The following is a 144179-nucleotide window of genomic DNA, read 5'->3' on the forward strand; positions in this document are numbered from 1 at the left end:
TCAAAGTCAACATCCAGTTGACCTGACTCGCCTAGTTGGTCTACCAACTCGTCGAGTCCATGCTCCACTAACCCGATCCAACCCCGACGCCACTCGTCGAGTCTAGCGAGCACTCATCGAGTTCTCCTTCATTCAAACCATCGGGACCATCTTCATCCGACTCGCCGAGTTCCAAGAACAACTTGGCGAGTTCATCTCCCTCATAAAAACGTGTCCAGTCTATGACCCGCCGAGTTGTATGAACAACTCGTCGAGTTCATCTTCAAAGGTTGGGAGATGGCCTTGGACTCGCCGAGTCTGTTCATACACTCGTCGAGTCCCATGATTCCCAGGTCCCTTAACGAGTCTAAACATTTACGGGACTTCCTTCCCGAACCACTGGTCCATCCACAGAAAGGATTTAGTGGTCATTACATACCGACTCGCCGAGTTCCAAGAACAATTCGTCGAGTCCCTTCTTGACCCTTACTATACAGTCGATTTAAATGGGTCTTAACATGTCAAAACCATAGATCTGGCCTCCTAATGTCCATTTTATACGTAAAGTTCCAAACTTGGTGCACATGCATGGGGTTTTTGGCTCAAAATCCATAAAAGGTGCTCTACAATGAGCATGGGGCTCTCATGGCCATAGATTTGGCACCTTTATGCCATGAGACCCCTCCAATGACTCAGATCTGAAAGTAGAACCCCATGAATCACTTCACAAATCCGAAAATGGCTTAGAAAGCCCTAAATGCACCCAAAATCTAAGCCCTAAAGATGAACAACCAAATGGAAGACCAAAACAGGGGCATTTACCTTGATTGAGCTGAAGATGGAATAAGATCTCTGGATCTACAAGCCCCAACTCGAATTTCCAAGCTTCTTCCTTCCTTTCAAGCTTCACAAACCACCCAAAAGCACCAAAAATGGCCTTAGATCACTCAAAGCGGCTAGGGTTTCGATATGAGGTGTTATGGGAGCATAAGGGGCGATGGAGGATGCAATAAGACGCTTAAATAGGGTGCAAATTTATGGTTTCACCCAAACAGCACCTACTCGCTGAGTCAGTCTCCGACTCGTCGAGTAGGTCACTTAAACTTCCTGCGGATCCCGTCTCTACTCGACGAGTTGGGCCACCAACTCGTCAAGTCTTAGAGAAAATTATATAAAATTCTTGAATTAAAGACATACCAGGAATCGGGTGTTACAGTTTGTGTTGTTTCAAATTAATAATTAATAAAAAAATCATGGATATGCAATATTAACCATAGTATCCATGTAAGTCTCTTTAAAATGCAAATTGTTTATCTTATCACTTTATATTTTAGTATATGTTTAACATTTTAATTATAATAATAAGTGTCTTTTAAAAGCTTTCTTTCGTTTATTAATAATAATAAGTGGTTGTAAAACTAATTAACCATAATTATAAATAATAAAATCAAATTATAAAAATCATGGATATGTCATATTATACATGCAATTCTATTTTGAAATGCAAATTGTATATCTTATCAGTTTATTATTTAGTGTATGTTTCACCTTTTAATAGTAATATTAAGTGTTTCTTAAAAATCTTCTTTAACTTATTAATAATAATAAGTGGTTTAAAACTAAAGAACAATAATTTTAAATGATAATAACATCAATTTATAAATTACATAACGTTAACAACAAATAAATTGTAATTTAAATGAACATCATTATTCAAATTAGAAAATAATCGCATAAGTAAAAATTTAAATTAATGAATCATAACAATTGTTAAAAAGTAATATTAAATAGATAATTATATTTAATTTTATTAACGAGGAGGGTGAGTTGATGTCAATGAATAATATTGTTCAAAATATTATGTCAAAGGTAATGTCAATAACATAACAATTTTAAACATATATTTTTCAACATTTTAACAATATATTTTTAACCTACGTTGCGCAACGCGTGAGAATTCATCTAATCATACTATCATATCATATCATACTATACTTATACAGGAGACATTTTTCCTTGAACCTCATACATTTGAAACCCCCACAAAAATTTGCAAACACGTCATGCATTTGAAACCTCATATTTTAATGAATATCACTCAAAAGTCTCTTAATAATGATTAACAATTCAAAGGTTTTATAACTTATATAATATATTTAATAAACAATTAATGTATAGTCTACTATAAAAAGGTCAATCTCTTTTATTATACACACAAATACAAATCACATGCAAAATTCACAAAGAAAACAAGTTTAAAGGTTTTTGTGTTGGTTTGAGGGTTTTGGACCATTTTTCGAGCCATGTTATTATGTTGAAAATTTTAATTTGTAAGTTTGTTATATACTAATTATTTTTTTATTTTTTATTTTCTTGGTTTAAGAATTCTTTTAAGAATATCATTGTATATTGTGGTTGAAATTTTAATGTAAATTAGATTAGATTCATGTTATAAATCATATATTATGGAAGGTGATATATATAATATTTAATTAACTATTATATACATGTTTGTATGTTTTTGTTGCTTCAAAGCAATAATTAATTAAAAATCATGGATATGTCATATTATCCATGTAAGTCTCTTTTAAAATGCAAATTGTCTATCTTATCACTTTATATTTTAGTATATGTTTAACATTTTAATTATAGTAAGTGTTTAGGTCATTTTTGGTCACTTAACTTTTGGTTTTGTGCTCATTTGATCACTTAACTCTTTTTAAGTTTTAAAAGGTCATCAAACTTTTGGCTTTGTGCTCGTTTAGTCACTTAACTTTTGTTTTAGTCACATTTAGTCACCAAACTTTTAAAATTGTGCTCATTTAGTCACTAAAGTTTCAAAATTTTTTAAAAGTTTAGTGACTAAATGAGCACAATTTTAAAAGTTAAATGACTAAATGAGCACAAATCTAAAAGTTAGGTGACTAAATGTGACCAAACCAAAAGTTAAGTGACTAAATGAGCACAAAGTCAAAAGTTTGATGACCTTTTAAAACTTAAAAATAGTTAAGTAACCAAATGAGCACAAAACCAAAAGTTAAGTGACCAAAAATTACCTAAACCCTTATAATAATAAGTACTTTTTAAAAGTTTCTTTCACTTATTAATAATAATAAGTGGTTTTAAAATTAATAAACAATAATTATAAATAATAAAATAAAATTATAAAAATCATGGATATGTCATATTACACATACAAGTCTCTTTTGAAATTCAAATTGTCTATCTTATCACTTTATTATTTAGTATATGTTTCACATTTTAATAATATTATTAAGTGTTTCTTAAAAGTCTTTTTTAACTTATTATTAATAATAAGTGGTCTAAAATTAATGAATAATAATTTTAAATGATAACAAGATCAAACTATAAATTACATTTAGCTACAAATAAATTGTATTTTAAATGAACATCATTATTGAAATTAAAAAATGATCGCATAAGTAAAAATATAATTAATCAATCATAATAACTGTTAAAAATAATACTAAATAGATAATTATATTTAATTCTATTAATGAGGAAGGTGGGTTGATGTCAATGAATATTATTGTTCAAAATAATTGAGATTATATATATATATATATATATATATATATATATATATATATATATATATATATATAAATTAGTGTAAAAACTATTATCTCAAAGTTAATGTCAATAACATAACCATTTTAAACATATATTTTCATATCATATCATACTATATTATAAAGGAAGCATTTTTGCTTTCACCACATTCATTTGAAACTCTCATGCATTTTTTTCACCACATTCATTTGAAACTCCCACGACTTTTCAATTTCATTCAAATAATAATTATAAGTTGGTTAATAAGGTTAAGTAAATATCAAACCTAAAATGTAATCATATATAACCTAAATTTCAATATTAAAATAATATATTTACTACTATTTATAAAGTTGTGTTTTTTTAACTTTTAACATATTATACTTAATTTATTAGTTTTAATATATTGTTGGATGTAAACCATTATCATTTTGAAGATACAATTTTGGAACAATTTGTATAAGTACTTAAATTATTAATTTAAATATAACATTACAGGGTCAACTTAAATATAAATTTTAGTTTAACTTAAACAACCAAAAAATATTTTGTAAATAGTTTAAAGTGATAAATCGTAGTGTATTTCTAATAATGATTATAAGTTGGTTAATAAGGTTAAAGAAATATCAAACCTAAAGTGTAATCAGAAATAAACTAAATTATAATTTTAAAATAATATATTTACTTCTACTTATAAAGTTATGTCTGTAACTTTTAACATGTTATACTTAATTTATTAGATTTAAAATGTTGTTGTATGTAAACCATTATTAGTTTAAAGTTACAACTTTTGAACAATTTGGAAAAAATACTTAAATTGTTAAATTAAATATAACATTACAGTGTCAACTTAAATATAAATTTCAGTTTCACTTAAAAAACCAAATAATATTTTGTAAATAGTTAAAAGTGATAAATTGTAGTGATAAATGCAAAAACTAAATTGTAATCTCAATTTAACTAAAATATTTCCTAAAGATATTTTTATAATTGTTAAAAGTTTTCAAATAAGTAGCTTAAAATAATTTACAATAACAATAGTTAAAAATAACTCTATATAAATGAATATATTGTTACCTTTAAAATCAAAAAACAATATTTGATGTTTTAAATAATTATAATGATAAAAATTAAAACATTAAGCAAATAAATTTTAAAAAATTAATTAACAATAACAACAACTACAAATAACATTAAACCATATATTATATTTAATTTTATTCATGTGTAACTTACGGGCAGAAGTCATTCAAACGATTGATATTATGCAGATATAACAGATGTATATATATTAGTATATAATTCAAAATAATCAATATATTATATCAATTTAGTATACGAATTATTATATCAAAATTTAACAACAACGTTATTGTTATATGTAAAAAAAACATATATTTGTAAAGACTTCAACTATATAGGTGTTTCTGCGCAATGCGCGGACATTCGCCTAGTATACTTATAAAATAAACATTTTTTCTTCAACCACATTCATTTGAAACCCCAAACTTTTGAACATCTTTTTTAAATTAATACATTAAATCCAATATTATTGTAATTTCAGTATTAATTATATATTCTCAATATAATATACTTAGTTTGTTAATCAAAATATGATATTAAATTTGAAACATAATTTTTATAATATATTTAAAGCCTGTTTTTTTAAAAAATAGTTAAAAATTTTAAATGGAAAATCTAAACCAAAATGTCAAATTAATAAAAAAATAGTTAAAAATTAATTTTTATAATAATGATATTTTTCTCAAAATAGATAGTCTAAAATAAATTAACAATGTGAAAATTTTTAAATAAAATATTAAATGTAAAACATGTATCAAAAATAGTTTTAAAATTCATTTTTTTTTCAACCACATTCATTTGAAACCCCCAACTTTTGAACTTCTTTTTAAATTAATACATTAAATCCAATATTATTATAATTTTAATATTAATTCTTTATTCTCAATATAATATACTTAGTTTGTTAATCTAAATATGATATTAAATTTGAAACATATTTTTTATAATATATTTTAAGCCTATTTTTTTAAAAATAGTTAAAAATTTTAAATGGAAAATCTAAATCAAAATGTCAAATTAATAAAAAAAATTAGTTAAAAAATATTTTTTATAATAATGATAATTTTCTCAAAATAGATAGTCTAAAATAAATTAAAAATATGACAAGTTTAAATAAAATATTAAATATAAAACATGTATCAAAAATAGTTTTAAAATTCATTTTTTCTTCAACCACATTAATTTGAAACTTCCAACTTTTGAATTTCTTTTTAAATTAATACATTAAATCCAATATTATTGTAATTTCAATATTAATTCTTTATTCTCAATATAATATAATTAGTTTGTTAATCTAAATATGATATTAAATTTGAAACATAATTTTTATAATATATTCAAGGGAAATTGTCAGAAAAGTCCCAATATTTTCGGAAAAGTTACATTTTAGTCCCCAAAAAAAAATGGAATGAAAAAGTCCCAAAAAACCGGCAAAAATTTTCATTTTGACCCTTTCTGATCGGTTGGAACCGGTACCAAATTAATTTGGGACTATTTCGTAAACTAACCTAAAATATTTGGACTTTTCTGTAAACAAAAATATTAGGACTTTTCTGCAAACAAAACCCTTATTATTATAATTATTGATGACGCACCCCTCAGAGCGGGCCAGAGACAAGAGAACCCCCGACGAGAGCAGTTAAGTCCAGAACGTCATAGCTAGCTAGCATACGCTATGACTATTGGACTAGGGGACTTGATGGCGCGCCCCTCAGAGCGGGCCAGAGACAGGAGAACCCCAGACGAGGAGTTCCTAACAAAGCCTGGGCTGGCGACTCGGCCGCCCGGACCGCCCGAGACCCACAAGAGGCGACCGCGTGGGAAGTCCGCCCTCGCCAAGAGTTGTCCTCAGCTACATTCCAAAGATAACGGCTCCAGGCGACAAAGAGCATGACCAGAGCATTATCGCCTGGACCAATCAATGGACCGGACACGAACGTGGAGCATGGTCCTCCAATAAGGACGGCGGATCCTGTCGGGGCCGCAGTCCTTGTACCTCGTACGGATCGAGGAAGATCCTCAGTATAAAAGGCCAATCACTCTGCCTTGAGAGGTAAGCTATTCTCCCCCGATCATTCACCTTCATACTTCCATACTCCTCCCACTAACTTGACAGTTGGAGCGTCTTTCTGGGACCTCCCCCCGGAAGGCGGCTGATGTTTCTTCCTTCTTTGTGACCTCTCAGGTTCAATTCCATCGATCATCTCCCAGCAGCGAAGGTGGTTCGGAGCCAGGTCGCATCATTTGGCACCATCCGTTTGTGTGACAATAGATACGCAAACCCCTTTTCTCTTTCTCCTTCAACCTAACCACGCATGACGAAGAAGACGAAGGGTGAGCCATCGGAACCACCACATAGCCCGATACACCCGATGGCGTCGTTGGAAGCAACCAACACTCCAGCAACACCATCCTGCGGCCCGCCACCATCTCTTGAAGCAGCGCCATCCTCTGGCGGCCCGCCACCATCTCTTGAAGCAGCTCCATCCTCCGGTGGCCCGTCACCATCTCTTGAAGTCGCGCCATCATCCGGTGGCCTTCCACTGTCTCTTGAACCAGCACCATCATCTGGTGGCCTGCCACCATCTCATGAGGCATCACCGTCATCCGGTGGTCCGCCACCATATCCCATGACGGAACCGTCACCAGATAACCGGCACCCTCCGTTGCAGCAATCATGCAATCAGTTTTAACCCAGAGTCAAACCTCGCCATCCACCCTGACCCACGAAACACCCTCACCATTCCCAAATAGCGGTGTGCCTAACCAATACATTGTACCCCCTTTGTCGCCATTCTTCCCTAACACCACCGGTTCTAGCAACCCCCAAACAACACCCATAACGCCTTTCGTGAACAACCTACATGCGAACAACACTATAATCGGCCCAAGCGTTACACCACAACCGCAGAACCACCCGTCATTGATGGTGGGCACTGCGTCAGCATCACCACTCGCGCTTTACCAGCAAATACCCATGGCCCAACAGCAAATACCCATGGCCCAACAGCAAATACCCATGGCTCAACAGCAAATACCCATAGCCCAACAGCAAATACCTATGGCCCAACAGCAAATACCCATGACCCAACAACAAATACCCATGTCCCACACTTTCCCTACTCCATTTCAGCCGTCAAACTTCTACGACTCAGTGACGCCAGACCTCACTGCCTATAACAACATGTTAGTACAACCCTTTTTGGAAATGCAATAGCCAGGGTATCACTTCACTCAGCGGACCCCAAACCAAGATTGCTTATCACGAAGTGTCACTTCGTCGTTCGTCAAAGAACTCCTGGAGTATGAAATCCCTAACACCGCCTAACTGTCCCACCTGAAAACATACGATGGTACTACCGACCCAGATAGCCACATCGATACATACGGATGGACCATGACGTCCCTCAAGCTAGACAAACGGTTCTGGTGCACATACTTCCCCACTACCTTAGACGGCAACGCAGGGACATGGTTTAAGACACTGCACCCAGGCAGCATCAGCAACTTTAGCCAGCTGAAGTACCTTTTTCTAACTAACTTCATGCAACTCTGGAAGTACAAGGGTGATTGCCACTCGATCATTGGGTGCAAACAGCGATAGGGGGAGACAGTAAAGGACTATTTCGCCAGGTTCACCAAAGTAACGCTAGATGTCCCAGGGCACGATGAGGGGTTTATCGCGGGAGCATTCACCTGGGAATCATTACCAGGGTCGCTGTCCCAGAAACTCATGGGCCAGCAACCCCAAACAAGGGTGGAACTAAAGGAGCGAGTGGAACGATTCCTACGCCAAGAAGAAGGCGAAGCGTCGAAGCAGGCATATCTCAATGCCATGACATCCTCCGCTGGAAAAGGAAGCCACCACCCTACTCCCCATCACGATCCTCGAGGGGGAGGCAGGTTCATGGGGCGAGATAGACGGTTGCAGGGGCGTTTCAGACCTTTCATTAAAGATGAGAGGCGGGGAAGACGAGCAGAAGTCTACACAATCGATGAGAAACCGACGGTAAAAGGCACTAAGACGCGGTATTGCGAATACCATAAGAGCAGGACACATGACACGATCAACTGTTCAGTCCTAAAAAGGGAAATTGAGGAAAAGAAACTAAAGGGAAACGTGATATAAATTGACAAGAGCCTACGAGCCAAATTTGATGCAGAAAACCCCAAAGATGCCGCTGGAAGGGCAGATTGTAGGCTGGAAATCCTTGCGATCCACCACAAAAGGAGGAGAGCAGAACGCACAACGGACACACGAAGAATCACAAAAGCAATGCAGGGGTTGACGTTCTCCATAAACAACCCAAGCCCAACCGGATGGAGCGGGGACAACCCCCTCGTCATCCAAGGATCCATTCGAGATGTCATCGTTCATCGAGTATACGTCGACACAGGAAGTTTTGCAGATATCATCTATGAACATTGTTTCCGGCTGCTACCGAATGCGTGGAAGGAAGGCCTGAGGCCAGCCGCAGGCCAACTCACAGGATTCACAGGACACAGCTTGTGTCCCTTAGGTATGATTCACTTACCGTTTACATTAACCAGCCAAGACAAAACCAAGCGACGGACCACCCTGGTGGATTTTGTGGTCATACGACATCCATCAGAACACAATGTCATATTGGGACGGACGACCCTGCTAAAGTTCGGAGCAATCTCATCAACAATCCATGGGATAGTGAAATTCAGCACAAGCCAGGGACCAGGGACAATCCTAGCCACTCCCCCAAGTGAGCTCAAATGATCATGCAACCAAGAGACATCTCAGCTGAAGCCAAGAGACCAAGGCCAGACTCGTCAAATGGGGGAGAAGTAATTAACATGGAATACCCAAACCAGCGAGTGAAAGTGGGAACGGCGCTCCCTGCGAAAACGAGGCAAGCGTTGGTTCAGCTATTGCAGAAGTATAAACATATGTTCGCCTGGACGCCCACAGATATGGTGGGGGTCGACCGAGGAATCATAGAACACAAGCTAATGATAAAACCAGGAGCTAAGGAAATAAAGCAGAAGAAGCGAGTCCAAGGAGAAGACCGAAACAAGGCAATCAACACAAAAGTGGCCAAATTGACCAGCTCCGGAATCCTTAGGGAAGCGATTTTCCCCACACGGATCGCCAACCCGGTAATGGTAAAGAAACACGACGGTAGTTGGCGCATGTGTATTGATTACTCATATGTTAACAAATCATGTCCCAAAGATTGCTACCCATCACCAGAGATAGACCAGAAGGTAGAGTCCCTGCAAGGTTTCCAGTGGAAATGGTTCCTGGATGCATACAAGGGGTACCATCAAATCCTAATGAGCACAAATGACGAAGAGAAGACAGCCTCTTACACAGATCACGACGCCTTTTGCTACACAAAAATCTCGTTTGGATTAAAGAACGCCGGTGCAACCTACCAGCGACTGGTCGATTCCCCGTTTGCCAACCAAATTGGTAGGAACATCGAAGTCTACGTCGACGACATGATCATTAAAATCCCGGACGAGCAGAGGCTACTACGTGACATGGAGGAGACGAGGCAAACTCTGGAAAGAGCTAAGATGAAGTTAAACCCCGCCAAGTGTACCTTCGGGTAGAAGAAGGATAATTCCTGGGGTATTATGTGACAAAGGAGGGGATCCAACCAAGCCCAGCCAAGATAAGCGAGCTCGAGGAGATGCCTTCGCCAAACACGCTAAGAGACGCTCAAGGGTTGAATGGAAAACTAACAGCGCTCAACCGATTCATCTCCAAGTCGGCCGAAAAAGCCATGCCCCTGTTCCATACACCCAAAGTGTGCATAGAAAAGAATAACTTCCATTGGACAACGGAAGCCGAGTCCGCGCTACAAAAAATAAAAAAGGCGCTACACACACTCCCTACCTTGGCCAGCCCGATACCAGGGGAAACGCTGCAGGTCTACCTTTCTGCATCAAAAGACGCCATTTCGTCGATGTTGGTAGTTAAGAGGCAAAGGCGGCAGCTCCCGATCTACTTTGTGAGCCGGGCCCTACAGGGGCCCTAAATCAACTATCCAATCATCGAAAAGTTGGTGCTCGCCTTAATTTATGCAGCACGAAGACTCCGTCGGTATTTCCAGGCCCATCAGATAAAGGTGTTAACTAGCTGCCGGATCAAGCAGGTGCTCCTGAAGCCAGAAACATCTAGACGACTCGTAAAATGGGCCAAAGAGCTGGGGGAGCACGATATCAGCTATCATCCCAGGGTAAGCATCAAGGGACAGGCATTAGCGGATTTCCTGCTTGAAATCATAGGGGAATTCCAGCAAGAAATAATTGGCACGACCCGACAAGGGTGTCCGGAGGGAAAAACTGACCAACAATGGACTCTCTATACGGATGGAGCCTCCAGCAAAGAAGGCTCAGGCGCAGGGCTAATCCTAACCAGCCTTACGGGTGAATAAATTACATACGCCTTACGGTTCGACTTCCACACCTCCAACAACGAAGCCGAATATGAAGCCTTGTTGGTCGGTCTCAGATTGGCAGTAAAAATGGGGGCGGAAAGGGTTATAGCTCTGACTGATTCACGTCTAGCAGCCAACCAAGTCACGGGAGAATTCGAAGCAAAAGATAAACGGATGGAAAGGTATGTCAAGGCGGTACAACGAATCACAAGCTCACTGAAGAGTTTCACAATAAAGTAGATTTCAAGGGGAAGTAATAGGCGAGCAGATGCCCTTAGCAAGCTAGCATCAACATGTTTCGGGCGCCTCTCTAAGGAAGTTTTGGTGGAAGTATTAAAAGAAAGGAGCACCGACGAGCGCCAAGTCGACTCCCTATCTACAGCACGACCCAACTGGATGACGCATATCATGGATTACCTGCAACATGGCATACTCCCCGACGATCACGGAGAGGCACGGAAAACAAGGATACGAGCTCCCCAGTATGCAATCCGGGGGGTGCTGTATAGGAAAGGCCATACGGCTCCATGGCTTAAATGCATAGACGGTGAGTCAGGGAAGAAGGCCTTAAAGGAAGCACACGTGGGGTCAGCTGGAGCCCATGAGGGAGCGCGGGCGCTCACAGGCAAAGTACTATGCATGGGGCTCTACTGGTTAGCCATACATCAAGACGCCGTCGAACTAACCCGGACGTGCATGGAATGCTAAACCTTCTCGCCAGCACAAGGAGTACCCCCATCTAAATTAACGAGTATAGTCAGCCTGTGGCCCTTTTATCAGTAGGGGATCGATATCGTCGGCCCTTTCCCAGAAGCACCAGGGAAAGTGAAGTTCTTAGTCGTGGCGGTTGACTATTTCACGAAATGGATAGAAGCCGAACCGTTGGCGTGTATCACCGGAAAACAGATAATTAAGTTTATGTGGAAAAATATCATAACGAGATTTGGGACGCCCAAAGTTTTGATCAGCGATAATGGTTTACAGTTCGCTGAGAATCCTTTCAGGAATTGGTGCATCGAAAGAGGAATAGAGCAAAGGTTCACGTCTGTGGCTCGTCCCCAAGCCAACGAACAAACAGAGGTGTCTAATAGGACGTTAGTACAAGGGATTAAGAAGCGATTAGGCAAAGCAAAAGGCAACTGGGTAGAGGAACTGCCAGAAGTCCTTTAGTCATATCGAACCACACCACATACTAGCACAAATGAGACACCGTTCAGCCTGGCTTATGGAGTCGGGGCGATGCTGCCAGCAGAAATAATGATAGAGTCAATACGAACGGAGTAATGTCAGGAGCAAGAAAACAATGAAAATCTAAGGGAAAATTTAGACCTCTTGGAAGAACGGCGAGAACGCTCGATTATGCGTCAGGCCGCCTACAAAAAAGTAGTAGAAAGATACTACAACCAGCGAGTCAAAGACAAGGCTTTTCAGTTCGGGGATTATGTCCTGCGAAAGAATGAGGTCAACCACGCACAACCCCGTGGGAAACTGAGCCAAACATGGGAAGGACCATACAAGGTGATAGAGGCGCATCGCAACGGGTCGTACTCCCTGAAAACACCGGAAGGAAGTCAAATACCAAGAACAAGGAACGCAAGGAACTTAAGAAGGTTACACTTTTGAACAGAACCACAAGCCCCTATACAGAAGGGAGGATGATGAGACACCATTGTTGAGCAAAATTACAAGCCCCTATGCAGAAGGGAGGACGATGAAATATCCCTTGGCCGAATTGATCACCTGGACCAACATGCGGACACTTAGAGTAGTCTGATAGGGAATTGTAGTGCAAAAAATTAGCATGTATCAAAACTACATAAATAAAAGAAAATGAACTAGCCTCAATATGTTGTGCTGTGAGTATGTCTAACATATATATACACAAAAACAAACATGAAATAGAGGATACTTAGTGAATCCACAACGAGATGGCAAATCTCGAAGTAAGCAAACATACTCAACAAACAACACAATGTAGCACCCAGAAGCACAAAAACATAGTAGACAAGTAAAACCATCGTCGATTCATACAAACATAATATGATAAGGGGCCTTAGAGGCCACAAACTATATCAAAATAACCATCAACGTAATGTGACAAAGGCCTTAGAGGCCACAAATTGTTCGAAATAAAACAAAACAAAAGCTTCACCAAGATTTTCACACCCTGAAAGGGAAGCTCTAAACAATTTCAGGCACCACCATCGGTGTCACCCACATCAGCTTCGTCATCCACTACACCAGCCCCAGACCCACCAGCCCCAGCTCCACCGGCCCCAACTCCACCATCACCCGCTCCACCACCATCACCGCCAAATGCACCAACTGCATTACCTGCTCCAGCAAGCCCCACTCCCAAAACCTCCAAAACCTCCTCGCCCTCATCAAAAGTACACAACGCTTTCACTCCGTCCACATCCAGTTGGCCCAACCCAAGCATGCCTGCAAAGTCCATGGTCGCAAATGCCAAGAGAGCATCATCCAAGGCCGAAGAATGACTTGAACGCGAGTCACTAGCAGAGGGGTCATAAGTCCCAACGTCAACTTGTGCCTTTAGATTAGCCCAACCTGACTCTTCTCCAGCGATGAATGCAGCGTGACGGATACGGCTAATACCACCGGTAAACTCAGGATGTTCAATGAGCTTATCCATCACACGCACAAGGCCAACCTGGAGAAGTCAGTTACGATCAGCTCTTGCCGTTTCCAATTCTCGTTCACGGTCGACAAGGTCGTGTTCCAAACTCTCATTTTGTATCATTAAACCCTCATTCGCTTGGGTCAAAGATTCCACTTGGGCCTCCAAAGCACTTCGAACATCCTCCAACACTAACTTTTATGACACCAATGACTTGTTTTGCTGGTCCAACCGATGAATGGTGGCACCAAGGTCCGCCACCTCACTCCTCAGACTAGCTTCGCTCGCTGCAAGAGCAGAATGTGCATGCTCCAACTCACTGAACCGCTGCACACGCCGGGACCCGGCGGCCAAGTAGGTCATGGCTTGTGCAGCGGCGTAGGCAAGGTTATGAGCCAGAACAACATTATTCATAGAATCCATATCCTCCACAATGGCGGGAGGAAGAGCATGGCAAGTAAAATCCAAAGCGACAGAATGAACAGACAGGCGAGAATCAGGTCGCAAACTCCATCCCGAAACAAAAGCAGGTGCACCATGAGGAATCCCTATAGCAGCAGACTCATGAAGCAACCGTTCAACGCTATCCCTCGAAGACTGAGGGCTAAAACCAACCCAAAGAGATTGGAATAGGAACAATGGGCTGATGAGACACCCCCTCGACACCCTCATACTATTGAACGTCATCATCGGGTATCACCAACACATCCCCTGAATGTGACAGCGCAGAAGATAGCAAGCGCATAAGTCCACGCCGTTGCAACACACGCCAGCCAATAGGCCCATAATTGCCCTCGGGTGCAGGCCCACTCATTGCCTGAGCGGCCTTCCGTTTCTCTGCAACTCGACGGACACTGGCAATGATCCCGTCCTTACTATCCACCATACCAACAGTGGCTGATTCGACAGGTGGGCGAGACATCACGGCTGGGGTTGCGGCAACGTTGGAACCCGGTTGGCTCCCTGACGCAGTGGAGCTCCCTACCGGCTATGGGGGAGCCGGGGTAGAAGCGCTCAAACGACGGGGTGGGGGCAGAGTCTCGTACAAAGGAACCACGCAATGCTCCAACTTCCCTTGGTATCGTTTCCTTAGGACGGAGTCTATGGAAACAGAACACTCGACACCTATCAAATAAATATCGAACATAAGGGAACAACATAATAGAACAAAAGCAAGTACGAGGCCCCCGCCATCATCATCAAAAATATAAAAAAGGGGGGAGGAGAGAGGAGGTAAAAGGAAGAAAGAAGTAAAAATGACTTACCATTAGAGACAGTATAAAAGACAAACATCTCCCCCCGAGCACGCGCACTGGGGCTCATTCCAACACCAACAAGTATCACCTCCGACATCACATCAATATCCACCTGGAGAGTGCGCAAGAGATCGACGGTTGTTTGGTTATGGGGAAACAGCTTGGGGATAGTATCGGATAGTGTGTTCGCCCGGGGGTACTCACGACCAAGCAACTCTCGGTTGACCCATAGCCACTTGTCCTGCCAGTTCTTTGGAGGCTTACTGTCAAGGACAAGATTATAACCTCCCGGACGGGGGGAAAAGGTGTACTTATCGTTGGTGGCAACAAACCGGAAGAAGAACTTACAAACAAAATACGTCGGAGCATCTCTTCTTGGAAATTAGTCAGCGGAAGGCGAAGGTCGGCGTCGAAGGTTTTCAAGTAAACACCCACCTTCCCAAGCGGAGGCGAAGTAATCAGAGATCCGGAAGCTGGAAACTCTACCCCATCAGCCGGAGTGAGGCCATAAGCCTATTGAAGAGTGGCGAACTCAGCAGAACTAGGGATCAAACTCAGAGAGGAAGCCATGTTGGAAACACAGAAGAAGAAGAAGGGGAAAAGAGATGAAGGAAGAAGATAGAAATTGAAAAAAAAAACCATCTGCAAGCAATAAAAGGAAAAAAGCGGGACTTACGAAAACCCCCTAACATGGCTGACATAACCGCCACACACACGTCGAAGCGTCACATCGCCGAAAATGAAATGACGACCAAGTAAAAGCGTGACACGTACGCCAACAGTTAAGTCCAGAACGTCACAGCTACCTAGCATACTCTATGACTACTGGACTGGGGGACTTGATGACGCGCCCCTCAGAGCGGGCCAGAGACAAGAGAACCCCCGACGAGAGCAGTTAAGTCCAGAATGTCATAGCTACCTAGCATACATTATGACTATTGGACTGGGGGACTTGATGACGCGCCCCTCAGAGCGGGCCAAAGACAAGAGAACTCCCGACGAGAGCAGTTAAGTCCAGAACATCGTAGCTAGCTAGCATACGCTATGACTACTGGACTGGGGGACTTGATGACGCGCCCCTCATAGCGGGCCAGAGACAAGAGAACCCCCGACGAGAGCAGTTAAGTCCAAAACGTCATGGCTAGCTAGTATACACTATGACTATTGGACTGGGGGACTTGATGACGTGCCCCTCAGAGCGGGCCAGAGACAGGAGAACCCCCGACGAGGAGTTCCTAACGAAGCCTGGGCTGGCGACTCGGCCGCCCTGACCGCCCGAAACCCACAAGAGGCGACCGCGTGGGAAGTTCGCCCTCGCCAAGGGTTGTCCTCAGCTACAGTCCAAAGATAACGACTCCAGGCGACAAAGAGCATGACCAGAGCATTATCGCCTGGACCAATCAATGGACCGGACACGAACGTGGAGCATGGTCCTCTAATAAGGACGACAGATCCTGTCGGGGCCTTAATCCTTGTCCTTCGTATGGATCGAGGAAGATCCTCAGTATAAAAGGCCGATCACTCTGCCTTGAGAGGTAAGCTATTCTCCCCCGATCGTTCACCCTCATGCTTCCATACTCCTCCCACTAACTTGATCGTCAGAGCGTCTTTCCGGGACCTCCCCCGGAAGGCGACTGTCGTTTCTTCCTTCTTTGTGACCTCTCAGGTTCTATTCCATCGATCATCTCCCAGCAGCGAAGGTGGTTCGGAGCCAGGTTGCATCAATTATTATTATTATTATTATTATTATTATTATTATTATTATTATTATTATTATTATTATTATAAGAGTACTATTTTTTGAACTTGTTATTATTAATATTGTTAATAATAAATATCAATGCATTTAAATGAAAAAAATGACATTGTTTAAGGGTGGAGGTGGAGGAGATGATGATGTTTTTAACATTGAAATCATGAATGTCTGCTTGTATACTTAACAATTTAAAATTGCTTGTATACAAAGTAAAAATATACAAGCAGACATTCATGATTTCAATGCTAAAAGCATCACCATCTCCTCTATCTCCACCCTTAAACAATGTTATTAATATTATTTTTTTTTATTTAAATGCATTTATATGTATTATTAAAAATATTAATAATAACAAGTTCAAAAAATAGTATTCTTATTTATATTTTTAATAATAATAATAATAATAATAATAATAATAATAATAATAATAAGGATTTTGTAAAAAAAAAGTTTAGGACTTTCTTGTCAAATCATTGAAAATATTGGGAAATTTAATGGTATGATAGTCTATCAAGAAAAATGGATATATACAATAAAGTCCTAATATTTTTAACAATTTGACAAAAAAATCCTAAACTTTATTATTTTGACAATAAAGTCATAATTCACAATTTGACAAGAAAGTCCTGAACTTTATTTCTTTTTACAATAAAGTCCTAATTACCGCTAACCAGAAAAAAGGGTAAACGTGTCACAAATTGCTGGTAATTAGGACTTTACTGTCAAAAAAATAAAGTTTAGGATTTTCTTGTCAAATCGATGAAAAGATTGAGACTTTAGTGTATATATCCCAAATATTAAATATAAAACATATATCAAAAAATAGTTTTAAAATCCATTAAAAATAAAATATGTCTATCTAAATTGAGTTTATTTTTATTTTCTCGGGTAGCGGCTATAAAGATGATGCGCTTTTAAATAGAATAATATGAGAGCTATTATTTGATACTCATAAATCCATTACGAAAGTAATTTCGTACACTCATTTTTGATAATGCTTATCATTTATATAAAATACTTCGAATATTTTATAATAAATTAGTTTAAGAATCATTAATTTAAACTTACTAACAAGTATATATTTATTTTAATAACATATACTTATCAATATTTTAATTATAACTGCGCAACGCGCGGAATATCGCATATCTATATCATATCATATCACATACTATATTATAAAGGAAACATTTTTCATTTCACCACATTCATTTGAAACACCCATGCATTTTTCCTTTCACCATATTCATTTGAAACTCCCATGACTTTTCAATTTCTTTCTAATAATAATTATAAGTTGATTAATAAGGTTAAATAAATATCAATCCTAAAGTGTAATCATATAAACTAAATTTTAATATTAAAATAATATATTTACTTTTACTTATAAAGTTATGTTTTTTAACTTTTAACATATTATACTTAATTTATTAGTTTTAATATATTGTTGGATGTAAACCATTATCATTTTAAAGATACTATTTTGGAACAATTTGTATAAAATACTTAAATTATTAATTTGAATATAACATTACAGGGTCAACTTAAATATAAATTTTAGTTTAACTGAAACAACCCAAAAAATATTTTGTAAATAGTTAAAAGTGATTAATTGTAGTGTCTTTCTAATAATGATTATAAGTTGGTTAATAAGGTTAAACGAATATCAAACCTAAAGTGTAATCATAAATATACTAAATTTCAATTTTAAATATCTTTACTTCTACTTATAAAGTTATGTCTTTAACTTTTAACATATTATACTTAATTTATTAGATTTAATATGTTGTTGTATATAAACCATTATCAGTTTAAAGCTACAACTTTTGAACAGTTTGGACAAAATACTTAAATTGTTAATTTAAATATAACATTACATTGTCAACTTAAATATAAATTTCAGTTCCACTTAAAAAACCAAAGAATATTTTGTAAATAGTTAAAAGTGATAAATTGTAGTGATAAATGCAAAAACTAAACTGTAATCTCAATTTAACTAAAATATTTCCTAAAGATAATTTTATAGTCATTAAAAGTTTTGAAATAAGTAGCTTAAAATAAGTTACAATAACAATAGTTAAAAATAACTCTATATAAATGATTATATTGTCAACTTTAAAATCAAAAAACAATGTTTGATGTTTTAAATAATTATAATGATAGAAATTAAAACATTAAGGAAATAAATTTTAATAAAATTAATTAACAATAACAACAACTATAAATAACATTAAACCATATATCATATGTAATTTTATTCATGTGTAACTCTCGGGTAGAAGTCATTCAAACGATTGAGATTATGCAGTTATAATAGATGTATATATTATCATATAATTCAAAATAATCAATATATTATATCAATTTAGTATATGAGTTATTATATCAAATTTAACAACAACATTATTTCTATATTTAAAAAAAACATACAATTTTAAAGACTTCAACTATATAGGTGTTTATGCGCAACGCGCGGGCATTCGCCTAGTATACTTATAAATGAAACATTTTTGCTTTCACCACATTCATTTGAAACTCTCATTCATTTTTCCTTTCACCACATTCATTTGAAACTCCCATGACTTTTCAATTTCTATATAATAATAATTATAAGTTGGTTAATAAGGTTAAATAAATATCAAACCTAAAGTGTAATCATATATAAACTAAATTTCAGTATTAAAATAATATCTTTACTTCTACTTATAAAGTTATGTTTTTTAATTTTTAACATATTATACTTAATTTATTAGTTTTAATATGTTGTTGGATGTAAACCATTATCATTTTAAAGATATAATTTTGGAACAATTTGTATAAAATACTTAAATTATTAATTTAAATATAACATTACATGGTCGACTTAAATATAAATTTTAGTTTAACTTAAACAACCAAAAAAATATTTTGTAAGTAGTTAAAAGTGATAAATTGTAGTGTCTTTCTAATAATGATTATAAGCTGGTTAATAAGGTTAAATAAATATCAAACCTAAAGTGTAATTATAAATAAACAAAATTTTAATTTTAAAATAATATCTTACTTCTATTTATAAAGTTATGTCTTTAACTTTTAACATATTATACTTAATTTATTAGATTTAAAATATTGTTGTATATAACCATTATCAGTTTAAAGCTACAACTTTTGAACAGTTTGGACAAAATACTTAAATTGTTAATTCAAATATAACATTACAGTGTCAACTTAAATATAAATTTCAGTTCCACTTAAAAAATTAAAGAATATTTTGTAAATAGATAAAAGTGATAAATTGCAGTGATAAATGCAAAAACTAAATTGTAATCTCAATTTAACTAAAATATTTCCTAAATATATTTTTATAATCGTTAAAAGTTTTTAAATAAGTAGCCTAAAATAACTTACAATAACAATAGTTAAAAATAACTATATATAAATGATTATATTGTTACCTTTAAAATCAAAAAACTATATTTGATGTTTTAAATAGTTATAATGATAGAAATTAAAAAATTAAGCAAATAAATTTTAAAAAATTAATTAACAATAACAACAACTATAAATAACATTAAACCATATATTATATTTAATTTTATTCATGTGTAACTCGCGGGTCGAAGTTATTCAAACAATTGAGATTATGCAGTTATAACAGATGTATATATTATCATATAATTCAAAATAATCAATATATTATGTCAGTTTAGTATACGAATTATTATATCAAATTTAACAACAACGTTGTAGTTATATTTAGAAAAACATGTATTTGTAAACACGTCAACTATATAGGTGTTTCTGCGCAACGCGCGGGCATTCGCCTAATTATATTTATAAAAGAGACATTTTTACTTGCACCACATGCATTTGAAACCTCCACGACTTTTCAATTTTTTTTTAATAATTATTATAAATTAGTTAATAATGTTAAAATAATACAAAAATTAAATTCTAATCATAAATTAACTTAACTACAATATTAAAATATCATATTTTACTTCTATTTATAAAATTATGACTTTAACTTTTTAACATATTATAGTTAACTTATTAGTTTAGATATGTTGTCGAGCAATTGCCATTTTAAAATCACAAATTTTGTATAATTTATGATTTTGGACGTGTTCGGCACGGAGCGTTTTGGAGCGTTTGAGACCTTCTAGCTTCTAATGTTTGACAAAACGCTCCGTTTTAAACAGAAAACCTTGTTTGGCACTACAAGCTTGTAGCGTTTAGTTTAATCAAAACGCTCCAAATCCAAATGTTACTTCATGTAACTTTTAACAAAACGCTACAAATTACAAGCTACCCGCTACCCGCTACAAGCTACCCGCTATCAGCTAGTTTTGCCGAACACACCCTTTATGCAACATAGTTAAATTATTAATTTCAGTATAATGTTAAACGATTAACTTAAATCAAAATTTCAGTTAAACTTGAAAAAATCGAGAAAATATTTATAAATAGTTAAAAGTTATAAATTATAGTGTTAAACCTAAATTGTAATCCTAAATTAAAAAAAAACATGAAACTATTTTTTATAATCATTAAGAATTTTCAAATAAATAACTTAAAAATAACTTACAATAAAAATAGTTAAAAGTAATATTATATAAAAAAAATTATAATGTTATCTTTAAAAACAAAAACAATGTTTGTTGTTTTAAATAATTACAATAAAAGAAACTAACAATATTTATCAAATAAATTTTTAAAAAGTTAAATTTCTAAAACCAAATTAAAATAATTAAGAGTTTCAAAATACATTATTTTAAATAACTTACAATAAAAATAGTTAAAAGTAACATTATATACAAAAATTATATTGTCACATTTGAAAACAAAAATAATGTTTGATGTTTTAAATAATTACAATGATAAAAATTAAAATCTTATGCAAATAAATTTTTTTAAATTAATTAATCATAATAACAAATATAAGTATCATTAAACCATATATTATATATATTTTTATTAATGAGTAACTCGCATATAGAGGTCATTGAGACAATATAGATTATATAATTTTAAAAGATATCTACATTATCATATAATTCAAAACAAACAATGTTTATATCAACTTATTATAAGATTTATTATATAAGAGCTAATAACGACGTCAATGATATATTTAAAAAACATATGTTTTATAAATAGTTTTAGTATATTGTTGTATTATGTGCAACGTGTAGGTATTCGCCTAGTTTAATATATTTAATAAATTTTTATTTTACTTGTCATCATTTAACAGTGACAGTCAGGACGACGGATAAAAATAATATATAAAATGATATTTAATTTCTAATTAATAATTAAGTGCATAAATAAAAAAAGCAAGAATCATAAAAGCAAATCTACAATATAATCCAATCGTGTACTTGTAGTTTGACCAAGGCATTGGCAATTAATGAAAGCTTTAACCGATGAAATAAACAACGACAAAAATTGTAAATTAAGTCAAGGTCAAATTTCGACAACCCACATAAATCAAAGGGTGAAATTTGTAATACTCGAAAAGAAGAAAAAGAAAGCTGGAAATCAAAGTCACGAAGATTAAAAACAAAAGGTTTATGGAGAGAGATAGGAGAGAGAGAGAGAGAGAGAGAGAGCTTGAGGGGTTTGTTCTTCGAGTCTTGACCTTTCAAGACACAGCATCTTTCTTTTGATTCTTTCGTTTCAATACACATCTATTCAGGGATATACAAACTTCACCACATATGGTTGATTAATTTAGGGTTTAATGTGTGTGGGTGTGTGTGTCAGAGAGAGATAGACAAAAAGAGAAGGGTAAAGACCAGAGAGAGAGAGAGATTCAATTTATTGATCCATCAAGAGAGCTTATCTTATCATCATCATCATCATCATCATCAACTTCATCTTCATCATCAATTCTCAATAACCGAACCCCATTTACACCTGAAAGAGGCTGAATGAGTATAAGTAAAAGAGAATTGCGAAGGAAGTAAACAAGAGTCAGTTCATTGATTCATCAGCAATCGGCTTAAATATATATCATTCAAATCAACCCCAATCAACAACCTTTTACCCATTTCGATATATTCACAGGTAGTGTTTATGTGTGGGTTTTTTGCTTTTCTTAGTTGCGTGCAGTCAAACATGGGTTTTCGTTAGTTTGTTGATTTGGGTTTTTGCAAAATTAGATGTTCATGAGATTTTTGAACGGCAAGCCGTTCAATTGATCAATGTGTTTTTGGTGGAAGTATATGAAGATGGAGATAGAGTGTGTGCTATGGTTTTTGTCTCTTCATCTTTGCGCAAATCAAATTGGATTTTCCGTTTCAATTGTTTCTTGAAACGGGTTTCTCGAATTGATTTCACCAATAAGGTTTTTGTGCGAAAGCGTGAAAAAAACTTGAATTTTGTTTTACCCTTTTGATCTGGGAATTGGGATTCCTCCTAAATCACAGATTCACACAGTGTGTGAAAAAATGGCTAACAACAACCATAGCAAGAACGAAATACCACCAACTGAGGAGCTCTTAAAGAAGATCCATGATTTAGAACAAAGCCACGCTCATCTCAAACAAGAAATGTCAAAGCTAAAAATCTCCGACGACCAACAAAAATCCGAACGTCAAAGGTCCAGTTCAGTATCTCCACGCCGCCCTCGCCGGAAACACATGGGTGGTGCAAGCGGGATGTTCGAGGGCGGCGCTGTAGCCGCCTTCAAGATGGGTTCAGCATCTTTCCGCCATTCCTCACCATTAAGAAGAGAAACTCGCAGCGTTGACGTTAGCTACAGCAACGATCACAACCATAACACCTCCGCCACATCCGCCGCCGACGGCCCTTCAGCTGTGAAGCTAACGGAAACACAATACTTGAATATATTACAATCAATGGGTCAATCTGTGCATATATTCGATCTCAACGGCCACATAATCTACTGGTGAGTCAACGATTTCAATTTCTTCCTCCAATTTTTATTCAATCTCATGATCATATCATTATGATACAGGAATCGTATGGCTGAAAATCTGTATGGATACACATCTTCTGAAGCTTTAGGGAAAACAGCCCATGAGCTTCTAGTAGATTCCAACGATTACACATTAGCTGAAGCTATTTTACAACGAACAGCAAAAGGGGAAAGCTGGTCTGGTCAATTTCCAGTTAAAAACAAATTAGGGGAAAAATTTATCGTTATGGCTGCAAATACACCATTTCGTGATGAAAATGGAATCCTAATTGGTGTTATATGTGTATCAAGTGATACACGCCCATATCAAGAAATGAAGCCATTAGCAACAATCAGTGCTCCAAGAAGAATCGCTTCAGCTAAACTTGGACTCGATCCTCAACAACCTTTACAAACTGCAATCGCCTCAAAGATTTCAAATCTGGTCAGTTATTCACTTAATGAATATTGTGAAATTTCTTTCTTGGAATGTTGTAAGTTGAGACGGTTTATTCCATCTTGACTTATGTTATGTATACAACATTTTGATAAAAACAACAACCCCTTCCTTATTCCAAGTTATTATGCTGTGAAATGTCTAAAATACCCTTTGTAAAAAAAAAAAAAACAAACAGGCTACAAAAGTTAGCAACAAGGTGAAGTCAAAAATGAAACCGGGAGAAAACTTCACGGATCATGAAGACTCGGATCACAAAGAAGATGGATATTCAAGTGGGGCAAGTACTCCAAGAGGCGATCTTCCTCAATCACCATTTGCAGGAGGATTCTCTTCAAAAGACCAAATTACCGGAAAGCCCTTGGGAGATTCAGGTGACGAGGGTGAAAACAAGCCCGGGATCCACAAGCTTCTATCTTCAAAAGCGGAAGCATGGATGGGCAAAAAGGGAATTACATGGCCATGGAAAGGAAACGATAACCGAGAAGGCGGGTCGGATCCAAAAACGGGTCGTTTTGGTTTGCATTGGTTACATAATAATAATAATGATCAAGAAGTACATGAATCTGGTCAACAACCAAAAGTAGAAAGTCAACCGTGGGAAAATATGAATCGAAATGAGGCTTCAGGGTCATGGTCTTCTTCTTTTAATGTTAATAGTACAAGTAGTGCAAGTAGTTGTGGAAGCACAAATAGTAGTGCTATAAATAAAGTGGATGTGGACACTGATAGCTTGGATTATGAAATATTATGGGAAGATTTAATAATTGGTGAACAAATTGGACAAGGTATTATAATAATAGAATGTTTTTAATTACTACTTTTTGTTAAAGGGTGACAAATAATGGAACATTTATAGATTTAAGTATTATTTTATTGAAATTTTTGCTTTTCTAATTTTTTACATATATATATATATATATATATATATATATATATATATATATTTTGACAGGTTCATGTGGGACGGTATATCATGCATTGTGGTATGGATCGGTATGTTCTTTATCAATATTGCTATAATTACCATTTTAGGTCCTAATAATGTTTCTTGTTTATTGAAGGCATTTGACAACTACTAAGTGTTGCTATTATTAAAAGTACTCCAAATGAGAATAATGGGAAATATGTAGTTGCAATAAAATATTTATTTGGATGATGTGATATTATTATTTTGTAATTGAAGGGTATTATAGACATTTAACACATGCTTATGAATGCAGGATGTTGCTGTCAAGGTTTTCTCAAGACAAGAATATTCAGACGATGTGATATTATCATTTCGACAGGAGGTAATTTTCCCTCAAATAATATCAAAATAAAAGAATTTTCTAAAATTTTGGTAATGTTTGAGTATTTATCGATTGTCTAAAATACCGTTTAACAATGACAAAACAAAACAATCTTTAGAATTTTCAAGAGACGTCCAAAAATAGAAATAGACATTAAAAATGAGAAAATAAAACAATCTTTAAAATTTTCAAGAGACAAAATGAAACAATCTTTAAAATTTTCAAGAGACAACATCTAATTAATTTAATTTTATAATTTTATTTATTCAAAGGTATCTCTCATGAAAAGACTTAGGCATCCAAATATTCTCCTCTTTATGGGCGCTGTAACCTCACCTCAACGTCTATGCATTGTCACAGAGTTCCTTCCCCGGTATGTATAATTTACCATTTACATATTATATATATATATATATATATATATATATATATATATATATATAAAATATAAAATATGTATAGCTAAATGCTTGGTTTAAAAAAGCGCGCATGTTGCGACTGTTGCGAGGTTGCGTTGCGTTGCGATGGCCTAAGCGCAACAGAGGTGTGGGGCGAAGCGACCTACATGATGCGAGGTGATGCGTTTGCATCTAGCGCATTGCGCTTTGTCGCATCCTGTGTTTGGCCCATTTTACTTAAAAATACTTAAAATCTAATATAGCCCATGCAAATGCAACTGTTTAATTGTTGGCCGGCCCTACTTCTACCCTAGAGACATACAAATAAGAATACTAACTGGCACAACACCATGATCACATGACAAACTTTTTCTTCTCTCTGTTATTATCGACCAGTAAGTTCTTCATTTTCCCTCCTCTTTCTTGATCCACCCTCTTATTTATTGATCCAACGGTTAACAGTTAGCACTAAGTCACTAACAGTGCTCAACATTATTTTCTTCTCTTAAAATTCTCTTCTCTTAAATCTTAACAATCATGGCTGCTAACAATGAGTCATTGGACCACAACATAGATCCTGCCAACAATGAGTCATTGTTTTCACTTTGCATATGGCATGGATATTAGATTTTGGTTTCATTTTATATGTTTAATGTTTATGGTGTTTTAGTTAGTTATTGGTAAACATGAATTTTTCTTTCTGCTTTAAGTAAACACATATATATTTAGTAATTACTACTTGTGCGCCACACCTACATGATGCGCTCGCAATCGCATCTCGCAACGTGCATCGGTCTCCGGGACCTAATCGCAACGGAGCGCAACACGCTTTTTTAAACCAAGGCTAAATGGAGTTATGATATTTTTCTATGTAGTGGAAGTTTGTTTCGTTTACTTCAAAGAAACACAGCTAGATTAGATTGGAGACGTCGTGTTCATATGGCCATGGATATTGTAAGTTTTCATTTTGTGGGTCCCATTTATAATTATATGATATGTAGTTCATGTTTTGTTTTAAAAATAATAATAATAATAATAATAATTGGTGGGTCCCACTCCCACTCCCACTCCCACAGGCACGAGGGATGAATTATCTTCACCATTGTCACCCGCCAATCATTCATCGCGATTTGAAGTCTTCAAATCTTCTTGTTGATAAGAATTGGAATGTGAAGGTTTGTTGTATTTGCTTTTATATGTAATTTTTATTTTTCAATTGTAATTTATAAACAAGGAAATGAATAAAATTTTATTTTTTTGGAAATGAATAGGTTGGTGACTTTGGTCTTTCGCGTGTCAAGCATGAAACGTATCTTACAACAAAGACGGGCAAGGGCACGGTATTTACCTATGTTATTTCCTTAAGTTGTGATTATGCAAGGGTAGTTTAGACATTTGGCATTCATTAACATTCTTTTTTGTTTTTTCCACTTTTAGCCTCAATGGATGGCTCCCGAAGTTCTTAGGAATGAACAAGCAGATGAAAAGTAAGCTATATAACCGAGAATGATATATATATATATATATATATATATATATATATATATATATATTTAAATGCATAATTTTATAATAATTATATTCGTTTGAAATTTGTAGGTCGGATGTATATAGCTATGGTGTGGTATTATGGGAACTTATCACAGAAAAGATTCCTTGGGATAGTCTCAACTCAATGCAGGTATGTGTTTCAACTTTCAAGGTCAAACTTGTAATTTTCTATAAGTGAAATTTTTGGTCATATGATTGAAAATGGTATGCGAAAGTTATTTGTAGCATTTGTTATGAAGTTTGTCAAAGTTATCAACTTTCTTTTTGAACTTTTTTTTGTATCGAAATATGGAGAGGAAAATTCATTTCTTTGACTTTAAAAGTCAAAATGTGGTTTTTGTATGTGTAACAGGTAATTGGAGCTGTAGGGTTTATGAATCAAAGGTTAGATATTCCCACTGATGTGGATCCTCAATGGGCTTCTCTTATTGAAAGCTGTTGGTGCAGGTTTGTATTTTGTCAGTTTTTGTATATAGGGTTTGTTTGGAATGAAGGAATGGAATGAGTAAGGTAATGGAATGGAATGGGTGATTACATTCCATTATCATGTTTGGTCGGGTTGAAGGAATGGAACTTCTCATTCAAACATGTTATTTGTTATGTATAATTAGAAAACTAAATGAAATTAAATTGATAACAAAGAAAAACTTTTCTTTTTATATAAATAAACTTTTAATCAGATAAAGATATATAGTTATATAAATTCCATTTAAGCATATTCTATGTAGTTTGAAATATATAATATGTTTATGTCAAATAGTAAGAAAAAAGGTTCATCACTTTACAAAACTAAAAAAATCGTAAACCATGAAATCTTATAATAGAATTATAATCAAAAAACATTTTTAGTTTTTATTTTTAATTATACAAGTAATGTTCAAGTATAATTAATATTTCTTCATTCCAATTCATCAAGGAATGAAAAGAAAGCACCTGTATCCCATAGAATGAAAATGAGTCCGGAAGAAGGAATCACATTCTCTTAGGAAAACCTAATTCCATTCCTATGTGGCAAACAAAGTAATGATCAATTCTATTCCATCTTCGATTACTGCATACAATCATAACTCTGTACACTCTTTTCTTTTTTGTACTCAGTGAACCACAATCCCGACCAACATTCCAAGAAATACTAGATAAGCTTAAAGATTTGCAGAAGAAATTCACAGTTCAACTTCAGGCGTCACGCACCACCACCACCACCACCACCACTGCTGCCGCCGCCGCCACCACCACCACCACCACCACTATTGCTGCCGGAGAAAATGATGGCCAAAAGGAATCATAGAACAAAATGGAAGCATAAATCACTTTGACCCTCTTTTATATTTCGAAGTGTTTGTGGGCCCATGTCTCTCTAGTCAAGTTGGCTGGTTTTTGCATGTTGATTTTAAGGTCTGGTTGTGGTTGTTATTGTTGTTGTTGAAAAGAGCTTAAAGTTGTGGGATGAAAGCATATCCGATGAATCGGATAGTGTGTGGCCATTGTTTTGTGATCCATAAGGAACACTTTACGATTGTTTTGTATAGAGTACATGAATTACTTGGATTTAGAATTGTGAAAGCAAGTATATGTAGAATTGTATTTGTCCATGGAGTTTTAGGGTGTATGGTGTTAAATTCGGTTTGGTTTATAGAATTGGGGGTTTCGTTTATTCTTCATTATGATGATAGTTTGGTTTGTATTAGATGTGATACTTTCGAACTATTTAGTTGAATATGACTCAAATAAGTAAAATAAATTTATAGTTAATATAATAATAAAAAATAAGATATTAACAAAATGACCACATCATTACTATTTAGTTGAATGACTCAAATAAGTAAAATAAATTTATAGTTAATATAATAATAAAAAATAAGATATTAACAAAATGACCACATCATTACGGAAATAACCATAGTTTTAAATGATTTTTCAAAAATGATCACTATATCTGAAATGTACCGGTTTTAGATAGCATGGATATATAATGTGTGCACTTCCCTCATTTTTGAGTTTTGGATTTCAAACATGTTCTTGTTTCAGACTTATGTCGGTTATGGAAACGTAATGAGTTGTCCTTAGTATAGATGTAGGTTTTTCTAGCATTATGTGGGTAAAAATTCGTATTCAATGTGTTTTAGTGTCATTTTATTATATATTGATAAGAAGTTTCGAAATTGATCGTAATACTTCGGAGTTTGAAAAACAAAAGATCTCTAATTTGAATTGTCTTTTGTTTTGTTGATACATGATGGTAATAGTTGAAGTGTAAGGAATCTAAAAAGTCGTTTATCAAGACAAAATCTCAAAAAGTTTACATGTCAATGGCGTTTTTTTAAATCCTTTTGGTCCTAGGCCTTGGTTCACCTCTAAGGAACATGAAAGATTGATTTAGGCACCCATGTTTAGGGTTTAATGCCAAACAAGTCATGATGTAGGGACATATCCATTCATGTCGTGGCTTACACGTCCTTAATGATAAAGACACCAACCCATCGAGTTTGTCATTGTCTGTTAGGGTTTAGGGTGTATTGTGTTTTGTTTTTCATATTTGAAAGTATTGTTCTTTTTGTTTAAATGAAAGTTATTAGTTTCCCTTATTAATATGTTCTCTCCCATTTTGTTTGAATGAAGAATATGATATTTGATGTAGGATACAACTTTAAATGAATAACACGATATTTTTGACTTTGTAAACGCCAATAAGAATTCGATTCGATATACATAAAATTATACAGGTTATTTAAATCAAACATAAGATATTGTTGACCAACATTCACATTAACTTAAACTTACTCATCTCTTTAAAAAAAAACTTAAACAATGATTTAACAATCATTACTTGATATTGAAACATTCCGAAAATCAGAGTAAATATTTCATTTTTTCAGAACAACCCCAAGTCGATAATTGTTTACAAAAACGTTGTTTTAAAAGTATAGTTCATAAATCAGAGTATCCCAAAATCCAATAACATAAAATCTGAAGGATGTGCACGATCACGCCTTTGCTTTTCCTGATTACCTGAAGTACCTGAAACCATAACAAACAACTGTAAACACGAAGCTTAGTGAGTTCCCCCCAAAGTACCACCACATAATACACATATCATATACAAACAAGCATGTTGGGTCCACTCAATCATCGGACTGGAATACCCACGGCTGCACAACCACCGAGTTGGTTTACCCCCGGCTCAATCAGGCATCGGACTGGAATACCAATATACCACAGATTCACTTAGTCATCGGACTGGAATACCCTCAGGTCCACAGCCATCGGGCTGGAATACCAATATACCACGGGTCCACTCAGTCATCAGACTGGAATACCCTCGAGTCCACAACCATCGGGCTGGAATACCAATATACCATGGGTCCACTCAGTCATCGAACTGAAATACCCTAAGGTCTACAGCCATCGGGCTGGAATACCCCCGGTCTGTTGACCCACACACATAGCAGTAAAGTCTTAACCCAAAATCATAACATGTCGACATATACATACAAAAGAACACATAACCAGTCAACAGATAAACAGGTAGATCTACAGATCACTACCGCATATCAACATCCTATATACAAGGACACGTAACCTAGTGGGCCGGCATGGTGCCTTCGACCCAAAAGTACAGTGAGGAAAACTCACCTCACAGTCCGACGAATAGTTGAACAATACATTGCTCTGAATACCGGCTCTACATGTCACATATTCAACAGATAGAGACCAAGGCTTAACTATAACTCAGAATACCCAAAATATCCTTAAGTCAAACTTGGTCAACCCTGGTCAAAGTGAAAGCCAACAGTCAAGGTCCAAAAGTCAATATTTCTTCCCAGCAGAGTACGCACTGCGTACCAAGAGAGTACACCCAACGTACTCTAATGTTTACCAAAAGCAGAGCGTTGACCGCGTGTCACACCCCCAAACCGAAACGACGAAAACGTACGGGGGCGGATGACGTCATTGTACAGTATCATAACAATTGAATATGAATGAAACATAGCAACCCAAACATCATATATTGAGATTACAAGTTTACATAGTTTACAAACATTGTTTGTTCAAAAGTAAATACAAATATCTGATAAGTAGAAAACATGTTGTAGCATCTCTTACTCTCATAATCGTTTGGATAACTATTTACGGGTTTCCTGAGAATACAGGTGATTTTGAAAAGTGTCAAAAACTAAGTTGCTGAGTTCATAAGCATTTTTGTATGAGAAGGATTTGTAACTGTTTTGCTTAAAAATGCTTTTGTGTACTTTCAGAAAATCCAGTATTTTCTTTTAAAACGAGTTGTAAGCCTTATACCCAAGACTAAATGAAAGTGTATATATTTCCTTTGTATATTTTCCTTGTAAAATGATAATGTATGATTCCTGGAAAATCCAATGTTTTCTTATTTATGAACTGTAGTCTTAAAACCCTAAGACCAGAAATGTATGTAATGTTGTACTGAAGGATAGTATGTAGTTTTATCTTTTCATAAAACTGATGAAGTGAAAGTTACCCCGTAAATCAAATGTTTTGTTAATCCCTATGTGAGTTATTATAACCATGCTTAATATGACTTATATGCCTGAACGACGTTCTTCAGGTGTCGGAATTGGTAGACATTTGTCACCCTAGACGTGCCGGTCTAACTGTAGCGAACAACTTAGGTGCGGGGTTGTCAATCCCGTATAGATCTATACACAACTGTCTCGGTCTCCCTTCAGTAGACTATGGTTATAATGTAGGACTTAAAGTGTACACTAGGTAGGTACGGTGAAGAGAATGTCTCACAAGAGCATCAACGGATTTACGTGAACTATGACTCTTTTTTTGCTTGTAAAATGAACTAATTATACCTTTGGATAATTATGTAGTTCTTCTGAAATGAAAGTGTGGTTTTGACTCCCAAACTATATTGATTATAGTTTATCTTGTATGTATCGTGTAGCCCATTTATATAATCTTTTATATAAATATAAAGTTGTAATCTTGTCTAGTGTCAATATATGTTACCAAAACATAATATCTTTGGGTTGTAACCCACCAAAATAATAAGTAGTTATAATATAACCATTTTTGCTAGGAAAAACTATCGTTTAGTACAAGTTATCAAAACTTTGAAGTTTTACAACTCATATTTTTTCTAAGGATATTTGTACCATATAATGAGACATGTTCTCTTTATGTTAACTTTGCATAACAAGACATCATATGTCCCGATTTTGGGTGTAAAAAGTGGTGAACACAACATTTTGTGCAAATATTATTTCATATTCAAACAATAAGAATGAAACATGCAAATATCCATGGGGAAAACTATTTTTGACTTGTATCCCCCCCCCCCCCCTAAAAACATGACAAACTCGAAAAATGGGGGTATGAAGCTCACCTTGAGTGATTTTTGTGTGGGTTGGTTGAAGTGATGAGATGAAGATTTCGAGCCTAGCTTCTTGAGTGAAGTTGATAATCTTCTTTGGAGGTGTGATTTTCCTAAGGGTTTCACACATGATAATGTGTGTAAAAATGATGAAATTTACACGAAAATGTGTTAAATCACTAGAGGATTTCGAAAATACTTACCAAAATCCTTAGGACCAGCTTGATGATGATGAACTTGGAGGAATTTCGAACTTGCTCTAGAGAGAAGAAAGGAGTTGAAGTAAGAAGGAGGTGGTAAGAGTGGGAAGAACCCACTCTCGGTTGAGATTTAAATAGGAGGGGGGAGGTTGAGTGCATGGTTGTTTGGGGGTTAAATGCATGCTTTGCATGGATGCTTGGTGGATAAAAGAGTGTAAAGTTGTTTGGGGTTAATTGGGTGCTTTGCATGGATGCTTGGTGGATAAAAGAGTGTAAAATTGTTTGGGGTTAATTGGGTGCTTTGCATGGGGATATGTTGGGTACTTGCATGCTTAACATGGTGGTATGGTGGTTAAAAGGATGCAAAGGTGAGGTGTCAAGTCACTAGGTCAAAATCTCGAGTCTCTCACCCAACCGAGATCCCATATACCGAGGCTAGGGTATTCGGTCACAGATGCTGAGAACTAGGTTCTCCGTTCCAACCGAGAACCATGTGTGTGGGGTTTTCGGTCCGAGGGGAGGGAAATTCTCGGTTGCGAAGCTTCTAGGTTTTAAGGCATTTCGATCCAACTTAAACACTTCTAATGCATATTCGAGATTTTCTTGAACCCTTGGTCCATTTTTATTGACTTTTCAAATGTTTATTACTACATAGTTGTGATGTGGTTTCTACATTACACATAGCTATACTTTACTTGATCCGAATTTCTCCGGTTGTCACATCATCCCCCCGTTAAAGGGAATTTCGTCCCGAAATTAGTTTCTGAGTAAGCACTCATGAACCAGGGAAGAGATGTGGATACTTCTGTTTCATCTGATCTTCGCGCTCCCAAGTAAATTTGGGTCCTTGCTTGGCGTTCCGGTGGACCTTCACTATTGGTATACGACTTTGCTTCGTCCTTTTTACTTCCCTATCTATGATCTCAACAGGTTCTTCTATGAAATGTAGATTCTCATTCACTTAAATCTCTTCGAGTGGGACCACGAGAGTTTCATCAGACAGGCACTTCTTTAGGTTTGACACATGGAAGACAGGGTGTACATTGCTGAGCTCCTATGGTAGTTGAAGCTTGTAAGCCACTGGGCCGATCCTTGCGAGGATTTTGAATGACCCGATATACCTTGGATTTAGCTTTCCTCGTTTGCCAAAGCGTATCATTCCCTTCTAGGGCGAGACCTTTAACAACACGTGGTCACCGACCTGGAACTCCAAAGGTTTACGTCGCTTATCTACATAGCTCTTTTGTCGATCCCGGGATGCCTTTAAGTGTTCATGGATTTGGACGATCTTTTCGGTTGTCTCTCTGCTGATCTCAGGATCGGTGATGGTGCTATCAAGTGCCTGCCCCCTTGCTAGCTACGTGTCACCCACCTCAGCCCAGTACAGGGGTGGTCTGCATTTGCGTCCTATAGGGTTTCAAGGTTTCGATCTTGCGCCTCCTCGATGAATGGATGGTCATGGCTACTGAAGATTGTGTACTTGACGCCCTAAAGGTAGTGTCTCTAGACCTTAAGGCGAACACTATTGTTACCAAGGTTAAGGTTACGTGTGATGCAGTTGGCCTTATAAATATTAGGTTGTCTCGGGAATTTCTTCCTACGAGATTTTGAGCTAGTGGTATACCAACTTTTGATCGTTTCTTGAAGTTGGTTGAATAGGTCTTCGATTCGAAATAGGGGATATTGGCCTTTGATGGCGGGTTTGTTTGGTTCTTGGCAGTCAATGGCCATATAGACAATTTGCCCTTCCTCTTTACGAGCCAGACGGGTGCTCTCAGAGGTTAGACGCTTGGTCTGATAATTTCCTTACTTGTTAGATCGTTCCACCGGCTGGATAATTTCTGTATTTACGTCGGTGCTAAGTGGTATTGGGGATTTGGTTACGTGAATGGCTCTAAGAGTCGAGTCGATTCCGAACTCAACTTGGCGTATGGGTGGTATTTCCGAAAGATCTTCTGGGAACACTTCGGGAAGGTTATAAACTTCTGGGATATCCTTGACGTCTTTGGCTTCCTGTTTACTATTTCTATTGTGGGCTAAGAAAGAGCGTGGTACCTCTTACATAGGTACTTCTGAGTCTAGTTGCAATGGACGATTCGGAGGTCTGTGCCGGGTTGTCGCCTTAGATAACATGGGTTTCGTTATTTGGTAAGTTAAGTCGAACGGTCTCTTGTGGCTTATGGTATGGGTTTGGCGAGGGCTTATCTAAAAAACGTAAATGGTCGCGTCGAAGTTTCCTTTTGTTACCAAAACTAGGTCAATTTGGAAGAAATGTTTGCTTAGAGTTAGAGTGCATCCTAGGTATGTGTGGATGGTGGTTTTAGTTCTTCCCCTAGTCATATCTACCGGGAACATTTTCATGAACGTTTGAGGGTTTTGATTTAGCATGCAAATATACCTTGTGACTTACGAGTTTCCTTTCCGTATCTCTATTGTAAAGTGCGCCTGCATATGAGTTAGTTGGGGAGAAGTGTATCGGTAATCACACTAGGGTCCTTCATTGCCTCCTCGTGTTCCATTTTTGAAATGCTTCCTGTGTCTCTGACATCTTTATTCTTAGTCCTTGGGCACTCTCTCTTGAAATGCCCTGTCTCTCCACATTCATAGCAAGCCCGACTCAGTCTAGCTCTAGCGGCTTGAGGGGCCTGTTGGGTTGGCACTCTACAACAACGAGTGGTATGCCCTTTTCTGTTGTAATTCTTGCAGAGCAACTTTCAGCAGGATCCTTGGTGATGGAAGTTACACTTGTGGCATTCAGGTAGGTTTCCAACATATGGTCTCGTCGGTACCGGGGCAGTAGGGGCAGCGGTGGTATGGACTTCCACAGTTTGTTGTCTTTTGGCAGGTACCTGAGTCGAACGACCCCCTTTCTTGTTCCATAACTTTTCTTTTCTTGGGTAGTGTCCCTCCATTGCCGCGGGAGTTCTTAGGTTTGTGATTTAGGATATCCTTGCAGGAACACACCCGCTGGTGTCCTTGGTTGCCACCGGGGTTGGTACTGCTGACACCGCTCCCGTTTCTGTTTGCGTTGTGAGCGCTAAGTTGCACCATGACGGCTGTTATGGTGGCTTGAAATGTAGTGAGGTCCATTTGTAGAACTGGTGTTTCGCTGGGATGCTGGTTACTTCCTTGTTGCGGCATGATTCTGTCGTATGGTACGAAACGAGTTCGTAAGTAACTATGGTCGTTACTAGTTGTATCTCATCTATGTTTATATATATATATATATATATATATATATATATATATATATATATATATATATATATATCCGGTAAGAAATTTTTTTTGGTAGGAAGGTAAGAAGTTTTTTTTCTACATATTTTTTTGACGAACAAAATAAATGAATCACTAGATGATTCATTTGTAAGATGATTCACAAGAAAAAATTCCCAAAAAAACATCTTTATGATTCATTTTTAAGTAAATTAAGAAAAAATTTATTTTTATGATAATTTTAGTGAATAACAACAAAATCATTGTATAAATGAATCATCGAGATGTTTTTTTGAGAACTTTTTCTTGTGAATCATCTTACAAATGAATCATCTAATGATTCATTTTGTTTGTTCGCGAAAAAAATATGTAGAAAAAAAACTTCTTACCTTCCTACCAAAAATTTCCTTCTTATTTGATCTTGACTTATGCGCATATAAATTACATGTTTTGTTGTATGGTTCCCAAATGTTTCGAACACATCATCAAAATGTACTTATGGTGGTAGTAGTAGTAGGTATTGTACGAACATTAGGTTATCAAAATAAAACATAGCCGTTAATCCATTTAGTTGATTCGGGTTACATGAGTTCTTGGAGGGCGTACCTCTCTTGATTTATTACTACCAGTTGTGATGAAAGATGCAATAAACCTAAGACATAGTGTGAGTAGTGTAGTCACTAACTCACTCGACTATACTAGTCTATCATATGCCAAAATGGCGCACAAGGTGCCCAACCATTTCACTCATTTCACGTGTGGCCTCCTCCGCTCTCTGTTCTGTTAAGGCTGTGACAACCCGTTATTTTATAACTTGTAAAAATCAACGAAAGTCAACTCAAGTCAAACATACCAAATTAAAGTCAAACTTATTGATTTGTTAGTTTAATAAAGTTAAATTAATGTTTTTGATACATTTAAACACTTAGTAAAAGTGTTGTAGAAATTAGAAGTTGAAACACACAAAAATCCGAGGATTCTCGCATAACCGAAAACCCTCGCAACCTCCTTCTTCTTTCTTTCTTCGGACCGCAAACCGAAGGCAGCAAACAGTTTGCAGCCGCAAACTCCTCGGACGCAAACTCTTGGACTGCAAACTGTTTGCAGCCGAGAACCTCGGACCGCAAACGTAGTAGAAAACCACCCCGGAGGGTTTCATCCTCACATGCTTATCTCCTCGATTTGAGTTCACAGCCGAAAACCTATGCCTCGGCTTGTGTTCTCAGCCGAGAACCCCTAAACCGACACACTTTATACTTCCATATATATACATATAACCGAAAATGAAGCTCATTCTTACACATATCAGCCGAAATCTCAAAATTTTCTCTCAAGAAGTTCAACCAAAAACCTCCCCTCTCCTCTCAAGAACATGCGAAATCTCTCATTTTCTTGAATCATCATACAAAAATCACTTGATTCTTCTTAGAATCTTACAATTATCATTCATTGATCTTGTTATCATCTCAAAAACACCTCTCAATCTTCATATCTTGAGCCGAAAACACCAAAAATCATTAGTTATCACGAAGAACAAGAAGAACGCGAAGAACACAAACACACTATTCTAAGAATTATTGTAAGTCTTTTTACAATAATTAAGTGTTTTTTAACACTTTAAACATTACTAAATTATCTAATTTATATTTGATATAATGTTAATATAAATTAGGATTCAGTTTTATCGCGGGTTCTAGCTTGAGAAATTATGCGACTACACCGTATCTTCAACCGGTGATGTTGTACTTCCTGAGAATACAAGTGATTTTGAAAAGTGTCAACAATTAAGTTGGTGAGTTCATAAGCATTTTTGTATGAGAAAGATTTGTAACTCTTTTGCTTAAAAATGGTTTTGTGTACTTCCAGAAAATGCAATATTTTCTATTAAACGAGCTGTAAGCCTTATACCCAAGACTAAATGAAAGTGTATGTATTTCCTTTGTATCTTTTCCTTGTAAATGATAATGTATGTTTCCAGAAAAATCCAATGTTTTCTTATTTATGAACTGTAGTCTTAAAACCCTAAGACCAGAAATGTATGTAATGTTGTACTGAAGGATAGTATGTAGTTTTATCTTTTCATAAAACTGATGAAGTGAAAGTTACCCCGTAAATCAAATGTTTTGTTAATCCCTATGTTAGTTATTATAACCATGCTTAATATGACTTATATGCCTGAACGGCGTTCTTCAGGTGTCGGAATTGGTAGACATTTGTCACCCTAGACTTGCCGGTCTAACTGTAGCGAACAACTTAGGTGCGGGGTTTGTCAATCCCGTATAGATCTATACACAACTGTCTCGGTCTCCCTCCAGTAGACTATGGTTATAATGTAGGACTTAAAGTGTACACTAGGTAGGTACGGTGAAGAGAATGTCTCACAAGAGCATCAACGGATTTACGTGAACTATGACTCTTTTTTTTCTTGTAAAATGAACTAATTATACCTTTGGATAATTATGTAGTTCTTCTGAAATGAAAGTGTGGTTTTGACTCCCAAACTATATTGATTATAGTTTATCTTGTATGTATCGTGTATCCCATTTATATAATCTTTTATATAAATATAAAGTTGTAATCTTGTCTAGTGTCAATATATGTTACCAAAACATAATATCTTTGGGTTGTAACCCACCAAAATAATAAGTAGTTATAATATAACCATTTTTGCTAGGAAAAACTATCGTTTAGTACAAGTTATCAAAACTTTGAAGTTTTACAACTCATATTTTTTCTAAGGATATTTGTACCATATAATGAGACATGTTCTCTTTATGTTAACTTTGCATAACAAGACATCATATGTCCCGATTTTGGGTGTAAAAAGTGGTGAACACAACATTTTATGCAAATATTATTTCATATTCAAACAATAAGAATGAAACATGCAAATATCCATGGGGAAAACTATTTTTGACTTGTATCCCCCCCCCCCCCTTAAAAACATGAAAAACTCGAAAAATGGGGGTATGAAGCTCACCTTGAGTGATTTTTGTGTGGGTTGGTTGAAGTGATGAGATGAAGATTTCGAGCCTAGCTTCTTTAGTGAAGTTGATAATCTTCTTTGGAGGTGTGATTTTCCTAAGGGTTTCACACATGATAATGTGTGTAAAAATGATGAAATTTACACGAAAATGTGTTAAATCACTAGAGGATTTCGAAAATACTTACCAAAATCCTTAGGACCAGCTTGATGATGATGAACTTGGAGGAATTTCGAACTTGCTCTAGAGAGAAGAAAGGAGTTGAAGTAAGAAGGAGGTGGTAAGAGTGGGAAGAACCCACTCTCGGTTGAGATTTAAATAGGAGGGGGGAGGTTGAGTGCATGGTTGTTTGGGGGTTAAATGCATGCTTTGCATGGATGCTTGGTGGATAAAAGAGTGTAAAGTTGTTTGGGGTTAATTGGGTGCTTTGCATGGATGCTTGGTGGATAAAAGAGTGTAAAGTTGTTTGGGGTTAATTGGGTGCTTTGCATGGGGATGTGTTGGGTACTTGCATGCTTAACATGGTGGTATGGTGGTTAAAAGGATGCAAAGGTGAGGTGTCAAGTCACTAGGTCAAAATCTCGAGTCTCTCACCCAACCGAGATCCCATATACCGAGGCTAGGGTATTCGGTCACAGATGTTGAGAACTAGGTTCTCCGTTCCAACCGAGAACCATGTGTGCGGGGTTTTCGGTCCGAGGGGAGGGAAATTCTCGGTTGCGAAGCTTCTAGGTTTTAAGGCATTTCGATCCAACTTAAACACTTCTAATGCATATTCGAGATTTTCTTGAACCCTTGGTCCATTTTTATTGACTTTTCAAATGTTTATTACAACATAGTTGTGATGTGGTTTCTACATTACACATAGCTATACTTTACTTGATCCGAATTTCTCCGGTTGTCAGACCGCGTATGCGCAGCGTACCACCAGGTACGCCCAGCGTCTGCAACCCAGTCATAATACTCCATTAAGAGCTTATTTCATTAAGCCCTTACGTCCAAAACTCAGATCCAAGTCCAAAATGTTATCCTAAGTCATAAAGTTTCCAACTTTATGACTTTGCATGGCTATAAAGTGCTTAATAACCAAAACCCTAAGTTATTAACCCAATAAGACATCAGAACTCTTGTATGTAATGGATGGAAGGGCCAAGATCACATTTTTAAGGTTCATAATAGTTCCATAGTGGATAAAGTTTCCAACTTTATCCATTAGAATGGTCCTAACAAACAAGATCTAGTCTTTAAGTCTCAAAGGGACCCAAAATGGCATCTTTTTCAACATAATCCATTAAGTCAAAGTCTCCAACCTTCATATCTAAATCAAAATGAAGTTTTGAGGATATAGTTTCCAACTTTATCCATAAAAGGGTCACAAACTTTCAAGATCTAAACTTTATGCACTTTAAGTGACCAAAAGCCCATAACACCCAAAACTAGCTAGATCTAAAAATTTCATCATCAAGATTCAAACTTTATACCTCCAGAAGAAAGATCAAGGTGAACAAAGTCTGGATCTACAAGCTCCAGTGCAACCAACACTTCTTCTATGAGTTCCTTCTTCTCTAAGGTGCACCAAGAACACTCCAAAGCACTTAAAAGCACCTTCTTTTTTCTCACAAGGCTTAATATAGGGTTAGGGTTTCAAGATAGGGTGTTGGAGAGGTGGAGGCCGAGAATGGAGTGGGTTTGGGGAAGTTAAGGAGCTTAAATATGGCTCAAACCACGAAAATAGGGTTTGGGCACTAATCGCGTACACCCATCGTACTCAATTTACACCCAGCGTACTAGAGCATACTCAGTATGCCCAACGTACTCAATTTACGCCCAATGTACTAGGGATGGCCTAGTATGCCCAACGTACTTCCCTTACGCCCAACGTACTCCCCGTACGCCCAGTGTACACAGATGACCCAAAAATCATCCTAACTTCAAACGTTCGTAACTTCTTCGTTCCAACTCCATTTTCGGTGTTCTCTATATCCATGGAAAGTTATTGAAGAGCTCTACAATATTATCTAAATATCTTGGACTAAAAATTTCTCGAACAAAAATTCATATTTCATGTAAGAACACGACCTATGACTTTTCCTTTTCTACCCTTCACCCCAAAACACAATTCAATGGTGAAATATCTTAACCAACATTACCTCCTTCTACAAGGACTAAACTTTGCCTCCTTAAGGCCTAGAGCCTTACACAATCGACTTCCGGCCCATGACCCAGAAATGGCAGGAAACAAGATGTTACAGATATGGTGTTCCTTATTTAAAGGGAGTTAGAACATGATGCAAAACATCTGTGTATGTAGCTCGATATGCTTCTGTCTTGAAAAAAGTCTCAATCAATTTGAGACATTGTGTTAATCTTAGTGATTTTAATGTCGCTACAACGTGACCATAAGATATACCACAATATTCTCATTTTCTATATTTGGAAGTCTTACCTTATAGGCTGACAACACCATTCTTCTTATAATCATGTACTTCAAGGGTGGTTTTTTAGATGGCTCATACCTTCCATTGTCCACAGTCCACACTTAAGCATCATCTTATTAATCATTTTTCTACATGAGGGGTGATTGGCTTTTGAAGTTATGAAGCAAATAATAATACTATGTTCATCATGAAATGCTAAATAATAGTTTTATATAGATGTTTATATATTTACCTTCGAGCACTAACATTATGACGTTTAGTGATGATAACTTTATTCCAAGTATTGCAAGTTGTTATGTTGTACCTTAATGATATTGTTATTCGAATGCATAAGTCTTCATGTCTAATGTACTAATTCCTTAAATATTCTAATATTTACATATACTTTCGTATATTCATACAAGAATTGATAATTCTAATCCAAATGTTATGTTGTACCTTAATTATAAGTTGGATATTAGAGTTCTGAGATACCTGAAATGTACATGATAAAAAGAGAAATATAAACCAATATGAAATATTTTCTTTAAACGCTTATTTTTGTTCTGATTCGGAAAATGTATTTTATCTAAAACATCTATTATCGAGTTTGCTTATTTGTTAGATAGTCTCTTATCCCTTGAAAAAAACAAAACTCATTATGTGTCTAGGTCTTCAGATCAATGTAACATATCAAAGCCCTACCAAAATAGTTTTTTTGTGGGTTTTAAACCTATCGAATGATCAAATATTTTTGGGTTGTCATTCTGATTTCAGATAACTCCGTTCTTCACGAGAGAACTAAGAGCATTGGAATTGATGTTCATTTTATTAGAAATAAAATTTTAAATAATGTATTGATGTGTTATAAATCTTTAAAATTGAGTATGAAAAACAAGCTCCATATATTTTTATTAAGTCCTCTACCCTTGGACAATACTAGTTTTTATCTAGAAATTCAAATATGGTTGAAGTTTTGTAGATATTTTTAACTCAAGTTACTTGTTTTGCAAGTTTATATATTAAGTGATTATTTAGTTGCGGATGAGATACTTTATGGCTTATTATATTTCTAAAATTTAAATATGTAAATATATATATATATATATATATATATATATATATATATATATATATATATATATATATATATATATATATACCTTTTGTTTTAGTTTTTGAAAATAAAAATTTGTCTCATTAGTTGTGAAAGGTATATTAATCTATATAATCTCTAATTAATAATAGGATTTCTCTTGCTTTTTCAAATCTATTTTGATTAGCTTCTTGTTGCTCCATATGGATTACATTAAACAATTTGCAACATTATTAAAATTTAAATCTATTTTTGAAGATTAAACATTAAAAAAAATCTCTCTATTCTAATAAAATAATATGTTTATTCTTTATTTGTCATGTGTCACCCTCTTAGGCCTTCTAATTAATGTTATGTTATTTGTCAACATATTGTTTCTCCATTTCAAATCTGAAATTTCAAATTTCACACTCTAATTGCATTAATTAATAATATTAGAATAAAATTAAAATAAGATTAATAAAAGTTATAAGGTGATATATTTTCACGTAGTTATTTAAGTCAACGATTATAAATTTATATAACTAAAAAATATCTCTTAATAATAATTTATTTAAAATAATTATTTAATAATTTTAAGTTTTTCCTATGAAAATTTAATTAATTTTGTAACTGTGGTTCTTATAGATTATAAACTAGTCTACTATAATAAATAAACATCTTTTTTTTGCCACATGTCATACTCTCATTTATTTTGCTGCATGTCATTTTGTGATTATTTTAAATCAATCTTTTTTCACATATCATTTTATGGTTTTTTTCTATTTTATTAAATTCCACATAGTATGTAAATGTATTAATTATAATAAATGTAATGATAAATGACTATCAATTTATTAATGCAACTTTCTTTTTGCTATAAAAATTTCTAAAGTAAACCTAACTATTTCTTTTGTTTATTTATTTAAATTTTTTTAAATAAACATTTCAATTCATTAATTTAATATTTTTATTTTACTTTCGTTATAAATTCAAAGTTTCAAACTGTTTAGTTTTTTATATAACTTATTTTTAAAATAAATCTGTATAGTACACAGATTCTATGAACTAGGAAATGAGAAAGAGGGAGACACTGAAAATAACACCCAACAAATTGCTCCTACGCCACCTTCTCTCCAATGGATTTCAGTCAATTCAACACATGTTTCTTCTTCTCCCACACAACATTCTCTCTACTAAGGCTATTCCTCTAATTTCAGATTCATGAAATCAAGATTCACATAACCATTCACAAGTTTTGTTTCTGTTTATTACGTAAGTCTTTTATATTTATTGGTTTCTCATGAGACTGTGGTACGAATTTCAGTATTTTGAGTGGAAACCCATTTTGTGTTAAGGCTGAAATAAGAAAGGGGATAGAAATTTAGTTTTGATTTATGCTAGAGACAATTGTATATCTATAGATTACTCATAAGATTTGGAATTAAAAGGTGTGGTCTTTTGAGAAATTCCAGATTTGAAAGAAACCCTATTTTGAATTTGCCTTAAAAGAGTAAACGGAAGTAGAAGGTTTGACCTTTTGAAAAATCAAGATTTTGTGAGAAACCCACTTCACATACTGGTCATAGTTGTGTGGATTTATTTTAATATGTCACAAGATTTGATCTTTTTTAGAAATTCAATATTTTCAAGAAACCCCACTTGAAAATCTGATTAATTTCAAGTGCATTTGTGAGATTCCAATTTGGTGGATTTTGTGCAAGAAATATGGTACGCTGAAAGACCAATGAGTTAGTGTACGTGTTGTTGGGAGCCATTTTTTGGGCGTGATGACAAAGAAATAGGTGTTGGTGTTGAAAACATTGGCGATTTTGGAAAAGATGGATTATTATGGTTTCATGATATTGGAAAACATGGATATGGTGAATACTTCATTGCTATAATTCAAGCAAACCATGTTCTTGAAGATGAAATCCAAATCCAATCGGGTCCTTTTGGTAAATTTGTTGGTTTTTATGATGGTCATGGAGGACCCAATGTTGCACGATATGTTTGCGATAATTTGTTCAAACATTTTCAAGGTCAATTTAATACTCATTATCTTTTCTATTTTCTAATGTTCCAAAATTATTATAGTCACATATAACTTGTTCATGCAGAAAATTTGGATGGAGGTGTGACACCCGAGATGATTAAAATGGCGTTTTTGGAAACGGAAAATAGGTATACGGATCTTATATCTGAAATGTGGGATAGTAAATCGAGTGTTGCAACATGTGTATCTTGTTGTTTGGTTGGAGTTGTGTATCATCAAACACTTTTTGTGGCAAATCTTAGAGATTTGCGTGTTGTTCTTGGGAGAAAATCGGTTAATGGTGGAGGTGTTGTAAATGCTGTTCGATTATCAACTGAACACAATGCAAATCTTAAGAGTGTTAGATACTAGTTAAGAGATTTGCATCCATATGATGAAGAAATTGTTTTTATGAAGCATGGAGTTCTGAGAGTCAAAGGCATTATTCAGGTATTATATGAATAGGGTAAGTATTCTCTATCATATGAATTATGATGTGCATTTTATTTTTTTAAAAAGTGGCTAAATTTGAATGTTTGTTGGGTTTTGAAGGTTTCTAGGCTAATTGGGGATGTTTATATGAAACATGCTAGATATAATAAAGAACCAATTGTTGCAAAATTCATACTTCCTGAACCAATGGTGATGTCAATAATGTCTGCTACTCCAACAATTCTTTCACATCCAATTGAAGCCTATGATTCTTTTCTTATATTTGCTTTTGATGGTTTATGGGAACATTTGACCAATGAAGAAGCTGTTGACATTGTTCATCGTAGTCCACACCCTGTAAGTAATAAGTTTTCTCCTCCTACATTAAAGAAATTACAAAAAAACCCTTTGTACTTTCACTATTTTATCCATTTAGCCACTTAACTTTTCTATATAATATTTTCCTTTTAAAGTATATGAAAACACAATGAAAAATAGGGCTATTTTTTACAACTTAAACCAAAAGATATATTAGGTATCTTCTAGGAAAGTTGTCAAAATATTGTGTCTTTTATGCAAATAAACATGAAATAATATTTGCATTAGAGACATAACATTTTGATCACTTTTTTCAGCAAAAATCTAATTTGGTAAATCGGATAAAAAGCAAAAAAAGGAAGTTTGGTCAACTCTTATGGTTTATATTGTAAAGAAAGAAATTAGGACTTATCCGAAAATGGTCAAAAGTGTTGTGTCTTTTATACAATTAAGTAATTAACCCCAAAAAAATAATTATAACTGAGTGTTTTATTTGATAAAGTAGTCACCATGTCATCCACTTAGCTATTTAACTATTTTTTAATAATAAATAAATTACTATCCTTTGCAACCAATTAAACAACAAATTTTTTTATTACCCGGTAGAGTACTTTTAATAAAAGAAAAATAACAATAATTTAATGGTAAGTTGAAAATAATGATGAAAGTACTTTATGCATTTTTTTAACCAAGTTAATTAGTCCAAAAGTAGTCAACTCACTAAATCGAGAAAACAGTGACTGATGTTTTCTCTTGCAGGGAATTGCAAAGAGGCTAGTGAAAGTTGCTTTACAAGAAGCAGCTAAAAAACGAGAAATGCGATATTGGGATCTACGTAAAATCGATAAACATGTTCGTAGACATTTCCATGATGATATAACTGTAATTGTTTTATTTTTAAACTATGATCTTATATCTAGAGGTCCACCCAATGATGGTAATGTCTCTCTTCGAAGTGCTTCATTAGTTTTTGTAATAAAACAAGAAAACCCTAATTTTTGACTCCCTGAGATTTGGAGAATAACATGTTTGATGATTCGGGAACAATTTTATTGTCGATGTTTAAGAGGGTTTAGAATTTGATTGGTAAGAAGAAACAAGGTCTTTGTAAATTGTAATGGAAGGATGTTATGAACATTTTTTGGAATTTTTGATTCGCAAAAACAGGTGGTAGAATTGGTTTTCTATTACATATGATGAGTTATGTTTTATGCATTAAAATGTTGTATATTTGCTATGGGTTCTATGATTAAATTTGATGGTAGAAATATCATGATCACCAAGAAAAACCATATAATCTTCTTCGATGAAAGTGCATACTTGGGGTTGCCTATGACACTTTTGATAGAAATTAAAGATTCTTGAATAACCCCAAAACAAAATAAAATAAATTGAACATATGTTGATTTTTAATAAAAATAAATTAAAAGGTGATCCTTTGATTTTTTATTACAAAAAAAAAATACAAATCGCCAAGATTTAGAGTGGTTCACCACCGTAACAAGATGCTACATTCGTTTTGAGGGAGGATATTTGATATGTGTGGAATGTACTAGTTTTAATTCTAAATAACTTAAACAAAAACCAACACACGATAGGCAGTGTACCTATTCGAATAATAGTTTAGTGCAGGTAAGTAAGGTATCGAACACAGGGAACGGTAAAATAATTAAACTATAACTAATTTTAACTAATTAAAACAATTATTAAAGAGGGGGTTTTCTCTAGTTTTGCAAGACTAGAAACTTAGACAATCAATTAAGCACTTAACAAAAAAACAATTAACAACTAATTGAAGGACAAAAGACAACTTGATTCAATAATATTAAAGAGACTTTCGTTTAGATTTGGTTCACTTAATCCTATGGTTGATTCTGTGGCAAGTGCAATAAATTATTGTATTATCAATTACCGATTTCTAATATGATTAGGTTCATGTTCACTATTACTAATCATTTAGAAATCAAGTAAATTCAAGCAGTGATAAGTTGATTAAACTAAGAAGTTTCCTAGTGTTAAGTTCGAATCATGCAAGATTTGTAATAGTAGTTAATTAAATTGGTTGGTTCGATTAACTTATATATGGTTGGTCATCATATATATCTCACACATTAACTTACTTATTTTCTAGTTAAACCTAGGTTATGTTCACAACACTAGGCTTACAATCTTGATAGTCACAAAATCATAAGAGGCAAGCAATTAAAAAAGATGTTCATGCAATCTCAATAAACTTATTAATCAACATAAAATAATTTTCATTAATACATAAGGTTCTTTTAACAAACTTAGCATGATGAATAATCAATTAAACATAATCCAAAGCCACAAAATCAAACCATAATCATAAGATCCTCTACTCTAAACGAAAGTAGGGTGTTTAGCCCATGACTTTAGCAGAAACAATCATAAAAACGAAATTCAATAGTGTAAACATGATGTAAACAAGAGAATTAAGTAAAGTAAATGTGATTTTGCCTTAGATCTCTTCAACCAAAAGCTTCAAGTCAAATTCGGTAATCCATAGCTCCTTGGGGATGTCTATGGCCTCCAAAAATCGCTAAAAACCTCCAACATTCGTTAGAGTTTTGAACAGAAACGATCCTTAAATTGATTCTGAAAAACGGTGCAACACGAAGTGTTTTAGGACCCAACACGCTGTTTCCAGGTTGAGAAGGCATTCTGAGAGGGTGATAAAGCAGAAGCTAAAGAAATACGTCATCCTTGAGGATGATGGTTGTAACACCCTGTTTCGAATGGTTTCATAATTCGGGGTTGTCACCTAAAGATTAGTTATGGCTATGGGACTTGGGGAAGGAGAAATTTATACCCCTTGGATGTGGATAATGTGGATTAGGTGATCCGACAGTTTGGTTTGTGTGTTGGAGCCCAAGGGTTTAACCGTAAAGTGATAGTTCGGGCCTTTTATGAATTTTGGATTTAAGCTCAGTAAGTTTTAAGGCAAAATGAGTTGATAAAATTGTAGAGCTTCTCATTACCTTTTTCGTGGATATAAAGAACGTCAAAATCAGACTTAGAATGAATAAGTTATGGCCTTCCGAAGATTGGTGGTTTTAGTCCCTAGCCGAGTACGATGGGCGTACGTAGAGGTACGCGGGGCGTTTAGTAACCAGGGGCAAACCCTAATTTTTAGGGGTTGTTCCCTATTTAAACACCTTAATTAACTCTTGGACATTCCTATGACCAGCCTCCACCTCTCCAAGCCCTAAAAACGAAACCCTAATTGCTCTTTGAGTGTTTTGAGCTTAGAAGTGAACTTTGAGAGTGTTTTTGGTGATTTTGAAGGAAGAAGAACTCTTGGAAGTTGCATTAATGTGGCTAGAGCTTGTGGATCCAGAATCATCATTAACTTGGAAAGCTTTTGGATGTATAAAGCTCTTAACTTGATGATTCATTTTGATAGATCTAGTTAGGGCTTGTTTTTGTGCTTTTTATGGTCATTTAAGTCATGCATGAGAGTATGAGCTGCTTCAAAAGATAAGGACGATAGATCTTAGCATTTTTGAGGTCCTTTGTTCATAAAAATTCAATCTTGATGAGTTATATTGGACCATGCATGAGTTAGGGTGCTTATTATGGATTTTATTGAGTTTTGGGTCCTATTAAGACATTCAAAGGAGTAAAGTTACCAACTTTACGTGTTAAGACATCATATAGGATCGGATCTGAGAATTGGACATAGTGGCTTAACCGATTAAGCACTTAATGGTGATTTGGGTTGGCTTTGGAGTACGTTGGGCGTACCCACCTCGTACGCTGCGCGTACTGGCCAAAGGAGGCATACGTTGGGCGTACTCAACTGCCATTGACTTTTGTTGACTTTTAGGTTTTGGGCCATATTTGGACTACTAGGGTTTTTGGGCCTTGTTGGGCCACTAATCCTTTTGACTTTGGGCCATTGTTAGGCCTTGGGCTTTCCTGGATTTGGCCCCATAGTGGGCTTTGGGTATCATTTAGGAGTTTGGGCCATTTTGGGCTTTTTGGTGCTATTAGGTTGGGTCAAGCTAGTTGGGCCCAGTATGGAAAAGGGTAAAATAGTCTTTTACCCTAGAGGTTGAGGATGATGAGTTTGGGCCCCGGTTATAGTTTATGACCTAATTATTAATCAGGGTATTATTTGATGATATTTAGTGCGGAGATTTCCCGAATCAGCAGACCGAGCATTTATCAGGTTGTTTCAACAGTTTGAGGTGAGTTTTCTCACTATATCGATGGGTCGAAGGAACCAATGTTGACCCATTACTTGTTATGTGGAATGCTAGTTGTCTCTATGATGCTGCATGAATGACCAGGATTTAGCCCCTGGCAATTGTATGAAAGAACAGGATCTGGCCATGACACTTGTATGTAAGACCGGGATTTGCCCTCGGCATTGCAAGGAAAGACCCTGGGGGTAGGCCATGACATTTGTATCTAAGATCGAGATTTGGCCCTCAGTATTACAAGGAAATACCATGGGGATAGCCCATGACACTTGTATGTTTTGGGTATGTGGTATTTTGGGGAACTCACTAAGCTTTGTGCTTACAGTTTCATATTTATGGTTTCAGGTACTTTCGGTTCGAAAGGGAAGGGCCCAGTGTGACTGCACAACATCCACCGGAGTTTTCGACATTGGAAATTAATGAAATTACTCTGATGTTTAAATAATATATTCACTTTGATCGGCTTTGGAACAACTCGTTGTATGTTTTATTGATTTAAAAATGAAATTTTTACCTTATAATTTTGGAGACATTACAAGTTGGTATCGGAGCCTTGTTTTGAGGGATTCAGGAACGCTCTCGAGTATGTCTGAACTCAAACTGAGGAATTGGTAATCTTTTGAATGAAAATAAGTTTCTAAAAAGATTTTTCCTAAAGAAAATAAGTTTATGAAAAGATTTTTATAAAGAAAAAGGAGGTGTGATGCGTGCAATCAGCCGAGCTCAAGTAAGTGATTCCCATAATACACATATATGTTGATATGATATATGATATGAATACTTGCATGCTAGGATGAAGCTATGGATACTTTCAGGACTTGCATGATAGGTTGGCCTGATATGTAATGCCTTGTAGCCTAAGAGAATTAGATGATATGCTAGATTTGGAATCTATATTGGTTGTAGTAAGTGAACTTGGGATGTTCTTTGTATGTTCTGTGGCTTGGAGTGTTACTGCACGAATGTTGCTTACTTTGTGCTTTGTGGGACTCGTATTAATGCAGGGTCGTTCCAAACTAATTTTGGGCCCAGGGCGAAAGAAAAAAAAATGGGCCCTAAAAATACACAAATGTCATCAAGTTTTTTATAATAAATCAACAATTGAAAGAAAATTACTTGTACTATCTTCTAAATATAATAATTTCCATAAAAAATTTGGGCCCCTTTAAAAGATGGGCCCTGGACGGTCGCCCCTATCGCCCACCCTCTGGGACGGGCCTGAATTTAATGTGAGCTAATTACTTCATGAATATGTTAAGTTGCATGTTGCAAAGGTTAAATAATCTCATAGTGATAGATTTGACCCTATTGTGCAGCTCTTTTCTGAGTCCAACCGTTGTAGGGTTGAGTCTGTTACTCGAAGGATTATCTAAGCTTTATGGCATATGATTGTATTCATGAAGTAACTAGCTGGAATTAGTAGAAGTTCTTCAACACCTGATGGCAGGGTGAGGTCGGAACCTAAGAGAGCCTAAGAAGTGTTTTAGTGGGTTTGGTTGCGTTGTTTAGCGAGTACTTGGAGTACCGATTTGAGAAGGTGACTTAGAGGATTCAGAATAACTCCTGAGGAAAGTATGGATAAGTGTGAAAGGTAGTATTGGGCCCATACTACTGAATGCACATGACCCATACTCGAATCAAGGGGAGTCACGGAGAATCTAGGAAACCTGTGAATGAGGATTTTTGGGTATGTTCTAATTATTGTATGGTTGCTTTTCAGAATGGTTGATGAGCATGCATGGAGAAGGCTCAGGTTTAGGTTCAGGCTCTGGTGATGAGCCAATTGGTGGGAGGATTACCAGGGTTCTGAGTTTGCGATGGATTGAGGAGATGGAAGGTGCCTTCCGCACTAGTCCCTATCCATATGAGCCAAGGTTCGGTTTGCCTTAGATCTCTTGCATCATGCGGCAAGGAGTTGTTGGGAATTGATTGCACAATCTATTACGCTTACTGAGTTGGAGACTATGTCTTGGGAAGAGTTTGTAATCTGGGTCCGGGCGGAGGATGTGGCAGCTATCATAGTGCAGCCGTTGGCAAGGGAGTTTGTGAGCGTGTCAGGGTGCAAGACCTTGAATGATGTGATTGTTGGAGCCCGTGAGCGGGAGATTGATTTGGAGCACCTCAGGAAGAGGAAGGCATAACCGATTCAAACCGCAGTGGGCCATGCGAAGAGGCCCAAGACTCAGGATTCGCGTTTGGGAGGCCCGTAGGGTCGGGGCCGTTGTGCCAATTGTGGGAGTACCCAAGTGGGAGGCTGTTGGGAGACAGGGAAATGATGTTTCAGTTGCGGATAGATGGGTCATTTCAGTAGGGATTTCCCTCAAGAATCGGTTCTGATATGTTTTCACTGTAATCAAGTAGGCACAAGAAGGCTGATTGTCTAGAGTTGATGAGAGGAACAATGAGGGCACCTGCTCCCGCCACTCTGCGGAGTACTGATGATCGTGAGGACAGGGTGGGGGTTTCTGTGGGGAGGAGCCGAGTATTGCAGTCCCAGACCGAGGGGATCCGAGTTCCATCAGCTGGCATCGCAGGTATGTGTTGTAATCTCTTCCCTCATGCTCTTATGAAATGTATTTATGATTATATGTTTGTGTGTGAGACGCTATGTATGGTCTATCTAAGTATCCACTTAGAAATTGATTTTTCTTCATGATGATCTGGAGAACCTTCATAAGCTATTTTGCATAGTGTGGGCCGTGTTTACAAGAGGCTTGAGTATTCCGCTTAGGGCATCAACAGCCGGTCAGATCCTTAGTGGTGTCAGCAAGAATTCAAGGAATCCGTAAGGTAGGCATGCCGGGTTGAATGCAGGATGTGTAGGGGTGTTCATGGTTTTGAGGTAGTAGAGAATTGGCTCGGTCATGAGTGTAAGATCGGTAGTTTCAAGTTCACACCTTTGAAGCGAGGTCAGTTACAGGTTGCATGGGAATTGCTCTAAGTGAAAGTAAGTGGTTGAGCGGGTTGGGTACTTATTTGGTATTGAGATGTTATTCCTCCTCAACCGATCAGTCGCCAAGGACTTGTAGTGGATTCAGCGGAAAGTGTTTAAGGATTTTGAGATTCGTTCAGGTATTGGGAATGATCACCCGGTCTTGGAATGTATAAGAGATAGGCGTGCTGGTCAAGGAAGGCTAACTGTAGTAAATATCTGGTTGTCGACTGCTACCGTCAGCAGAGCTTGAGTAGTGGTAGTGTATCACTCTTACTTAATGGGAAAGTGTTGTTCTGTAACGCCCGCAGATTCGGGCTAGTCAATTTAAAAATAATAAGTGTTAAAAATGACTTTTTGATAGAATATTATTTATGATAAATAATCTTAACCAAAGTTATATTATATGTCACAAGGATTTTGTACATATAAAGAACGTTAAAATCCGACTTATAACGAAGAAGTTATGACCCGTTGAAGTTTCACGGATAAACCGACATGAATCTACGTATCGTAAAAAGTAAATTTTTGATAAATTACTTTTTAACCTTCGTGATCTAAACAAAACTCGTAGTAGTCGTCAAACCGAGAGCGTGCATATAGAGAATGTCAAAATCTGACTTCATTTGAGGAAGTTATGATTTTTATAAGATTCAGCATAGCCGTGTACAGCTTGGAAATCGAATTTTAGATTGATCGATTATTAGCCGACACAAACTAAACGATAATTGAATATATCTTGAATAGGAGCTCAATGATATAAAGACAGTCTAAAACGGACGTCGGATGACAAAGTTATGAATTTTTAATGGACTTTAATTGTCTAAAACTGTTAAAATATAACTTTATAAATAAATTCAAAATTAGTCGAGGGAGTCTAAACGAAAGTTGTAGATCTTGTTGATAGCTACGCGTGGATATAAATAAAGTAATAAACAGAGCTCGTATGCGAAGGTTATGGATTTTACAAGATAATTAATTTTCGGATTAACAAGAGGGCGACACGTGTCGCGATCTAGCATACACCTTCCTCCCCAAGGCTTGCGATATGATGCTGACACGTGGCCCCCAGTACGCCTTACATATGTTGAGTACGCCCTGCGTAGTGGATGTGACATCCACAATTTCATGTCCAGAAAAGACCGATTTGTTTATGCTTTATTTAAAAACCAGAGTATCATTTTGAAGAATAATGCTGTGGAATTTGTTCTAAAAAATATGATAAGATTTTATCAAAGCATTTCCGAAGAAATGTATTTTAATTATATTAAAAAAATTGGGATGTCATCATCAATACAATACATAAGCATAAACAGAAATAGTACATGCCTTACAAACATCTATTATTCTAATGACCTATAATCCGTAGATCTCTCATCTGATCGTCACACCCGTGCTCTTTTGCCACTACCTGTAATACAAGAAACTAAGTGGGCCAGACTTGGGATCCTGGTGAGCACATAAGGTTTTCAACCCACAATAATTAAGTTCTTTAATTTCATCAAATCATTCAACCCGATTACCCGTTCCCGTTATCGTCACTTTTTGTCCCTAAAGTATCTAATTTAAGGGACCTAGCCTAAGGATTATCTTTGGTATTGACAATAATGCTTAGGGGGTTCCTCAACAATATATATCAGTAAGGTAACCATGAGGGGGATGGAGTACACCTGGTGAACACATACTTCAAAAACACATACAGGTTGCGAGTCTGCCAGCGTTCCACTGGACTGTCTAGAATAGTCCGTGGTCGTCATCTATACTCCGCTAGATGACTGGATCAACTTTAACATCGAGGCCTCTCATCATTTTATTTCATCTTTCATCATCTATTTCATCTACCCATCTTTACCCAACATATTTATAGGTATAAAATACATATACAGTTTAAATCAAGTAAAACATGTATAAATTGTTCATCTAGCATAGATATCAAGAACACAGATAAGATGCACATATAGCATGTAATTTATATTAAATACTTCATATCTATGTGTAAGATGAAAGTAACTATGCACTCACTTGTTAAATTGACGACTCGACATTCGGGCAGAGTTTCGCTTCTAACAATTGTCTTTTCCTTTGACAAAACCTAGTATCATTATTATTAATTCTTAGTCTAATATTTATTGCGACTAATTATTAGTCTAGATTCATCATTAACTCAAAGTCTACTTTCATGATCTATCAAGTAAGGAACAACCAGGTAGGATCAAATCGGAGGTAGGGTCCATTTGGTATACGAAGTATACTGTTTGGAAATACCATTTTAAACACCTCACTAAATCACAGCCTAGACATCATCCCCGTAAGTAGACCAATCAGTATAACGACTTGGAATCACTGATAAATCTTGTTTATAGGTTCATAATAACGATAACGAACTTAAACATAAGTTATACTTAAAGTATGGTAAGCATAACTCACTTACAAGGGGGTTTAGTGAGGAACCGGACTCTGCGCGGGCAGAACTTCTAAATCGTAAGCTCTTCTTCTCGGGGCCTTTTGACGCTCTGAGGATCGTTTCTAACACCTAGGAGGTTCTAGGGAAAGGCTTATAGGGTTTGGGGTGTTTGAGAGAGAATGGGTTAGAAAGGTGTGAGGAATTGAGTGATTTGCGCCTTCTATTTATAGGATGTGAAAAGATCGTACGTTGGGCGTACTCCAGCATTACACTGGACGTAATGTGGCCACGTGTCACCATCTGGTGGCAAGCCGTGGGGAAGAAGGTGCGGCCCAGATCGCGCCACGTGTCAATCGCTGGTTACTCCAAAAACTAATTATCTTCTAAAATTCGTAACTTTCGCATACAAGTTCTGTTTCTAACGTTCTTTATATCGACGCGTAGATATCGACAGGATCTACAACTTTCATTTGGACTCCGTCGGCTAATTTTGACTTTATTTTTAAAGTTATATTTTAACAGGATTAGACATTTAAAGTCCGTTACAAATTCATAACTTTGTCATCTGACGTCTGTTTTCGAATGTCTTTATATCGTTGAACTCCTATTAACGAGATATTTAATTCTCGTTTAGATTGTGTCGGCTAAAAATCGATCGGTCTAAAATTTGATTTTCGAGTTTTGTATTGCTACGCTAAATCTTAGAAAAATCATAACTTCCTTTAACGAAGTCATATTTAGACGTTCATTTTATGTACGTGCTCGGTTTAACGTATACTACGAATTTCATTTAGATCACTAAGGCTAAAAAGTAATTTATCAAAAATACACTTTTTACGATACGTGACGCCGTGCCGGTTTAGTCGCGAAACTTCGACGTGTCATAACTTCTTCGTTATAAGTCAGATTTCAACGTTCTTTATATCTCCGGAATCCTTGTTACGACTACTTCAACTTTCTTTAAATATATCGGGTCTAACTTTTATTCCATTTTTTATGCATATTTTTATTATTCTTTTATTATATCGTTATAAGCACGTATATTGCACTTAAACACATAAATCACATAATACTCAAATAATTCTTCTCCATTACTTCAAAATAGGTTACAATTGTTGACCCTAACTATTACATCATTATAGTAATGTTTAGCCAGAAACGCGGGCGTTACAATTATTTCCCCCTTAGGATGATTCCGTCCCGGAATCATGCATCAGCAAACAGATGTGGATAGTGACTCATCATGTCACTCTCTGTCTCCCAGGTGAGGTTCGGCCCATTCGAGTGTTTCCATCGTACTAGTACTAATTCGACCATCTTGCATTGCAACTTCTTTATCTTATGGTCAACAATAGCTTCAGGCTCTTCGATTAATCTCTTATCTTCGTCAATCATTAACTCCGAAAGTGGCATTATATCAGGAATTTCTCCCGTAAACTTCCTCAAATAACACACATGGAAAGTTTTATGAATACCATCCAGTTCTTCAGGCAATTCCAACTTGTAAGATTGGTTCCCAATCCTCTGAAGAACCTTGAATGGCCCAATAAATCTTGGACTAAGCTTTCCTCTCTTTCCAAATCTTATAAGTCCCTTCCACGGTGAGACTTTGAGCAATACCGAATCTCCAACTTCAAATTTCATTGGTCGTCGCTTCTTGTCAGCATAGCTCTTTTGGCGATCCTGAGCTGCTAACATCCTTTCTCTAATCACTTTTAACTTTTCAGCAGTCTGATGGACTATTTCGGGACCCATAGACTGCTTTTCTCTAGCCTCAAGCCAACAAGACGGCGTATGAAACTTATGTCCGTACAAGGCTTTATAAGGTGCCATCTTAATGCTCAAATGGTAACTATTGTTGTAGGAAAACTCTACCAGGGGTAAATGCTCATCCCAGTTACCTTGAAATTCTAGGGTACATGCTCTTAACATATCTTCTAGTGTTTAAATTGTCCTTTCGCTCTGACCATCAGTCTGCGATGGCAGGTAGTAGGTTGTACTTAAACACAACTTCGTACCCATTTCCTCTTGTAGACTCTTCAAAAATCTTGATGTGAAACGACTGTCACGATCTGATACAATCGTTAAGGGAACATCGTGAAGTATTACTATCTCCTTCAGGTAAGCATTTGCAAGCTTATCCATAGACCATCTCTCATTGGCTGCTATGAAGTGTGCACTCTTTGTGAACCGATCCACGACTACCCAAATCATGTCGTGACCGTTCTTCGTCCTGGGTAGTTTAGTCACAAAATCCACGGTGATGTCTTCCCATTTACCCATGGGTACAGGTAAATGTTCTAAACTCCTATATGGTTTTTGATGTTGTGCTTTAACTCTTGCACATGTTACACACTCTGCCACATACTTTGCAACATCGAGCTTCATCGTCGGCCACGAGTAGTAAGGTTTCAGATCCCTATACATCTTAGTGTTGTCGGGATGACTCGATTACATGGTCTTGTGATCTTCTTCCATCATAAGATCCCTTATTCCTCCCATATTAGGCACCCAATACCTGTTTTGGAATACCTTCAATCCTTGACTATTTGTACCGAATACCAACGTCTTGCCTAAACGTTCTTCCTTTCGATCATTTTTCTCCAAAGCTTCTTCCTGAGCTTTCTAAATGCTTTCCATAATTGTTGAGACAACTTCTATTCTTAACGCTCTTTGCTCTTTCTTTCTAGGTTTACTTTTCGACTTATAGCATCAGCTACGACATTTGCTTTACCAGGGTGGTAAAGTATCTCACAGTCGTAATCCTTGAGTAACTCTAGCCAACGTCGTTGCCTTATATTTAATTCCTTTTGATCAAAGAGATACTGGAGACTTTTATGATCAGTGAAGAGTTTGCACTTTGTACCATAAAGATAATGCCTCCATATCGTTAATGTGAATACTACCGCTACCAACTCCAGTTCATGAGTGGGGTAGTTCTTTTCGTGCTCTTTCAATTGTCGAGATGCATATGCTATCACTTTATGTCTATGGATCATAACACAACCTAACCCAACTCCAGATGCATCGCTATAGATTGCGAAGTCTTCAACTTCGTCATGTAAAGAAAGAATCGGTGCTTCACACAACTTTTTCTTTAATTTCTCGAATGCTTCTTCATGTTTCTCACTCCATGTATCTGTAGCTCCCTTATGGGTCAAAGCTGTTAATGGAGCAACTATCGAAGAAAAGCCTTGGATACACCTTCGGTAAAGCTGTTATAGCTCCCTTATGCTTCTTCATGTTTCCCATTTCATCACAGCTTCAATCTTTGTTGGATCAACCATTATACTGTTGGATTAGGTGTCTAAGCCCATAACTATAATTGGTATGTACTTGAATTGATAGCAGCACAGTCCTTTTGGGTTGCCCTCAACCTAGCAATTGGACAAGGAAATTATGAAAGGAGAGATATTAATTTATAAGATTAATAAATTAATATAAATGATTTATTAATATGTTAATGGATTAATATATTAATTAGAAATCATTATGTTTAATTAATTGTTAGCCAAAAATTAATCAGAATTAATTTTGGGGTTAAAAGAATTAATTATAAAGTGCAGGGACTAGTTTGCAATTAACTAATAGTTGAGTGGAAGATTCCAGAACCCCCTTGGAAGGAGGTGGACGAAATTCTTAGGGGAAACCCTAGAGATTTCGTCCAAGGGGTCCAAATAAGGCCTTTGGATCTTGCTTAGGCCCTAAGCAAAGGATAACTAGGGTTTTCCCTAAACCCTAGATCCCTCAGCTATTTAAGGAGCCTCCTGGCTCACATTTTGGAGTACTGATTTCTTTGGAAGAAACCCTAAGGCCGAAATTGCATACTCTCTCCATCCTCTCTCCTCCAAGTTTCCTTCTTGCTAGTTCTTGGGTGTGATTCCATTAGAGGCATTACATTTGTGGTGCTAAGCTTCCAAGAAGATCAAGATCAAGATCAAGAGGATTATCAATTGTTTGCTATAACAATTGAAAGGTATGTAACTCCTAAACCCTAGTTTGTTAATTTCGAAATTAGCCTCTCTCCTCTAGGGTTCTTGTTTTGCAATTCAAAGTTGTATGTTCAATAGTTAAAACATAGATCCATAGTAGGTTGCATGTGAACTTAGGAATTGTTTTCTAGTTTATTTGTTTTACCTAAAACCCATCAGTGGTATCAGAGCCATTGTTATTTTAAATTGAATTGCTACAATTGTTGAATTGCAAATTAGGGTTTATAGCTATTAAACCCTAAAGGCCAAATTTTCGATTTCTAGGGTTTTGGATCAAAGGGTTTTTTTCGAAAACCCTAGCCTCCAAAGAACCCTAATCGAAATTAGGGTTAGGGTTTTGAAAACCCTAGCCTCCTCCCTTGTAAATTTCGAAATTTGCTTAGAAGTTTTAGGGTTTCTTGTTTTGGATAATTGTTACTTAATTAGATTAATTGGATAATTATCCTTACCCTATTTTTCGAAATTTAGAAGGATAAGGATTAGGATTAAATTAATGGATTAATTTAATTAGATAATCCTTACAAGATTTAATAATTTGATTAATAGTTAATTAAAAGATAAATATTAAATCTAGTTAATTGGTTTATTTAAATTTGAATTTAATAGCTTAAATTTCGAAATTTATAAACCCTTGAAGTTTTAAAATGTTTTAAAACACACTTTATATATATATATTATAATTAAAAGTTTAATATTATATATGTATAAGAATATGGTCAGTCAAATCGCTAGTATGCCTCATTCACGAAGCTAATCTATAAGGGGGGTATAAGGAAACTGCCTATAAAATGGTAGTTGAATGGGTGTCCACTCTCACCCACCGCTTCCTTGATTAGTGGAGGGTCGTTAGCAGAACGGATTTGATAGGACAACTACTTCTCATTAAAAGTATAATGATATTAAAGAAAGTACTAGAACATTATTTTCAAAATCCCAACTCTAGTTACTTTAGGAAAAATGTGAAAAGTATGCTAATCCATGAAATTGCACATTATGCTTTATTGGTCGTTAGTGGAGCGTGTGTGGTTAACCAACACACTAAAAGGCACCAATAAAGAGTAGTAATGGGTATCTCATAATTGTCATTTTGATGGAGCGTGTGTGGTTTACCAGCACATCAATAGTTAGTGATAAAGACAATGAGGTTACCAAGCACATTTGCATGGTTATTCACATCTTGTTTGTGATCCTCGGCATCCCAGTCACAAATAGAAGAGCATAATCTGAGATCAAAACATGCCATTGAATAGTTTCAATGTATCTCAAAAGAATTAGGAATTTCACTTCGTTTGTTTCGTCTAATGGTGGAATTGGTGAATCGTCATTCACCTACCTTTATGAAATTTGCACTTGGATCTCGGCATCCCATTTCTAAGTTGTGAATCTTCATAGTTGGATCCTAACCTTGATATTATATCTTTGGGTTATTTTATTAAGGTATCTTGAAATCTAACTAAAACTTTCTTTCTTTTCAGATGTCTACTCCTGGAAACACTTCTGCTTCGTCCTCCTCCAACCAAAACTTCTCTTTGCTCAATATCTGCTCCAAAGTCGTTATGGATGGCTCAAACTATAACGATTGGATGCGCAACATCAAGATGGCTCTTCGTTTCGAGAACAAAGAATATGTTCTTGAAAAGGAGCTCAAAGAGCTTGATGAGAATGAAGCTACTCCTGAAGATCTTGCTGCCTACAAGAAACATTACGATGATGCTACCAAAGTGGCATGCATCATGGTGGCAACTATGTCCCCAGAACTGCAGAGGTACTATGAGGACTACTGGCCTTTCGAGATGAACAAGGACCTTATGGAAAAGTACCATAAGCGAGCTCGTCAAGAAAAGTTTGAAGTAGTCAAGTCACTCATGGCTTGCAAGATGAAAGATGGGGAGTCGGTGGTGTCACATGTGCAAAGAATGCAACGCTACATAGAGCGTTTGGTCAAGCTCAACATTTACTTTGATGAGGAATTGGCCATTGACATGGTCTTGAACTCACTTCCTGAATGTTATGGTCAGTTTATTCTAACTTACCATTTGAACATTACTGAGCAGACCTTGGCCCAATTGCACAACTTGTTGCAGACAGCTGAGGCAGGGATGAAGGGTAAAAGTATACCCTCCACACCTACGAGTGCCCCTGTTTTGGCTATTGAACAGGGAAAGGGGAAAAAGAGGAAAGGTCCTCCCAAGCAAAACTGGAAGAGCAAGGCTCAAGCTGGGTCATCTAGTAATGGCCCAAAGGCTAAGCCCAATGGTTCCACTCCCCATGTTTCTGATCCAAAAGAGGCAGTTTGCTTTTACTGCAACCAAAAGGGGCATTGGAAGAGATCTTGCCCACAATATCTGCAAGATATCAAGGATGGCAAAGTGAAGCCATCTTCGGCAGGTATTTACACTATTTCTGCTAATAACTCATTACCTTCTCGTTCATGTGTCCTTGATACAGGATGTGGTTTTCATATCTGTTCTGATTTGCAGGGTCTAAAGGAAAGTGAGGAGATAGAGCGAGGAAGGATAAACCTGATCATGGGAAACAGAAAGTCTTCACCAGTAACCAAGATCGGAGTTTATCAGCTTCTGCTTAGTAATGATGTTAGATTAGATTTAATAAATTGTTGCTATTCGTCTGAGATGACGAGAAACATTATTTCATTTCATGCATTGTTCAGACAAGGTTTTACATATTCTTTTAATGATTTGAATGGTTCAATTTCTGTTTATAAGAATGGTGTTTTTATGTTTGAAGCTTTGCCTTGTAATGGTGTGTATGAAACAGTGACTTGTGTTGATAGCCTAGGAAATAGTGTACTTAATATTGACTTGTCTAATAGTGTAGACAAGGCATGCTTGTGGCATTGTCGTCTTGGACACATTAACAAGAAACGCATAGCCCAACTCCAAAAGGATGGAGTGTTGGAATCATTTGACCTAAAATCAGATGATATGTGTGAATCTTGTCTTTTGGGAAAGATGACAAAATCACCATTCACAGGGTCTTGTGAAAGAGGTGAAGGTCTGTTGGATCTCATACACACAGATGTGTGTGGGCCCTTCAGATCAACTACAAGAGATGCTAATCGATTCTATGTGACTTTCACTGACGATTATAGCAGATATGGATATATCTACTTGATCAAGCATAAGTCAGAAACTTTTGAAAAGTTCAAAGAGTTTAAGCATGAAGTCGAAAATCAATTGGGCAGAAAGATAAAGATACTTAGATCCGATAGAGGCGGGGAGTATCTTAGTATCGAGTTTAACGACTATCTGAAAGAATGTGGGATAGTCTCACAATTGACTCTTCCTAGGACACCACAGTTAAATGGTGTAGCTGAGAGGCGCAATCGAACCTTGTTAGACATGGTTCGTTCTATGATGAGTCGGGCTTCGCTTCCTATTCACTTCTGGGGGTATGCCTTAGAGACAGCCGCCCACATCCTCAATCTTGTCCCTACAAAGAAGGTTGCCAAAACACCTCACGAAATGTGGACAGGGAAAGTTCCCTCGTTAGCACTTATTAAAGTCTGGGGTTGTGAAGCTTTCGTAAGACGAGAGACTCACGACAAGCTAGCAGCTAGAAGTGAGAAATGTGTTTTCATTGGTTACCCAAAGCAGTCTTTTGGATATTTGTTCTACAGGCCTAGTGAGAACGTGGTCTTTGTAGCACGAAGAGGAGTCTTTCTTGAAAGAGAGCTCATATTCAAAGATGACAGTAGGAGCACTATTGACCTTGAAGAAATTCAAGAGTCAGCCAATGAAGGAACCTTAGATGACATTAGCACTCAACCAGAGGAAACAGTTCCTGTTGAACCAATCGATAACTCATTACCTCTTAGAAGATCCACTAGGGTGAGTGTGCCACCTGAGTTGTATGGTTTTCATATTACTTCAGATGGTGACACATTCATAAGTGACAGAACACTGGTAAACTTAGATGAACCAGTCACTTATAAGGAAGCAATGGCAGGCCCAGAGGCTTCCAAGTGGAAAGAGGCAATGGACAGCGAGATTAAGTCCATGTATGACAACCAAGTTTGGAATTTGGTTGATAGTGCACCAGGTCGCAAGACAGTTGGGTGCAAATGGATCTTCAAAAGAAGACAGACATGGATGGAAATGTGCACACATTCAAGGCTCGACTGGTTGCAAAAGGTTTCACTCAAACCCCAGGGGTTGACTATGATGAGACCTTCTCACCAGTAGCTAAGATTAAATCTATTAGGATATTGCTCGCCATAGCTGCCTTTCATGATTATGAAATCTGGCAGATGGATGTCAAAACTGCTTTCCTTAATGGGAAGTTGGCTGAAGATGTTTACATGAGTCAGCCAGAGGGTTTTGTTGATGCAAAGTTCCCCAATAGAGTGTGCAAGCTTGAGAAATCCATTTATGGATTGAAACAAGCATCTCGCAGTTGGAATCTTTGCTTCCATGAGAAAGTCAAAGAGTTTGGTTTCTCTAGAAGTGAAGATGAGTTTTGTGTGTATATCAAGGCTAGTGGGAGTATAGTAACTTTTCTGGTGTTATATGTCGATGACATATTACTCATTGGTAACGACGTTCCAACCTTGAAAGAAGTTAAGTCTTGGCTTGGAAAGTGTTTTGCCATGAAAGACCTTGGAGAAGCTGCCTATATTCTTGGGATTAGAATATTGAGAGATAGAAAGAAGAGACTAATTGGACTTAGTCAGAGCACATACTTGGATAAGGTACTAAAGAGGTTTAGTATGGAAAATTCCAAGAAGGGAGAGCTACCTATCCAGAGCAATACCAAATTGAGTAAGACTCAATGCCCGAGTACAGATGTTGAAATAAATGACATGAGTCGTGTACCTTATGCTTCCGCTGTCGGATCGATCATGTACGCTATGACATGTACTCGCCCTGATGTGGCATTTGCTTTGAGCATGGTGAGTCGCTATCAGGGAAACCCAGGTAGAGCTCATTGGATAGCAGTTAAGAATATACTCAAGTATTTGCGAAGGACAAAGGACTGGGTTCTTGTGCTTGGTGGCAGTGATACTTTGAGAGTAGATGGTTACAGTGATGCCAGCTTTCAGACGGATAGAGATAACTTCCGTTCTCAATCAGGCTGGGTATTTTTACTGAATGGAGGAGCAGTTACTTGGAAAAGTTCCAAGCAAAATACGGTGGCTGATTCTACTTGTGAATCAGAGTACATAGCAGCAAGTGAAGCGTCGAAAGAAGCAGCTTGGTTGAGGAAATTCATCGGGGATCTCGGAGTTGTTCCAACCATCCAGGAGCCTATGGACTGTTCTACGATAATGAAGGAGCGGTTGCCTTGACAAAGGAACCGAGAGATCATGGTAAGACCAGACATATCGACAGAAAGTACCATTTCATCAGACATAGAGTAGAAGAAGGCCATCTTATAGTAAAGAGGGTGTCATCTGAAGATAACCCAGCAGATCCTCTCACAAAGGGTCTGAGTAGGGCTAAGCATATTCAGCATGCTCGGAGCATAGGACTGAAAGATGATATTAGTTTTAGTAGTTAGATTAGTTTTTGAAACTTGTAACAAAGTAAATGTAATTGACTTTTGGTGATTAAATAATAAAGTATTATTTATAAGTTTGGCTACTACCTTTTGTCAATTGTTTATTATTGTGTTTCATTTTTGCATGTTTTACTTCCTGAATAATGAGATTATTCAAACTCCACAGTCGCTCGTACTCTTGGAAGTAAGTACTGAATTAATACTGTCATGAATTGGATTGCAGATTGTCTAAGGATAGACATGGCAATAGAACTGCTGCAACGTTCATGAGTACTCAGAAATTGAGATTTGAGTATTGGATAAACCCTCGCTCAGAGTATTACTTCATGGAATTCATCACGAGTAATATTGAGACGATAATATCTTATAATCTTGAAACGAAGATATATGAGTTGTAATTTACAAGTCGGTTATGCATTGGTGATACGAAAACGCATCAGTAACTTGGTGTTATAAAACGTATTGTCATGCATAATTTGATGAGTAAAAGATACAAGCATATGAGTCAACGTTTATTCGTTCCTTTTGCCCTAACAGGAAAAGCGATATCTGTGGGCCCCTCGATGATTTTGTGTTGACTTATGTGCTGGGCCCAGCCAAGACTAAATTGATGTGTTCGATTAGAAGTCCTACATCATCACAAATCAGGAATCGGGAAACATAGATTCTGGACAAACAGATTGATTACATTCCATGTCTTTTGTCTGGGGATATCAAGCAGAACGAAGGGTTATATGATCACTTATCTTAGGACACGTAACTGACTGGGTCAGAGTTCGGCAGCAGCTTTTTGGAAGCTACAATTTGCTGGTCAAATTTAGAAGGCATACTAGCAATTATAGTTACAGACTTATCCAAGTGGGAGACTGTTGGATTAGGTGTCTAAGCCCATAACTATAATTGGTATGTACTTGAATTGATAGCAGCACAGTCCTTTTGGGTTGCCCTCAACCTAGCAATTGGACAAGGAAATTATGAAAGGAGAGATATTAATTTATAAGATTAATAAATTAATATAAATGATTTATTAATATGTTAATGGATTAATATATTAATTAGAAATCATTATGTTTAATTAATTGTTAGCCAAAAATTAATCAGAATTAATTTTGGGGTTAAAAGAATTAATTATAAAGTGCAGGGACTAGTTTGCAATTAACTAATAGTTGAGTGGAAGATTCCAGAACCCCCTTGGAAGGAGGTGGACGAAATTCTTAGGGGAAACCCTAGAGATTTCGTCCAAGGGGTCCAAATAAGGCCTTTGGATCTTGCTTAGGCCCTAAGCAAAGGATAACTAGGGTTTTCCCTAAACCCTAGATCCCTCAGCTATTTAAGGAGCCTCCTGGCTCACATTTTGGAGTACTGATTTCTTTGGAAGAAACCCTAAGGCCGAAATTGCATACTCTCTCCATCCTCTCTCCTCCAAGTTTCCTTCTTGCTAGTTCTTGGGTGTGATTCCATTAGAGGCATTACATTTGTGGTGCTAAGCTTCCAAGAAGATCAAGATCAAGATCAAGAGGATTATCAATTGTTTGCTATAACAATTGAAAGGTATGTAACTCCTAAACCCTAGTTTGTTAATTTCGAAATTAGCCTCTCTCCTCTAGGGTTCTTGTTTTGCAATTCAAAGTTGTATGTTCAATAGTTAAAACATAGATCCATAGTAGGTTGCATGTGAACTTAGGAATTGTTTTCTAGTTTATTTGTTTTACCTAAAACCCATCATATACCTTCTTGGTTAACCACATGAACCAAGAATTGGACTTCTCGAATCCAAAAATTGCATTTGGAGAACTTTGTGTACAGCTTCTCCTTCTTCAAAACTTCTAACACTTCTCGCAAGTGCTTGCCATGCTCTTGCTGGCTCTTTGAGTAAATAAGAATGTCATCTATGAATACTATTACAGATTTATCGATGAATGGTTTACAAACCCTATTCATCAAATCCATAAATAGTGCTGGAGCATTGGTTAATCCAAATGACATAACCAAGAACTCATAGTGTCCATATCTCGTTCTGAATGCGGTCTTCTCGATATCTTGATCTCTCACTTTCAGCTGATGATATCCTGACCTAAGATCGATCTTTGAGAAATAGCTCGAACCTTGCAGCTGATCGAATAGGTCATCAATCCTTGGCAATGGATACTTATTCTTTACTGTTGCCTTGTTCAGTTCTCTATAGTCTATGCACATTCTCATGCTCCTATCCTTCTTCTTCACGAATAAGACCGAAGCTCCCCAGTGTGAAGAACTAGGTCTAATGAAACCGTTGTCTAACAACTCCAGAAGTTACATCATAAGCTCTTTCATCTCTATTGGTGCTAATCGATATGGTTCTTTCACTATTGGCGTCGATCCTGGCAACAAGTCTATTTGAAATTCTACTTGTCTATCAGGGGGTAACCTAGGAAGATCTTCGGGAAAGACTTTCGGATAGTCACACAACACTGGTATTCTTTGCATTTCTTTCTTCTGCTACTTTGCATCGATCATAAATGCCAAGTATGATGTGCATCCTTTGGACAAACATTTTCTGGCTTTCATCAGGGAAATGATTCCATAATTTACTGTATGTTTGTCCCCTTACACCATAAACGACTCTTTTCCAGGTGGGTTTACTCTCACCATCTTCTTCCTGCATAGTATCTCGACATCGTTCGCACTAAGCCAATCTATTCCTAGTACTATGTCGAAGCCGTTCAACTCAACAAGTAACAAATCTTCATAGAATTTATTCCCGTTCAAGTCGATGACGATGTTTTTAATGCAATCGCTAACAGGTATGAATTTGCCACTAGAAACTTCTACAACTAGAGCATTATCAAGTTTATTTACAGGCAATGCTAGTCTTCCACCAAATGTATGGGATATAAAGGAGTAATTAGCTCCAGAATCAAACAATATATTGGTAGACAATCCATTTACAAGAAAGGTACCTAAAGCGACATCTGCTTCATCCCTTGCTGCTTCCAGGGTCATCTGGAACGCTCTTTCCTTTGGCCTTGGCGGAACATTAGGCCTTGCTGCTTCTTTCTTCTTTGTGAAGTTCCTAGAAATATGCCCTTCTTCATTACATCCATAACACACCTTCTTGTTGAATGTATACTCATTGGCGTAATGCCCAGTCTTCCCACATTTGAAACAAGTTACTTCCTCGCTACATTTTCCAGTGTTTTTATTTTTGCACTTATCACACCATCTTGCTTCACCTCCTCCTCCTCCAAACTTCTTAGAACCAGACTTTGAGAATTTGTTTTTCTTGTTGGACCTTGAAGATCAATCAAACTTCCTTTTCCCCCTATCTCAGCTCTTTCCAGACCCTTCTCCCTTAACTGGGTCTTAACATTCTTAGTTGCCCATATGGCGGCTTTCAAGTTGGTTGCTTGCTTGACCATCGGACCAAAGTCCACTGGCAATCCATTAGCAAACTTGTTGGCCTTGGAGAGTTCATTCGGAACCAAATAAGGAACAAACTTCATTTTCTCCATAAAACTTGCAACATACTGATCGTTCTATATTTGTAGCACAATAAATTGTACTAAATATGTTGAATTTATGTATAATTGTCCAATAATGGCACTACTTTGATGAGTTGTTGAACTTTATATGCAGGTCAATATATCATACTAAAAGTGGGCAGAACCTGCAAGTAAAACGGATTGCTAAAGGAATGAAGAAACGTTGCTGGGAAAATTGACCACGCTTCAATGTTTTTGTCATATCTCAAGTTCTGGAGCTCCGATTGACATGAGTAAAGAAGTTCTGGAAACTAGACAAGATTTGCTACAACTTTCGTGTTTTGGGTTTCTGCTAGTTATGTTGTTTTGACCACCAAAAATTGCATGGAAGATGAAGGACGCCTCCATGCGTCTAAGACGACTCCTAGGACGTCCAAGTCAAACAGTCAACGTCTGGGTAAATTTTGGAGTACAAAAGAAGGAAGGACCCTCGTCGGCGTCTTACATGGCGTCTAAGACATCCCCTAGGACGTACATGCATTTTAGGGGCGTCCCGTGTTGGAACGGTGTGTTTCGGAAAGCATAGGAAAGAAGGAAGGACGTCCTACAACGCGTCTAAGACGTCCCCTAAGACGTCAAGCGTTTTTGGCCGATTTTTAGTGTATTTCAAGGACGACAAAAGGCATGCAAAGACGTACAAAGAACGCTTGGGCGTTATACATGACGTCTAAGACGTTTCCTAGGACATCCAACGTCCCACATCGCCCGGTTTCACTATTTTCTGCCAAATAATATAAATAGGGACTTATGGATTCGTTTTTAGGGTTACCATCTGCATTGTCAATTCACTGATTGTTCCAAGTTCAAGTAGTTTAGGAACAAATACAATTTATTGAATCCACATGTGTTATTCCAACTTGTGATATTAAATCTTAATATTGTAATAGGTAGTTACAAGACACTTTATTGTCAATTCACTCATTGTTCTTAATCCAAATAGACATAGGGAGTAAGACAACTAGTTGAATGAACATATTGTGTACCCAAGATTATGTGTTTCAAGATCATAAACCCCAATTACATCTAAGTAATTGAACTAAGATTTTAGGGAAGAAAGTGTGCGAATCTGAATTGTCCGACAATTGAACCGGGGTACCTTACTTTTCTCATTTAAAGTTTTGTTTTAACTAATAAAGTTTCAAGTATTTTTTTTGTTAATCTTTGTTTAAAGCTTTTTGTCACGATTACAAGTAATCTATTTTCCATTGACTATTTTGACACATAGTTTGACCACGAACTCCTTGTGGATTCGACCCGACTTACCCTATCTACGTAGGTTAGTTGGTTTATTTTTGATTGAAATAACAACATCGATCAAAATTTGGCGCCGTTGTCGGGGAGATTGTGCGCTTGAACTACTGTGTTTAAGTAGTCATAGTCTTTTATTTTCATTTTTAATTCTTGTTTGCAGTTCACGTTTGTTTTATTTGTGTTGTGCAGTCACACCGGTGCATGCATACAAGACATAGCGAACGCTCTTCACCGCTTGCATTTGATCCGGAAATCGAACGAACAGCTCGCTCAAATCGGTTCGCCAGAAGGAACATCAACACTATGAGTGTAGATAATGTTGTCGTGGGAGATGTGGTCGAGGGGCATGAGGATGCAATCAACAATCCTCCACCACTAGTTCCACCACCAGCTCCTTAGTTCCCAAATAACAACAATAGGAACAATGGGAACAACAACAATGTCGGTGCACCAATCATCCAACCAGTACAACCGCAATCGAACATAAACAACTGTGGTCAAAACGCTGGAAACGGAGGAAATTAGGCACAAAATATAGGAGCTAATGTAGGAAACCACAACGGTGGTAATGCTAGAAATCAGAACCAAAATCCTAGAAATGTCGGTCCTCAATTCGGTAATGGTGGTAATGGCGGTAACGAGGATGATTGGGATTTTGATGATGGAAGTGACAATGGAATTGGTTGGAATCATAACCACAACGGTGGTAATAGGCGGAATCAAGGCAATCAAGGTGGAAACGGGAACTACAACAATAACTGGAACAACCAGAATTTCCCCAATGGTGGCAACAATGACTACAACGATGGGTTCGGAAATCAAGGCTTTGGGAATCAATACCGAAGGAATCCAAATGGTGGATTCAACAATGCAAATGGAGGATACTATAACGAAGGTAACCAATTTCCGAATCTTTACTTTTCGCAACCAAATAAACAATCTGTGGCGTCTCATTTTCAGTCGGGAGAGTATGATGATGCTTCACCTATACTCTTAGTGGAAGGAAACGAACACCATGTGGAAGTAAGGCCACAACTAATTAGTGTCTTACCCATCTTTAGAGGCCATAAAACTGATGATCCATACAATCACCTCTATGAGTTCCTTGCAATTGCTAACGCAAATACTCCACGAGGAACTAATAGAGATTCCATTAGACTTCACTTATTTCCGTTCACTTTAAAAGAAAAAGCTAAGTATTGGTTCACTTCTCTTGCCCCCCATAGTATTACTACTTGGGAGTAATTAAAAACTAAATTTTTGCAATAGTTTTACCCTGCTAGTAAAACAACGAAAATAAGAAAAGCGATACAAGATTTTGCACAAAAACCCAATGAAGAATTTCATGATGCATTTGAAAGCCTTAAGGAATTGTTGCGTTCATGTCCACATCATGAATTTCCCCGTTGGCAACTTGTACGTTTCTTTTATGATGGAGTTAACACTGCAAATCAAACTATGATTAATGCCTCGCCTGGCGGCACTATCATGATGCAAGATAGTGAAGACGCTTGGCGATTATTGGAGCAGTTGAGTCATGGTTCAAAAACCAATTACTCAGCTAAGAAACGGGACACCCCAGTTTCATCTGCTGCTTTAGTTGGACTAAACAAAAACTAGAAAAATGAAGTCAAATCTGATATTAATTCTTTAAATAAAAAATTTGACTTACTAATCTCTAGTCTAGGCAAAGAGAAAGGTGTGTTTTTTCGCAGGGACAGAAGATATGTGTAAGTTGTAGAGATTCAGGACACATTGCAGATGAGTGCATGAGAAGTCAAGAGGAAATCAATCAAGTTCACGGCTATGGTCAATTCCAAAATAATCCACGATTATTCAATCGGAACTACAACCAAGGCGGGAACTACAACAACAATGGGAATTTCAACAACAACCATCAAGGGAATTACCAAAACTAAAATCAGTCAAAATAGTTCTAGCAGTCCAACTTTAACCAAGGTGGAACATCAAAGAAGGAGGAAACTGATGGAAACAAGTTGGACAAAATCATGGAGTTCATAACCCAAACATATCAGAAAGCCGACACTAACTCCAAGTCCATAGCTGCTATTGAGAAGCAGATTGCTCAAACGGCGGAGCAAATTGAGAAAAGAGAAGATGGCAAGTTTCCAAGCACCACAACAGTCAACCCATCTCACACCCAAAGACCCGGAAAAGAGCATCAAGTGAACGAGGTAATCACCTTGCGTATTGGGAAAAAGGTTGACAACAAGGTAAGTGCTCTTACTTTAGATAATGACAGTGACACTGAAGTCGTTTTTGATGGAAAAGAAGAGTTTGAGAAAGGTTTCAAATCTGGAAAAAAAAAGTGGCTAAGAGTAAAAATGACTCTAAAGTTGGGGAGCATGGTGTGGAGGTTAATACCGCACCATACCCTTCGGCTTTAGAAAAACCGGCATCCTTCCCTTTTGGGAAGCGAGGGCCAAAAATGGAAGACATGTGGGATCTATTTAGTCAAGTTAAAATAAATATCCCTTTAGTGAAACTTATTAAGGAGGTACCTTCTTATGCTAAATTTTTGAAGGATTTGTGTGTTCAAAAACGCAGACTCCAAGCACACCTCCCTAAAAAGATTGATGTAACCGAGCATGCGAGTTCCATAATATCAAATAAACTTCCACCCAAGCTTAAGGATCCCGGGGAACCTTTAATTTCTGTTACCTTAGGTAACATTAATATCAAAAAGGCGCTCCTTGATCTTGGAGCTAGTGTTAATATAATCCCGGGAAATCTTTTTGATCAACATGACTTAGGCACTTTGGAACAAACTGATATTATTTTACGATTGGCCGATAAGTCAACAAAAATTCCCCGGGGTATATTATCTGATGTCATCATTAAAGTGGAAGATTTCTATTACCCAGTTGATTTTCTTGTGCTTGACACCGAGAGCACCTATAAAGAAAGTCAACCTTCTATTATTTTGGGTCGCCCATTTTTGGCAACAATAAATGCACAAATTAATTGTAGAACGGGTGTCATGGATATCTCTTTTGGAAATAGAAAACTTAGAATTAATGTGTTTAATACGTTTCCTAACTCACCATCAGATTATGAATGTTATCGGGTGGATGTGGTTGATGACTTAGTGCATCAATTCACTCCTAAAATCTTACACCCCGATCCGTTGGAGTTTTTTCTTTCTAATGACAGGGACGAAGTTTTAGAGTTGGATGACATCAAGATGGTTGAGGAGGCGTTTGAAAATGATATTGAGCAACAGAGGCCACCATAGAGTTATCAAGTTGAAAAATCGCCATCAAGTTTTCGGACCCACTTAAGCCATCTTTGGAGGAGCCACCCACTCTTGAACTTAAAACTCTTCCTTCACATCTTAAATACTCTTTTTTAGGATCCAAAGAGAACTTACCAATTATCATATCTTCTGATTTGATAGGTCCACAAGAGGAAGCATTACTGAAGGTGCTTTCCAAGTACAAGGGAGCAAATGGATGGACCATAGCAGACTTGAAGGGAATTAGTCCAGCCACATGTATGCATCGAATCATCACTGAAGCTGGAGCAAAGCCATCCCGAGATTCACAACGAAGGCTCAACCCGAATCTGCAAGAAGTTGTTAAAAAGGAGGTGCTTAAATGGCTTGATGCGGGTATTATCTACCAAATATCTGATAGTGATTGGGTGAGCCCGACACAGACAGTTCCAAAGAAGTCGGGCATTACAGTGGTAGATACAGAAGACGGAGAGAAGATCTCAACAAGATCGGTCACCGGATGGAGAGTTTGCATCGACTATCGCAAACTCAATGTTGCAACATCAAAGGATCATTTCCCTCTCCCTTTTATTGATCAGATCATTGAAAAATTGTGACATCCCCAAATTTCTCGGCCAGAAAAGACCGATATAATTTATGCTTTTAAAATAAAATCAGAGTAATCTTTTGAAAAGATGTTGCAGAATTTGTCCCCAAAACAAAACATGATAAAAATTTAACAAAACATTTCTTAAAGAAATATATATTTTCATTTTATATCAAAACCTCGGGATGTCATGTTCCGATACAGATCAAAAGCATAAACAGTACATTATAAGCCTTACAACAGTTATTTACAACTACTGGCCTATAATCAAAAATCTCTCATCATCATCCGACTATGCTCGGGGTCCACTACCTGTAATATAAAAAGCTGAGTGGGTCAGGCTTGGGAGCCTGGTGAGCATATAGGGTTTTCAACCCACCAATAATAATAAAATTATTAAATTCATCAACCAACAATAACCCTAATTACCCATTCCCGTTATCCTCACTTTACGTCCCTAAACACCTATCACAAGGGACCTAACCTAAGGATCATCATCGGGATGGACACTACTGCTAAGGGGACTCCTCAGCCATACATGTCTTTAAGGCAACCATGAGGGGGATGGAGTACACCAATGAACATATAGTTCACCAACATCTACAGGTTGCGAACCTGCTAGCGTTCCACTGGACTGTCTAGAAAGGTACGTGGTCGTCATCTATACTCCGCTAGATGACTACAACAACAACACAACAACAACATCGAGGCCTCTCATCATTTTAACACACATCAACTATTTCGTCTACCCATGTTTTACCCAACATATTTGTAGATAAAAATACATATACAGTTTAAAACTTGTATAAAACATCTATTCAACAGTCATCTCAAATAAGCAATCAATATAATTACACATAACACGTATTTTATAGAAAATATTTCATATCTATGTGTAAGATGAAAGTGACTATACACTCACTTGATTTAACGATAATCGGGCAGCACTTCGTTTCCTAAAACGACCGTTTCTGATAAAACTGAGAGCTTTAATGAAAAATCGGGCTCTGCGAGGGTGGAGCTTCAAAAACGAAAAGCATAAATTAAATCGGTCTTTTCTGGCCGAGAAATTTGGGGATGTCACAAAAATTGTCCGAGAAAAAGTTTTATTGCTTTTTGGATGGATACTCGGGGTATAATCAAATTGACATCCACCCCGAGGATCAATCCAAAAGCACATTCACGTGTCCCTATGGCACCTTTGCTTTCCGAAGGATGCCATTCGGCTTGTGTAATGCCCCCGCCACATTCCAAAGATGTATGATGGCTATTTTTTCAGATATGGTGGGGGACTCATTAGAAATTTTCATGGATGATTTTTCTATTTTTGGATCATCTTTTGAGACATACTTAAACCAATTAGAAAAAGTTTTGAAACGTTGCATTGAGTCTAATTTGGTTTTAAGTTGGGAGAAGAGTCATTTCATGGTAAAAGAGGGAATTATACTTGGCTATGTTGTCTCCGAGCGTGGTTTTGAAGTCGACCGGGCCAAAGTACAAATTATTTCTACTCTTCCCCCACCTACTTCGGTAAAAGGCGTCCGTTCTTTTCTTGGGCATGTCGGCTTTTATCGAAGATTTATCAAGGATTTTAGTGCAATATCAAAACCTCTTTGTAATCTACTTTTAAAAGACGCACCATTTTCCTTTGATAAAGCATGTCTTGAAGCTTTTACCACATTAAAGAATAAACTTGTTGAAGCTCCTATCTTGCAATCACCCAATTGGACTTTACCTTTTGAAATTATGTGTGATGCAAGTGATTACGCGGTCGGGGCAGTTTTGGGACAACGGGTGAATAAAAAACCCGTTGCAATTTGTTATGCGAGCAAAACCTTTTCGGATGCACAATTGAATTACACTACTACCGAAAAAGAGTTGCTTGCGGTCGTGTTTGCACTAGACAAATTTAGATCCTACATTTGGGGGTCTAAAGTTGTAATTTTCACCGACCATAGTGCCATTCGCCACCTCTTGGAAAAGAAGGATGCCAAACCACATCTCATTAGATGGATCCTTCTTCTTCAAGAATTTGATCTTGAAATCTGGGACAAAAAGGGTTCCGAAAATGTTGTGGAGGATCATTTATCTAGAATAATTAATAATGATAACTCATCGGAAGTTATTCAAGAAAACTTTCCGGATGAGCATATTCTTTCTGTCAAAACTATCTTGTGGTTTGCTAATTTGGTGAATTATTTTGTGACATGGGAAACTCCATCATATTGGACTGCTCAACAAAGGAGGTTCTTCCACTCTCAAACAAAATACTACATATGGGAGGACCCGGATCTTTTCAAAACTGGAGCGGATCAAGTGATTAGGAGATGTGTACCACATACGGAGCAAGAAGACATTCTTCGACATTGCCACTCATATGCATGTGGAGGGAATTTTAGTGCCAAAAAGACAGGGCACCGGGTTCTACAAAGCGGTTTTTTCTGGCCCTCTATTTTTAAAGATGCACATACATTCGTTAAAGCTTGTATTCGTTACCGACAAGTTGGGGGGATCTCACGACGGGACATGATGCCAATGACCCCAATTTTAGTAGTTGAAAATTTTGATGTATGGGGCATTGATTTCATGGGTCCGTTCCCCACTTCTTTTGGCAATCTATACATTCTTGTAGCCGTTGTTTATGTATCAAAATGGGTCGAAGTCGAGGCTACACGCACGAATGACCATAGTGTTGTTTGTAAATTTGTCAAAAAGAACATATTTTCTAGACATGGAATCCCTCGAACTATTATTAGTGACGGAGGTTCCCATTTTAAAAATTGGCATTTTGCAAAGTTACTAAAACACTATGGTGTCACACATAGGATTGCTACTCCATATCACCCACAAACAAGTGGACAGGTAGAGGTGTCAAATAGGGAAATAAAACGCATCTTGGAAAAGACTATTCGTCTCGACCGAAAAGATTGGTCCCTAAGATTAGATGATGCATTATGGGCATATCGTACAGCCTATAAGACGCCCATTGGAATGTCCCTGTATCGGCTTGTTTATGGAAAGCCATGCCATCTCCCGGTGGGTTGGAACATCGTGCCATGTGGGCCATTAAAAAGGCTAACTTTGAATTAAGTGATGTAGGTACGGAAAGGAAACTCTAACTTGTTGAATTGGAAGAGATTCGAAAAGAAGCTTACGAAAGCTCAAGGATCTATAAAGAAAAGACGAAGGCATTTCATGACCGACATATTGTCCGAAAACAATTCGTTGAAGGACAATTGGTGTGGCTATTTAACTCTCGTCTCAAACTCTTCCCCGGAAAGCTTCAGAGTAAATAGAGTGGACCTTTTGTGGTGACAAATGTGGCGGAACACGGAGCCATTCAAATCAAAGACACGAAAGGCGGTGAACCATTCAAGGTAAATGGACAAAGACTCAAACCTTATATTCGAATGGTAGATGGCGAAATGACACTCGTTGAGAAAACAACGCTCGGGGCACCACAATATTCAGAAACAACTTAGTCGAGGTAAACCGTCCGACTGAAGACGTAAAACTTAGCGCTTTTCGCGAGGCAACCCGCGGTTTGGTGTGTTTTTACTTTTATTTTTCATTTTGTGTGTTTTAATTCTTTTTGTATCGAGGATGATCCAAGGTTTAAAGCTAGGGAGGGGGTATTAAATTTTTGCTTAAAATTAAAAATTTCATGAAAAATACCCGAAAAACGTTCCCGAACAGTCAAAAACGCGAAAATCAACAAAAAGTAAAAATAGCAGCTTCAGGCGTCCTAGAAGACGTCTAAGACGCCTCCTAGAACGCCATCGGGCTGCCCAATTTTTTTCCATCGACGAAATCCCATGCAAAATTACCGCAATGTCCCTGTTTTGTGAGAGACGTCCTAGGACGCGTCTAAGACGCCGCCTAAGACGCCAACGTGTTTTTCACCGTTTTTGATGCCTTTTAGAGTTCATTTGATGTACCTTCTTCAGTCTTCTTCTTATTTCGCTGCCATGGCCGAAAAGTCCTTCTAAAAATCGATTTTTCTTGATTTCTTGCTGAAATCACAACCAAAACTCTTGATTTTTGTTGCATTTTTCAAGAAATCAAGTAAGAAACATCACATTGCAAGATTTACACACTCTAATCACTTATTTGGGGCCAATTTCAAAACCCACAAAAACTAGGGTTTCGAAATTTTGACTTATTTTGGGTTTTTGCTTCAAGTTCTTGGTTCTTCTTCACTAGAAACACATTTTCAACAAGATGTCATCAAAGAGATCAAGGGTAGCATCATCAAGCAGTGCAACCAGACAACCAGCTAGACAGCCGGAGCCAAATGTACCTGTGGCTTTTAACCCACTGTATTAGACATTACATGAGCATCCAGATGACATTCGCCCGACATTTTATGTGGAGACTCATCCAATTGTTGGATTTATTGTGGAGTACATGGTGGAGCGACCGAGCTTCACTGGGTACAATATTGTGGAGACGTTTGATCGCTATGGATGGGGTGGAGCGTTGGACTTTAATCCTACGCATATTTATGTTAATATAGTGCGGGAATGGATGAGGACACTTCGACGGGTCGAGGTGCCTGGTAGGCCGGAGGAGTTGCAGCTGATTGGTATGGTTCGTACTCATGATATAGTAATGACTGTGCAGGGTATTCGGGACATGTTTCATGTAGATACTGGATATCATCTGCATGATCTTGAGAATCAGCCGACTGAGTATAGATGTATTAACACAAGGGGGGTAACCCTCGGGTTAGCATGACAGAAGTATGCCGTACAGTATTCCGTGAGGGGACGAGGGAATACGAAAAATTCCGTGAATTGATGCCTTCAGCAAAGGCATTGCATAACATTATCATGGAAAATGTGAACCCGAGGAATAGTGATCCCAGGGTGGTGAGGACACAGGACTTATATGTATTATATGGATTGATGACAGGATCCACCTTTATTTCTTATGCATATAATGCTATGTGCAACATATGGTCCTTTTTTGATATCCAGCACAGAGTCACCACCCCCCCATGTTTCCCTGATATCGACATATGTGACTAGGGAGCTGGGGAATAGGATCAGGGTCCCACGAGCTACATCATACCAGCATATTCTTCGCCCCACCGCTACTTCTTTCAGACACATCTCATTTCATGTTGAAAATGGGAGACATATTCTGAGGGATTCTGCCACAAACCTGACATACACGACACCACTCGGAGTGGGGGATGAGGAGCCATTCGTTGGTGAATTTCAGGGGGATCAGCAGGAGCAACTGGGACAAACAGCAGGTCAGGGATGGAACATGCAGGCAGCTTGGGAGGACTTTGTGGGGAGGAAAAACACGCATAACTAGGAGGTGCAGGCTTGGATGGGGAGAACAGATATATGGATGGAGGGTGTCGACACGACACTAGCTAATCTTACTGAGCAGATGCGACAGGTCGGCATTACAGCTGACAACACTTATAGTGTTGCTACTTGTCAGCTGTACCAGTAGGAGTACTATACAGATGCGGCTTATAGACGCAGTCGTGTACATCATGACCCGATGGACATTGATCTACCACAGCGATCTCGAGCACCAACACCAGTTTTCTACCGATCTGGGGACCCGAGTGACTATCCATCACCATCGGAGTACGAGCATTATCATCCCCCACCAGCTACAGCAGACACCGTTCGATTTGATGATTTAGCTGGATCGATCTTTGGGTATCCTCCACCATACCCACGATATCCTCCATAGCCACCCCCGCAGTGAACTTTGGTGAGATCCTCTTTTGATTTTTATTTTTATGGTTATGTGATGAAGACTTTTTCTTTTTATTTTTATTTTTCTTTTGATTTTCATGTCTTTATTTGGGATGAATGTACTGCTATTAAACTCATTATTATTATTATTATTCTCTCTTGGGTTGGTTCTATGAAATATGTGATGAGTTAGTAGCATCTCTATATCTTGAATGTAACTCATCAAGATGGAAAATGATAGGAGTTTCGTACATCGAGTCATAATATCTATTTAATATTGATTTTGGGGGTTGCTCAGCCGATTTGGAAATACTTATATTTATTTAATAAATGTTATGTGAAATACCCAAGTTTGAAAAATGAAGTTTTTTGGATCGAGCCTACGATCTTTCAATTGAGGACCCAACCGAACAATATGTGCCATCACGCTCTGAGTACTTGGTCTTACTTATTCCTGTGCCTTTGGGGTTAGGAGGGTGCTATTATTTTTTTCACACAACCAAAAAGCATCATAAGACATTGAAGAACTTCAAAGTATATATATTCAAGCTCAAGTCAAATACAAAAATGATCAAATCCGATGAAGCCATCAAAGAACTTGAAGAACGCACAAGCAAGATGAATATGAAGAAAAGTTCAAGTTGAAGACATTGTGTGAAACAATATGTGACCCCTCGATAGCGGGAGTGTATGGGTTGGTCCATTAAGTGTTACCGACCGCGCTAACTATGTTAGTGAACCTTGAAAACGAGACTTTCGCAATGAGTTCAATTGATTACTCATGAGGTTGATCATTGGAAAGGGTTCAAAAAGTGGAGGGTTTCAAACAACAAAGTAAAATAAGCATAACATGTTTTTTGAGTTTAAAAGTGCGGATAAGAAACTAATAATCCCCAAAATCAATATATTGTGCTATCAAAAACATTGTGATAAAATGTACGGAATTTGTGATTCCATTGAGTTTTTCTTAGCATTAGAGAGTAAGCCTACGCTGATTATTTCAGGCCAATCTCGGGACGAGTTTGGAATAAAGTTGGGGAGGTTTGATCGGTCTATATTTGTAGCACAATAAATTGTACTAAATATGTTTGATCGGTCTATATTAATAGCACAATAAATTGTACTAAATATGTTGAATTTATGTATAATTGTCCAAGAATGGCACTACTTTGATGAGTTGTTGAACTTCATATGCAGGTCAATATATCATACTAAAAGTGGGCAGAACCTGCAAGTAAAACGGATTGCTAAAGGAATGAAGAAACGTTGCTGGGAAAATTGACCACGCTTCAAAGTTTTTGTCATATCTCAAGTTCTGGAGCTCCGATTGACATGAGTAAAGAAGTTCTGGAAACTAGACAAGATTTTCTACAACTCTAGTGTTTTGTGTTTCTGCTAGTTATGTTGTTTTGACCACCAAAACTTGCACGAAAGATGAAGGACGCCTCCATGCGTCTAAGACGTCTCCTAGGACGTCCAGGCGTTTTAGGGGCGTCCCGTGTTGGAACGGTGTGTTTCGGAAAGCATAGGAAAGAAGGAAGGATGTCCTACAACGCGTCTAAGACATCCCCTATGATGCTAAGCGTTTTTGGCCGATTTTTAGTGTATTTCAAGGACGACAGAAGGCATGCAAAGACGTACAAAGAACTCCTGGGCGTTATACATGACGTCTAAGACGTTTCCTAGGACATCCAACGTCCCACATTGCCCGGTTTCACTATTTTCTGCCAAATAATATAAATAGGGACTTATGGATTCGTTTTTAGGGTTACCACCTGCGATTTTCAGAGTTTTGCCTGCGTTGTTTAGGCTTCTTAAACCCTTGGAAACATTTGGAAACACAAATCCATTCCATTTCAATCCGGATTCAAGGCAAGTTTCGATTCAATTCATCATCAAGCAACATTTGAAGATCATTCAACCGGTGATTCTCATCAATTCTAGTAATTTTCAGAAACGATTACTTCCTCCCAAGGTTTATTTGTTTCGTACTTTCATAATCATTAGGCTATATTTGTTTGATGATTCTAAGTTTGATTATGAATTCTATTATGCATTTCAATTATTTCATCCAAGTTAGTGTTTTTATGAACTCAATGGAAGACTAAATCATTAGGGTTACTTCCGGGGATGTTTAGGACTTTTGGATAAACACACTTGATTATTACTTGATTCTAGTTAATTTCAATTGTTGTTTTATGTTTCATATGATAATGTTTTGGTAATAATGATTGAAATTGGGTTGTATGAATTTGTTTGATTTCATAACTAAAATAGTGCATTGTCAATTCACTGATTGTTCCAAGTTCAAGTAGTTTAGGAACAAAGACAATTTATTGAATCCACATGTGTTATTCCAACTTGTGATATTAGATCTTAATATTGTAATAGGTAGTTACAAGACACTTTATTGTCAATTCACTCATTGTTCTTAATCCAAATAGACATAGGGAGTAAGACAACTAGTTGAATGAACCTATTGTGTACCCAAGATTATGTGTTGCAAGATCATAAACCCCAATTACATCTAAGTAATTGAACTAGGATTTTAGGGAAGAAAGTGTGTGAATCTGAATTGTACGACTATTGAACCGGGAGTACCTTACTGTTCTCATTTAAAGTTTTGTTTTAACTAATAAAGTTTCAAGTATTTTTTTGTTAATCTTTTTTTAAAGCTTTTTGTCACGATTACAAGTAATCTATTTTCCATTGACTATTTTGACACATAGTTTGACCACGAACTCCTTGTGGATTCGACCCGACTTACCCTATCTACGTAGGTTAGTTGGTTTATTTTTGATTGAAATAACGACATCGATCACATACTCGGTGACGCTCATCCTTCCTTTTTTTAGATTTTGAAACTCGTTGTTGATCTCCAGAAGATCCTGCTCAGAGAAGTACTGCTTTTTTAGTTGCACCAAAAAGTCTTCCCAAGACATCTTGCTAGCTTCTCCCTTGGGCATGGTATCAGCTAGTAGCTTCCACCAGCTTAATACCCTAGTCTTCAACAGTGTAACCGCGAGAGCAATGTTCTGTTTGATGCTGCAATCGCAACTTTCAAACATCATCTCCATCTCAGAGATCCAATCCATGACTTCCACCGGTATTGGGCTTCCAGAAAGACTTGGTGGCTTGGATGCCATGAAATCCTTGTACTTACACCCACGTCCATCATTTCCTCCATTGGGTTGGTTTCTTCTAACCACTCGTGGCTCAGCTTGACTAACAGATCAACTATAGTTTCCTTCTTCTGATTGTTCAATGTTGAGTTCAGGTTGTACAATGGTTACATTAGGTTCATCTCTATTCTGTTGAAGTAGACTCCTTGTTTCTTCCATCTGACGATCCAACATCATTTGTATCATTGTTTGTACTCCTGCCATTGTGATTGGCTCGAGTGTTGTTGCTACCTCTGGTTCACGCTCAATCACTCGTAGCTCAGGTTGGCGATTTCCATTAGCGTTTCCGAATCCGCTTTGGGTTCTCGCCATGTCGATCTATACATCAAAGCAGGCGAATTTAGATCTTTATTTACGATAGACGTTTAAATCCTCCTTGTCTCTCCGAAACGTTACATTCTAGTTCTAATATCGTAATTAAACGTTTAGAAATCTGAACACATAAAGTTTCTAGATCCGGTCGGTAATAGACCATAGATCCGAGAAAATGATAGCATCATAAGTCATGTTATAGCTATACATAAATCATTTAGCACATAAAAGCAATTTAGGCATCTTTCCTAAAATAAGCTAGTGTTCGTGTCTATATATTTCCTAAATATAACAGACACTCATTTCACAATCATCGCTTAGCATTCTAAGTTTTTAAGTCTAGAAATCCTACAAATTCCTAGTTTGCTTAAAATAATGCTCTGATACTAACTATGACATCCCCAATTTTACGGACATAAAAGATCGATTTGTTTATGCTTTATTTAAAAATCAGAGTATCATTTTGAAGAATAATGTTGCTGAATTTGTTTCCAAAAATATGATAAAGATTTTATCAAAGCATTTCTAAAGAAATGTATTTTAATTATATTAAAAACGTTGGGATGTCATAGTCAATACAGTACATAAGCATAAACAGAAATAGTACAAGCCTTACAAACATCTATTATTCTAGTGACTTATAATCCATAGATCTCTCATCTGATCATCACATATGTGCTCTTTTGCACTACCTGTAATACAAGAAACTGAGTGGGTCAGGCTTGGGAGCCTGGTGAGCACATAGGGTTTTCAACCCACAATAATTAAGTTCTTTAATTTCATCAAATCATTCAACTCGATTACTTGTTCCTGTTATCCTCATTTTCTGTCCCTAAAGTATCTAATTTACGGGACCTAGCCTAAGGATTATCTTCGGGATTGACAATAATGCTTAGGGGATTCCTCAGCAATATATGCCAGTAAGGCAACCATGAGGGGATGGAGTACACCTGGTGAACACGTAGTTCAAAAACACCTACAAGTTGCGAGTCTGCCAGCGTTCCACTGAACTGTCTAGAATAGTCCATGGTCGCCACTATACTCCGCTAGACGACTGGATCAACTTTAACATCGAGTCCTCTCATCATTTTATTTCATCTTTCATCATGTATTTCATCTACCCATCTTTACCCAACATATTTATAGGTATAAAATACATATACAATTTAAATCAAGAAAAACATGTATAAATTGTTCATCCAACATAGATATCAAGAACACATATAATATGTACATATAGCATGTAATTTATATTAAATATTTCATATCTATATGTAAGATGAAAGTAACTATGCACTCACTTATTAAAGTGGCGACTCGAAATTCGGGCAGCGCTTCGCTTCTAACAATTTTCGGGCTAGTTAATTTAGAGATAATAAGCGTTAAAAATGACTTTTTGATAGAAGATTATTTAGAATAAATAATATTAACCAACATATAGTATATTTCACAAGGATTCCGTACATATAAAGAACGCTGGAATTCGACTTATAACGAAGAAGTTATGACCCGTCGAAGTTTTACGACTAAACCGGCACGGCGCCACGTATCGTAAAAAGTAAAATTTTGATAAGCTACTTTTTAGCCTTAGCAATCTAAACGGAAGTCGTAGTATACGTTAAACCGAGAACGTACATAAAAAGAACGTCCAAATATGACTTCATTTAAGGAAGTTATGATTTTTCTAAGATTTAGCATAGCAGTACACAGCCCGGAAATCGAATTTTAGATCGATCGATTTTTAGCCGACACAACCTAAACGAGAATTAAAGATCTCGTTAATAGGAGCTCAACGATATAAAGACAGCCAAGAACGGACGTCGGATGACAAAATTATGAATTTTTAACGGACTTTAACTGTCTAAGTTTGTTAAAATATAACTTTAAAAGTAAAGTCAAAATTAGCCGACGGAGTCTAAACGAAAGTTGTAGATCACGTCGCTACCTACGCGTGGATATAAAGAACATCAAAACGGAGCTCGTATGCGAAAGTTACAAATTTTAGAAGATAATTAACTTTTCTATTAAGTTCCGGAGGTGACATGTAACACCATCTCAGCCACACCTTCTTCCCCACGGCTTCGCACGCGATCGCGACACATGGTACTTAAACACTCCTTGTTCAGCCCAAAAACACTCCGTGTTGCACAATTTCATAGCCTATAAATAGAGGCGCAAATAACTTGATTTCTCACACCATTCTAACCCATTCTCTCTCAAACCTCCCCAAATCCTCTAAGCTTTTCCCTAGCACCCCCTAGGTGTTAGAGGCGAGTACCGGAGTGCCAGAAGGCCCCAAGAAGAAGAGCTTTTTCGGCTTAGAAGTTTTGCCTGCGCAGAGCCCAGTTCTTCGCTAAACCCCCTTGTAAGTGAGTTATGCTTACCCTACTTTAAGTATAACTTATGTTTAAGTTAATTATCGTTATTATGAACCTATAAACAAGATTTATCAGTGATTCCAAGTCGTTATACTAATTGATCTACTTACGGGGATGATGTATAGGTTGTGATTTGGTGAGATGTTTAAAGTGGGATTTCCAAACAGTATACTTCGTATACCAAACGAACCCTACCTCCAATATGATCATACCTGGTTGTTCCTTACTTGATAGATCATGAAAGTAGAATTTGAGTTAATGATGAATCTAGACTAATAATTAGTCGCAATAAATATTAGACTAAAACTTAGCGATAATAGTGCTAGGTTATGTCAAAGGAAAAGACAGTTGCTAGAAGCGAAGCGCTGCCCAAATTTCAAGTCGTCACTTTAACAAGTGAATGCATAGTCCCTTTTCATGAACATGATTTTAATACAAGTATTAATTAAAGTATTAAATATATGTTTATGTGTGAAATATTTTATATTGCTTGAAATACGTGTTAAGATCATATATGACAATATATGATGATTTAGGATACAGAGTAAACCTAAATTAATTAAGAGGAATATTGGGTAGTATCTTCTTATGAGTACGAGTGAGATATACATGGAGGGTAGAACTTTAAAATTTGTCATTTATCCGAGAGCATGGATTAGACATAGTCATTCTTCCTTAGTCGAAGAGTATGGAGATGACATAGTCATTTGTCATGAATCCGGGAGCATGGATTAGACATAGCCATTCATCCCTAGTCCGAGAGTATGGAGTGGGAATAGTCATTTGTCATTGATCTGAGAGCATGGATTAGACATACCTAATCCGGGAGTATGGATTATGTAAAGTTGTTAATTTTAGATCCGAGAGTATGATTAGTGACATTGTGAGGATCGACGGGGTGGGCTAAAATTGCTTATATGAGGTGAAATTGTATATTGCGAGTTCTAAGATATATATGATATAACATTGTGGTATTGAAATCCCTATGTACTCACCAGGTTTCCCAACCTGACCCACTCAGTTTATTTGTATCACAGGTATCAATGTGAAGATACATTACACGGAGAGATTAAAGGAGATGTAAATCATTAGTGTAAATGAATGTAAGGTCTGTTTATGCTTATGTTTTTGTATTGACGATGACATCCCAATGTTTTAATAAAACAAAATACATTTCTTCGGAAATGCTTTGATAATATCTTTATCATGGTTTCTGGGAACAAATTCCGCAATATTATTCTTTAAAATGGATACTCTGATTTTTAAATAAGCATAAATAAATTTTTTAAATGACCATGAATTTGGGGATGTCACATAAATAGAGGCAAAATTTCACTCTTTTCTTCATACCTTTCCATCATTTCTCTTCCAAAACCCTCCCAAGGTCCCAAGACCTTCATCTAGCACTTACTAGGTATTATGTAACGCCCGTGTTTCTAGGCTAGGCATTAATATTGACGTAATAGTCTAGGTTAACCTTTGTAACTCATTTTGAAGAAATGAAAAGGAATTATGTGAATATTATGTGAATTATGTGTTTTATGCTTAATTACTAGGATTTAATTAATTCATAATAAAAATGAGCGTCGAAAATAAATATTAGATAAAGCCGATATCTATTAAGAAAGTTGTAGTGGTCGTGACAAGGATTACGGATATATAAAGAATGCCGAAATCCGAGTTATAACGAAGAAGTTATGACATGTCGAAGTTTCGCGACAAAACCGGCACGGTGCCGAATGACGTAAAAAGTGAGTTTTTGATAAACTACTTTTTAGCCTTAGTGATCTAAACTAAATTCGTAGTGTTCGTTAAACCGAGAGTATGCATAACAAGAACGCCCAAATCTGACTTCGTATGAGGTAGTTATGATTTTTCTAAGTTTCAGCTTAGCAGTAGACAGCTAAAAACTCGAATTTTAGATCGAGTGATTTTTAGCCGACACAACCTAAACGAGAATCGAATGTCTCATCAATAGTAGTACAACGGTAAAAAGACAGACGAAAACGGACTTCGGATGAAGAAGTTATGAATTTTTAACGAATTTCCTGTCCCGGTCTGTTAAAAATAATAATATAAAAATTAAAGTCAAAATTAGCCGACGAAGTCTAAACAAAAGTTGTAGAGCGTAATTTTACCTACGCGTGCATATAAAGAATGTCAAAAACGGATCCCGTATGCGAAAGTTATGGATTTTAGAAGTTTTTGCACAAAAATCGAGAAATTTCGCATAGTCATGCTTCGGCCACGTCACCTTCGCTCTATGCGCGCCACGTGTCCGAAATTGCAGAGTCATCCGAGGCGTGTCGTAACCCTCGCATCCGAAGCGCTGGTCCAACCGCAGTCCGACGCGTGCCGCTTCCGGATTCGACCGAAGTCGCAGCCAACCGACGTCCGACGCGCCTCGCCCCGTGTAGCGTCCGAACCTCGCACAGGTGGCCCTTCGCATGCGCGCCGCGTGCCTTCGCCTCCTGCTGCCACGTGCCTTCGCTGCTGACTCACCCTTCTCGGCCGACCTTCGGACCTCGCCTATAAATACAAGGCTTACGAGATTACCCGGGTAAAATTGGATTTTTGCCATTTTACACCCCTCTTTCAATATCTTTATCATTCCAACTTCCCCTAAAGCCCGATATCATACCAAACACCCGAAACACGTCCCGAAGTGCCCGAGAAGCCCGAGGAATTTATCTTTTCGGTTTTGAAGCCCGACCCTCGCAGAGCCCGGTTTCTCAATAAAACTCCCGGTTTTATTAGAAACGATCGTTTTAGGAAACGAAGTGTTGTCCGATTATCGTTAAATCAAGTGAGTGTATAGTCACTTTCATCTTACACATATATATGAAGTATTTTATATAAAATACGTGCTATGTGAAAATATATTGTTGGTATGTGATGAAAGATGAGTTGGATAAATGAAATGATCGGTGATATAGATCATGAGATGAGGGTGAGTGGTGAAATATGAGAAAAACCCTTACCCAAACGTTGGCCCCCGTCATTCAGCAGAGTATGGATGACAACCATTGACTATTATAGATGATCTGTGGAACACTAGCAGGCTCGCAACCTGTAAGTGTGTGAACTATATGTTCATCAGTCGTACTCTAAAAACCCATTGGCATGTATTGCAGGGGGATTCCTGTGTATAATATTGCCGATAAATAAGAGTTATGGACTTAGCACATGTTGTATAAACCCTGGCAGCTATGGACTTAGTGTCTGTTGTATAAACCCTGGCGACGATGTGACTTCGTACCTATTCCTTAGGATGAATCCTTAGGAATGAGTGATAGTTGATTCTTAGGGTAAAATCCTTAAGAAATAAATAAGATAATGGGGTTGGGTAATTTGGTTGATTGTTTGATGTTTAAGCATAATAATTTTATTTAATGTGGGTTGAAAACCCTATATGCTCACCAGGCTCCCAAGCCTGGCCCACTCAGTTTTTTTGTATCACAGGTATCAATACGAAGTTACTTTACACTGAGAGATTAAAAGAGATGTAGATCACTAGTGTAAGTGAATGTAAGTTCTGTTCATGCTTATGTTTCTATATTGACGATGACATCCCAATGGTTTAAGTGAATAAAATACATTTCTTCGGAAATTATTTGATAATATAATTATCATGTTTTTTTGGGAACAAATTCCGCAACATCTTTTAAAAGGGTTACTCTGATTTTATTTTAAAAAGCATAAATTAAATCGGTCTTTTCTGGCCGAAAAATTTGGGGATGTCACAGTTGGTATCAGAGCATTAGTTTAAGCGAACTAGGAATTTGTAGGATTTCTAGACTTAAACTTAGAATGCTAAGTGATGATTGTGAGATGAGTGTCTACCATATTTTAGACACGAGCACTAGTCTATTTTAGGAAAGATGCCTAAAATGCTTTTATGTGCTAAATGCTATATGTTTGTCATATATGCCATTATTTGTTCGGATCTATGGTCTGTTGCCGACCGGATCTGGAAACCTTATGTATGTAGGATTCTAAACGTATGACTACGATATTAGAACTAACATGTAAACGTTTCGGAGTAATAGCGAAGATTTAACGTCTATCGAAAATAAAGATCTAAATTCACCTACGATTGGTGTATAGATCGGAATGGCGAGTATTCAAAGTGGATTCGGACACGATAATCCGCAGCCTGAGCCAATCAAGATGGTTGGGGTACAGGCAATGGTGCGTACGATTTTGGATCAACAGATGGAAGAAACAAAACGTTTACTTCAACAAAGTAAGGATGAACTTACTGTGCCAGTACGTCAGGCATCTGCTCTTGAGGCAACTATCTGGGTTGCTAAGTCTATTGAAGAAATGATCAATGACAGGACCGCCAACAAGGTTGAAGTTGGCAAGAAGAGGACAGTTGAGGAGTCTTCAAGTTCCAACAAGAGCAACATATTCTCAAAGTCTGGCAAAAGAGGAGGTAAAGGAAAATGGTGCGGAAAGTGCAAAAATAAACACTCTGGGAATTATGGCAGGAAGGTGAATTGCTTTAAGTGTGGAGAAATTGGGCATTACGCCAATGAGTGTACGATTCCCAAGGAGGTGTGTTACAGATGTAAGGAAGAAGGCCATATTTCTAAGGACTGCCCGAAGAAAAATGAAATAACAATGCCAAGCGCACCACCAACGCCAAGGGAATTTCAGCATATCCTCTATGAAGCAAATAACAATTCTAGGAATTAGAAGTAAAGATTGATACTTGAAGATCAAGTTATGAAGTAGTAATGTGAATAGTAACAAGTGGTTTAGCCTATTAGAGGCATAGTATAGGGTAAACTTGAACCTCTGTGTAATCGTTTCAAGAAATAATATAAACCCTGGTTTTGTCATCTGATGAATTGAATGACTATGTGAAATTCTTGTATGGTGACTTGGAGAACTGCGAGACAATACTTGGGACGAGTATGAGTAGGTGTGAATGGTAGTAGAGGCCTATACTACCGGAAGCACAAGACTCGTACTTGGATCAGGGAAAGTCACAAGGTTACCAAGGAGCTAGTAATTGATTCCGTCTTGTTCTAGTCTGTCGTTACCATCGTTTCGGTAATGACTAAGAAGAGGATTGTTATTCCGACCTTAGAGGTCATATCTAATCGAGTCCGACTAAGATGAGTACGTCACGTGGTTCAGAGAACCAAGTTCGATGTAGCATTTTACTTAAGCCAGAAGATTGAAATGAAAGCGATCAATAGAAGTATCGCGCTCGTTGTTAAAGAAGTTGGTAGTTAGAAATGATACATGTTGAACTGTGATTGTATCACATTAGAACATGAAGGAAGGTATAGTTTGTTCCGGAATTTGTCTCTAAGAGACCTGAGTCTAAGCAGTGCATTATACGATGAGAGATCATTAGAACATGACCCATCGATCTGTTACAATAAATGAAGGAAGGTACTTATTCTAAGAAAAAGAAGGAGTCCACAATAAGGATTTATTTTGTAACTCGATGGTTACAATTGAAAGTCCTACAAAGATCTGAAGCTTTTTAGGATTAGCTGGATATTACCGAAGGTTTATCCAAGGCTTTTCTTTGATCGCTACTACATTAGCAGCTTTGACCCACAAAAGAGCTACTTATACTTGGAATAAGAAGCATAAGGAAGCTTTTGAGAAGCTAAAGAAGAAATTGTGTGAAGCACCGATTCTTTCTTTGCCTGAAGGAGTTGATGACTTCGCAGTTTATAGCGATGCATCTGGAGTTGGGTTAGGTTGTGTTCTGACCCAAAGGGATAAAGTGATAGCGTATGCATCAAGGCAATTAAAAGAGCATGAAAAGAACTACCCCACTCATGATCTGGAGTTGGCAGCGGTAGTATTCGCCTTAAAGATATGGAGGCACTATCTTTGTGGCACTAAATGCAAACTTTTCACTGATCATAAGAGTCTTCAATATCTCTTTAATCATAAGGAATTGAACATGAGGCAACGACGCTGGCTAGAGTTACTCAAGGACTACGACTATGAGATACTTTACCACTCTGGTAAAGCAAATGTTGTTACTGATGCTCTCAGTTGGAAGGTAAACTTTGAAAAGAAAAAGCCAAGAGCGTTGAGAATTGAAGTTGTCTCGACAATTGTGGAAATCATAAAGAAAGCTCAAGAGGAAGCTTTAGAGAAAAATGACCGAAAGGAAGAACGTTTGGGAAAAACGTTGGCGTTTGATACAAACGGTCAAGGATTGAAGGTATTCCAAGATAGGATTTGGGTACCTAAGCCGGGAGGAGTAAGAGATCTTCTGATGGAAGAGGCTCACAAGACCATGTACTCGATTCATCCCGGCAGTACCAAAAATGTATAGGGATCTAAAACCCTATTACTGGTGGCCGACGATGAAGCTCGATGTTGCTAAGTATGTGGCCGAGTGTGTAACATGTGCTAGGGTTAAGGCACAACATCAGAAACCGTATGGGAGTTTAGAACCTTTACCTGTACCCATGGGTAAATGGGAAGACATCACCATGGATTTCGTGACTAAACTGCCCAGAACAAGGAACGGTCACGACATGATTTGGGTGGTCGTTGATCGCTTCACTAAGAGTACGCATTTCATAGCAGCCAACGAGAAATGATCTATGGATAAGCTTGCAAATTCTTACGTAAAGGAAATTGTGAGGCTTCACGGTGTTCCGTTAACGATTGTATCAGATCGCGACAGCCGTTTTACCTCAAGGTTTTGGAGGAGTCTACAAGAGGAATTAGGTACCAAGTTGTGTTTGAGTACTGCTTACCATCCGCAGACAGATGATCAGAGCGAACGAACAATTCAAACGTTGGAGGATATGCTAAGAGCATGTACCCTGGAATTCCAAGGTAACTGGGATGAACATTTACCTCTGGTAGAATTTTCCTATAATAATAGTTTCCACTCAAGCATCAAGATGGCACCTTACCAAGCTTTGTATGGAGAAAAGTGTCGAACGCCGTCATGTTGGCTGGAAGCTGGGGAAAAGCAGTTTATGGGACCTGAAATAGTCCATCAGACTGCTAAAAAGTTGAAAGTGATTAGGGAAAGGATGTTAGCTGCTCAAGATCGTCAAAAGAGCTATGCTGACAAGAAAAGGCAACCGATAACATTCGAAGTTGGAGATTCGGTTTTACTTAAAGTCTCGACGTGGAAGGGACTTATAAGATTTGGTAAGAGGGGAAAGTTGAGTCCAAGGTTTATTGGATCGTTTAAAGTTCTTCAGAGGATCGGGAATCAAGCTTACAAGCTAGAATTACTAGAAGAACTAGAGGGTATTCATAACACCTTCCATGTGTGTTATTTGAGGAAGTTCACGGGAGATGTACCCGACATAATTCCAATTTCTGAATTAAGGTTGGACGAAACAAAGAGGTTAATTGAAAAACCAGAGGCAATTGTTGACCATAAGACTAAGAAGTTGTGACGCAAAATGGTCGATTTAGTGCTTGTGCGATGGAAACATACGAATGGGCCAAATCTCACCTGGGAAACAGAGAGTGATATGATGAGTCGCTATCCGCATTTGTTTGCTGATGTGTGATTCCGGGGATGGAATCATCCTAAGGGGGAGAGAATTGTAACGCCCGTGTTTCTAGGCTAGACATTAATATTGATGTAATAGTCTAGGTTAACCTTTGTAACTCATTTTGAAGAAATGAAAAGGAATTATGTGAATATTATGTGAATTATGTGTTTTATGCTTAATTACTAGGATTTAATTAATTAAGAATAAAAATGAGTGTCGAAAATAAATATTAGATAAAGCTGATATCTATTAAGAAAGTTGTAGTGGTCGTGACAAGGATTACAGATATATAAAAAATGCCGAAATCCGAGTTATAACGAAGAAGTTATGACCTGTCGAAGTTTCGCGACAAAACCGGCACGGCGCCGAATGACGTAAAAAGTGGGTTTTTGATAAACTACTTTTTAGCCTTGGTGATCTAAACGAAATTCGTGGTGTTCGTTAAACCGAGAGTATGCGTAAAAAGAACGCCCAAATCTGACTTCGTATGAGGAAGTTATGATTTTTCTAAGTTTCAGCTTAGCAGTAGACAACTAAAAACTCGAATTTTAGATCGAGTGATTTTTAGCCGACACAACCTAAACGAGAATCGAAGGTCTCGTCAATAGTAGTACAACGGTAAAAAGACAGACGAAAACGGACGAAGTCTAAACGATAGTTATGAATTTTTAACGGATTTACCTGTCCCGGTCTGTTAAAAATAATAATATAAAAATTAAATTCAAAGTTAGCCGACGAAGTCTAAACGATAGTTGTAGAGCGTAATTTTACCTACGCGTGCATATAAAGAACGTCAAAAACGGAGCCCGTATGCGAAAGTTATGGATTTTAGAAGTTTTTGCACAAAAATCGAGAAATTTCTCATAGTCATGCTTCGGCCACGTCACCTTCGCTCTATGCGCGCCACATGTCCGAAATTGCTGAGTCATCTGAGGCGTGTCGCAACCCTCGCATCCGAAGCGCTGGTCCAACTGCGGTCCGACGCGTGCCGCTTCCGGATTCGACCGAAGTCGCAGCCAACCGGCGTCCGACGCGCCTCGCCCCGTGTAGCGTCCGAACCTCGCACATGTGGCCCTTCGCATGCGCGCCGCGTGCCTTCGCCTCCTGCAGCCACGTGCCTTCGCTGCTGACTCACCCTTCTCGGCCGACCTTCGGACCTCGCCTATAAATACAAGGCTTGCGAGATTACCCGGGTAAAATTGGATTTTTGCCATTTTACACCCCTCTTTCAATATCTTTATCATTCCAACTTCCCCCAAAGCCCCGATATCATACCAAACACCCGAAACACGTCCCAAAGTGCTCGAGAAGCCCGAGGAATTTATCTTTTCGGTTTTGAAGCCCGACCCTCGCAGAGCCCGGTTTCTCAATAAAACTCCCGGTTTTATTAGAAACGATCATTTTAGGAAACGAAGTGCTGTCCGATTATTGTTAAATCAAGTGAGTGTATAGTCACTTTCATCTTACACATAGATATGAAGTATTTTATATAAAATACGTGCTATGTGAAAATATATTGTTTGTTAATTTGAGATGGATGTTGAAGGAATGATTTATACATGTTTTTAAATAATTTAAACTGTATATGTAATTTTTTTTATCTACAAAAATGTTGGGTAAAACATGGGTAGATGAAATAGTTGGTATGTGATGAAAGATGAGTTGGATAAATGAAATGATCGGTGATATAGATCATGAGATGAGGGTGAGTGGTGAAATACGAGAAAAACCCTTACCCAAACGTTGGCCCCCGTCATTCAGCAGAGTATGGATGACAACCATTGACTATTATAGATGATCTGTGGAGCACTAGCAGGCTCGCAACCTGTAAGTGTGTGAACTATATGTTCATCAGTCGTACTCTAAAAACCCATTAACATGTATTGCAGGGAGATTCCTGTGTATAATACTGTCGATAAATAAGAGCTATGGACTTAACACATGTTGTATAAACCCTGGCAGCTATGGACTTAGTGTCTGTTGTATAAACCCTGGCGACGATGTGACTTCGTGCCTATTCCTTAGGATGAATCCTTAGGAATGAGTGATAGTTGATTCTTAGGGTAAAATCCTTAAGAAATAAATAAGATAATGGGGTTGGGTAATTTGGTTGATTGTTTGATGTTTAAGCATAATAATTTTATTTAATGTGGGTTGAAAACCCTATATGCTCACCAGGCTCCCAAGCCTGACCCACTCAGTTTTTTTGTATCACAGGTATCAATACGAAGTTACTTTACACTGAGAAATTAAAAGAGAGGTAGATCACTAGTGTAAGTGAATGTAAGTTCTGTTTATGCTTATGTTTCTGTATTGACGATGACATCCCAATGGTTTAAGTGAATAAAATACATTTCTTCGGAAATGATTTGATAATATAATTATCATGTTTTTATGGGAACAAATTCCGCAACATCTTTTAAAAGGGTTACTCTGATTTTATTTTAAAAAGCATAAATTAAATCGGTCTTCTCTGGCCGAGAAATTTGGGGATGTCACATATTAGTAGCAAAGCTCCAGAGCGACAGAAACCCTGAGAAATAGAGCTTTCAGTTTAGAAGTTATGCCTGCGTAGAGTCCGGTTTCTCGCTAAACCACCTGTAAGTTGAGTTATGCTTACCATACTTTAAGTATAACTTATGTTTAAGTTCATTATCGTTATTATGAACCTATAAACAAGATTTATCATTAATTCCAAGTCGTTATATTGATTTATGTACTTACGAGAGAGGTATCTAGAATGGTCACGTTAACTTGGTTGTTGGATTTCAGAAAAGTTATACGCCGAAATGATCCTCCCTCCCAACTGTCCTGATTGACTGGTCCTTACTTGATAGATCTTGAAGTAGACTTTGAATTAATGGTGAATCTAGACTAATAATTAGTTACAATAAATATTAGACTAAGACTTAGTGATAATGATACTAGGTTACGTCAACGGAAAAGACAGTTGCTAGAAGCGAAGCGCTGTCCGAATTTCGAATCGTCACTTTAACAGGTGAGTGCATAGTTACTTTCATATTACACATAGATATGAAGTATTTAAGATAAATTACATGTTGTATGTTTCTATTATCCATGTTTCTGATATTTATGCTAGATGAACGATTTATACATGTTTTAGAGAGATGAAAGATTAAATAGATGATGAGAGGCCTTGACTTTAAAGATGACGCCATCTCGTATAGTTAGATGACAACCACAAACTATTCTAGATAGTCCAATGGAATGCTAGTAGGCTCCCAACCTGTAGGTGTTTGTAAACCATGTGTTCATCATATGTACTCTATAAACCCATTGACATATATTGTGGGTGGACTCCCTGAAATAGTACTGTTAATAAAGAAGATAAACTCTGACAACTATGGACTTAGTGCCTATTAGATAAACACTGATAGCTATGGAGTTAGTGCCTAATAGATAACACTGGCAGCTATGGACTTGGTGCCTATTAGATAAACCCTGGCAGCGATGGACTTCGTGCCTATTCCTTAGGACAAATCCTTAAGAATAAATATGGAACAATACCTACTGACAAGTATGATGGAGGAATCCTTAACTAGTACTGCCAGCATAGATGATCCTTAGGGTAGATCTTTAAGAATAAATAAGATAATGAGGATAGGAAATTGGGTTAATTGTTTGATGATTAAACATTTTAATTATATTATTGTAGGTTGAAAACCCTATGTACTCACCAGGTTTCCCAACCCGACCCACTCAATTTATTATATCACATGTAGCGATATTAAAGATACATTCTGCTGAGAGATTCAAGAAGATGTAAATCATTAGTGTAAATTAATGTAAGGTCTGTTTATGCTTATGTTTTTGTATTGACGATGACATCCCAATGTTTTAATATAAATAAAATACATTTCTTCGGAAATCATTTGATAATATCTTTATCATATTTTTGGGAACAAATTCCACAATATAAATCTTCAAAAGAATACTCTAATTTTTAAATAAAGCATAAACAAATCGGTCTTTTATGGTCGTGAAATTGGGGATGTCAAATGTTCGCATGGGTTATTTCAACCATTGGAATTGTCAGCAAAAATTGTATGGTATCTGTTGGCGAACTTTGAGTGTATCGATCCTTCGACAGGAGAGTTGTTGAATTGATGATCCGTTCGTTCCGATCAAGGGTTATAGTTCTATGCCACGCGCTGCAATAGCTTAAGGAATTGGAGTTGTATTATGGGAAGTATTTGGGATTATTGAGCTCGTTGAGATTTCGGAAAGTATTCATCTGGTTTTAGAGTGTGTGTGTGTGATCGCTAAGGTTGGTTAGTAATGGAATGCTAGTTCTTACAAGCTCGGGTTGTTGACAAGTTTGAATTGTAAGGTTGAGAGATGGACTGGGAATCCATCAATTTTTGATGGATTGGAAGAGCGTAGTCAAACCCAAGTGGGGGAGAATTGTTGGTCTAAAGATTGCACAATGGTGGATATTCAGGTTTCATTACGCATTAGTAGTGATGCGTGGTGGGTATGTGGATGGATCCATGCTGAGGGTTGAGTTAGAGCCTCTCTGGTTCTTGTATGATGAAGGATTGGGGGATTCAAAGCATAAACCGAATACCTGATTAGGTTATAGTCGGATGCGGGTTCGCCTCAAGACGATTATGGTTGGTATAATAGTCGGTCAATAAGACCATGGGTGGGCCCATGGTTGTATGGCAATGTTGAAAGACTACGGGGTAGCCGTATCATTCACCATATTGATAGGAAGATGTGGAAGTGATGTAAGTCTGTGACGGGATAGTAGCATTCACCAGCATGATGTATGCCATGGTTCGAGTGGTCAGTTGGACTGAGGAAATATCAGCGCATGCCTGGGTCGAGGCGGATAGTATTGATGGAGAGCCACTCCTTGAGTAGTATGAGGATTGATGGATCTAAGGCAATGAGGGGCCGTTCGATTGTGTATGATGTGTGAGATCCGGTAGGAGCGGCTTGAGCAAGGTATCAGGTTGCGTTTAGAGTGGGACGACTATGTGGTCAGTGATTGGTATTCCCGTGATGTATAGGCTAGGGTAGCCTTTATAAGTTAGACTCTCAATGGGAGCTTGGTGGTTGGACCACGTGTAAGATTGTCAGTCTCAGCGTTGGATTGGAGATTTTTTATCTCATTTCAGTGGAAGGTCACCATGGGATCAGAAATTCCGGATATAATACAAGTGTAAATCTTTGGATTTCGGAATATGAGTTATGTGTACCGGGTCGGAAATGGGCGATATTCGCGTTGGGGGTCGTCTTTGTATATATAAAAGAGATCTTTTCATCAGCAAGCTATGGTTAAGGAATCTGCCTGCCAAGGGTGTCAGTTGGATAATTCAGGATCAAAATGATGTTTTTCAGTTCAGATTACAGTAAGAGGGCCTAGTGATTGTGTTTCGGGATGATCCTACATGTGGGAGGTCAGGTAAAGTTTTTGGGTTTCGAGAATATAGCAGTAAGGTGCTAGTTCCATAGTTAAGGGATCAATGATTTGTTCACCATTAGGAGTATGAGTTCTGACAAGGTTGGGTTTCGATAGTAGCCTTGGAGGGTCACTAAGAGTATGAGACAGCCTTTCTGGTGATTCAGGGAATTAAGAGGTAGTGGTCAGAGCGTTTGGGTTTTAGGAAGATGGTAAGGATGTGATTTCGAGGACGAAATCTAATTTAAGTGAGGGGAGAGTTGTAACACCATGTTTTGAATCGTTTCCTAATTCAGGGCCATGACTCGAAGATCAATTATCATAACTCTATGGGCCTTAAGGAAGGAGAGATTTAGACCCCTTAGATGTGGATAATGTAGATTAGGTGATCTGAGAGTTCGGTTTGTGTTTCGAAGCCCAAGGGTTTAACAGGAAAGTGATAGTTTAGGCCTTTTATGAATTTTGGATGTAAGCTCGGGAAGTTTTCAGGAAAAAGAGAGTTGATAGAATTATAGAGCTTCTCATTACCTTTCTGTGGATATAAAGAATGTAGAAATCGGACTTAGAATGAAGAAGTTATGGCCTTCGGAAGATTGGTGGTTTTAGTCCCTAGCCGAGTATGCTGGGCATACGCTATGAGTACGTTGGACGTACTGGGTCGAAGTTGGTCGGGGAGGAAACCTACGTACGTTGGGTGTACGTGAAGGTACGCGGGGCGTACGGTCACCATGGGCAAACCCTAGTTTTTAGGGTTTATGCCCTATTTAAACACCTTAATTCACTCTTGGACATTCCTATGACTAGCCTCCACCTCTCCGAACCCTAAGAATGAAACCCTAATTTCCCTTTGATTGTTTTGAGCTTAGAAGTGAACTTTGAGGGTGTTTTTGGTGATTTTGAAGGAAAAGGAACTCTTGGAAGTTGCATTGGTGTGACTAGAGCTTGTGGATCTAGAATCATCATCAACTTGGAAAGCTTTTTGAGGTATAAAACTCTTAACTTGATGGTTTATTTTGATAGATCTAGTTAGGGTTTTTTTTTTTTTTTTTGCTTTTTATGGTCCTTTAAGTCATGCATGAGAGTATAAGCTGCTTCAAAAGATAAGGATGATAGATCTTAGCATTTTTAGGTCCCTTGTTCATAAAAATGCAATCTTGATGAGTTATATTGGACCATGCATGAGTTAGGGCGCTTATTATAGATTTTATTAAGTATTGGGTCCTATTAAGACATACAAAGGAGTAAAATTGCCAACTTTACGTGTTAAGACATCATATAGGATCAGATCTGAGAATTGGACATAGTAGCTTAACCGATTAAGCAATTAATGGTGATTTGGGTTGGCTGTGAAGTACGCTGGGCGTACCCAGCTCGTACGCTGCGCGTACTGGCCAAAGGAGGCGTATGCTGGGCGTAAGTCTGAGTATGCTGGACGTACTTAGCTGCCATTGACTTTTGTTGACTTTAGGGTTTTGGGCCATATTTGGACTACTAGGGTTTTTGGGCCTTGTTGGGCCACTAGTCCTTTTGACTTTGGGCCAATTTTTAAGCCTTGGGATTTCCTGGATTTGCGCCCATAATGGGCTTTGGGTATCATTTAGGAGTTTGGGTTATTTTAGGCTTTTTGGTGCCATTGGGTTGGGCCAAGCTAGTTGGGCCCATTATGGAAAAGGGTAAAATAGTCTTTTACCCTAGAGGTTGAGGATGATGAGTTCGGCCCCGATTATGGTTTATGACCTAATTATTAATCAGGGTATTATTTGATGATATTTAGTGCGGAGATTTCCTGGATTAGCAGACCGAGCATTTATCAGGTTGTTTCAACAGCTTGAGGTGAGTTTTTGTGACATCCCCTAATTTCTCGACCAGAAAAGACCGATTTAATTTATGCTTTTAAAATAAAGTCTGAGTAATCCTTTTAAAAGATGTTGCGGAATTTGTCCCCAAAACAAAACATGATAAAATTTATCAAAACCTTTCTTTAAGAAATATATATTTTCATTTTATATCAAAACCTCGGGATGTCATGTTCCGATACAGATCAAAAGCATAAACAAGACATTATAAGCCTTACAATAGTTATTTACAACTACTGGCCTATAATCCAAAAATCTCTCATCATCATCCGACTATGCTCGGGGTCCACTACCTGTAATATAAAAAGCTGAGTGGGTCAAGCTTGGGAGCCTGGTGAACATATAGGGTTTTCAACCCACAATAATTATAAATTTATTAAATTCATCAACCAACAATAAACATGATTAACCATTCCCGTTATCCTCACTTTACGTCCCTAAACACCTAACACAAGGGACCTAGCCTAAGGATTATCATCGGGGTGGACACTACTGCTAAGGGGACTCCTCAGCCATACATGTCCTAAAGGCAACCATGAGGGGGATGAAATACACCAATGAACATATAGTTCACCAACACCTACAAGTTGCGAACCTGCTAGTGTTCCACTGGACTGTCTAGAAAGGTTCGTGGTCGTCATCTATATTCCGCTAGATGACAACAACAACAACAACAACAACAACAACAACATCGAGGCCTCTCATCATTTTAACACACATCGACTATTTCTTCTACCCATGTTTTACCCAACATATTTGTAGATAAAAAATACATATACAGTTTAAAACTTGTATAAAACATCTATTCAACAGTAATCTCAAATAAACAATTAATATAATTACACATAGCACGTATTTTATAGAAAATACTTCATATCTATGTGTAAGATGAAAGTGACTACACACTCACTTGATTTAATGATAATCGGGCAGCACTTCGTTTCCTAAAACAATCGTTTCTGATAAAAACCGGGAGTTTTAATGAGAAACCGGGCTCTGCGAGGGTTGGGCTTCAAAACCGAAAAGATAAATTTTTCTGGGTCTTCGGGCACTTCGGAACGTATTTTGGGTGTTTGGTATGATACAGGGCCTTTGGGGGAAGTTGAAATGAAAGAAATATTGAGTTTAGGGTGTAAAATGGCAATTTTCAAAAATATACTCGGGAGGTCTCGCACCCTTCTATTTATAGGGGCGAGCTTCGGATACGAGGGCTGAGAAGCGAACACGCGGCAACAGATGCGAGGGGGAAGGTGGCGCGCATGCGAGGCTCGGACACGTGGTGATGCGAGACCGAGACACGGAAAAGGCACGAGGCGGCTTTTGATTGGCCGAGCCTTCAGTGCGAGGAGGATGCGACACGCGTCGACAGGTGGCCTCGGATGACTCAGCAATTCGGACACGAGGCGGGTTCCGAGCGAGGGTGACGTGGCCGAACACCAGCCATGCGAAATTCCTCGGTTTTAGCATTTTTCTCGATTTTTGTGTCCCAAACTTCTAAAATCCATAACTTTCGCATACGAGCTCCGTTTTTGACGTTCTTTATATGCACGTGTAGGTAAAATTATGATCTACGACTTTCGTTTAGACTCCGTCGGCTAATTTTGATTTTAATTTTAATATTATTATTTTTAACAGACCGGGACAGGTAAATCCGTTAAAAATTCATAACTTCTTCATCTGACGTCCGTTTTCGTTTGTCTTTTTACCGTTGTACTGCTATTGACGAGACCTTCGATTCTCATTTAGGTTGTGTCGGCTAAAAATCACTCGATCTAAAATTCGAGTTTTTTAGCTGTCTACTGCTAAGCTGAAACTTAGAAAAATCATAACTTCCTCATACGAAGTCAGATTTGGGCGTTCTTTTTACGCATACTCTCGGTTTAACGAACACTACGAATTTTATTTAGATCACCAAGGCTAAAAAGTAGTTTATCAAAAACCCACTTTTTACGTCATTCGGCGCCGTGCCGGTGTTGTCGCGGAACTTCGACAGGTCATAACTTCTTCGTTATAACTCGGATTTCGGTATTCTTTATATATCCGAAATACTTGTCGCGACCACTACAACTTCCTTCGTAGATATTGGGTTTATCTAATATTTATTTTCGACGCTTATTTTTATTCTTAATTAATTAAATCCTAATAATTAAGCATAAAACACATAATTCACATAATAATCACATAATTCCTTTTCATTTCTTCAAAATGAGTTACAAAGGTTGACCTAGACTCTTACATCATCATTAATGCCTATCTTAGAAACACGGGCGTTACAGTTTTCTCACTATATCTATGGGTTGAAGGCACCAATGCCAACCCATTACTTGTTATGTGAAATGTTAGTTGTTTCTATGATGCTTGGATGAAAGACCAGGATCTGGCCCTGTCAATTGTATGAAAGACCAAGATCTGGCCCCTGACAATTGTAGGAAAGACCAGGATCTGACCCCTGACACTTGTATGTAAGACCGAGATTTGACCCTCGACATTGCAAGGAAAGACCATGAGGGTAGCCCATGACACTTGTATGTAAGACCGATATTTGGCCCTCAGCATTGCAAGGAAAGACCATGGGGGTAGCCCATGACACTTGTATGTTTTGGGTATGTGGTATTTTGGGGAACTCACTAAACTTTGTGCTTACGATTTCATATTTAGGGTTTCAGGTACTTTCGGTACGAAATGGAAGGGCCCGACGTGACTGCACAGCATCCCCCAGAGTTTTCCGCATTAGCAATTAATAAAATTACTCTAATGTTTAAATAGTATATTCACTTTGATCGGCTTTGGAACAACTCGTTGTATGTTTCATTGATTTAAAAATGAAAATTTTACCTTATAAATTTTTGGGACATTACGGCGGTGGCGCATAAAGTGCCAATGAATGAACATACATTAGTATGGTTTGTTGCGGAGGAAATCTCAATATTGGGGGTTAATGATGTTGGAGAGTTGGAGCCTTTTTGGTTAGGTTTTTCAATATTTTTTTGGATTTATTAGCTAAGTGTAAGTAAAGGCATACTAACTTGCCATGTCTTTTTTTAAATGGTGTTTGTATCCCAAGACAAGTTAATTAGACTTTTATATAAGTACATGCTATGTCTAATGCATGTTGCCTATTTTTCTATAACGTATATTGCTATTTGGGATATTAGGTAACATTGTCTATAAACTATATTGTCATATTTGGTAACATTCCAAGTGATGTAAATGCAAAAGGTTGATCCTATATTTGTAATATCAGTTGGTGAAATTATCTTAAGTAGTTTCATTGACTTTAAGTTTAACAATGTCAATAAATACATAATACATAAGAATTATAACTAATTTTATTTTCTATTTTCGTCCGAATATAATAACATAAAAAAAGTTAAAAGTACTAGTACATCAAATCGATCCATTACATCTTAATATCTAAATTTGACATCTATGGGTACACATTTTTTGAAACCGATCCATTACATCTTCGATCTTCACTTTCATAAGTGCTTCTTTTTCAACATAAGAAATCATGGCATCGTTCAAAAAATCATCACCTATTTTGTTATGCAAATCCGTCTTCAAAAACTTCATCGTTGAAAAACATCTTTCGACCGTTGCGGTTGCAACGGGTAAAACCAAAACCAACTTCAACAACCTATAAACCATAGGATAAGACCGATGTTTCCCCGTTTCCACCATCAAACGAGAAAGGTCGGAAATTCCTTGCCAACTAGTGAACCGGTCATCTTTATGCAAAGCGTGATAATATATTTCAAGTTCACCATCAAGTTGCATCCTCTCCGCATCATCAAAATCTTTTGTGTATAACTCACTCAACTTTAACAACTTTGTTTTGTCAAATTTAGCAAATGAATACAAGGACTCAAAGCCCCCATGTATTCTAGTAATTGGGTGCTAAGTTCACTAAATCGGTCCCCGAATTCTATAATTTGCATATCCATGACGGTGTTGAAAATTTCAACTTCAAAATGAAATTGATTAGTAACTTTAGTCTTACAGCCTCTTGATGTGACATAATTTTCCGTCATCTCCACAATATTAATATCATGTTTTTGACAAAAAGAGAATACCTTCGATAAAAGTTTAGCAAACCCCATGTCTCTTAAAGACTTCAATGCGTCCATTGTCCCTTTAACCAAAGAAGCCGCTTCTAAAATATCTTGATCCTTTTTTTGAAGATGCTTTGACAATACGTTCGTGAGGTGTAGAATTTCATACATCAAATGTAAGTAAAACACGAAATCTAATGTCTTGAAATATTTTAAGATACCAAATGCTTGATTTTGGTTACTTAAAGTGGATCCTTCCTCTTCGACATAAGCAAGAACATGATGAACCTCCGGAAATAAGTTCACCAAACTTGTGATGGTTTTGAAATGTGAACCCCATCTTGTATCTCCCGCTCGAATAAGCGAACTCTCTTGGTTTAACCCTCTTCCAGTTTCAAGTTCACCATTTCCAATTGACATTTGCACCCTTTCTCTTTGACTTTCCCGTAGCATGTCTTGTCTTTTACATGAACCACCTACCACATTAACCACCAAAGAAAGTTGCTCAAAAAAATCGTCAACACCATCATGCTTCTTTGCTACACCCACAATAACTAACTGAAGTTGGTGTGCAAAGAAATGCACATAATGCGTTGAATCATTATCTTGTGAAATCAAAGCTTTTAGACCATTAAATGCACCTCGCATATTGCTTGCCCCATCGTAACCTTGTCCTCTTACCTGATAAAAAAGATATTAAACATTAAAGCGAATAATATTCAATTAAAATTCATAATAAGGAAGAAAAAATGTTATTACCTGAGATATACTCAAATTGTTACGGGTAAAAACGTCATCTATGGCTGCTTTAAGAGTCAAAGAGGATGTATCCTTCACGTGCACCACTCCAATGAATCTTTCCTTCACCACTCCACGGTTGTCGACATACCTCAAAACTATGGCCATTTGTTCTTTTTTTGATACATCACTAGATTCATCAACCAATAAAGAAAACACATCTTTACCAATTTCTTTGCAAATATCTAAAACTATCTCTGTTGAAAAGCATTCAACAATTTGCTTTTGAGTCCTCGGGCACGTCACTTGATTATTTTGAGGATCATTTTCTAAGGTAACATTGCGAATGCCTTCATTATGGTCTCTCAAGAAAGATAATAACTCCAAGAAAAGCCCTCTATTAAGAGAGTCATTCGACTCATCATGACCCCGAAATGGTAAACCATTTTTCAATAAAAATTTACAACACCAAATTGAAGCACCTAAACGAAGTTTATAATTACTCTCCTCAATCTTGGTTTGCTTCTTGAAGGCTGCACTAATAGATTGTTTTTCTTTCAATAAAAATTCACAATTTTCTTTTGCTTTGTGATGAAAACTATCAATACCACCCATATGATCTCTCAATGATTGTCTTTTATTCCAACTATCAAAACCTTGTGAAACAAATGCATCTCTCCCATGTTGTTTTCCCACCATGTCTCCACATACATAGCAAAATAAACAAAATGTTTTGTTCTCTTTTATGCTATATTCTAACTAATCAAAGTCATCAAACCACTTAACAACAAAACGTCTTTCTTTTGAACCTATTTTCTTTGAAGGGAATATATGACCCCTTGGTTGACAAGGTCCTTGAAGCAAATATGCCCTCCTTATTTCATCTCTTTGATTTGGATGGTAAGTTGTAATCTTTGGTCTAACACCCGGGTCTTTTGGAAGATCTTTCAATTCAACATTTGTAATTGGAGTAGTTGTAGGTTGTGGATTTACATTAGAAACCGAAGGGAATGATTGATTAGAAGGACATGGTCTTTTAGAGGATTCTTCAAAACTTAAATCAAGGATTCTCCAACACTTGATTTATTGATGCTTGTTCTTCCAAAAAAAGACCCAATTTTATCCTAACAATTCAATATCAAACAAATAAGCCATCCAAGATTCCAAGTAATTTCAAGGTTAACAAATAACAACTACCTAATTTCAAGTAAACAAGTAATTTCAAGGTTAACAACTACTACTTTCACCTAAACAATAAGAAATTTCAACAAAAAAGCAACTAATTTGACTAATTTCATAAACCTAAAATTATCAATACTTACTTGTTTCATTGTATTTGTAGGATTGAAAGGAGTGCCAAGCCAAGCCAAGCAAAATCGAATGGTTGAACACTTGAATGGTTGAAATCGATTGAAGGAAGCAAGTCCGAATGTCCGATTTCTTTTTTCTTCGTCGACAGCCTTCACTTCACATGTGCCGATTTTTTTTTCTTTTCTGTAGTCTCGTTCGTCCAGGCGTCCAGCACTCCAATTTCTTTTCTTCAAAATGCCGATGGACCTAATAGAGATTTGGGGTATTGGGCTAATTCTAAATTGGGTTAAAAACTTAATAAGCAACTTGGGCCACAAACTCAAAATGCATTTGGGCTATTGGGCTAATTTTCTTTATTTTGTTGGACTAGCATTTTTTATGCTTTTATTTTTTGGGCCTCGAATTCTCGAAAGTATAGTGTCACCCGAACGAATTTGAAGCCGGTGCACCTAATAGAATTTTTTTTTTACCCTAACGGACCGAAGCGGAGCAGTGGCCCGGGATCCCCCGGGCACCACACACATCTGCCACTGTTACCATGGATCTATGAGACTACGACACCTCGACTTAGGTTTTGAACAAGACTAGAACCATCCGATTAGGGTTGGTGATCGTCCATGAGGTTACTACCATCGCATATCGACCACAGTTGCAAAATGCCATTTTCTATTCTTTTGAATTTCACAATCCTATATAATTGATGTGTATGGGTATGTGAAGAAGTTCACTTATAGAGAGTTGAGAGAAATGTTCTATTTATAAAGACATTCAAACGTTCAAAGGGGATAGATACAAAATATTGGACGAAAATGCCCTCGCATACAAGGGACGCAATGAGGGTTAACGGGTATTCTTTGAGCCGTATATAGAATGGACCATTTTTGCAAGAAAAATGCTAAAAGATTAATGGTTAAAAAAAAGTTAGGACTTAAGTTTTTATATAAAACTAAGGGACCATTTTTGCAAGTAAAAAACCACGGCCGCATTGCCTTAGTCTTCACTAGTAAACGCCATCCCTGGCGACGGGCTGAAGAGCAAAATACTCGCTGACGGAAAAAGTTCTTACATGAAGAAGAAATAAGTTAGGGCTAAGAAAGCTTTGATTTTTAAAAATGGAGTCGATTCCTAGCATCCTCTTATGTCTTTTCGTATTTCTTCTACTGAAAAATTCAGAATCAGCTTCGCCTCAAGCTTACAGAAGAGATCCGGGTCATCCCCAATGGCACCACAGTGCTTTCCAAGACGTTAAAGATAGTATTCGATCGGATGTTCGCAGTATGCTCCATTCACGCGCTGAGGTACAATCTTGAGAATCTAATCTGATAGTAATTTCTATCTAATCAAGCTTGATTCTAATCAATTACGATTACGAAGTACAAGTTCGGTAGATTAAAAATCTGCTGTTACATTTCTCTTCAAGTTTCAGTTTTTGTTTTTGTTAAATTCACTTAACATATCTAAAGTACATTCTTGATCCGTATGTAATTCCAATAACTATATAATTTCGATGATTTCATCAAATTAACTTTGAAGCAAATCCGAGTGTGGAGGTTATAGACATACAAATGATTCACAAAAAACTTTGTGATGTAATAACTTGATGCAGGTTCCCTTCCAAGTCCCACTTGAAGTAAATGTCGTCCTGATTGGTTTCAGTGGAGATGGAGGTTACAGATATACAATGGATTCACAAAAACTTGAAGAGTTTCTACGAGTAGGCTTTCCTTCTCACAGGCCCTCATGTCTAGAAACTGGAGAGCCTCTTGATATTGAACATCACATGGTGTTCAATGCATTTCCAGTAAGCTCATTCTACATATTTAGCTCAATCTATTTGCTTTGTTCACCATAGAAACATCTTAAAAGTATTGAAAAATGTTTTTTTTTTTTTTTTTTTTTTTTTTTTTTTTTTTTTTCCTTTTCGCTTTCTACAGGCTGCACAGCCAGAACTGATAGCACTTGAAAAAGCTCTAAAAGCAGCCATGGTTCCTTCTGGAACAGCCAGAGAGGTAATTAATCATTTATTCGTTGGACTTTGACAAGCGACTTGTACAATTATATAGCTTGATTTTTTTATTGAACTTCAAAATATGTAAATTGTAGTCTGATTTTGGAAGGGAAGTTCCAGCATTTGATGTAGATGCATCAGTTGTGGAGCCAGAATTTCAGAAGCTTTACTCCTACTTGTTTGACTTTGACAATATGGGATATAATGCTGAAGAGGCAGATAGACCTATGCCAACAGCAATATTTATTGTGAATTTTGATAAAGTATGTTTTAACATCCCTCATTTTGTATTATTATCCATTGTTTTGTTAATGGCTTAATGAATGACTCATGTTTCCTTGCTTGATTATTGTTTTACAGGTTAGAATGGATCCTAGGAATCATGATATTGATCTTAATAATTTAAAACATGATTCAAATCAGTTAACTGAAGAAGAAATAAAGAAACAAGAAGGAGGCTACATTTATCGTTATCATTATAATGGAGGTGGAGCATCTCAAGTATGGCTTGGCTCTGGAAGGTAAGTCAATACTCAATACTCAATACTCAATACTCAATACTCATAAAAATATAATTGACTGATTTACCCTTGGGTGGTAGGTTTGTTGTGATTGACATCTCAGCAGGCCCATGTACATATGGAAAAATCGAAACAGAAGAAGGAAGTGTTAGTTCAAAAACGCTTCCACGTTTGCGAAATACAATGTTTCCTCAATCCTCAGTTTCTGCTAATCATCATTCCACTACACATGACAACTTTATTGGTCAACTTGCTGCTATAATTGGGATCACAGTTCAACATGTTATTGCTCCAGATGTCAGATTTGAAACAGTAGATCTTGCAACAAGGCTACTTATACCAATAATTGTCCTCCAAAATCATAACCGATTTAACATCATGGAAAAAGGCAAGAACTACAGTATAGATATGGAAGCCATTAAAGCCGAGGTGCATTTCTTTTCTCCAAAATCATAACCTTTACAAATTACAATATCTTTTTTTTTTTTCATCGTTTTCTTTATCTTTATTTTTTAGGTTAAAAAAATGGTACACAAAGGGGAAGAAGTAGTGATAATTGGTGGCTCACATTCTTTACATGTTCATGAAAAATTAGCAATTGCTGTTTCAAAAGCTATGAGAGGCCATTCATTACAGGAAACTAAAAAAGATGGACGTTTTCATGTTCATACAAAAACATATCTTGATGGTGCTATTCTTAAAGAGGTACAAATTGCAATATATTACTAATACTTTTGGGTCAAAAATGTAATTTTTTTTTACAATATATTTAATTGTACAAATTCTTTAATAATAGGAAATGGAACGATCTGCTGATGTGTTAGCATCTGGTTTGCTTGAAGTCTCAGACCCTTCACTTTCTGATAAATTTTTCCTCCGTCAGGTTAGTTTATAAATTATAACTTATGGTAACATATTTTTTTAGAGTAAATTACAAAAATGTTCCTATGGTAGTAGTATGGTAGCGAGTGAAAATTGCAGGTTTCAATAGTGTCCCTGTGGTTTTGGTCCCTTCAACTCACAGAGTTTAAGTCATCAAAAAATGACATTTTTACCCTTATTCTGTCTCTTTTTATATTATACTTATTATTGAGAGGGGACCACCCCTCTCAATAATAGATAAATAAAATATAAGACAACTGTAAAAAAGAAAAAAAAATAGGGTACAATAGTGTCATTATATAAGGTTTAATGTCAGTGTTAGTTGGAGGGACCAAAACCACAACTAATTGAAACCATGAGGAGACTCCTTGTAACGAAATGGAAACTTGGATTGAATCTGCAGTTTTCAGTTTTTCACTATACAACATGGATCATTTAAGTAATTTACTCTTTTTTTTTTTTTTTTTTTTTTAATAAAATTTTTACACTGACAGTAGTTCCATTTTTTACAGCATTGGATGGATGAGCCAGATGGTGCGAGTGATTCAATTTTAAAACATAAACCTAATTGGTCTTATAATTTTAACTCTAAATCTAAAAAAAAGAAAACCAAAATAGTGCAAAAGAAACAAGGAGACATTCATCGTACTTATGGAACAAGAGTTGTTCCTGTGTGAGTAATTCATATCACTTTTTATTGTTAATAAAAAAACCGACTTTACAATTTATTTATTTATTTATTTTTTTTTTTGCAGATTTGTATTATCGTTAGCTGATGTGGACCCACACCTTATGATGGATGATGAGAGCCTTTTGTGGACAAGTAACGATGTTGTTATTGTCCTTCAGCATCAAAGTGAAAAGATACCCTTAAGGTATGTAAATCTCACTTTTATTTTCACAATTATGTAAAAAAAAAAAGAAATCATATATTTTATTTCTTTTTGGGGGTAGTTATGTGTCGGAAACAGAAAGAAGGCATGTTGTTCCATTACAAGCACAACGTCATATAGTGGCTGGATTAGCTTCTGTTGTGGGTGGATTAAGTGCTCCATATGAAAAAGCTTCTCATATTCACGAAAGGCCAGTTGTCAATTGGCTATTGGCTGCTGGTTGTCATCCATTTGGACCTTTTTCTAATGCTTCTAAAATCAGTCAATTGCTTCAAGATGTTGCACTAGTAAGAATAATGAACAAATGCTCTTTATGCCTTAAAAGAAAAAAGGGAAAATGACATAAAACCCCTTAAGTTTTCATAAAAATGTCGGTTTTACCTGGTAGGCATGTTTTCAGTCAGTAAAGCCGAATGTTTTGTTTAATTTCTTCATTTATACTCTTTTAACCGGTTTCCAAGTCACTTACCTCATGCCAGTAAAGCCCTTAAGTTTTTAAAAATGTTCGGGTTTACCCTTACTTTGATTATTATTATTCTTATTATTATTATTTAATACGTTTTTAAATGTATAAAAATATTTTATACATATATTTTTAAATATATAAAAATATTTTTATAGATATAAATACATTTTTAAAAATATATGTACTTGTATTTAGCATTTATACACATTTGAAAGCCTATGTATTCCTTTAAAAACGTATTTATATATTAAAAATATATTTATTTGTATTTAGCAGGTATAAATATATATCTATTTCATATAAAAACATATTGTCTACATATAAATATAAAATTACCTATTTATAAGGTCTATATTGTATAAGAGGTATAATTATATGTATTTGTACATATTACTAAGTATAAATATGTATTTATTTCATATTTATATGTATACGATATGTATTTATACATATTTATATGATAAAATACATATAAACGAAACATTTTTTTTATTCTTTGGGTGATTCATCAACCAAAACACACACACACACACACAAAAAAACATATTTATACTTAGTAATATGTACAAATACATATAATTATATCTTTTATACAATATAAACCATATACATAGATATTTTTATATTTATATGTAAACAATATGTTTTTCTACGAAATATATATATATATATATATATATATATATATATATATATATATATATATATATATTTAAAGGTGTACATTGACTTTCAAATGTATACAAATACTAAATAGAAGTAAATATATTTTTAAATACTAAAAACAAGTAAATATATTTTTAAATCTATAAAAATATTTTTATACATTTAAAAACGTATTTAAAAATATATTTATAAAATATTTTTATACATTTAAAAACGTATTAAACATATATAATAATAATAATAATAATAATAATAATAATAATCAAAGTAATAGTAATTCCGAACATTTTTGAAAACTCAAGGGTAAATCCGAACATTTTTTAAAACTTAAGGGCTTTACTGGCATCAGGTAACCGGTACCGGTTACCTGAAAACAGCTAAAATGATATAAATGAACAAAATAACAAAACATCCTGCTTTACTGGACCTAAAACACGCCTAAGGGTAAAACCGGCATTTTTTTTTGAAAATTTAAGGGCTTTTATGTCATTTGCCTATAAAAAAGGCACGGTGATAATGATATGATAATTTGGTATTAATTTTGTTGGATTGATTTATTACTCAGAGAAATACGATATATGCACGTGTAGACTCTGCTCTTCATAGGATTCGAGAGACATCAGAGGTAAATTTTGCTTTTATTTTTATTTTTATTTTATTTTGAATAAGTTACATTTTTGATCACTTTGTATTTTTGATTTTTTTCAATTTTTGTCTCAAAAAGTTTTCTCTTCCATTTTTTGTTCTTGTAACGTTTTTCGTCCCCGTTCCAAGTAAAATGTCTGTTTTTTGTCCCTGAATATAACTACTTTTTGCAATTTTGGTCCCAAAAATAGTCATTTTACTTAGAACATGGATCAAAAATGTTAGAAAAATCTCAAATAAGGATCAAAATGCAAGTGAAACCTTTTTGGGACCAAAATTGCACAAACCCGTTATATTTGGGGACAAAAATGTAACTTTATCTCTTATTTTTAGTTTCTCTATTATTTTATAGAGTAAATTACATTTTTGGTCCCAAAAATATAGTCATTTTACTTAGAACATGGATCAAAAATGTTAGAAAAATCTCAAATAAGGACCGAAATTAAAAGTGAAACCTTTTTGGGACCAAAATGCACAAACAAGGGACCAAAAATGTAACTTTATCTTTTATTTTTTAGTTTCTCTATTATTTTTTCAGAGTAACTGGTCCCAAAAATAGTCATTTACTCATTTTACTTGGAACGAGTGGACCAAAATTGCGAAAATCAGTTATACACAGGGACCAAAAATGAAAATTTATTTTTAATACTTTCATTCTTGACAAGGTGTGCTTATTTAAAATTGTTAAATAGTCTGTCCAAGCTTTTGCGGGGGAGTATTTGAAAACTCCACTTGGTGAAGCAGTAAAGGGGAAGAAAAACAAGACAACAACCGAATTATGGCTTGAAAAATTCTACAAAAAAGAAACAAATTTGCCTGAGCCTTTTCCTCATGAACTAGTCCAACGCCTCGAAAAATATTTGGATGTAAGTTTTTATATTATTAATAATATTAATGAATGCGATGATTATAATTGAATTGAATTAAAAAAAAAAAAAAAAAAAAAAAAAAAAAAAAACAGGGACTTGAAGAACAGCTTGTGGATTTATCTTCTCTGCTATATGATCATCGATTACAAGATGCAAATGTGAACAGCACTGAGATTCTTCAAAGCTCCATTTTCACACAGCAGTATGTGGATCATGTTCTGGAGAATGAAAGGGAAAAAATGAAATGTTGTGAGATAAAGTACAAGTCACCCAAGCAGGAGACTTCACAAAGCTTGGTGTATGCTGGGATTCTCATAGCAGGTCTTTTTGTTTATTTTCTTGTTATTTTCTTTTCATCCCCTGTTACTGTTAGGTAATTAGTTAGTTTATGCCGTAACAAACTTTTTATAAATTTGTACAAGGCCCTAAGATATAATTATATAAACTTTAACTTTTCTTCCTTCAACTGTTGACATACTTTTACTAGAATCCAGTCCCACGTCTTGGAAAATATTTAATTGTTCAAAATTCAACATTTTATCATAATTTTTAGAACAAAAAACCGATATTGAATGTGTATATTACAAGCTAGTGATTTTAACTAATAATTATTAGAGATATACTTTATGGACAAGTTCTAGAAAAACACATTATTTTTTTGCTCATTAAAAAAAACGGATACGGGCATGGTAAAATTTCCCTTATAAAATCATCATGTCTAAACTACCGCCGAGATGTAATTATTTAATGGTGGTTATTGGTTAGCTGTAATTGAAGCACTCCAAAAGGAGTTGCTCCATGTTTTAATCATTTAGTTATCAACCTTGAGATGATCATCTCAAGAAAATTATCTTATTTGATGGTTTTGAACTCTCAACGCACGTGTTTAATGCTTGGAATCATGATGTCATTCTTCTTTAGCGATGGCAAAAGTACTCGAATCCAACAGGAAAACCTAATCTGAAACTTTCAGCCGAATAAATGGTTATGATATATGGTATGAAAAAAAAATCATACTATTTCTTCCCAATTGTGATCCCTAGTGAGGGTGGGTGGGTATATGGAGGTGCTGGGTGACGTGATTTTAGGAAATGGTGGGACAAGGGGGATAGGTTTTGGTCTAGAAAAATCGTAATGGGGTGGTTGGGATGTGGTCATGGATAGGGATAAGATTTAGAATCGGAAAACCGGACCGGAACCGTTAGAACCGGAATATGTAGAACCGGTCTGGGTCCCGGGTTTAAATAATGACTTTATCTGGGTTCCGGGTAATTCGGGTTTCGGGTTCTTCGGGTCCGGGTAAACCTGGTTTAAGAACCGAAACTGGTTTTAGGGGTCGGAACCAGTTTCTATGAAAATATTAAAACATGCATATCTCATTCGTTTAAAGTCGGATTGACATGATGTTTTTTCCAGAGTGTAGTTTATAGTTTGTACATGATTTTATACTATGACTTTGTCATTTTTGAGTTAATATTCATTGACTTACAGTCCCTTAAAGTCGGGATATCAAAGCAGTGAATTTTTTGTTTTTCAGCTTTATTTTTATATTTGGTGAAATTTTAAAAGTTCATGTCTAATTCGTTTGAAGTCGGATTATCATGAGTTTTTTTTTTTTTTTTTTTTTTTTTTTTTTTTTTTTTGCAACGTATAGTTTAGAGTTTGTACATGATTTTAGTCTATAATTTTGTCATTTTTGGTTTTATATTCATTGACTTACAGTCCCCCAAAGTCGGGATATCAATGCTGTGAATATTCTGTTTTTCAGCTTTATTTTTATATTTTGTGAAACTTTAAAAATGCATATCTAATTCTTTTAAAGTCGGATTATCATGATGTTTTTTTGCAATGTGTAGGTTAGAGTTTGTACATGATTTTAGACTATAATTTTGTCATTTTTTGTTTTATATTCAATGACTTACAGTCCCCGAAATTGGGATATCAAAGTTGAAAATTTTCAAAGTTCAACCACTAAATAATTACCAAAACATTCCGGATTTTCCGGTTCTAGACCTATTTTAACCGGTTCCACCCGACCCACTTTAATGTTTTCGGGTTTTGCGGTTCTAGACCCACTTTACCTGGTACCTTACCCGGAATCGAACCGGAACCGGTTCCTATATACCGGTCCGGTTTCCGGTCCTATAAAATCCCATTAATCGGTTTTCGGATCCGGGTCTATCGGTCCGGGTTTGGATCCACTCTCATCCCTAGTGGAATCAACTCCTCCTTCCCTTGAAGACTTTTGTAACCACAAGATTCCCTCATCGTCTGTAAATTCATTTGTTGACATGTAAGAAACTATAGTCCTTACTTACATCTAGGTTTTATGGCGTTTCAAAATCTTAAGATCCACTCCAATGATCCTAAAATCCCATACTACATTAGTAATGCAAATCCAAATCTTATCCTTCCTACGGATAAATGCCCGAAAGAAAAAAAAATGTCCTTTTCGTGGATTAAATGGAAATACCCAATTCTAAAATGTCATGGCTGGATTAAATGGAAATCTTAAGATCCACTCCAATGATCCTAAAATCCCATACTACATTAGTAATGCAAATCCAAATCTTATCCTTCCTACGGATAAATGCCCGAAAGAAAAAAAAATGTCCTTTTCGTGGATTAAATGGAAATACCCAATTCTAAAATGTCATGGCTGAATTTAATTGTCTCCAATGGTCCTCTTGGTGCTTCACAAGTTGTATAATCAGGTTTAGCTTATTTGTATCTCCAACTTTGGCTGTGGGTGGGGGTGTAGGCATGATATAACATGTGTTTGGTGTGTGTGTGTGTTTAATTAGATGTGCTACTATCACAGTTTAGGTAGATGGGCGGGTGTTAATCAAAAGGAACTCAAGGGTAAGATCATATGGTTCGATAACTTTGCACTTTTTAAAATGTGTTTGTGTTTTCCTTCTTGCTCACTCGGGTTTTCTTTCTAGAGGGTCGGGAAAAAAATCTCAATTACAAGATGCAAATATTCATGCTATTGTCATATTTATCTTGCAATGCTCCAATTGTTGTGGTTGAAGGAATTAATGCAACCACAATTCCAGATGTGGGTGTTGTTTGGTTTTTAGCATTGTTTCGGAATGCAAAATACCGGATTTGGATTTTTGTTATTTCGCTTGTACAAAGTGCTCAACTTCCTACCCTGAAATGCGTTAGTATCCAAGTCTCATGTCTGCCACATTGATTGGAAAGTTACTACACTACAAAGCTCAGATCAAAAGCCAATGTTGCTATTATAATGTTGCTTATATTTTCATGTTGGTGCTTGAAATTTTGCTTTCTCATGGTCTACCTCTCCATAGCTGACCAATGAATGCTAGGATTTGGATTTAGATTTCAACACATGTTGTGTTCTTGGTTAGAGCACACAGTATGGGCAACGAGAAGTGATGTTATTGTTGATGTGACACCTCATAACCCGGTCATAACAAGACGAACACCATCCCCCTTTCTAGTTAAGGGGGTGTTAAGGCACAACTCGTTGTAACGATGACAAGCAAAAACGAGAAATGTGATTGGCTTTTGCTTTCATCTAGACCTGGCAGTTTCAGACTCGAAGACACGAATCTGTGAGAGACACGACACGACACGAATACACGACATGAATACATCTTAAAAATTGAGATAAAGCTTATTTCTCATCGTGTAATCGTATTGTGTCAAATTCGTGGCTGACACGTTTTCATGACACGAATACACGAATTGCCAGGTCTACTTTCATCAACCAATCAAATTCTTTCTTTTTTCTCTCTCTACTTCTTAACATGTTATTACATGTTATAACATATGTGTAATGCCCACAGATCTGGGCTAGTCAATTTAGAGACAAGGAGCATCAAAAATAAGTTTTTGATGGAAGATTATTTAGAAGGATTAATCTTAACCAAGTTATAGTATATGTTACAAGGGTTCCGTACATATAAAGAACGCCGAAATCCGAGTTATAACGAAGAAGTTATGGCCCGTCGAAATTTTACGGCGAAACCGGCACGACACCGCGTAACGTAAAAAGTGAATTTTTGATAAACTAATTTTTAGCCTTATATATCTAAATGAAAGTTGTGATATACGTTAAACCAAGAGTGTGCATAAAAATAACGTCAAAATCTGACTTCGTATGAGGAAGTTATGATTTTTCTAAGATTTGACATAGCAGTGCACAGCCCGAAATTCGAATTTTAGATCGATCGATTTTTGGCCAATGCAACCTAAATGAGAATTGAAGATCTCATTAATAGTAGTGCAACGGTAAAAAGACAAGAAAACGGACGTCGGATGAAAAAGTTATAAATTTTTAACGAACTTTTCCTGTCCCGACCTGTTAAAAATATAACTTTAAAAATAAAATCAAAATTAGCCGACGGAGTCTAAATAAAAGTTGTAGAGTACGTCTCGACCTACGTGTGGATATAAAGAGCGTCAAAAACGGAGTTCGTATGAACGAGTTACAAATTAAAATAACATATTTACGTATTAAAATAAAGTATAAATCATATATACGTACACATATATATACATATGTATATATCATTAGAAAGGTATCGACGATAGGGTCATTATAAGACTAGTGTTGAATACTTTCGACATTAATTTAGTACAAATATCGTTAAATCTATTTAAAATAGTATTATAAAGGGGTGTTTAGTTGTTTATATAACTATAAGGTCATTAAGTAACTATGAAGGTAATTTTTGAAAATTCAATTACTCTAAATAAGAGGCTTGGGCTCTCATATTTCTTGCACCATTCTCTTGATTCAAGAGTCTTTCTCTTCTTATCCCCCGAGCATTTCGGTCCCTAGTGATTCGACTTCTCTTTCTGTAGTTTTAGTATAGTAAGGTGAGCGTTGAAGTGCTGTACGAATCTTTCTTAGAAAGATTCAGCGACGAAGTTCTGCCCCTGCAGAGCCCGACTCCTAGCTAAAACTCCCTTGTAAGTAAGTTATGCTTACCTATTTTAATATAGCTTATATTTAAAATTAGTATTATTATTATGAACTTATAATAAATATTTGAGCTATTATTATGACTTATATAAGTGTCGTTATAATATCTTTTTAACTACTCGCGGTACGGGGAATTTAGTTTAAAGGGCCGCATAGGGTTGTTGGATTTCAGAAGTGCTATATGCCAAAATGGTCCTGCCGTCCGGTGTTTTATGTCTGGCCCGTGTCTGTACATAGTGATTGGAAAGTATTGTTTAAACGCTTATATAATAATAATAATAATAATAATAATAAGACTAATAATTAGTCACAGTAAATATTAGACTAAAATCTAGTGGTAATAATACTAGGTTTCGTCGAAGGAAATTATTTTAAAGTAAACGAAGCGCTGTCCGAGTACCGAGTCACCACCTTATCAAGTGAGTGCATAGTCCCTTTCATGAACATGGTTTTAATACAAGTATTAATTATAATATTAAATATCTGTTAAAGAGTTAAATATTTGTTAAAGAGTTTATGTGTGAGTGCATAGTCCCTTTCATGAACATGATTTTAATACAAGTATTGATTGAAGTATTAATTATATGTTTATGTGGGAGTTAATTGATGTTGCCTGAAATACGTGTTAAAGAACATACCTGATTATATATGATGATTTAGGATAAAGAGTAAACCTAAATTAATTATGAGGAATATTGGGTAGTATTTTCTTACGAGTACGAGTGAGTTATACTCAGAGAATAGAACTTTAGTAGATGTCATTGATCCGGGAGCATGGATTAGACATAGTCATTATCCCTAGTCCGAGAGTATGGATTGGACATAGTCAACTGTCATTAATCCGGGAGTATGGATTAAGATATAGGCAATTGTCCTTAGTCCGGGAGTATGGATTAAGACATAGTCAGTTGTCCTTAGTCCGGGAGTATGGATTAAGACATAGTCAGTCGTCCTCAGTCCGGGAGTATGGATAGGACATAATCATTCGTCATTACACTATAAGGATCGAGCCCTATGCAGACGACAATTTTGGACTCTGTCCAGACGACTTGTCGTCTCTAAAACTTATACAGACGACATGTGGTCTGTAAAAAGTCGTCGGTATAGGTCCGTCGCTAAAAGTCGAAAATATCGTTGGGACAGGTGTCGTCGGTATAGCATAGCCAGTCCAGACGACATGTCGTCTGTAAAAGGTCGTCGGGATTGATTTTCGAGAAAATAAGAAAAAGTTTTATTCGGACCCTATACCGACGACTTGTAATCGGTAAAAGTGTGACCCTATAGAGACGACTTGTCATTTGGAAAAGTTGATCAATACGGACGACATGTCGTCTGGAATGGGAAAACCGTTTTTTACAGTTATAAAGCTATACAGACGACATGTCGTCTCTATAGCCCTTTTTTTTAAAATATTTTCCACAGGTTTTGTTATATATACCATTTAAAATAAATCAAAAAGGGATATTTGCAGAATAATATAAACATAACATAACATAACATACCATTAAAATCCAAAAACACTTAATAAACATAACATATCATTCAAATTCTACTACATAACAAAATAACAAAAAAAAACAAGTTTTTAACAAACATTGTTGTCGTTACCATTCTAGTTCTCCTCCTCATCATCATCATCACCACCATCATCAACATCATCATCATCATCATCCTCCGCGAGTTCATTGGATGTTTCGGGGGTATTTTGTGAAAACATATTGGGATTAAACTGGAATTGTGGCATTGGTTGTGGTTGGAAGTTTGGTATGACAGACGCGAAAGTGTTATTAAACATTTGGTTCATTTGTAGCATTTGTTGTTGCATGATTTGAATTTGTTGGGATAATACAGCAACTTGGGGATTATCTGAAGATTGGGATGTGGAAGCTTTGGAACGTTTGGTATGTTCATTTGGAAATAAATTATTGTTGATGCTTGGTTTCCTTCCAATTCCGCGAATATGCCCACGTCTCTCACCGAGGGCAAGAGCGAGGCATTGTTCTTCATTTAACTTTTCGTTCTCCCCGAGCTGTGATTGCATCACCATCTTCTCTCGTTGAATGTTTTCCTAAAATAAAGAAAACAATAAAAATACATTAATTAAAAAAAATAACTAAATTTATACACAAAAATAATAATAATATACCTTAAACTAACTATAATAATAATAATAACATATTTATCAAACAACTTGTTAACTTTGTTTATTACTTACCCAAACTACTTCTGCTTGCGGTGTACACCAACCCCGACTTTCTTTAAATCGCATCTGTCTCCAACCGTCGATATGTTGCGGGTCTTCTCCTCTTTCTCTCTATAATAAGCCAAAAACAATTAATATATTTATATAAGTGTTAATAAAATTTTTATAAAATACAAATAAATTTAATTACCTCATCACGTCGTCTGTCTGCAAATGTTCTACTTCCATGAGAACTCGTAAATTGAAGTTTGGACCTGCTTTCTTTACCTTCTTTTCATTGCTTCCTATAACCCTCATCCAAAAAAAGAAGATCGATCATATTATCCCCAAGTTTTGTCGTCCATATCATCCGGTGGAGTTTGTCTTGCACCTTCCACATCATCATATCCACCAACACTATCAAAATAATTTTTCACGTCATGTTTGTGTTGTTTATAAGCTCTTTGGCAGTCGCTCAGTACAGTCGCTCGAACGGCTTCCCACAGATCTGTACCCCGATACATATCAAGATTAAAATATGTCTGCAATAAAAAAACAAATTTAATTAGTAAAAAAAATATTTAAAAAGTATAAAATTTTTCACATATAAAAAGTATTTTGTACTTACTTCAATCTCAGGATACATAGCTTCATAGTAATGGAAAGGAACACTTCTCCAAGTCCTATAATGAAGTGGTACATGACCAACATTAAGTCACTAACAAAATTAAGCACTTTGAAACCATATCTTACAATACAAACAATAGCATCTAAATACAAAAATAACTTATCAATTAACAAAAGTATCATATAATCATACATATACACAATACATTCAATTCTAATTTTCATTTCATTTTAGGCACACAATACAAAATGTATACATCTAAATACAAAATCAAACATCATACAAAATCAAAATCAAACATACAATTCCAATTTCATCCAATTTCATACAATCAAACATACCATTCCAATTTTCATCCAATTCCAATTTTCATCCAATTTCAAAATCAAACATACAATACAAATTTTCATCCAATTTCAAACATACATTCAATTTCATACAATCATACCACAATGGGCATTATTGTAATTTTCACTATAAAAGTTATTTTACAATAAATGGCTTACTATAACTTTAAAAGTTTTTCAAAAATGTGTAATAATAATAAATAAATGATAAAAATTATAACAAGCAAACCAATTACTGTAAAATATTTTTCATAAGACGTTAGATGATTGAGTTCGTTAAAAGCTTGTTAGCCTCAAGGGCATTATTGTAATTTTCACTGTATAATTTCTTAAGAGAAATTGGTTGCCAAAATACACTTTCATTCCTCAAAATGCATATATATAAGCAATTAACCAAAAAAAATATCTAAAAAGTATATATATCATAGTGTATGTATTGAAGGAACAAGAAAAAAATATATATCAACACTGCATTCATGCATTCACGTTTCTTTAAGCAGGGAAAAAAACAAAAAAAACCAACCTTAAAATCGGTGGTGAAGAGAGGTATATCACCGGAAATTGTTTTCTATGGCGGTGTTCACCGTTGTCCGGCCGACAGCAGTGTTTTAGGGCTCCAAAACCGGAAAAAAATCCCTCAAAATCGGAATAAAAACTCAAGCTATTACTAATTAAGAAGAAATCAATGACCAAAACCTTACCTTTTAGCTGGATAATGAAGTGGAATGCCGGAAAAGACTGGGATCGCCGAAACAATTGAGAGGAAAATGCCTGGGCAGCCGACTGGAAAATGAAGGCTGAAAGGGTTTTTGTTACAGCGAAACCCTATAGAGACGACATGTCGTCTCTATAGGTAAACAAAAATGGCGCAGTTCCACTTCGTTTCATTAAAAAATAAAATAAAATAAAAAAATGTTTTCACGCGGATCGGTCCCACCTTTTCCAGACGACATGTCGTCTGGATAGCTTGACCAAAACAACACCGTATTCCGTTTCTGCAAGCCGGATAAAAAATAAATCAAAATTAATTTTTAAGTACCCTATAGAGACGACATGTCGTCTGCATAGGCTGACCAAAACGGCATCGTATAGCTTTTCTGCGACAAAGAATTAAAATAAATAAAAAAATATGTTTTTATTTCCTCATCCTGACGACCTGTCGTCGGTATAGAAATTCGATATACCGCAAACATTTTGCCCCTTCCCGCCGAGCCTATGCAGACGACTTGTCGTCTGCATAACTTTTCTGGTCAACGCTATATGGTCAATGTTTGAAAACTCTTTCCAGACGACATGTCGTCTCTATAGATCGACTTTTGATATATATATATATATATATATATATATATATATATATATATATATATATATATATATATATATATATATATGGTGAAATTATATATTTTGTGAGTTCTAAATTATATATATATGATATAATATTGTGGGATTGAAATCCCTGTGTACTCACCAGGTTTCCCAACCTGACCCACTCAAGCTTATTTGTATCACAGATGTCGATACGAAGTTACATTACACTGAGAGATTAAAGAGATGTAGATCACTAGTGTAAATGAATGTAAGTTCTGTTTATGATTATGTTTCTGTATTGACGATGACATCCCAAATGTTTTAAAATGAATAAAAATACATTTCTTCGGAAATGTTTTGATAACGTATTTATCATGTTTATGGGAACAAATTCCGCAACATTTTCACTAAAAGAGGTACTCTGATTTTTATAAAGCATAAACAAAATCGGTATTTTCTAGCCGTGAAAATGGGGATGTCACAATATGCATGCCACCCCCCACTTCATGTTATAACATGTTGAAATGTGAGGTGACAATAGTTGGCTTCATAACACCATTGCACATACCCAATACTCTTAAAGATGGTCATTGCTTTGTCTCTTAGCAAAAATTTACTGCTATAGTCTATAACCTGGTATCTAGTTTCCCCTGTTATCTAATCTAGGGTTGTATGTGGCTGTTTTTTCTCTTTTACTTTAATATATGGTTGTATCAATACTTTGAACACTAGTTTTTTTTAACCTAATAGCATATCTTTTGAACATTTCAATTTCTATGTAGATTCCATGTTGGCTATTTTTTCTCTTTTACTCCGTCCATGGCTGAATCAGTACTTTGTAGTTTGTACACTAGCTTGCTTTTTAAAAAAAAAAAAAAAAAAAAAAAAATCTATAATAGCATATCTTTTGAACATTTTAATTTGTATGTAAATTCCAAAAATATGTTTGATAGGTAATTAATTAAAGGTTGTTATAAATCCAATCACTTGTCGATGCTTGCTATTGATTAATTTTTCTTGGACAAGACATATATTACGTGTCATACTCATCTACGATCAAAAAACGTCAATGGCCGGTTTGTTGTCAAGAAAAAGAAATTGACTTATTAAGATAATTAACTTTTCGGTTCAGGGATAGAGCCAAAAATTTTAGATAAAGAAGGCTTACACCTGCATCTATTTTTCGCAAAATTCTATTGATTTTTTAGCCGAATTAACAACTATAAATTAAACACAACAATATTAACAAGTTAATAAATAAATCATAGATTAGAATATATAATCTACATAAAAAATAACTAATAAATATAATCATCATAGAATAACTTTAAAAGAACGGATAAAAGTCTTAAATTACAAATATTATCTAATTTCTACTGTCTGTTTAATCTAACAAATAAATTAGTTATATTTTGTGTTCTACAAACCTAACACCATGACTTAGTTTGCTAAACTTTGGCTCTTTCAAAAAAAAAAACCTAACACCATGACTTCTCGGTTCTTTAAATTTACAAATTTAAAATATAACACTTTTTATATTGGTTTACAACATATATATTATAAATGAAAAGGAAAATATAACTTTTAGTAGAGTGTGATGAGAAAATTCGATTAGATTATGATTTTAGACTTTGAATTCTAGAATACACTGACGAGTGCCCTTTTTCGTAAAATTGTCAAAAATATGGAAGTGCATTTCGACATGACGGCTCGGAAGAAAGCGGTTTTCCAGTACTTACGTGCACCACATGCGCAAGATTTTCTTCTACCTATCACTATAGATGAGTTTGACCAACATATTTCTGTTATGGAGTATCGTACTATCCTCAAATATTGGCTCATGATTCCAATATTCTCAGCTAACGAGATATGTCTGATGTATCGCAAGGCATGATTGGACTATTTTGGAGAACATGCAGTTTACTGTAAAGAACACCCGAGGTGCAAATACAGACACAATATGGATAGGGATATTTTGTTTGACATATTTAAGCGTGTTGGGGTTTCCACCAAGAAAGAGACACATGTGATTTCTTGACGGTCCAGACAGAAAGAAAGTCAACTCTTAGACTGACTGACGTTTTGGTTTTTGGATGGGTTGGAGGAAAACACACATGTGTACCCTTAGACCGACTGACGTTTTGGTTTTTGGATGGGTTGGAGGTAAACATACATGTGTGGACCTTACAAGGGTATCCCCTCTCGTGGGCTTGAGGACTGGGGGTTTCATGACGGAAGTTGCTACAGACAATGTCACCAAACATAAAAAAATCGTACATAAAAAATCAACAAATGCTCATACCATTTGCATTTGACACGTTTGGTTTTCTCACACCATATGCGGTGAAACTTCTTAATAGAATACAACGTATCATACATAGCAATGTTATATGCTCTAAATTTATGGATTTAGTTTTCAAAAAAATTAGCTACCATACACAATGGCTTAACGACACAGCTTGTTGCCCGTTCACCATCTCACTCGTATTACGATAATAATTAAATTAATTGAAACTTTATAATATTCCAAATTTAGATTATCTGGAAAAATTGTTAAAATCAGAAATTCATTGTTATACTAATTATAATCTTTTTTTAAAAATTGATTCTCATTTTGAAAGATGGAAGCCAGAATATATGACATTTAATTATACGACGAGAGATCATAATTATAAATATATACAAAAACAAATTTGATGCATGTGAGTGTTATTACATAGCCTCTTAATGCATAATGTACAAGAATGTTAATGCATGCAGTACAATTTCAGAACCCATTTATTTTGAAATGATATGTTTCATTCATTTACTTTTGACAAAATTACAAGAATGGTCCATGTGGTATGTTAAAACTAGCAACTTTGGTCCAAAATGGGTTTGGCTCGCAAGGATGGTCCAATAGTTTCATTTTGTTGCGAGTTTGGTCCAATTTCCTATGAACTTTTTTAAAATGACAGATTTGCCCTTTATTATTTTATTTTCCATTTTTCTTTTATTACAACAATTAAAAATAAAACAAAAATAAAATCTCTCTCTCTCTCTCTCTCTCTCGCTCTCTCTCTCTGAAACGTAATTAAATTAAAATCTAGATTGCAAATCCATCCGTCATATCCATCAAAAACCTCACCAAACTCCCCCAGATCTCCCATATTTTACTCGATTCCTAAATCCCCAAATACCCAATCGCATGTTTCTACTAGATTCAAATTGTTTTCGCCTTTTGATTTAGAATTCGAGTATGATTATGTGAATTGCAGGTGAACAAGTATGATTAAAGTTGGAAAAAGGAGTGGTTTGGGGTTAGGCTGTTCTTCGAAGTCTTGAGTAACGCTGAGAAATCAGGGTTGTTGTCTAAGGTGGAGGAGTTAGAATTCACCTTTTCTTCAAGATGGAGCAGGTGGCGATGGCGACTGGTGGTTTCTTTTTGGGTTTAAGATGGAGGCAGAGGAGGGTGCGTAGAACTCGACCGCTTCATTAGGAGTTTTTTTAGGAGCACTTGTGAGTTTTTAAGAAAGGGTCTTAAAACCCAATTCGACTGTTACTGTTTTGCTTTTGGTGTTGATATTGATCTTACTGTCTCGATTTGTTTATCTTCACAAACAGTTGGTTTAAGATTTTGTTTTTGGATTTGGGTTGTTATTTTGGTTTACAACTTTGATTTTCTTCTGAACAACAATGGTGGGTTACAACCAGTAATTTTAGGTTTAGGTTTCATAGTAGAAATCAATTCAGGTGGTGGTGAAGGGCCTTGAAACACCGACAAGGGTTTCAGATCGACGGTGAGAGGGGTAATCGGAAAAGGACAACTATGACGGTGCTCTTTCAGATCTTCACGGGGCTGCTAGGCAGCTGATGAAGGCCATCAGATGGATATACATTGACGATGTCCTGAGCGGCGGTGACATGGATTAGATATCCAAAAAAAACCCACCTTGGAAACATCCATGGAGTCGATTTTCAGAAACTCACCCCTTGATATTTTTCAGAAATTTTAAGAAACATCCATGAAGTTGATTTCCTGGGTTTTCATCACTGCTTTATGAGTTTTTGAGAGGCGATGATGGAGTCATGGAGATTAGATCCAAGAACACCGGAATCTGGTATGCACAAACCATCTTGATTAAGAAGGAAGAGATGAAGAAGATGAACTGTTCTTGGGTAAAAAGAAAAAAAAACTGTGGGGGGAATACGGTGGAGAGAGAGAGAGAGAGGGTATATTATTTTTGTTTTATTTTTAATTGTTGTAATAAAAGAAAAATGGAAAATAAAATAATAAAGGGCAAATCCGTCATCTTAAAAAAGTTGATAGGAAATTGGACCAAACTCGTAACAAAACGAAACTATTGGACCATCCTTGCGAGCCAAACCCATTTTGGACCAAAGTTGCTAGTTTTGACATACCACAGGGACCATTCTTGCAATTTTGTCTTTACTTTTTAAAATATCACTTTCATCATTCATTTTCTAAACTATTTCTAAACTATCGTGTTTATCTCATAGTATATATAAATATGATATTATTTATTCTACTTTGTAAAATGCATTTTCTATTGTTCTTATTTTTAAAATGTTACTTTGACCCTCACTGTAGCTAATATTAAAACTGTTGATGCCGAATATACAAATATATCAATGCATAAAGTGCAACTTTAATACCTCAACTTTATATAATCTGTTACTTGCAATCCCTCTATTTTGTAAAATATTTTCCATCCCCTTACTTTTTAAAATATAAGTTTCACTCATTCCACCTTCAACTTTATAAAATGTCATTTTCATCCCCTTCATCTTTCATCTCTCAACTTTGTATTATTTGTCACTTACAACCCCTTTATTTTGTAAAATAATATCTATCATCCCTTTACTTTTTAAAACATCACTTTCACCTCTCAACCTTCAATTTTATAAAATATCACATTTACCCTTTTATTTTCTAAATTTTCGTATTTATCCTCCAACTTCTCGGTATATATATAATATGATTTCTTAGGCCTGACAATTGGGTTGGGTTCGGGTTGACGGGTTGACGGATCAGAAAACATAAACTCAACACAACTCATATAATATATAGGTTGATGGGTTGACGGGTCACGTGTTGGTGGGTTGGGAACCTCAACCCAACCCAACCCAACCCATATAACCCGTTTAAGTATATGGGTTCCCAAGTTAATGAGTCAAACCCAAGCCGGATAACCCGTTTAATAAATAAGCAACACATTTTAAAAAATGAGGTTTTTTCAACATAAATTCATAAAATGATTAAAGTAATTAACATAAAAAAAAGTTTTCAACATAAATTCATAAAGTCAATAACATCCAAATAAAAATGAAAAATGAAAACATTCATAGAAAGTGGATGTGTTCTTCGTTCGTCACTCGTGAAAATAACGACATGCATTTTTTTCTTTTTCTGATTAACGAATCGCAAATGCAGATTAGTCACATACGAATACAGAAGGAATACAATGATACAGAATATTACGAATACAGATGGAAATCAAATTTCATTAATAATTAAATTTATCATTTTTTAAATGTAATATATATATATATATATATATATATATATTATATATATATATATATATATATATATATATATATATATACGGGTTGGCGGGTTGACCCACGAACCCATACAGATAACCCAACCCAACCCATGAAATAAACGGGTTGGTGGGTTGGCAGGTCAAAAATCTCAACACAAACCCATCTATTTTCGGGTTGGATCAGTGTCGGGTTATGGGTTGGGTCGAGAGTTGCCACCCCATGATTTCCCCTCTTCTTTCATCTGATCTAACTCTTATCATCAACTCTGACCACCCCAAATTGCATCTTTCATCTTCGGTTTCCAAATCTAAAACCTGTAACTCAAATGGTTCCATTTCCAAATCTGAAACTGGAGAGGCGCAAGTATGAGATCAGAACATGGGAAACAGGAGAAGAGAGTAAAATAGAGATTGAACTTGGCCGATGTCTTGGAGTCGATCTCCTTTTTATGAAACCGGAGATGTACAAGAGTTTCTAAAAGAGTTGCCGGAACATTGAAGTCGGTCGTTGTTAGTGGTGACGGTGGATATGAGATGTACTGAAGAAGAAAAAGGGGAGGGGGAGAAAAATGATTAAATGTACTAGTCCATTATTTTTAAATGCAAAAATATTTTTTTTGTATAATAAACAAATCAATAAATAATTAATAAATAAGAAGTAAATAGAAATAAAATCAAAAAATAAATAAATAAAGATAATGGTCTTTTTATGTGCAAAAAGACTAAGCATACACGGAAAAACAAAATAAATAACGGTCCAAAATAATTTTAAAAAATAAAGACTAAACACGTTTTTTGATATATACACAAGAAACAATTGGTTTAATTTAACCAAATTTGAATTTTTGAAGTTTTTTCATTTTTTGATAAAATAACATTTCTAAAAATTGAAGCGTCATAAAAAAAAACTTTATGGCTAGTCAAAGCTCGGCCTTGCTTTGGCCCGCCAATCCAAGCAACATGACAATTAGAACCTTGTTCTATTTAGTTTATCAATCCAATTTCAATATTTTCTTATGTTTCCTTTCTTTCATTTCTTTAATGCATGTATTTAGCCGTGTGTTATCCCGAAGAACACAAAACAGAAGATGAGGTGATCACAACTTAGGGGTGAGCATTTGGAACGGTGGACCGGACCGGACCGGACCGTTTTTTGGACCCCCGGGCCGGTTCTCGGTTCTAGGAATCCATCAAAACCGGTCCGGTTTTTTTTCCGGTCCGGTCCGGTTTTTACCGAGTTTAGAACCGGTTGGACCCGATTTTAAACTTTTTTTTGTAAACTTTAAACAACCATAACTCATTCGTTTTAAATCGGATTGACACGCGGTTTTTTCCAACGTTTAATTTACAGTTTGTAGATGAAGTTAGACTATAATTTTGTTGATTTTGGTATTATATTCACTGAGTTACAATTCTTTAAAGTTGAACTATCAAAGCTGACATATTTCAATTTTTTAACTATTATTTTAGACTATAATTCTGAACTTCATTTAGTTATTATTTTTAACTATTATTTTAGACTATAATTCTGAATTTTATGTATACAGATAAATCATATAAAAGGGATCTTGGTGAACTTAATTTATATATTAGTTGCTTTTATTTAGAAAATTAATTTTGTAAGCTATAATATTATAACATCAAGGTAGATTAGTGATGCATGAAACGAAAATATAATCATTTTTATAAGTTGTATCGTATCAAACCCAATTACGTATTCGTTTTAACGAGTTTTATCAAACCCAAAAACTTATTTTAACGACTTGTACTCTATGCAATTAAAGTTGTACCGGTCCAAACGGGTCCAAGACCCGGAAAACCAGGACCTGGACCCGGACACGACTCATCCGATCCGGTCGACGGTCCACAATATTCTCCATAACCAGTCCGATCCAAGAGCCAGTCTGGTCCGGTCCAAATGCTCACCCCTATCACAGCTAATACATGGTCCAATTGCCCAAAAAACAGAAGGTTGCTCACGGGAATCTGTTCTGGAGCATATGAAAAGCAAAGAATAACAGAATTTTCAATAGAAACCAGGTTTCCCGCTTTCAATTGCGTGGAAGCCATCAAATCCACAACATATCTATGGATCAAAAGCAGAGGGAAAAATAGGAATATTGATTGGTCATCATGGTGTAAATCTCCATTTCTTTATCTGTAATCTTAATATTTATACTTTGTTATTCCCGTCCTCTAGTCACTTGCTAGAGGTTGGTCTTATTAACATATTTGCCGGTTCAAAAAAAATTCAATTTGAGATTTTGTATCATTAAGTTTCGTATATGTTTTTTGTTCCCTCAGAAATGACATAACAATGTATCATCAAAATCAGAATTAGCATGGTCAAAATCATGCATCATCGGAAACATCAAATTCGTGTTTTATATCACTTATTTTTCAAAATTACCAAAAGCTAAACAAAATAATAAGAAATTTCAAAATCACCTCAAATCTGTATTAAAAAATCATCAAAAGAGATTGAAAAATAGATCAAAGCTCAGATAAAACACTAAACGTTGTAATTCCCTGACCTTAAACAAATTAAAGTCTCATAGAGCTGGGATTAGATAATGTCATCATCATTGCACTAGCCTTAAACAACAAAATAAAGGGTTAAAAATACAAACAATAATCAACAAAAAAGCTCAGTTACACATGAACTAATTTTAATCCACAACCTTAAACATATTAAGGTCTCAGAGTGAGCTGGGATGCAAGTTCAATCATCATCGCAAACAATAATCAACAAAAAAAAACTTGTTTCAATCATGTAAAGCAATTATTATTGAAGACAAGCGATCAGACTAGCTTTCTAGGCTGCATTATGCATCAAATCAAGCAACTAATCAATTGCTCTCAGAGCCCAGTGCAAAATTCATCATCTCTGAACAATTTCTAATTTTTACGAAAAAAATCGGTGAAAAAATTCGTCATATATTAGCTGAAAGTATAAAGAACTTATTTTGAAAGGATCCTCAGCGAAAATGCTTATAGCAGTCATCATGATGTTAAAATCAGGTCTCAAAGATATCATGCCATCATTGGATCACCAAATTCGATTTAAAAAAAAAAAGTAAAAAGGCAACATCAATTAGTACTTACAGAAAGAAAAACAAACAAAACGTATAAAAGTTGATGAATTTAGCGGGGTTTTATTAGCTGCGCCCGGTGATTAACAGAGGCAAAGCGACTCAACATTTCCGCAATAAATTTACGCCTCTTGAGGACGTAAGTCCATAGAAAAATCACATCAATTAGTAAGATTTGTACAGGATTTCTCACAAAGAGGCGAATTTTTTTTCAGATATCTGTTTTAGCGAAATCACAGAAATTCAACAACTAAGAGACAGTATCAGGGATACCAGTTTAGATGCAGATGAACAACCGCGAGGCGTTGGAACATTGTGGATCTCTGTCTGTGTGTTGAATAAACCTTTACAGCTTCAGTTTATATAGTAGTTTCATGAATATGGCGATTAGGGTTTTGAATCGATGAAGAGGGCAGTTTTTGATATTAATGATTTGGGGCACCTGGCCCAAATCGCAGCCCAGTTTTCTGTTCAAGCTCAATCAGCTTTTTATAAATTATTACTATATAAATAACTATTATGTTTTATATGATTATATAATAATATAATTTTGGAACATAATGGAAGTGAGAAAAAATATTTAAACAAATAGAGTCGAATATATATTTTAGTTTTTGCTTCAAATGGATATAAAAGGAGGATAAACACAACATGCAAATATACAATAACAAACTCGTACATTACATATTATGTATACATGGTTGTTTCTTGATTTATCATACATACCATGTCAAAAAAAAGAAAAAGAACTCATAGATAGTGAAACCTAGATTCATGTACTCGATTGATTTTATTTATTTATAAGGTCACCCATACATACCTCATGTCAGATGACATAATGGTTTGTTTCAGCAGCTAAGTAGCTAATGGGCACCTCCTGGACGATTTGCCGAAGTATATGTGTGATGACTATCGACTCCTGCATCACCTTTTCCTTCTTCCTCATTTCCCGTGTCTGGATTCTTTATTGTTCCAAACCCTCCCTTTCGTCCCAAATCAACGTTCTCTGCAATAGTTCCCGAGACTAGCAGTATGGCTACGAAGATCATGAGCCATGTCTTGTTCTTCTTCATCATCGTGTATGTACACTGAATCTAATTTAATGATAAAAATTATTCCTATACATAATTATCAAAACTAATAGAATTATAAATCATACAAGAAGAATAAAAGGTAAAGAGTATGGACCTTGTAGATTTTTTCTCCAAATGAGATCGATGTAAGAAATTTTTAGTGGAGTTGATTAAATAAGTAGGTATTTCAACTATTCATTCTATTGTGATGAAGCATCACACGAATTATATCTAACTTAAATTAAGTAAATAAAAACGTAGCAATGTATTATTGGTTGAATGACATGAATCTTACTATCTTAGTAACAAAATTAGTCAATGCAAAAAAAGCCCAAGCTTATGTAGGTGGCCCGTTTTAACAAAAACCAAATATTTTAACGGATTAAAAGTCCAAGTTAATGGCCCAACATATCCTGTAACTAAAAAAAGTTTTTCTTTTATTTTGCTTTGGTAAATTGAAAGACTATATTATCATAAAAATTTGGATTTTAATATTGATTTTTTTTTCTTAATTATGTCATTATATTTATAATTTGATTGAAATATCAAGAAAAATTACCAGTTCTTCCGATAACCATTTTTTTTTAATTGCAATAAAGTCGCTATATTAACACAAAATTTCGATTTTGACACCGATTTTTTTTCAATCATATCATTATATTTATAATTTTGTCAAATATTAACCAAATGACCGGTTCGATGCAAACCCTATATTTAAAACCCAATCATGTCATATAAGATCCGATATAGCTTCCACATCATAATATTATCATATTATTTATTTGGTAATTTGTTGGATTGATGATAATCAGTCACTTGGATCCGTATTAATAATCTTTTAAGATAGTAAATGAACAACAAGTTCAACAACGTTGATGTGATATACCTTGTTGACATGAACTCCAGAAGAAACTCAATCATCTTTGGGTAAGTCACATAAATACGTATTTTCTTGACATATTCGTAGGAAAGATCATACCATCAAAGATAATCGTTTGTTATCCTAATTTTCAAAATTTATTAATTAAGAACGATTTAATACTTTGGCTTTAACAAAACTGAGGCTTCAAACTCACTGCAATCAAAATCGTTTGTTATCCCAATTTCCAAATTTTATTAATTAACAACGAATACTATGTTCATAAGAAAAATATAAACTAACAAATCTGATATCATGGCTTAATTTTAGACATACAAAATAAAATATGTCTACAATAATATTTATGTTGAATTATGTAACTGCCATGTTGACTGAAATGATAACAATTATGGTAAATGGAATATTGCAAAAAACTATGTCTACCACTAAATTATATGAATTAAATATTTGTGGGATGATAAGAAGGTTTAGCACTAACAAAATGAATTGAGAGAAGTAATCATGATTTGGAATTCGTATTTACTAAAGTTTACTCGCTAACATTCTAACGCATACTTCCATTTTACTTTCATCATTGATGTTACTATCGTTACTGGACACACCTTTTTCGGGTGCACCGTGCACCTAGAGCACCATTTATAGATATATTCAACAACGAAATTTTGAAAGCTTTTATTTTTTTAATCTTAAGAAAAAACGACTCGAATTAAATAAAATGGTTCGTTCGGGAGGATAAGTTTAACACTTTTATTGTAAACAAATAGTTCATAATCAAAAAGCTACTTAGACAACTCTTTAGAGCTTTTGACTTTTATTAATTTTTAACTTTTAGTTTTTATGTAATTTTATATTTTTAAAATTTTCCGATTAGTTTGCTGAACACTTTCTAACAAATAAAATCTCCAGCTTTCAACTAGTTTTGTCAAACATGTCCTAATACCAACGATTATTTGATAGCCCTCTAACTAATTATATTAAGATGTAACATCTGAATTTGACAGTTTTCATAACGCTTGATAAAATCATTTTTCGCTCTATAAAATCATCTAAGAAATGACACAACGGACCTACTATGTATTTCGACTTTACATTTTCAGTCCCTAAAGTTATTTTTTTCCCTTTAAGGAAATAAAGTTGATGTCGAGCTGTTTTTTTTGTCACTACGACCTAATATACTAGGTTACATAAGCCACATAAGCACTTAAATCTGATGTGTCTTATGATTTGACATTTTTTAGTAAAAAATAATAATAATAAAATGTGGGGTCTCTCTCTCTCTCACACACACACACACGCAAACAACCATGTTCATGTTATCCATAAATAAATCAAGACAATAAGATCATCTTTAAATTAAAACATATATGAAACATTAGAATGAAACACATATCTGGAATATGCACTACAAGGAGAAAAAAAGCAAAAAAAAAATCAAAGGAAATCAAGAACAAAGCTCAGAAAAATCCATGAAATCAAAACATAATTTAGAAATCTCCCTTTATCGACCAAATATATACATACACACCAAAAACATAAACTAAAAGAACTCACCCGCAACATCATCTTCTCCGACCTCATCTTTAACAATGACTTCATCTTCCACCAACAAAACACATATGTGGAACAAATCAAAATCGATGTTGAAATCTAGAAAATACAAAAACTATAATCTTGAGATTTTGTTTTTTGAACCAACAAAATACATTTTGAATTTTGAAACCCAATAAATCGAGATGGTATTGGGTGATAATCGATTGGCTCACGTAGCAACTGATTGGTTATTGAGCAAAGATACTGAGATCGAGGCTGGTGTTTTGTGGCTTCTGTAAGATTTGGGTCCTTTTAAAAAAGGTTCGAAATCGAATCCGCTCAAGCTGTGAACAAAGAAGAAGCTCTTGCCATTGTCGGTCTAAGCGCAATTGGAGGAAGGGGAGATGAGATGAGTGAGGTGGGCCCCTTCACACTTTCGTTTTCTGGAATGAAAAGAATGGATACGACAGTCATGCGCGTAGGAACCACAGGGATGCACTTCATGGACAAACTTGGCTGAAGATGGATTTTTTGATCGCCTAGCCATTCGTGCGTGCAGGCAGGTATGATATTTGGTCAATCCGGGATGATGAGATAGGGCGAGAGTGGGTCTGGTTGTGATCTTTTGAATGCCGAGGAGAGAAAATAATGGATCACATTCACTTTTAAGTCCCTCCCCAAACTCATTTTACGAGGAATAACCAAGTACGATAAAGAGCAAGCGAAAACCAACCCTTGCCTTTATCTTAATAGAGATTACCTTTAATAATGATCTAATTGCTTGACGAAAGTATAGGAGTCAGAAGTTAACCAACTGACTGCCCTTCCTTCTCTTCTGAGATATGGAAAAGGAACTGAAAGAGGTCTCTCTTGTCCCTTCAAGTTTACCTACTACGGTACCGGAGTGAATATGATCTCCACCAGACGTACGTAACGCTTTAGCTAGTACACGCAAGTAAAGTGTATACCATGATTCTTCTGTCTATCAATAATTGCATGCATTGCACGGTGGATGTGAAGAAGTAGGTCATTATCTCGGCAATAATGAGACAAGCAGATGCAACGTTGACTTTTTTACTTTTTCTCTAATACCTATTGGGGGCTTTCCCAGCCTACGGTGGTGGGGCTTTTGGATCCTAGGCATGTGATGATCCACCTCTCCTCTCATGAGGATATGGTTAAGGCCTGTACTAGGGAATCTCATATTATTGACAGCTCCTTGTTTAGGTTATTTCGTTGTTCGCCTGATTTTCATCCTAGATATGAATCCTTTCTCTCTGTTGTTTAGATTTGGCTTCCCTCCTTCGATGAGCTTCTACAACATTAGGATTTTGAATCTAGAGCTTTTTACATTTAAAACGTTATTTAGCGGTGGTGGGAAGTGGCGAGTAAGTAGTAACGCTGACAGGAACGACGTAAGCTTCGACCATGGAGCAGTGGTGGAATCAACCACGAGAAGATGGGATGAGATATTGAGAGTTGAGGGAAGAAGAGATGTACCTAGGTTTCTTATGCATTGTGAGGGACATTTCCAACAGGAGAGAAAAATAGGGGGTAGAGTGGGTTTGGAGAAGACGATGTCTTGAAGAACGAGAGAGAGAGAGAGAGAGAGAGAGAGAGGGAGAGAGAGAGAGGGTGTGCCCTCATTTAATAAGAAAGGCTCTTATCTGGCAAAAGGGTAACCGGTTTACCCCTTCAAAATTTTGAAAATCACTTTTTAAACCCGACAAAAACAACTTTGTTCCCTTAGAGGGCAAGAAAATAACTTTAGGGACTAAATGCGCAAATTCGTAAAACATAGTAGGACCGTTGCGTCATTTTCCCTAAAATCATATGCCTCTAAATAGTTTCTTATTCGTACTAACTCTAAATCATTTAATCTTGTGTTTGTTAAAATACTATATTTTTCCCTTAACACCACTTCCTCCCCTAATCCTTACCATATCCTTCCATCATATAACTGCATCCCTTATCCACCAGACTGCACTTCCTTCGTACACCTATTAGAGCCACCTTCTTAATCAATATGTCTATATATCTATCTCTATACTCTTTCTCTCTCTCTCTCTCTCTCACACACACACACACACACACATACACTTGTTTTACGACATCTAACCTAAAAGCTTTCCATCACACATCCTCCCCTACCCCTTATTGAGCTAGTTTACACTATGAGTCTGAAAAACATATTTTGGTATTTAGTTCACTTACATCATGGCTTTGATACCAAGTTGTAACGTTGTGATTTTTACTTAAAAATTTTCCTTTATATTTAAGAATAGTTTTAACATAAAATGTAATAGAAGACTTAATTATTCAATATTTCAAAAATAGCCACCAGCATTACATTTACTTCAAAACATCACACGTCAAAACAATTTAAGTTTTACAAAAACCAAATGAAAATAAAGTAATAACCAAAACATGTCCAAGATGATATCAACCTATTATGAAGGAAAACATCAAAATCGTAACTACCCACGCAACCCAACCTCACCAGCCATCTCCTAAAGCACTTGAACTAATCCACGACAAATGAAACAAGCAGATTGCAAGAGTCAACAATTGCTATGTGTAACACCCAATTTCAGAATGTTTCTAATTTTGAGATGACGAGATATAATTTGATCAAACGTTGAGAGAACTCTTTGGAGGTCCTCTCGCTTTAGTCAGTTCAGCCAATCCACTACTTCCGAACCCAGCTGTCTCGGACCCTTTTGGAGCCAACCCACATGTCTACCTATTCAACCTACTCGACCCACTCCACCAGTTGCACCCGTTCCACCAATTCCGAACTATTCATATGAATAAAACTTTGATACAAAAGACGTTGATTCCGAACTTAGTTCCAGTAAGAGTTTGCACTCCTGTCTATGAATTATAGACGACCTTGGAATCCCAATCAAAAACCTTCTCATAACTGAGTTCAAACTCCTCACCAAAGAAATCCTCAGCCTTACCCTAAACCAACTCAAAATCCACCAGCTTATCAACCCAACATTCCAAATCGCTACTCGGAACCTTAGAAAGTTCCAAACCCAGCCAAACCCAAGATTGTATGTCACAAATGTGGTCTCGAAAAGCACTATGTAAAGGACTGTTTAATTGACGTACCTCAAAAACCAAAGGTGAAAGACTCTGCTTACTATGCTCGTCGAGCACAAGAAATTGCTGAAAGTGAAAAGGCATTTGTCACTACGGTTTCAAGAAATGTTGATGGGTATTAGTCATCTGGTGATGAGGGTGAAGCAAAATATGGGAGAAACTTGTGTCTTATGGCTAGACAGACAATTGAGTGTGATGAAGGTTATTGGTCTTTCGGTTCGGAAGCTGATGATGAAGATGCTAAGCAAAATTACTGCTACATGGCAACCAACGATCCACCTAGCCGAAGCATCATCCAGTAGGTAAAATCTATGATTACTAATAATAATTTTTATTTATCTATTTTTGAACCTTATCAAACTGAAATCCAATCAAATATGACAGTTATTCATAAAGCATATGAGTCTGCCATGAAAAGTTGGATAGTGAGTTGACCCAACTTAGATTACGATTCGAAGACCGCACGTTTAAGATTGAATCATTAGAGAGAGAACTTGTAATGGCCAAAGATGAATGTATTATTTTGAATGATAAATGTGAAAATTCAATTAGTGAAAGAAATATATATTGGTTAATGATAACAAGCGTTTTAATGCTAAAATTGATGGTATGCATAATTCAATTGATGTTCTTGAAGCTAATGAAAGAATGACACACAATTTTCGTCATCCTTGGTCCAAAGCACTTAGTATCGGAAGCGAGTTTCTGAAACCTATTGATCATCCTCTGAAGGAACTTCAAAATTAAACATTTATGGGAGACATTCTGAATCACACTTATTCAGATACTCCTGTCTCGCCATTGTCGTCCCTTAATGAGACCTCAGATATATATCAATAATTAATTCATGAGTTCAAACCAATCATTGTTACATGTCCTGATTCTACGTAATTTCCGCATCTGATATCCCTGGACCTGAATCAGTCTTCGAAACTTCCACGTAACACAAAAGGTACTAGAATCCATCTTCCAAAATCCAGTCCTCTAAAAAATTATGTTATCAAGGAAATTCTTCCTGAGAGAAATGGACATGACTCGGACAAAGTCAATGATACCGCAAATTCATTTTGGTCATCTCTTAATAGTGATGTAGATGAGGAATTTAAGTGTGATGACGACACCTCGTCCTAATCCTGTGTTTCTAACTACAAAGTTCTTTCTAAGTCGACCTTATTTTCGATTAAGCCTCATTTCGACGATCCATCTGTTGGTATGTTACTTATGGAAATAATTCAAACTCCCATGCACATGACTGGGCAGAAGGATTTTCTGCGTGATCTAAAGTTTGCTCTAAATGCTGGTTATGTTACTTATGGAAATAATTCAAACTCCCGAATTTGAGGTTATGGCATCGTAACCAATGACAATTTCTCTGTCTCAAATGTGGCTTACGTGGCTGATCTCAAGCACAATCTGATCAGTGTAACCCAACTCACTATTGAAAATCAAAGAGTTGAGTTTTATAAGAAGCATAGTTATGTTATGACAAAAGATCGGAAAGAATGTCTCATCAAATCAGATCGCATCAAAAATATGTATCCTATGGATATCAATATGATCATCGGAAAGCCTCAATTGTGTCTTCTATCAAAAGTTGTTCCTGACGTAAGTTGGTTATGGCATCAGAGGATTGCTCATCTCAACTTCTGATAAATGAATGATCTGGTTTCTAGTGAAATGGTCTGAGGTTTTTCACTCCTCAAATGTGAGAACGAACATCTTTGCACTACATGTGATTGTGGGAAACAATCAAAGAAAGGTCATCAAAGAAAGATCATCATGTCAAAGAAAGGTCATCATGTCGAGTTCATCCTTGAACTCCTCGATTTCCTGAGTCTATTAGCCCCTTCGTAACTCATTAAGTCCCTATTCTTCAAATCAATGCCCTATATTCTAGATCCAAGCTAGAAATATGTCTAAAAGGGTAAAGTTTCCAACTTTACCCATTAAGGACCTCTCCCCAACACATAAAACTCAAACCCTAACTCAAAAGGGCTGAGATCCAACTCCAAAGGCCATCAAAACTTCAAGATAGACCATGAGGCCATAGATCTGGATTCTAGGGACAATTTGATCACGTAGAGATCCCATCTTTACTTCCATGCATGAACTACTAGGGCTCAAAAGACCAAAAAGATGGTCTAAAAGTTGCATGGGACTTCAATGGCCATAAAGTTGGCACCTTTATGCCATGAAGTCCCTTCAAGACCCTAGATCTGAAGGGTTTGCCCAAATGGGACGTCCAAATCCCAACCATCAATATACTTGGACCAAATCATGAAAGAAAGCATCCTAAAACTAGATCTAAGCATGTCATGGACAAGGTTGAAGCTTTATACCTCATATAAATCAGAAATGAAGCCCAACTTCTAGATCTACTCTCCTTCCACATGTTCTTGCTCCTCCTTCAAGCTTCATCTTCTTCAAACCCACCAAGAATGGACAAGATTAGCTCACAATCACCAAAAATGGCTTAGGGTTTCGAGATTTAGGGTTTGAAACTTAGAGGCTGGAAATGAGGCCAAACCCTAGAGCTTAAGTTGTTTAAATAGGGTGCAAACTCCCGATTTTAGGGTTTCCCAAACCCAGTCCAACTCGTCGAGTTGGTCCCCTCCAACTCGTCGAGTTGGTCTTCCAAAAACACGCGACCTTGATTTCCAACACGTCGAGTCCTTCCCCATGGAATCGACGAGTTAAATTTCTAATTGAATATTTTTATTTCCTTAATCGGCCTTCTAGATTCCGGGTGTTACAACTCTCCCCCATTTAAACTAGACTTCATCCTCGAAGTCCACTGCAATTACCTACCCCGGAAACAGCTCACACGCTAAGCCCGCGACTCCCACTATTTGCCATGAACCAACTGATGTTTCCTACGAGTACCGACACCCGCCATCTTGAGGGTACAATCATCACCCCGCCCAATCAATGGCCTTCCCAAGGCAACCAAAACTTCTATTCTAGAAATATCCCCCGAACCTTCAACCCTTGCAAGCCACTTCTACCTTATGAGACCTGAAACCTATTATAACCTGGCTTCCCGATAGCTCGCCCGTGCTGAAACAACTCTCCGTGAATCTCTCAACTGATAGCAAAACAATCATAACCCTTCCAACTCTGATCATACAACGACCTATCCCGATCTACTAAGACCATCTTAGAGTAATTCTTCAAGATCAGTGAAGAACGACTCCTCGACCTCTCACATAAAACCAATCCTACTTCACCTGAAATCCGAAACCTAAGGTCTCAGTGGTCTGATTTCCTGTCAGACCCCTCACACCGAATTGTCACCAATCATAGTGCTGTTGAAAAGGGAAACAAAGTCACTGTCCATAACAGCTACAAAATACTTATACTTGACAGAAGGCACATATAATCTTTCGAGTAACAGATTCATTCCTGCAACGGTTAGAATCAGACGAGAGTTGCGCAACAGGTTCAAATCAATTACTCTAAGATTATTTAATCCCGTTGCGAGTGACTTAGCATTTCTCAATCAACCAGTTACTCCATCCGTACTTGCAATCCTAAAACACTAATACTGCCCGAGACACTGAAACTGCCCTAAAACACTGAACTGCCTGAAACTTGTAAGTCCCTAATTCTTAAGATCCAAATCAGTGATCAAGTGATATTCAATAAATCAGAGTGTAGAATGAGTAGAAGATAGAATCAATCCAAGCATGCACACATTTATATCAGATAAATGTCAAATACACCTTGGAAAACACGCACATACGTCACCTAAGACTGACACATACACCTATTATTGATAGCACACCCAACATCACATGAGTGTACAACCACACACGTGTCCGGTCGCACACAGCCATACAAAAGATACAAACACCATAACTAACCCCAAGACCCTAACAAGACCTTTACAAGATAGATGCCTAGCCCAAACCACTATATTATGACCTATCAATCTCCCCCTTGGTTTGTGGCTAGCATAGACATGGTCTTCAATCACTTGTTTTCTCGAACAGCCTTAGATCAGATTTTCCCATAGATCCCATCCAAAGTTTTTCATTGATGATCGTGGCAACCATTCCGGTGAATTCTTTTGCAGCAACTTCCATGACCTCCCTTCTACATATGATTTGATGACGGGCCAAGGTATGAATGTCTCTTTCTCTGAATCTCAGAAGATCCTTAGAGCTAATGAGCCTCAGAACTCCATCTCTGCTTTTGAACTTTATGGCAGCAGTTGCTGTTTCATCATCATAGGCCCAGAATTCCATATCATCAAGATATCCATCACAAAAGTGTTGTGGAATTGGAATCTCCTTCACTTGATTAGTAGCTGGCCATAACATTATCTTCATCGGTTGGTTAGTTTCAGGGTTAAGGATATCTTTGTCTTTTCTAACCAGTGCTTTTGCAGTCTTCATCATTGGAAAGTTATCCCTGACCTGTCTATCCAAAAACTGCTTGAAGTTGAAGGCACTAGCATATTGAGAAGGATTGTGGAATGGAGCCCTTAAGAGCTCAGAGAGATCGACCTTCGTCTAGGAGTTAAAATCATGAATGTTTTTGTAGTATTCTGGATTTCCAGAATTCCTCTTAACCACCCACAACTTAAGCTCATGATCATAACCCCACATCTTGATCCCTGTACGATCACCATATTGATCACCAAATTTTCTCCTCTTAAGACCAGTCACTGTGAGTTGTGGTTCATCTGCTTTACGATTCTCATTTGAACTTTTTAAGAAAAGCAAGCCTTCCCTCTGCTCAGCAGTGACTGTTCTTTGGCCATGTTTGATTTTGATCCGTGGAATGGCATTTACAGGCTCCTTTTCAAATCGATCAACAATTCTTGTTGTTCTTGGAGGGGGTTGGTCAACAGGAATTGCGTTTTCGGAAGGCTGACTGGGAGCAGTGGGAGGATCATCAATATCATGAGGCTGTTGAAACAAGGATTTGAACTTGTCACCAAAGGCTTCAAACAATTTGTTTTTCAGACTGAAGTAGAAAGAAGTCACGAATCCAAGATTGGTTTGCAACTCATAAATCTGTTTAGACTTAAGTGCATTGTCGGCTTCTAGCTCAGCGATCCTGACATCATGCTTTCCAAGTAAAATGTCCTTCTCAATATTTTGCTGTTTTAGAATGCCAATTTCTTCTTTGAGAGAGGACACATCAGAATCATCATCCCCTGAACGACCTTCCTCGATAGATATTCATTTTCCACGTGAGGAAGGTCCTGGACTATGTTGAGACAAGTGCCTTGCTAGCCTAATTGAGGCTTCCTCTAGTGAAGGCCTTGTGGGAGAGTATTCTGGGACAGCTGAAGATCCTCCGGATTCATACATAGATCTTGGGCCTTGTTGAGTAATCACGGGTGGTGCAGTAACTGTTGTAGTGACGACTGTGGATGGAGCTGGAGGTGCTTGATCTTGAATAAGCACTCCCTGCCTCGGATCAAGACGCCTTCTTTTCACAGGAGGCAGAGAGGTCTGTGTCTGTGTCGGATCACTAGAAGATGGTACAGATGTTGGAATAGTTGTGACTGAGGGAGGAATCTCTAAAACTGCATCCCTGTGGCTTGAAGATTCTACCATCAATCTCGATGTAGGAGGCATTGTTTTAAGAGCGTCATGAGCAACCCTAGACTCAGTTGCTGTTTGAGCAACTTCATTGTCATTGAAAAAGAATCTGTCAAGGAACTCTGAACTTGGACCTAGGTCGTCGTCATCAAGATCAAGATTAAGTGGGATTGCTTCATTGTTAAAGCCAGTGAAGTCCATGTATTTGAGAAAATCATCATCACCATCATTTTCTGCATCACCACTCTCTACATCAAAATTACTCTCAACCTCCACATCTCGTAGTTGGTCATGCTCCTCAGCCACGATTGCGACAGGGGAAACACGAACTTCCTCGTTTTCATGTTCAGACGCCGAGATAACAATCTCCTCGGTTTCGGCGGGGCTGGAAAGAGCATCAGATTCGGACTTTTCACTTTCTTCAGCAAATATTCCAAACTTGATCAATGGGAATTTTCCTTCAAAATTAACCTTTCCAGGTCGATTTTGCTTCATCAGACCAAAGGCACTTGAGCCAATAGACTTGAGATCCAGAGTCTCTCCTCGTCTTTCGATTTCAGGGTGTTTGATATTGAAGATAAGTTGAAGAAATCTTGGGTACATGAAGAACTTGTCCCTCTTGTTTCCTTCGATGTTCAAAATCATCTCATACAAGATAAATTTTGAGAAATTGAAGTCTGTTTCAGAGGCTAAAGCAGCAATCGCTCCGGTGTTGACCAGAGATATTTCATTTGCTCCTGATCTCCGTCCTGAGATACAACTCACAAACACATGAGCCAAAAACTTCCAACACGGAGGTAGTAGCTTCTTGAGAGTGGGGGGGGGGGGGGAAGTTCCTTCATAGCCCATTTGGTTCAGAATCTATTGAGCCCTGTCTAGATCAATCTCCATTGGGAATTCAGACTTATCACCGATCTGCAAAGATTCTCGAATGATCCGCTCGGTGACCAAGACCTTCCTTCCACGTACAGAGGCCTCAAGAAATTTTGCACCCTTATTGTCCTTCTTCACAATTGCGCTGCTCCAGAATTCTTTAACCAGTTGTTGAAAAATGATCGAACTTGAGGTGAGAGCATGGAACATGCATCATCTTCGTAATCCATTCACTATGAATTGAAACTCGGAGTGAGCCTCTGGAGGATCAACAAGGAAGATGGCTAAGTTGTAAACTTTAGCGAATTCGGGTTTTGCCATACTGAGCTGAGAAAAACACAGAAAGATTCATCAATAATCATCACGTGTTTTCCCAAAAATCGATTAGATTAAGTTTTCATAGGTTAAATTTCAAACTTTAGGGCAAATTGGGGTGCACAGCCGTACACAAAGGTCCAGCCGCACACGTGGTGTGTGACCGCACACGTGATGTACGACCGTACACGGGTGTGCGACCGCACACGGAACGTGCGACCGTACACGGAGTGTGCGGCCGTAGCCGTACACGCGTGTGCGACCGCACACGCTCCAATGCTGCCGAAAATTGATTTTCTTTCAATAAACCG

General features: G+C 36.5%; 4 protein-coding genes, 1 long non-coding RNA gene, 5 other non-coding genes and 1 pseudogene across 10 annotated transcripts; 4 read left to right on the plus strand and 7 right to left on the minus strand.

The window, feature by feature from the left end:
• Window positions 1–22228: 22228 nt before the first annotated feature.
• Window positions 22229–28957, plus strand: LOC145119863 (uncharacterized). The gene is made up of 14 exons (XM_079055627.1): window positions 22229–22752; window positions 22848–23596; window positions 23666–24050; window positions 24241–24850; window positions 25018–25058; window positions 25286–25354; window positions 25627–25727; window positions 26628–26706; window positions 26829–26927; window positions 27024–27092; window positions 27190–27239; window positions 27352–27433; window positions 27656–27750; window positions 28402–28957. Exons 2-14 carry the CDS (start codon window positions 23136–23138, stop codon window positions 28589–28591), a joined length of 2331 nt encoding a protein of 776 aa, XP_078911753.1. The 5' UTR covers window positions 22229–22752; window positions 22848–23135; the 3' UTR covers window positions 28592–28957.
• A 6583-nt stretch (window positions 28958–35540) lies between these two features.
• LOC145119731 (putative protein phosphatase 2C 42) lies at window positions 35541–69584 on the plus strand (annotated as a pseudogene).
• An 894-nt stretch (window positions 69585–70478) lies between these two features.
• LOC145123084 (small nucleolar RNA R71) lies at window positions 70479–70585 on the minus strand. The gene has a single exon (XR_013714963.1). It is a non-coding gene; the product is annotated as a small nucleolar RNA R71 (small nucleolar RNA).
• A 609-nt stretch (window positions 70586–71194) lies between these two features.
• Window positions 71195–72441, plus strand: LOC145119734 (uncharacterized). Its single transcript, XM_079055450.1, has 2 exons — window positions 71195–71492; window positions 71543–72441. The coding sequence occupies exons 1-2, from the start codon at window positions 71195–71197 to the stop codon at window positions 72439–72441; spliced, it is 1197 nt and encodes a 398-aa protein (XP_078911576.1).
• Window positions 72442–102586: 30145 nt separating this feature from the next.
• LOC145119737 (uncharacterized) lies at window positions 102587–104903 on the minus strand. The gene is made up of 4 exons (XM_079055454.1): window positions 104226–104903; window positions 103274–104147; window positions 102877–103211; window positions 102587–102640 (listed from the first exon to the last, which is right to left on the minus strand). Exons 1-4 carry the CDS (start codon window positions 104901–104903, stop codon window positions 102587–102589), a joined length of 1941 nt encoding a protein of 646 aa, XP_078911580.1.
• A 1597-nt stretch (window positions 104904–106500) lies between these two features.
• On the plus strand, window positions 106501–112931 carry LOC145119850 (uncharacterized). Its single transcript, XM_079055614.1, has 14 exons — window positions 106501–106813; window positions 107122–107316; window positions 107450–107524; window positions 107619–107786; window positions 107884–108044; window positions 108125–108473; window positions 108561–108749; window positions 108841–108927; window positions 109439–109599; window positions 109682–109801; window positions 109881–110106; window positions 111517–111576; window positions 112289–112462; window positions 112558–112931. Exons 1-14 carry the CDS (start codon window positions 106628–106630, stop codon window positions 112840–112842), a joined length of 2436 nt encoding a protein of 811 aa, XP_078911740.1. The 5' UTR covers window positions 106501–106627; the 3' UTR covers window positions 112843–112931.
• A 16168-nt stretch (window positions 112932–129099) lies between these two features.
• On the minus strand, window positions 129100–130966 carry LOC145120779 (uncharacterized). The gene is made up of 2 exons (XR_013714356.1): window positions 130808–130966; window positions 129100–130037 (listed from the first exon to the last, which is right to left on the minus strand). It is a non-coding gene; the product is annotated as an uncharacterized LOC145120779 (long non-coding RNA).
• LOC145122905 (small nucleolar RNA snoR53Y) lies at window positions 129736–129812 on the minus strand. The gene has a single exon (XR_013714802.1). It is a non-coding gene; the product is annotated as a small nucleolar RNA snoR53Y (small nucleolar RNA).
• LOC145122904 (small nucleolar RNA snoR69Y) lies at window positions 129935–130032 on the minus strand. Its single transcript, XR_013714801.1, has one exon. It is a non-coding gene; the product is annotated as a small nucleolar RNA snoR69Y (small nucleolar RNA).
• LOC145122912 (small nucleolar RNA snoR118) lies at window positions 130242–130331 on the minus strand. The gene has a single exon (XR_013714808.1). It is a non-coding gene; the product is annotated as a small nucleolar RNA snoR118 (small nucleolar RNA).
• Window positions 130417–130491, minus strand: LOC145122899 (small nucleolar RNA R66). The gene has a single exon (XR_013714796.1). It is a non-coding gene; the product is annotated as a small nucleolar RNA R66 (small nucleolar RNA).
• Window positions 130967–144179: the final 13213 nt, after the last annotated feature.

Source organism: Lactuca virosa, chromosome 6 (assembly GCF_052849685.1).
Source record: "Lactuca virosa cultivar CGN04683 chromosome 6, Lactuca_virosa_CGN04683_v6, whole genome shotgun sequence".
Classification (NCBI taxonomy): Eukaryota; Viridiplantae; Streptophyta; class Magnoliopsida; order Asterales; family Asteraceae; genus Lactuca; species Lactuca virosa.

Excerpts from the sequence above, each read along its gene's own strand:
- LOC145119863 (XM_079055627.1), top strand. The coding sequence starts at position 23,136 with ATGGCTAACAACAACCATAGCAAGAACGAAATACCACCAACTGAGGAG. Across the intron at positions 25,728-26,627 it reads GTCACAGAGTTCCTTCCCCG|TGGAAGTTTGTTTCGTTTAC; the intron begins GTATGTATAATT and ends TTTTCTATGTAG. Across the intron at positions 26,928-27,023 it reads ATAAGAATTGGAATGTGAAG|GTTGGTGACTTTGGTCTTTC; the intron begins GTTTGTTGTATT and ends GGAAATGAATAG.
- LOC145119850 (XM_079055614.1), top strand. The coding sequence starts at position 106,628 with ATGGAGTCGATTCCTAGCATCCTCTTATGTCTTTTCGTATTTCTTCTA. Across the intron at positions 106,814-107,121 it reads TGCTCCATTCACGCGCTGAG|GTTCCCTTCCAAGTCCCACT; the intron begins GTACAATCTTGA and ends AACTTGATGCAG. Across the intron at positions 107,525-107,618 it reads CTTCTGGAACAGCCAGAGAG|TCTGATTTTGGAAGGGAAGT; the intron begins GTAATTAATCAT and ends TGTAAATTGTAG.
- LOC145119734 (XM_079055450.1), top strand. The coding sequence starts at position 71,195 with ATGGAGTTCATAACCCAAACATATCAGAAAGCCGACACTAACTCCAAG. Across the intron at positions 71,493-71,542 it reads AAAAGAAGAGTTTGAGAAAG|TTGGGGAGCATGGTGTGGAG; the intron begins GTTTCAAATCTG and ends ATGACTCTAAAG.
- LOC145119737 (XM_079055454.1), bottom strand. The coding sequence starts at position 104,903 with ATGGTGGGAAAACAACATGGGAGAGATGCATTTGTTTCACAAGGTTTT. Across the intron at positions 104,148-104,225 it reads ACAATTTGAGTATATCTCAG|GTAAGAGGACAAGGTTACGA; the intron begins GTAATAACATTT and ends CTTTTTTATCAG. Across the intron at positions 102,641-102,876 it reads TGAAAGTGAAGATCGAAGAT|GATCAACCTTTTGCATTTAC; the intron begins GTAATGGATCGG and ends TTACAAATATAG.